The sequence below is a fragment of the Pelecanus crispus genome, chromosome 3 (assembly GCF_030463565.1).
Source record: "Pelecanus crispus isolate bPelCri1 chromosome 3, bPelCri1.pri, whole genome shotgun sequence".
NCBI classification, from domain to species: domain Eukaryota; kingdom Metazoa; phylum Chordata; class Aves; order Pelecaniformes; family Pelecanidae; genus Pelecanus; species Pelecanus crispus.
In genome coordinates, this window is record NC_134645.1 from 87,388,474 (window position 1) to 87,532,652 (window position 144,179).

Consider the following 144,179-nt stretch of genomic DNA (forward strand, 5'->3'; position numbering starts at 1 on the left):
ATTCAAGGGTGAACAAGCATGCATGCACACACACATGTCTTCTCTGAGATATTATTAATAAGAACATAGAGGATTTATTGCAGCATTCCTGCTTGATTGGTAAACAAGTTTGTTCTGGCTATAGGCTTGAATCCCATCCAACTTTTTTGTTTACACAAATGATCTCCCAACTTCCACTTAGGCAGTCATTTAACATTACTTTCCTTCAGCTATTGATATCTGTCATTGTATAAATGTCACCGTGTTTTTACTTGTCTTCCTAAAATACAATACACTGCTCTACAACCATTCTGTTAAATCAAGTGAGATTCATAAAAACTTTGACCAGGTGCTGAAATTGCTGATCAGCTAAGTGGGGTATAAACAGGTACCTCCCCTCTTGTGATGGGGCCTGTGAAGAGTTTGAAACCACAGGTCCAGAAGGCCTTGCAAAACCTTACCACTCCCTTCCTAATGTGCCTGTGGTTGCACTGAGCCACTCTTACCATGAGGAAAGCCTGGGGTGATACCCACCAGTACAAGAACCTGTTGAACTTGCATGTGCTGAGTTTCTGCAGAAAAACTACACTGTGATGTGACACCACTTCACAGATATGGCCAGACTATGCCCTAGCTCTTCCCCAACCTAGGCTCATGTATTTTCTTTCCAGAAAACCAGGGAACAAGAAGAGAGAATGAAGGATGTCTGGGTTTCACCCTAGAGCTAAGTCCTGAGTCTGGAGCATGCGCCTCCGCCTGTGAAATGCTGGGAAGTGATTCTGGGTTTCTGACTTATTGCTGCTGTGTGTTGCCTGCTACATCTACTGAAAACATGCCTGGATTTTAAAAGTAGCAGTCCAGGAAAAGGGTGATATCTTGCTTCTACTATATGAACTTGCCTCAGAGTGAAAAATGTGAAATATTGGTAGAGAAGGGTCACTTGGTACCAATACTTCAGGACTTGTCTTTGTATTTTAAGCATGTTAGCTCCGGGAGTTTGCTGGCTATTAGGCAGTGGTTGAAGAACTTGAATTTTAGCCTTAAGCACTGAGGGAGGTAATAGGGCACCTGCTTCACTCTTCGGAAGTTAGTCCCAAGTGGCAGCCTCCCTCCCAGTCCCCTGGGATAACTATGAGTACAGTGGAGATGTGATCAGGGCATTAGAGACATCACTGCGTCTTAGGATAATTGAGCTTGACCATAACAAAAGCAGTGTGATTACCTTAGATCTGGGCAGCTAATACATTGGCAAGAACTAGATATATTTCAAAATAAAACAGTACAATGTTAAAGAAAAGCACATGACTTTAAATTGTTGACTTAAAAATAAATCTCTCAAACTTCCAACCTCTGAAGTTTATTAAAGAAAATTGAACTGCATTGGTTCATTCATCATGTACCCTGATCATTCTACAGCAAATCAAATGTTAGTAACAAAGACTGAAGCTGACCATCTAGTTCATTTTGCCCAGTGCTTTGCTATCCCAGCCAATCACGTTATATACGCCGTTTAACACACTGATCAAGATTTTTTTATCACTTTAAAACTGACCGCATAGCTGTTCCCCTTTTGGTTCTGGAAAGAGGCTCTCCTGAAGCATCACTGCTCAGTAGCAGTAGCAGCCTTCTAATTTCCAGTTTCCAGTCCTGAAGAGTTTACTTGCCTTTGTTCTTGAACCAAATGCAGTCTCTTGGCTTATAGCAACCGTCTAATCCCCTCCATGATCTACAGTCCTCCACAGAGACACACTTGCTCCTTCTTGCAGCCCTTCTCTGCACCTATTCAAGTTGGCTTTCATCTACGTGAGCATAGCTGACCCAAACTGTGCAGAGTATTACTGTATTTATGTTTATACATTGATAGCTGGTGACTGAGACTAGGAAATAGCAATCTGATATCAAGCATAACTTCTATTCAAACTATTTATAGCAGTCACATTTATTACTTAGTTACTCTGAAGTGAAAATGCTCAGTTCCAGATTTGAGTGTAGTGTATTTACTGCAGGATAAATAAATAATTCAGTTGGTATTTCTAAAAATAGTTGATGAGTCAGAAAGGAATTTCATTTTCCTAAATGTTAAGGCTTGAAGACTGGGATTATCATGACCGGTGTGTCTGACCTGTGACTCTGTCATGTCTTAGGACTCTTCCTGGTAATTCTTGCGTCAGTTTGTAATTAAACTGGAAGATCGTTCAGACAAGGCTGAATAAAGGACCCAAACCACATTCTTGCAATTTGCTGAATGTTATGTCACACAACACAAACAAAAGGTACACCCCACAGACAAGTCTGCATCTAGTGATTTATCATTTTAATTTAAAAATTTAAGACAATTAACATTTACTAATGGGCTAATTTCTAATAACTTGGTGCACATTTTTAGAACTTCATACATAATTGTGAACCACTGTGTGTGTGTGTGTGTATATATATATAAGGCAATGAAACATATTTCTATTTATGGGAATCCAAGTCTTACCAAGAACCTGCATCAGCCATGTGAAATGTGAAAATAGAAAAGGAGGCAGCTGGGATAAAATCAAAAGGCATAAACTAATCAAACTCCAGACTGCAATAAAAGCTGCCATGAAAGAAGAAACTGAAAAACAAAAACGAACACCACATAGAGCAAAAGATCAATATTTTATTGACTGGAAAACAGACCGCCATGTACTTGTTGGTCAGTCATTATCCATATTGATTTTATGCCACTGGCTTAGCTATGTACACATATTCTTTTTTTTTCTTTTCTCTTTTTTTCATTTTTCTACCTAAAGTAATGGCTGGCTTCAGTATGAATAAAGCCCACTCAAGTCAGCCAAATAACTCTGTGTGCTTAAGGTCAGAGCGTAAAGGAGAGTGTACGACTTAAAGATGTGAGAGATGAGGACTAAACCAGTGCTGAGCAGTGCAGAATCTGCCATTCTTAGTATCACTGCACCACTCACAACAGCCTGGTACAGACACTGTAACACCAATCAGGCCATTGTAACATACAGAATGGAAGAAGTAGGAAGAGAAATGCTTGTAACTCAGCTCTAGATGACCTTTAATAATAGACACTTGAGTGCTGAAGCTCAGCAAGCAGATATAACCTTCTCAAAGCAGCTACCTAGAAACTAATATCTTGTACTACAAGCAAGGACTGCCTAGCTTGCGATGACAACGTTACTGATTCTTGACATAATATTGGTAAATGCATGTGGCACATGGCAAAATGAATTGGGTATTGGTTTTGAAGAGCTTATAACCTGCTACAGACAAGCAGGCATTTACAAGAAAAGGGGTTGACTGTGGATCAAAGACCTAGCAGGGTGAAAATGGTGAGGCCATTAACAGTGTTTTGATTTCTGGCAAATGGGCTCTGAGGGGAGGAAAGTACAAGGTTAAAGGGACAAGTATGAGTTGGCTCTTGTCTCTACTAATAAAAAAATGTATTTTATGCATGTATTTGAAGGTCTAGTGAGGACAATGGAGACAGAGTCTTAAGGTATATTAGCTATGGGAAAGTGTACATCAGCACTATCCAATCTTGGGCAATCCTTACCTGTTACAGTAGCTCAAAATATGGGTTTATTTATGTTCTAAAGCAGTTATGCCTGAAAAATTAAGCACAGTTAACCCATTTTGGGAAAGAACCTGTCATTCAGTTTTTTTAAATGCCTAAAGACTATGTTTCTGAGGAGCAATCTCAGTAAGGAGAGGAAAGTGACCTTTTTTCCCTTTATCTGGCCCTGGAATGGGCCTCTCTTGACTCGGTGGCCCTCTGTGTAAAAGTAAAAAAGAAAAACGCACGTGCCCAGCTTTCCACACCAAGGTCTGCATCTGTGAAGCAGTGCTAATAACATCTCATCATTACTCATATGTCATATGGACTTCTCACAATCCTCCTTTGTTCATGGGAGATGAAATGTAAATTTTTAAGCTTCTAACAGCAGAGTGCAGTGTGTTACAAGGAAAAACATATTGTAGTTAGATGTAAAAAATATACAAATCTTTTCTGCATTATTTTCTTAGCCAGTATGGGTCTGTTTAAATTTTTTTACAAGCAGTTGAGAACTAGGATAGAATTAAACTGCTGTTAGAAAGTTACTTGAATGACTAAATAACTGTTATACCTTTTAGATGGTTTTCTTTCTGCAGAGTAATGAAGCACATGGTTACAGAGTGAGAATAATGCAGCTGTATAGCTCTCCACAGAACTATGAAGCAGAGCCACATTCATGACAAAGGACATCATCCTGCCGAGTGAGGAATCCTTGGCCCACCAGTGAGACAGAGCATTTTGCGCAGTTAAAGCATTCCCCATGCCACTGGCGCTCTTCAAATGAGATGAATTTGGCACCTCCAAGAGCTGAAAGAGATTATGAGAAAAAAGATGTGAATCCAGTATTTCTGGACATGATTCAGAAATGCAACAGATTGTTTTCTGATGTGTGATCAGGTTATCATTCATATAGCAAACAAACAAATGAACAAAAATCGATAGTCTGAAATATCCTTTGTTGGTTGAATGGAAAAAAAAAACACCTTTAAAATTAAATACAGCGAGAAATATTTTAAGCAAAGCCACAAGTCACTTGCCTGTTTTCATAACCCATTATGAACTCTGAACAGAGTGTGTTTATCAGAATATCCACTCAGGTTTGCTGATGTTCCCAACAAACTGTCATAAAAATTATTTGCAGTGTATTGATACATATAGTTTCTATACAACACTGAGTGAAATTTAATTATTTCCACCTAAGTTTCTTCAAGACGGAGTCTTTTGGAAATCACCAGATTATGGAGGGGTTTGGTTGGGGTTTTTTTGGGTGGTTTGTTTTTTTTTTTTGGTAAAATCATTCCCATTTGATTGGCTATTCATCGTGTTATTTGTCCACTTACATATGCAGCATGCACCTGTAACAATCAGTACTCTTCAACAGTTGAGTCCACACATAACAGAATTACAATGTAGGACACCAGCAAATGCTCTCAGAAAACTTCAGCTATCATACGATGACCTATATGATGTCTAATTATAAATCATCAGAGTATACAAGGATGCATGCAATAGAGCTTTGTTGCATTTGGCAAGTGTTCTAATTTGACAGGTGTGCCTAACCAGCAGGCAGTTAATTCATGTTAATTTGATCATATTTGCACTTAAAAACAAAGCTGAAGAAATTACAGACAAGAGGGACTTGTGTGCACTGTCCTGGGAAGAGTCAAAAAGTGCCTTTTCATTTATTCTTAGGGACAAATTTTAGTGCAGAAAGCACAAAATCAAACAATGGAGGAACTCCTTTTGGCATCTAAAACGTCCCCTCAGCAGTCAGGGAGCACGTGTGATCAGTACTTCCTAGCAAGACACATTACATGTGATGGAGAGAGGGTCTCTCTAGTAGTTAACTTGCTCAGTCTTTCATTATGATGGGACTGCTTTTAATGCTGTTTTCTAAAGTAAAGGTCTGATTTGAGAGAAGCTTGATAGTTCATTAGTGTCTAGACCCTTCTAGAGGATGAGACTTACCTGTAATAGGTTTCTTGCAGGTCGCACACTTCTTAGCATATAATTTGCTGAAACAGTCTACGCAGTATGGATATTCATCTTTGGAAATAAACCTTTGTCCAGACAGCTGGGTTTTACACCCAGCACACACAAAGCATTCTTTATGCCAAGGCTGGTCATGGTAGGTCACTCCCCCAGACGTTATTACCTAATGTATTGACAAAAAGGACAGAGCAATGAAACAAAGGTGTGAATCTTGAAGGACTATCCAGCCCTTCATAAGTCCTTCCACTTGTTTTCACTCTTTCTGTATGCACGAAAGAAGAGAGCGTGGTTACATCAACTGTTCTTCATCTAGAATATCCACTTGACTAACTGCAGTTGAGCTGAACATGGCACTGGTTTGTTATTCTCTGTTTTCTATCATAGCATAACCTCATGGTTTGTAATAAACAGGTTATCTTGTTATGAAATTTTTCTGGTACACATGCGGATAAAGGCTTAGCATCAGGCATGCTCTCAGAAGAGCATTTCTCAGTGATAGACACTGAATGAGAGAACCGATGCTGAGATTATGGCTAATCTCCAACTGGAACTGGCATTTTGCTGTCTCACACTGAAGCAGTATTTTAAATAGGAAGAAAGACAGTAAAGAAGCAGAAGTCAGACAGAAAGAAGATCTACACTGCCAGAAGAAGAAAAAAATTGTGTTTATCAGTGTCATCGAACTTCCCATTCCCTGCAACTCACTCACAGCTCTCTACTGGTTATTTCTGAAGAGGGAAATTTCCAGTTGCTCTATGGCTCTCATATATGTGGTAAAGAGCTGGTTTCACAAAAGTTGTGAGAGACTGTATAGAGAAATTTCTGTAGAGATAAAGATGAGCTGTAAGACAGTGTTTCTACTGTCAAGTCACATGCATGACAGTGAATGAATGAATGAACCAATGCATATAGTTGGAACATGAGGAGAAAAAGTTGCAGAAACTTAATTAAGTAAAAATAGTGGCACCATCAAGTTTCCCTGGGGAATACTGTTTCAGGGAAATAAAGAATAATACCGGGTGATGTAAGGCAATAAAACAATTTAAATAGTTCCCAATCCCCTTAGCATTCCAGTATTGGGCTACTCCTCTCATTTGCTTTTCCATTAAAATCTCAAAATCTCAAAATCTCTGGCACAAAATTCAAGACTCCAGTTTGGTCATTTAATCTCTTTGGGCCTAATTTTTATTTATGGGAACTGATGCAAATTTAAGTAGTAAAATTGTTTTAGCTATTATGTAGGTGGACTCTTTGCATTCCTAGAATTTTTAAGAAGCAAATTCTGATTATTTGACGTAAGTGCTGCTAACCTCAATGCTTCTAATAAACATTGAGCAGAATTACTATATTTGCCATGTGATCATTTAATGCAAATTAAAGGCTAGATGTAGACACATGGGAATATACAAAAGTACTTTCTAAAGTTTAACTACTGAAGAAAAAAAAGGCAGCAGATTTTTCTTAAATTAAAAGCTTTTATTAGAGGTAGAGGTTTACAGATAAATGTTAAATAACTTTAGAAATTATAAGTTATTTGATTAAGTGAAAAAAAAAATGCTTCCAGAGTGATACATGTACTAAAGAATAAGTTAAATTCTGCCATAGAAACAGCTTAAAACATACCCCTAGAGAACAATATCATACTAGAATAGCATGATACTTTGAGTATTTTCATCAATCAGAGACAATTTTAAAACATGAGAAACTGAGGGAGGGATAAATTGAATTTACTTGTATTTGGGGAAAAAAAGAAAAACTCATTTGAAATCAAGCTTTCTGGTACCCATAGGGGAAGCATCATGTATTGAAACAGCAGGATTCTTGACTAGTATTATCACAACTGAATATTACTTCATCTGATTATTGCCTGATACATTTCAAGAGAAAAGCAAGACTGTGAATGCTTTGCTCAGCTTAGGTAGCTTATTATGCATATGAATATCTGAAAAATGTTGAAAGGGAGACATGTTTATCAAAGCAAAATCAGGTATTACCAGGAAAGAAGGTTTTTACATAATTTTAAGTGAAATTTCAACCTGTGTTAAAAAGTGCAAACAAAAGAACCTCCAAGTGTTTGTTTTGGTCAATAAATTTATTTCAAATGTAATAAGGCTTATGTTAATGTGAACTAGAAAGGGACAGCAGACATTGTCACGTTTAGCTTTCAGCATCCAGTACCAATACCAGTGCTCTTACTCTTAGTTCACCATACATTTTATATAATCCAGCCCCTTCCCCCACAAGCAATATTGCCTCATTAGGGCAATTTTTCCATTGTACAATTAATTACCTTTTTGCAAGAGTAGCAATGGTGAGCAAATTGCTTCTCAAAGCAGGGCACGCAGTAATTCTCATTGCCTTTGGTGATCAATGGTTTTGTTCCCAATGGCTGCCGACAATACTGGCAAACGAAACAGGATTCATGCCAGGAACTTCCCTTAAATTCCATTTTACGGGAACCTGTAAAAACCCAGAGTGAACAATCCCCCCAGATACAGCCTTGTAAAGAAAGTTTTCAATGTTGGGAAGACTCTTGTTTTAAATCTTCTATCTCAGTATTGTATTACCCAAGAAAGCACTTATCCTCAATTTAATAGAGTTTCTAAGTATGTACTTGAAATTTCAAGAACACATTCAGCACCATATGATCACCTGGCAAAAGACGTGCTAAGTTGCCTAAACGGTTATTTCTAGAGTCTGTCCTCACATGAATATTTTAGGGTTACTTCTCTGATACATTTCAGTTGCTCAGAGTTTCTCTCAGGCCAGCCAACTCACTGATGATGTTCAGGTACACAGCACTTTTATAAATTAAAGATTAATTTGTTAGATGTTTAGTACATCTATTGATGCCCTGTCTTTTGTCTTCCTTAAACTAAGGCTCCTTCACTTATAAATCCATTATTTATCTTATTCATCTTAAGCTGATGATTTTTTTTTAAAGTAAATACTTCTGTGATAAAGCACACTACACTGCCTCTTCTTATAGCTCATCATTTCCGTCCTAGATCAACAGTTCTTTTCATCATGTTTAACTAGATGTTTTTGATGCAGCACAGGGACAGATGCAATCCCAAAAGAAAATCGCTCAGTTAAACGTCTGCCAGAGGAGTCTCAGAGCTCTTAGCTCCGTGTACAGGTGCCCTGTACACCTTAAAGTAGATGCGTTAAGTCTAAGATACGCACATATATCTGAGAACTTTTTTCACGGTGACTCTCCACCATAACTTCCTCCGCTGCTGGTAGCATCAGACTACAGAGAGAGGTGCCAGGTGCTTTACCGTGTTTTCCACATGAAGAAAATTGCTGTTATAACTGATTAATCCCACAATACCTGTTTCCTGGACTGTGGGGCTAGTGGAGAGAGAAGCTACTGGTTAGATTTCAACACAGCTGCAACAGGTTTGCAGCTTCCTCCCAGCGATCAGAAGGCTGACCACTGTCTTTGCCTGCTGGGTCTTTTCAACACAGAGCTAGCAAGCTGATGACAAAGAATTCAATGATTTAGCAACTGTTTGGCATCCCCATGCCACTTTGGTTCTCTGTTTGCACTGTTACTCCTACCCTTGTCACTTGCTGCAACGATTTAGTCTCCTAGACTCTGGGGCAAAATCTGCAAGGTGGATATACACTGGAGGATAATAATGCAAACCCTGCTGTATTCTGGTGTTATTCTCATCTCATCTAGTCAGGCGTGTCTATTAGACAACATTTTTTATACTATATCAAATCTAAACAGTATATCATCTTTAAACTGAACACAACTGTATTGCTACAACATTTATTTCCACTAATACAGCTTTCACCTGTAATGAAAAAGAAATAAACTGTAAAAGTACATAGTTGCATCGATGCTGCTATTGAGAAGGTTCACAGGTCAGCAGGAGAACATGTGAAGAGCAGCACAAAGGAATTCCAGCCACTCCAGCCAGTAAGCCAGCTTCATCTGAGGCCCAACTTAAATGCCTCTATGCAAACACACGTAGCATGGCGAATAAACAAGAGGAGTTAGAGATGTGCACTTGCCTGCAGGGCTGTGACCTTACTGGCATCACGGAGATGTGGTGGGATGGCTCCTATGACTGGGGTGTTGCAATGGAAGGATACAGGCTCTTTAGGAAAGACAGGCAGGGGACATGAGGAAGGGGTGTCACCCTCTATGTCAATGACCAGCTGGAGTGCATGGAGCTCTGCCTGGGGATGGATGAAGAGCCCACCAAGAGCTTATGGCTCAGGATTAAAGGGAGGGCAGGGACAGGTGACGTTACAGTGGGGGCCTACTACAGGCCATCTGACCAGGAAGACGGAGCAGATATGGCCCTCTATAGACAGATAGGAGCAGCCTCATGTTCGTAAGTCCTAGTCCTCAAGGGGGCCTTCAACCACCCTGCTGTCTGTTGGAAGGACAACACATCAGGGAATAAGCAATCTGGGAGGCTCCTGGAATGCGTTGATGATAACTTCCTTCTTAAAGTGATAGAGGAACCAACAAGGAGAAGTGCTATGCTGGACCTTGTTCTCACCAACAAGGAGGGGCTGGTGGGGAATGTGAAGCTCCAGGGCAGCCTTGGCTGCAGTGACCATGAACTGGTGGAGTTCAAGATCCTTAGGGCACCGAGGAGGGCAAGCTCACTACCTTGGACTTCAGGATAGCAGACTTTGGGCTCTTCAGGGATCTGCTTGGTAGAGTACCATGGGATAAAGCCCTGGAGGGAAGAGGGGCCCAAGAAAGCTGGTTAATAGTCAAGGATCACCTCCTCCAAGCTCAGGAGCGATGCATCCCAACAAAGAGGAAGTCAGGCACAACCGCCAGGAGGCCTGCATGGATGAATAAGGAGCTCGTGGACAAATTCAAACACAAAAAAGAAGCCTATAGAGGGTAGAAACAAGGACAGGTAGCCTGGGAGGAATACAGAGAAACTGTCTGAGCAGCCAGGGATCAGGTTAGGAAAGGTAAAGCCCTGATAGAATTAAATCTGGTCAGGGACATCAAGGGCAACACGAAAAGCTTCTTATAGGTACATCAGTGATAAAAGGAACACTAGGGAAAATGTGGGCCCTCTCTGGAAGGAAACGGGAGACCTGGTTACCTGGGATATGGAGAAGACTGAGGTACTCAATGACTTTTTTGCCTCAGCCTTCACCAGCAAGTGCTCAAGCCATACCATCCAAGTCACAGAAGACAAAGGCAGGGACTGGGAGAATGAAGAACCGCTCACTGTAGGAGAAGGAACCTGTAGTTCATCTAAGGAACCTGAAGGTGCACAAGTCCATGGGACCTGATGAGATGTATCCGCAGGTCCTGAGGGAACTGGTAAATAAAGTTGCTAAGCCACTATCCATCATATTTGAGAAGTCATGGCAGTCCAGTGAAGTTCCCATTGACTAGAAAAGGGGAAATATAACCCCCATTTTTAAAAAGGGAAAAAAGGAAGACCCAGAGAACTATAGGCCAGTCAATCTCACCTCTGTGCCTGGCAAGATCATGGAGAAGATCCTCCTGGAAACTATGCTAAGGCACATGGAAAATAAGGAGGTGACTAGAGGCCAAGGCCAACTGTATGAGGTTCAACAAGGCCAAGTGCCAGGTCCTGCACTTTGGTCAAAACAACCCCATGCAACGCTACAGGCTTGGGGAAGAGTGGCTGGAAAGCTGCCTGGCCAAAAAGGACCTGGGGGTGTTGGTCGACAGCCGGCTGAACATGAGCCAGCAGTGTGCTCAGGTGGCCAAGAAGGCCAACAGCATCCTGGCTTGTATCAGGAATAGTGTGGCCAGCAGGAGCAGGGAGGTGATTGTCCCACTGTACTTGCACTGGTGAGGCTGCACCTGGAATACTGTGTCCAGTTTTGGGCCCCTCAATACAAGAAAGACATGGAGGTGCTGGAGCGTGTTCAGAGGCGGGCAACAAAGCTGGTGAAGGGCCTGGAGCACAGGCCTTATGAGGAGCCGCTGAGGGAACTGGGATTGTTTAGCCTAGAGAAGAGGAGGCTGAGGGGTGACCTTATCGCTCTCTACAACTGCCTGAAAGGAGGTTGTAGTGAGGTGGGTGTTGGTCTCTTCTCCCAAGTAGTTAGCGATAGGATGAGAGGAAATGGGCTCAAGCTGCGCCAGGGGAGGTTTAGATTGGATATTAGGAAAAATTTCTTCACAGAAAGGGTAGTCAAGCATTGGAACAGGCTGCCCAGAGAGGTGGTGGAGTCACCATTCCTGGAAGCGTTAAAAAACGGGTAGATGTGGCCCTTGGGGACATGGTTTAGTCTAGTCTACCCTTAATTGGTTTAGTGTGGACTTGGTAGTGCAGGTTAATGGTTGGACTGGATGATCTTAAAGGTCTTTTCCAACGTAAACGATTCTATGATTCTATGATTCTATGATTCTATGACTGGTGACAGCCAACATGGTTTCACTAAGGGCAAATCAGACCTGACAAATTTGGTGGCCTTCTATGATGGGGTTACAGTGTTGGTGGATAAGGGAAGAGCAACTGACGTCATCTACCTGGACTTGTGCAAAGCATTGACACTGTCCCTCGGGACACCCTTGTCTCTAAATTGGAGAGTCATGGATTTGATGGATGGACCACTTGGTGGATGAGGAATTGGCTGGATGGTGGCACTCAAGGAGTTGTGGTCAACGGCCCGATGTCCGAGTGGAGACCACTGACGACTGGTGTTCCTCAGGGGTCAGTATTGGGATTGGCATTTTTTAACATCTTTGTTGGTGACATGGACAGTGGGATTGAGTGCACACTCATCAAGTTTGCTGGACACCAAACTGTGTGGTGTGGTCAACGCACTGTGGAGAAGGGATGACATCCAGAGGGACCCTGCCAGGCTTGAGAGGTGGGCCTGTGAGAACCTCATGAAGTTCAACAAGGACAAGTGCAAGGTCCTGCACATGGGTTGGGGCAATCCCAAGCACAAATACAGGCTGAGTGGAGAATGGATTGAGAGGAGCCCTGAGGAGAAGGACCAGGGGGTGTTGGTTGATGAGAAGCTCAACATGACCTGGCAATGTACTGTTGCAGCCCAGAAAGCCAGCTGTATCCTGGGCTGCATCAAAAGAAGCACGACCAGCAGGTCGAGGGAGGTGATTCTCCCCCTCTGCTCTGCTCTCATGAGACCCCACCTAGAGCATTGCATTCATCTCTCAGGCCCCCAACATGAGAAGGACATGGACCTGTTGGAGTGAGTCCAGAGGAGGGCCATAAAGATGATCAGAGGGCTGGAGCACCTCTCCTTATGAAGACAGGCTGAGAGAGTTGGGGTTGTTCAGCCTCTAGAAGAGAAGGCACCAGGGAGACCTTACAGCAGCCTTCCTGTACCTGAAGGGGGCCTACAAGAAAGCTGGAGAGGGACTTTTTCACAAAGGCATGTAGTGATAGGACAAGGGGTAAAGGCTTTAAGCTGAAAGAGGTAGATTTAGATGAGATATAAGGAAGAAATTCTCCACTATGAGGGTGGTGAAACACTGGAACAGGTTGCCCAGAGAAGCTGTGGATGTCCCATGCCTGGAAGCGTTCAAGGCCAGGTTGAATGGGGCTTCGAGCAACTTGGTCTAGTGGAAGGTGTCCCTGCCCATGGCAGGGGGGTTGAACTATATGATCTTTATGGTCCCTTCCAACCCAAACCATTCTATGATTCTGGGAACACTACAGGTTGAACCATGACATCAGTAACTTAGTACATATACTAAGGCAATAATTCTCCACAGCCCAGACTTTATTGTCTGGCATTAAGGTCTACTGGAAAATAAAATTCCTATGTCACTGCCAAATTTACTGATGTCCTTGGCCAAAGGTTCCCTAACTAGTAGTCATGAGGCCATGGCAGAGAGTTTGCAGCTGGTATTTGGAATTATACATGTGATCCATAAAAAGGTTCAAGCATTGAGGGTATTCATTGTTCCAAAAGTTAGGGACCCACTTTCCTAAGCAAGCTACTTCATTTTGACACCTATGGTGCTGTGGCTTCTCTTAGATGTCTCTGAAGAAGCAGTTTTTAGGCAATCACTCTGCTGTATGAGCTTTACAAATGTGGTAGCAATGAAAGGCCTAGAGGATGTCCTGAACAAACATGATCAAAAGCTGAGAAGCAGTCTCATGGAAAGTGCAGAATTTTCAAGGTTGCTAATGGCAGGAAGTAAACCTATTGTAAACACAAATGTACTTGTATTCTTTTTAGTAAAAATGTTGATAATGATCTGAACACAGAATGTCATGTTTTGACAATTTAAACAAAAAATGTTCTGAGTGAAATAAATGCTATAAAGAACACGAGCTCAAGGTCTGGTCAATGTGACAGACAAAAATGCAGATGTCTTGTCTAAGCTGGCACTCCTGCTAATGATAGTTGTTTGTCTACCTACACTCACAGCAGGATGTGCTTCCTAAGAACTGCAATAGAATCAAGAACTCAACATAAACACATTTTACGCTATGTTGAACTCTTAATATTCTTTATAAGGATTCATAAGCCCTGTCAGTGCTAGACCAGAGGCATCTGCCTGCCCTCTCTTCACTGCTGGGAGGGTACTACACACAAAGGAGAAATAGTCATCTGAAAGCTGTTCTGAAAGTCAAGGACCTTGTAGCTCAGTTATTCAAGGATGTGGTTATAATTAAAAATGCAGTTCCATTTTTCACTGAAAGGTCGCTGTTGTCTTACCAGGCATAATGGTCTTCTGGCAGTGGAAACACTTAGATGAATACTCATCAGAGTAGCATTCAGTACACAGCAAGAGCTCGTCCTTGGCAGCAAATGGTTTCTCCACCAGCGAGCGACTGCATTTGGCACATTTGAAGCACCCTTCATGCCAGTGGCGGCCTTTGTAGGCCAGATCCTTGGAGAAAGTAAGTCCATGTTAGTGAAGACATTTCTTTACAGTGTTTTTATCCCTCAGCTCCTCCCAGAAATAAAGTGAAAAATGGAGAACATTGCAATGGGGACTTGAAAAGATGACACATGTATCTGGTCGGAGGTGTGCTCAGAGGTGATATAAGTACTCAATGTCACTGTGTCAGGATATTTTGTAGATCTCTCACAGAGGCTATTAGGAGCTGCTTTGGCACAGGCAATAGTCCTTCCTTATGTAACATCAGAGATATGTTTTTATTGGAAGAATCATTTTATATTTTACAGTTGGCCTTCAAGGGGAAACAAGGGATCAAGTTTTTTAATGTGCATAGGCCACCTGACAAGAAGTGCATTCTCTAAAGACTTTGAAACAAACTTCATGTATATTTTAATTTAACTACTTTTTCTTCCAACTGACACTACGTAACACTAAAGAGAGATTATATTATTGCAGAAAACAAGCAATTAAAATCTCATTGAGAACAAAATGATTCTTAGCAAGATTATTAAAAAATCATTGCTTTTGTTTACACCTAATATAACTCCTTCTAAAAACTTGGCAGAAAAATGTTTGTTTAAGACTCAGCAGGCTTAGGAGATTAAAAAGCTAACAGTATATGTATGAGACCTCAACTAAGAATTCAAAAAAAGGACAAACAGCAGATTTTATTTTTCCAAGGTTAAAAGAACAAGGGAAAAATGCACCACCAACCCCACCCCGCAAAAAAAACCCCAAACCCAGACCCTTCCAGGTCTCCTGTATAAGTAAAAAGTAAAAAAGGACATAAATCCAGCCTCATTTTTCTCCTTTGTCAGATCCCCACCCTTTAAAGTGCTAAAAATGAAACACATACTATGCTTCATTCCAGGAGGTGCTGAGTGCTTACCACTTTCATTTGCGTTAGTTAGCACTCTGAACCTTTCAGAAAATAGGCTATCACCCCAGAGCAGCCTGAGGTAGACTGAGTAAGAAGGCGAGGAAGAGTGCCAAGCTCTAGCACCTTGGCAGAGGTGGGACAACCAGCTGTAGATCTCTGTGGGCCACTTTTCTAGCTGACTTTGGCCTGTTGCACTCCTTTCTTATTACTCCTGCTTTTTTCCCCCAGTTTTTCCTTCCACTCAGTCCAAAGATATGACTTTTTGTTAATGATCTTTGACATCGGTAGTCCTGCCACTTGATTTTTAATTTTAGAAGTGGAATTTGTGAGCTCAGAGCTCATGTTCTCCAGGCGACCCTGACTGGAGCTACGTGTACAAGTTTGCTGTTGAAAAATGCTGAGGAGAGTGTCCTGGTTTCGGCTGGGATAGAGTTAATTTTCTTCCTAGCAGCAGGCATAGTGCTGTGGTTTGGATTTAGTAGGAGAAGAATGTTGATAACATGCTGATGTTTTTAGTTGTTGCTGAGTACTGCTTATGCTAGTCAAGGACTTTTTCAGCTTCCCATGCTCTGCCAGGCGCACAAGAAACTGGGAGGGGGCACAGCCAGAATAGTTGATCCAAACTGACCAAAGGGCTATTCCATACTATATGACATCATGCTCAGTATATAAACTGGAGGGGGGTGGCCGGGGAGCAGCGATCGCTGCTCGGGAACTGTCTGGGTATCGGTCGGTGGGTGGTGAGCAATTGCATTGTGCATCACTTGCTTCGTGTATCATTATTATTATTATTATTATTATACTGTTACTATTAGCATTACTATTTTACTTTATTTTCAATTATTAAACTGTTCTTATCTCAAGCCAGGAGTGTTTCTCACTCTTACTCCTCCGATTCTCTCCCCCATCCCATCGGGGTAGGGGGAGTGAGCGAGTGGCTGCGTGGTGCTTAGTTGCTGGCTGGGGCTAAACCACGACAGGAGAGTTTGAGAAGAGTCTTCATCCAAGTCAGCGATTTCTTTGGATGATTCCTTTATAGTACTGAGCTGTACTCAGACAATGTTCTTTGAAGACCATGAAGTGCTTTGGCCAGGGATGCCTCCTGAGAGGCTTATTTTAATAACTTTCTGACCTTTTATTTCAAAAGAATGTAGGCAAAGCAAGCATGGGGAGAAGGTGAGCACTATGTACTGAACTCAGCAAAACAAAGGCATTTTGACAGGTTTCATCTGAACTTAAAATCCAAAGTCAAGTGTACTCTAAATTGAAGTATGGGGTACTGGAAACCCTGTCAAAGACCACAGAGGAACTCATATAATTAATTAATATTCTAAAAAAGGGGAGAGGTGAAAAGAAAGCCAAGCCCAGAAATGCTGCCTCTCACATGCCATCTATGAGATGAACAAGGTAAGCATGGAATTAAGTTAAAATTAAAATAAACTTTATTTCCAAAAGACAGAGGGAATAATAGACAGATTATAAACATGGGTTTTTTTCAGCTTGACATCTGCATGTCAAGCCTTTACCTACAGTAAAAGTAATTTATCCAATACTCAAAATACTTTTTTCAACAGACAACTCTCAGGAATTACAAAGTTTCATTTAGCCTGATCTACTGAATTACACCAGCACAGAATTACCGTCACTCAAGCACTGTGCAATCTCCACAGCTAGTGAGTGACTGGAGGTGAAGCATGGAGTCCATCTGCGGTCCACCCATACACCACAGTAGTGACGTATGTTTGAGGTATACATATGTGCAGATTTCCTAATCTTTGGCCCCAGAGCTTTCCTATTCTGGGAAAATAGCACTGTTTTTCCCTGCTGTGCATGGATGTACAACGGCTTTGCTTAGGTCTTTTCACCAGCACAGGGGTATGCAGAGGGTCAGATACAGAATCTGTCATTAAAGAAATGGGATTTGTGTGTAATTTAGCAAAGAACAAGAAGTGAAAGCTAAATCTTTACCTTGGAATCACACTCAATAGGTTGCTTGCACTCTTCACAGGGGTTGGCAAACAGGCTGTCATAACATGTAACACAATAAGCGTTTTCTTCTCTTAATGCATACTTCCTTCCACGAAGAGACTGCAGGCAGTAATGACAGTCTGTGTGATTGCTGGTCATTCTGGTGGGGTTCTCCACGTGATCTGGAAAGATGGAAAAATCATGTAATTCAGTGGATGACCGTTTGCTTGCCCAAATAATAAATAATGCTGCTTTACCTGTGAAAGTTAGGACAGGTGTTTCTTGGTCATTTGCAGTGCCCTGGATTTCTAATGCTGGGCTGTTCCAGAATAAAATGGTAGTCTTCATGACATATACTGTGTATTTTGTTACCTACATAATGGGCAGCAAGAAAGCTGCTTCAGCTTAATCTACAGTACTTGCTACAGTACTTACTACAGTACTTACACTGGTAGATCAGTGACCTGCAAATAAAGCTGTCTTCACATTCTTTACTACAACTACTGACATTATGAGCATTATGTACCTGATTGTGAGGCATGGTTTATCCTGAAATCAGAGAATAGAGATAGAAGCTTAAAAATCAAACCAACTGCAGAGTTAAAAGGCCAAAGAGAAGTGGCAAGCACTTTGTAGTGTGTTCCTGGCCACTCCTGTCTTTCTGCTCATTCCTTCCTTTCAAAATACTCCCACCTCTACCTGACTGAACAGAAGGAAGACAAGGGACTCCAAGCTATATGACTGGTTTTGCATAATACCAGCTGTGCTGCTAGCATTTGGTAGCAATGTAAGGTGACACAAATACCCCTGGATAGCAAAAGAGCAAAATATATGGAGAAATAAACTAAATCATAACTCAAACAAAATCATAACTCAAAAAAAGTTTCCCTTGTTGTTATTGGAAAAGACTGGTTTTTTCTTACATATTTCTGTATTGCCAGGTTCCACATTGGCAGTGCCAGAATACTGTGAGATAGATTGTATTTCTGCGCCAGACAAGTGCAGGAAATACCACAAACCTATTGAGAGCCCATTGTAAGAGTTTCCCATCCTTCAGTTTTCCAGGCTAAAGAGGCTTGGATAAGCATCCAAACCTCAGCTGCTTATAGATCTGCAATGCTGAATGTTTTAAGGATTGTGGAGATGAAGACTTATTTCAGTCATCTTGTTGCTGGTTGGATCATCAGCACTGGGCTAAAATTGGGTCTTGATTCCTGGGAATGAAGGAAGAAGAATCCAGAAAGTTCCCAGTGAAGCAAACCCAGAAACATCTGTTGGACTCATTAGATTGCACTCTTCATTAAACTCATTGAGTGTTGTTGTAGTCAGTGCCAGCAATCATAAATTTTAGAGGATTTGAGAACAACCAGGGAAGTTCTCCTGAAATATTTACATATCAATGACTTTTGGCAGCTGAAATCTTTGCACTTTGACTAACAGTGCAAATTGGTTTATCTTAACCAGGTGCAAAGTCTGAGAGTAAGAAAGAGAAGCATATGAAGAACAAGATTTGAGGGAGTACTTGCCATCACAGAGCTTACATCTAGTCCATTTAGAATTACTCCCTCATACTTGTTTTCATACACTCACTGCTTGTCTTATACCCGCGGTTCAGTTTTAAAAAGGTATTTCATCTTTTTCCAGGTTTCTATTTTGTGAGATATAATCCAATATGATTGTTTGAACTGTAAGAAAGAACAATTACGGCAGGTCTCTGCTGGCACCAATGCATAAGGTCAAGCATTTATTAATCTATTCCTGGAGGGATAATAGTAAGACAGTGAAAAGGGGGCAGGGAGAGAGGCTATAATGCTTATCTCAGACCAAAAGTAATGACTTGATCGTTTGGCATAAGCTATGGAAAACTTGTTCCTGTAAATTGAAAATCTTTTGAGTTGAATTGATTTACTGTGTTTCTGACTGCCCTAAATCTTTGTGCTAGCCAAGACAGGGTATAGTAAGGAAGTCAAATAATCTGTAACTCAGATCAGTGGGAAACATGCTTGCTTAAAAATATTACAGATTTGTTTTATGTGATATCCTTTGAATAATAGTATAACAGGGCTTGAATCTGGACTTCCATTTTCTTAAGATCAGAGATTTGAAAGTGAAATGAATGAACCCATGTATATGAGAAAATGACATCCATCAGCTTGTACATTTACACAACATGACATATAAAACCAGACACAGACGAGTAATGCAGTGCACGATCACTACAAGGTCTTCACCAAAATCAAGGTTAAGTTTTGCTCATTTTCTATATTGGGGAAGCAGTATAAACTGGTGGCTAGGGAGACAATCAAGGAATGTTTGTGGTTAACTGGGCTCCATATTCAAGGTCATTGGACAGGCTTGAAACTGGGTTTCAGAGGAATTTTCATTTCCTTTTTTTTGTGGGAGTTAGAGTTATGAACTGCCTCTGAGGATAACCCTGAGTAGACTACCTTTCTGATTTCCTGCCTGCTGAATCAGTACCCCGGCTTCCTGACAGAGTTTTGTCTCAGCCTAAAAGTGGTGACAGAAAAATCCTAACAGGGAATGCATGAAGAGCTTATCTGTTACTTACAGTGCTTTTTGCTGTACAAAGCTAACCAACAAATAGCTTCAGATATCTGCAGCTACATCTCTGTTTTTTCATTCTAATGAATGGCGACAGGTTTTTAAGGTACTGAAAACTCTGCATACCCAACAATTTTCTTCAATAAGTTGTTTTCTTGGTTTTTTTTTTTTTTTCTTCCCAGGAAGCCAATCTGTTCCAGGAAGCCTTGGTTATGTACACATACAAGACCTGCTGTTGTAATACTCCACAACTTCTGAATTTGCAGTGTAGTTCTCCTAAAAACCTATTGCCATTACTCCTGTTTTACAGATGACAGTGGTTGCTTGAGAACATTGAAAGTGTACATCCAAGACCGGAGTCAAAGCGTGGGGGTGTCATTGAGCTGCTCCTCTAGTAAAGTGCTCCAGTCACCCAAGGCTTTGTTTCAGAGAAAGTCTTCAGGGTTTGACCACAATGATATAAAACCATATTTGGGAATGAAACAGCGATGGTATGAAAAAGAATGATGATTTTTGCAAATCTTTTGGAAAAGTTTGGGTAACCTTTGTGAACTACTTTTACCATTAGACAATGCAACAAAAAAAGTGAGTCTCATCACCCCCAGCACAGCTTACTCTTGATCCAATAAGTAAGTAATGGTACAAGCACCACGTAGTTAAGTAGAATGTTTTTCTTGTGCTTTGATCCTAATCTCTAGAGAAATATGTTTACTTTGAGTTTGCTGGAAGCTAGACTTTGTGTTTTGAAGGTCAGTTAAGAAATCTCTGGAGGTCTGATGCTATTCACTCTCATGGAATGAAACGCTGACTCCAGCATTCCAGCTGCTAACTCATGTCCTAGGCACAGGGAAAGACTGCGACGTCTTCATTCCTTGGGAAAAGATGATTTTGTTATCTAAATTGGAACAAAGCTAAATACCATCAATTGTTATGATCTAGTAGGCACGGATACGTGATACCATTTCTAGTGTTAGAATATTCCAAGGGGGAGCAGAGAGATATTGCCAAAGATGCGAGGATATTGCAACCAGAGTCCCTGGGGTCAGATTTGAGAATACAGCAGTCTCATGGTATGAATTATAAAGCAGATGAAAATAAAACAAAAAAGCTGGCTGGTCTGCCTGCTGTTCCAGCACATTAAGACAGAATTTAGCTACAACAAATTAGCAGAGGGACCTTCTGTAGAGTCAAATGGTTTCCAATAAGATGCAGAGCACTAGAAGACTTCCAGTGAAGAAAGCCATAAGAAAATAGTTGTGAAGTTGTGAAACCTGGCAATTGTGGAACCATCAGGAAAGGAATGCCTGCTTTCTCACTGGAGCTAAAAAGCACAGCCACAATGTTAATATGTCTTTTAATAATATATCTTGATATTTTCTATAAATGTATGTTAATCTCCCTTAGGTTATATAAATATGAAAAGCCAAGAAACATTAATCCTACTTAGATGGGAATGAATATACATAGGCATGTAGGTATATACACACATGTAAAAATATTGTACCTTTTGCTTTATGGCAATTCTAATGGGCTGTTTCCTGATCTAAATGAGGGTGCCATTGAACTGCATCATCTTTTTCCTTAAGAATATATAATGAATGGAACAAGGCTATCTATTAGGGATGCATAAAAATAGAAAAATGATGGCAAAATTAATCATTGCAACAACACTGAAAGATAAGAAAAACAAATTTGATCTATTATGAGGGGGCCACTCCTGCAAGCCATCCCAGACACCTGTTTATTTCCAGTTAAGTACTTTTTTTTGTCTTGGAACATGGTTTTGCATGGAGTTGCTGATTTAATTTTCCCTTTTTTTTTTTTTTTTTTTTGAGAGCTGCTAAACAATTAATCACATACATTTGCAAATTACATTAGTGACTCAAGGTTACAAATGCATTGTAAAGCTAGCAATATCATTATAAGGAAGAATTTCTAACAATATCATTCTTTTATAAATAAAAGTTTCTAACAAGGTTCTACAAGGAAATTTTTCCACATTTCAGAGATCACAGTTTCTTGATTTCTCTGGATGCTGCTACCCCCCAAATATGTTATTTTGTTATTGTGACTAGACCTAATAGAACCCTAACCCCTCGAGAAAAATGAACTCAAAAGACAGTTAAACGTATCCTGTATTTTCAAAACACTGGCAATGCCCTTGCTTTTTCTCTTCCCTCCCTTAGAGTAACTGCAACTTTCCCAGTGATACCTTTAAGTTATGCTTGAATGTTTAAATATACTAGAATTTTTGCTCTTCTAAAAATGGCTAGAGAAGCAGTAGGAACCAAGGGCATATATGACAGATCAAGTCAAGACAAGTACCTACAGGGAACTAGAGACACAGGTGTTAACATTGACCAAGCTGTTTTATCTCTGTGGCACAGCACAGTAATACAAAGTCAGGTCCTGGAAGCATCTGAGTGGGTGCAGAGCTTTAAGTTCTGCTTTAAGCAGCCAGGATGGATGTCAACCAGGACTGTGCTGTAAGAATACAACTGTACGGCTTCAAGGTCCACAAATGACATGGTTTTGGTGGACGGTCTAGGCAAAGCAGCTCATTTAGAGGCTGATCTGGTAACCGTACCACACTGCATTGTACTGTGTTTACACACCCCACGACCATCAGCTAAAAGGGCAAGAGCTCTGGCTTAACTAGGGATCAAGCTTCTCAGGAATTCTGTTTTGCCTTAATTGGTATTGCTGTCTGCTTTGTTTACACCATGTAAATGCAAACATTGGTGTAGTCATCTAAATTCTTCCTTTATCCCACTACAGCATAATTTGCTCCTTACCTAAACTTCAAACTAGGACAAATCAAAGTAGTGAAAGTACCTCAACTAAGTGTTCACAGTGGTGCAAACATTCAGAAATGCTGTTGTGGAAGAGACCTGACTAGCCTATGTTCCTCAAACTCTCTTTACTAGCTACAGAGTGGGTTCAATAGCCTAGCCCCACTGTCTCTATGGCAAACCAGGTATTTCATTTAATTCAGCCACAGAACTTTCACCAGCAGCATCCAGCTTGTCCAATACAACTTGTATTTGCTACCGAGGTCAGCCCGAGCGATTTAGTTGGCAAAATTCAAATTAATGGCTCTGCATGCATGCATCCTAATTGACATTCTTCTTCTATTGTGAGCCTTGCTAGCAAAGCTCAAGAATTGCCATCACAGTAAACCCACTGTACAGAGAAATTAAAGGTCAGAAATAAGCATGTAAAATGTAGTAGCTGAAAGCTGGTTTTTTGGAAGAAGCAGACAGAAAAGTTGCTAACTGGCTATGGAATTAAACCTAGATTATTTGCTGGATTTTTTTTTTTTTAAAACTAATCAACACGTGAGAGTCAGGGAGTGCAATTCATCATTTAATAGAAGTACTACACCAGTGCCCAGAGACTCCAGTCCAGAATAACTGTCCCTGTTATCCTGAACACAACAAGCTCGGCTGATCAGCAGTGTTGCTGGTCGGTAATGCAGCTCCGTGTTTAAGTAGAGACAAACTGTCAGTGGAGTGCTCTGTATCGATTCAAGTCTCTCCCAAGTTATTATCCAGGAACACAAAATCTTTTCATCTGCTCAGATTCCTGGGTGCTGTCAATACCTTCACCAGCAGCTGTGTATGAAAAAAGTAGGGTTGATGCTATGGCTTAGATAATTTCTTTTATTTTTCTGAAATCATTCTTACCCACATTTTTCACAGGTTTTTCACATAGTCTGGTACAGTCAAAATTTTCCCCTGTCTTCATTATGGAGCTCATTCCTTTCTGACTACGGTCAGATTTATAGAATCAAATGAAGTCATGAAATATTTCAACCATGTTTTGGTGTACTTTTTCATGTAAAATCCTGGCAGTATTCTTAGTCATACTCTATACATTCAACCATAAAATGGTTAGAGGATTGCATCTGGTACAAATGGGCCTTGTGAAAAAGTATACCCAAATTAGCTGGTGATTTCTATACTTAGAAGACATTTAGACAGTTTTAAATTTATTAGCTTTAGCTGCCCAAGTTCCAAAAACAAAGCAGCTATGAGCCTAAGATGTGGATGAGAAATCATTAGTGAATCCTAGGTACAATGCTGAAGGAGACAATTTAAAGCAGTGACATTAGTGGTGTACCCCAGTGGTTGACACTGGGACCAATACTGTTCAAGATCTTCATTAATGACCTGGGCGATGGGACAGAGTGCACCCACAGCAAATTGGCAGATGACACAAGACTGGGAGGGCTGGCTGGTACACCAGATGGGTGTGCTGTCATCCAGAGTGACCTCACCAGGAGAAGTGGGGTGAGTATCATGAAGTTCAACAAAGGGAGATGCAAAGTTCCGTCTCTGGGGAGGAATAACTGCAGGCACCAGCACATGCTGGGGGGCCAAACAGATGGAAAGCAGCTTTGCAGAGAAGGACCTGGGGGTCCTCGTGGACATCAAGTTGAACATGAGCCAACAGTATGCCCTTGCGGTTAAGAAGGCCAACAGCGTCCTGCAGGGCATTAGGAAGACCATTGCCAGCAGGATGAGGGAGGTGATCCTTACTCCCCACTGAGCATTGGTGAGACATATCTGGAGTGCTGGGTCCAGTTCTGGGATCCCCAGTACAAGAGAGATATGGAGCTACTGGAAAGAGTCCAGTAAAGGGCCACAAAAGTGACTAAGGGACTGGAGCATCTCTTCTATGAGGAAAGCCTGGGAGAGCTGGGACTGTTCAGCCTGGAGGAGAGAAGGCTCAGAGAGGTTCTCATCAATGTGCACAAATACCTGAAGGGAGGGAATGAAGACGAAGGAGCCATGCTCTTCTCAGTGGTGCCCACTGACAGGAGAAAATGCAATGGGCCCAAACTGAAATACAAGGGATTCCGTTTAAAACAGAAGAAAAAAAAAAACTTTCACTGTGAGAGTGGTTGAACGTCAGCACAGGTTGCCCAGAGAGGCTGTGCAGTCTCCATCCTTGGAGATATTCAAAACCTGACTGGACATAGCCCTGCTTTAGGTAATTCTGCTTAAGCAGGGGGTTGGACTAGATGATCGTCACAGGTCCCATGCCACCTCAACCATTCTGTGTTCTGTGATGGACCACAGCAAGGTTTATCACTGCTGAATGAAAAACGGAGGAGGGTGAAAGAGTCCACAAAACCTCTGTATTGCCTTATGGGCATTTGAGCATTTGGGTCATTCCCATAACAACAAAACAGGTCTCCTGTAGATGACTTACTGTGAGTCCCCATCTAAGCTAGACATGCACGTAGTCTAAACATGCGAGAAACGCTATTGCTTTCATCTGTAATATTTACATGCTTGAAGATGAATGCACACTTCTGAGCTTTTCTGCCTGTATTCTTGGAGCACAGATTTTGAAAGATATATTCAAAGATAATTAAAAAGTGGGATTTAAAAAAATATATAAGCAATTGGGTTCTTCATTGCAATTAATTTCAATGTTTCCTGGTATTTTGAATCTGGTAAACATAGTCTCTAAATCCTTCTCAACTGAAATACATTCAGTGGAATTGCATGATATTGGTTACAGAGGAAAGAGCAAAGGAAACTAGTGATTCTAGATAATTTCTGTCAAAGAAAAAAGCAGTTTCAGTAGATTCAGCATTTCCACAGGGATAAATCACTTCCAACATTCTCAAGTCCTAGCCATGTGTGAAATTAAGAGACACACATATTATTTTCTGTGTTGTCTCTGAGTGTGAAACACGATCAGCATGTCCTTTGTCAACCAGCCTGATACTTAGATATGAGTACTGCCCAAAGGCTGGGCCTTTTTTGATGGAAAGGAGTTAGTGGCTTGTCTGCAGTATCTGGTTTACCACAGTAAAGAAGATGTTGTTATTTTTGTTGCAGGCTGGTGCAAGTCAAAACTCCTTCTCCTCACTGATCATTTTAAATTTTAAGCTGGTGTTAATTGTTACAGACCAGGCTACAGAAAACATGTGAAGGCTGATTGCCTTCAATAAAACTGGCTATTTTGATGAGTTGGCTCAGAAGGAAACAGACAGTGTTCTGCTCCACTGCTCTGTACAGAACAACGAGGAATAAAGGAGTGTTTGGGGCACTGACATCTACACTAAATATACTCCTTACCAGAACTCAGCAGGGAAAGCAGATTTAAAAATTATTTTGTGATGACTTAAACACTGTGCGAAGGAAAATCACTATAACTGTACATATCTTTTTTCAGTTCAGCAGGCAGAAACATCCTAAGGAAGATGCAAGAAACCCTACAAAGGATGGCTAAGCAACAACCTGATCATGAGGAAAGTTTCCTAATCCCTTTTAGAGGATTAAAGTCATGCTCTGAAACTTGAGCATTTATAAGCTTCCAAAACTAATATAAATTAAAAAAATTTATCGCATCAGGGTATTTTTGGAAGGAAAAGGAGTTTTGCACTAAGCTTGATCCAAAATGCTCTACCATTTTATTTTTAACATTTTGATGTATTTTAATAGAAAGTATGTGTGAATAAAAAAAAACCCACTTCATGGAAAATGTCAGGTTTTTTTAGAAAAGCAGGATTCAAAAAAGTGAAATTTGACTGAAAAATATTGGTCTAAAAATGGATCTTAAGTTCTCAACAGAAAAATTTATAGTAAATATTTAAATTTTATTTTTTATAGAAAGTTAAAAATTTCATTTGAAGAAGCAATTTTATCGTTAACTGTTTTATTCTAGGAAAAAAGACGTGAATCTGAGTTAGAGTGATCTCATTTTTAGAGAAGAAATTTGGTAGCAGAAGGACATTTATGTTGGGTTACAGTTTCTTCAGTTGAAATAGCAGGAAAGTAGGGAATAACATATTGTACTTGCATGGAAACGTTTATGTGTTTTCCTTCTATCAACCTACAACCCAGCAAGTACTAAATATCTTTGAAAGGGAAAAAGACGCAATAAATATTTGGGGCTGAACTGGTCAGGATGAGAATTGATCACTGAGGTCATAACTGATCTCTGGCAATGAATACGAAGTCTTCCCCACCACCCTCTCTGCCTGGCTTTTCCAGTCCCCTTTCCTGCCTCCATGCTCACCTACAATCCCCTAATCAAGGAAACTACTTTAAAAAGTGCTTAAGTAAAAAAAAAAAAATGAAAGCTACAAATGAAGATATGTATTGAAGTCCTGATCTGAGACTTCTACCAGCGAGTTCATCCCCATTGTACAAATTAGAGCAGCACTTCTGAGCGATCTCTGCTACAACAGCGTCTGCACATCTGGCTCCCGATTCCCCTCTACACAACGCACTAAAGTCAAGATGCTTGCACAGCTGAGCAGAAGTCCACCAAGGAAACAGCAGCACCTTAGCAATATACTAACACCACTGGGCAGGAACATAACTACCTGAAAAGGAAACAAGCTTGCCTTCGGGACTGAAAGCTTTCCTGGGGAAAGCAAAAGCAATAGGAAACGATGCCTGTGATACAGCGGGGAGTGAAGTGCTCACAGGCCATGAAAAGAAACAGCCTTGCCACTAACAAGAGGTAACAGAGCTTCAATAGGCAACACTGATGCTGACTGCAGGCTTTAAGATCTTAATAAAAAATAGGCCATTTCTTGTCTTTGCAGATGCATCAACTGCAGAGACTGGATTTCCCCCACCCTTACATTTTATTTCAGGGACAGAAAGGTGGATGAAGCGTACTGTATCTTGTGAGAATGGGTACATCACATGAATTAAAATCCTTTCAAAAAAAAAAAAACACAACTTAACAACTGACTATGCAGTACAACTTTTTCTAGCTGGGTTCTTTAAAAGCCTGTGACCTATTTTAGAACTGCTTTAAGAAATAAAATGAGCAATAAGAAAAGGATGAGCAGCAGCAGCAATGTTAGCAGCAAGCTAAAATTGGAAAGGAATTTCATTACACTATTTAAAAAAAAAAAAAAAAAAGACCTCCTTTTCCCAAAACCAAACATAAAACCCCCAAGTGGTAATAAAGTGTCTGCTGCAGTGGCACAGCCTTTTCCTTTTCTCTCCCAACTGCGCTGTGCCAACCTGACCTAGTTTTCTGAGGAAAAAGATAAACCGAGCTGCAGCACTTTTGTACTAAAAATATGACACCTTATCAAAATGAACCAAATCCAAAGATTTGTAATCTCACCCCTGTTAAAAGATTGCCATGAGCTAGGTGGCATTACAGCTTAGGAAAAGCAAAGGCTTCTGCAAGGAGTATTGGTATGTAAGATCCCTGCTTCAGTTATCATTGTCCCCAGGTATTTAGATTTTTAGGCCAAATGAATGGCCAGTTTTGCTGCTTGCAGAGCTCCATCACTCCTAGCTGCCACCTTCCGACCAAACTTTTCACTGAAAATGGAGATGACCTGGTTCTGCAGACCAGCCCTGGACTGCTTATCCCACCCACAGGAATCATAGTTTGTGAAGTCACTGCTGTGTACAGTCTAAGAAACACTGGCAACTGCAAATGTAGCAAATATACACTCTCTTCACATTATATGTGAGCTGTTTAGGGTGACCATTGCTGTGGCAGTCTCCTCTTCGTGGAGAGGAACTCCATGATGTGCCTCCATGGACCTTCCCAAGGGAAAGCAGGCTTCAGGATGGGCAGTCCTAAGGGGCAGGATCAAATAGAGAAGGAATGGGCAGAAACATTGAGTAGAGCCAATGACAGACTGTTCTCAAAGCAAGGACTATCTACACACTCTGGATTTTTACTGACAATTAACACAGTAGGCATTGCTGTAAGAGCCACAGTAACAATCTTCTGCAACTGCAATCTTGAGTCTTGAGCAGTTGAGTAGATGATGTCCTGTCAAACAAGATAGGGTATATTATGGTATCGACTCTGTTTTAACTTCAATCCTCATGTCCTGTGATCAGCAACATTGACCAGTCCTTAGAGAGACTCAGCCCTGGGTTCTGTTCATGTCCTGCCGGTGACCTTTGCCATGTACTTGAAATCTTTGTGCCTCTTACGTTACCTGTTCTGCCTACTCAGGAGACAAAGTCTGCTGAACAGTTCTGTGACTGGCTATCCTAACATATCCCTTAAGCCTTAAAATCTCTGTGCCAGACATTAAACATATTTCTTTCTATTTTAACATAGTCTATCTTCCTAAAAGTGGCTATGATTTAAAATTAGACCCTGCAATGAGTAGGCCATGGTATTCTGTCTTTCTTTATTATGATGTGAGGTTACTGACCCTTCAGTTACTGCCCTGCTGGGATTTTTGTAATGTCTTGGCATGTGAAAAGGTCCTTTTTTTGGTTTTGGCACTACGACTTTCAGAGTGGATTTCTTTCTATGATTATAAATACATGTTATCTCAAAGCTGGTTTCAGTGTAGAATTGCCCTATTCTGACTGAAGGAAAATTAAGGCAAAAGTTTATCTGAACACCCAAGACAGTCAACATTTGACTCAGACAAATGAAAACCACCAGTAAAGTCTTAGAATTCTGGAAGAAATTTGGTAAGAACGAAGAAATTCCTTTCACATTTAGGAACATGCTATTTAACTCATGGGTATTGTGGAACAATGAGTCCACTGAAAGCAGGAAAGTCTATTCAAGTGATGACGTGAAGCCTGACACGTAGCGATAGCAGAGCAACCATCTCCACAAACCTAGAATGGAAGTGACTGGTTTCAATACGAGATGATGCTCAAAGTCCATAACTCTGACCTGCTGTAGGGGATAAGGTTGGTCTGAGGAGGAGGAGAGTGGTAAGCAGCAGCAGAAACTGCATTAAGGAACAAATACAGTTCAAGTCCTTTGCTAATTTATGTTAAATTTGGTAAATGTTTTCAGTAAAAAGTCTAAGCAAGTGATTAAACAAATGAAGAATTCTACCACTGTATTTAAAAAAAAAAACCCAAATGTTTTGAGCTTTTAATTTGAAATGTTTCTCAATGCTCTTCAGTTTTCAAGCACCAAACTAAACAAAGATTGACAATTAGAAGATCAGCATGAAACAGATTTTCCTCTAATCTTTTCCTTTTTTGTTCATGCAAATAGAATCCCAGACTCACAGAACTCTAATTATGCCACCATTTGGCATGTTATAATACATAAATGAATCATGATGTGGCTGAATTTGAAACTTGAAGAGCTCACTTGAGGAAGACTGGGCTCCTGATAAATAGATTTACAGCCTAATACTGTTCTGGGCTTCTGATAAACAGAATTATAACCTAATACTCTGAAATATTTTATAGCCTTCCTTTTAAAGGTTTCAGAACACTTTTCTAACAACAATAATAAAGTAATCCTAAAACACAGTTGTGAGCTACTTGTCTGCAGAAAAGGTTAATGCTTGCCAAAGAAAAGTAATTGACTTGCTCAAGGTCAGAGAGCAAACCTGGAGGAGTGGGAAGAAGGCAGTCACTACACCTTTGCCATTAGATGGGTCTGCTCATCAGGCTGTATCCATGGCACTGGCCTGGGATAGTTAAAAACACTGTATGAAGGTCGCTGGGTGGTCAACCTCCAGTGCTAGAGGTAGAAAGCACTTCTAAAATCAGCTAGAGCAATAAAGTGTTGCGGTTATGAACTTTGCAATTGTCCTTAATTACTCTGAGGTTATGATTAATATTCTTACGCAAAATCTTCCGGGTGGAATTTTTCCAGTTTTGTGTCAAACCTCTTAGGGCTACAGTGGCTGAGAGCGTTCCTAATTATGAAGGATTTTCCAGTCAGTTTGGGTTGTTTCCAGGCAGTTTTGGATAACATGGGTTTGAACCCATTTTTTTCTCCCCAGTGTAACAAACCTGGTTTACAGATGAGGAACTGAGACGCAGAACAACTTGCTGGAGGTCACTCAGGACTGAATTCTGGTCTCCTGCGTGTGTTCTCTGTCAACAACTACACCATGCTCTGTCACTTTGTCATTCCTTCTATCAATTCTGCTATGTATGCACAAACACACATTGTAGGAAAACGAATATTTTTCTGAGTTATATGGCACCTGAGTGTGAGGCCAGCAATGACCTAGGGCAGCCTGTTCAGATCCATTATCCATAATATGCTGAGATGTGCAAGAATTTACCAGTCCTTATATACAGCCCTAGAAAAATTCAAACTCAAAGGCAACCATAGCTGAGAAGAAAAGTAATCTACTGGCATGAATGAAGTAGAATCAAAGAGAACTCTTAGTCTAAGAAAGGGAAAAAAGAAGGGATGACAGCTGATGTATACTGTACAATGTCAGAGAAGAATGGGGATATTCACAAAAACTAACCTAAGCCTATTGAGGCTAATGAACAAGGCACATTTTGTAGTTAAAAGAGAGAGATAAATTCCCCTCCAGGGTGATTATCAGCAGAAACTTAAATTAGCCATCTTTATAGAGGCAACCAAGGGAGATTAGTTAGCTTTCATACAGTCTTGTCCCTCACTGTATCTCTGCTATAGAATTTTATTAACTTGTTTTTAATACATCAGTTCAGTGTTTTTGGAGTAATGTTTGCATATTTCTACAAAGTCATCCTTATTTCATCCCTCTTATATTTTACAGGAAAATACAAATGTACAAGACAAGGAGTTCACAGCCTCCTTTCTTGCTAGAGCTGCGCGCCCTGTTCCCAGAATTCCGCTGCAGGAGCGCAAGTGGAGCATCAGCAGCATTTTGCCGTGCCAGCTTCCAAACTTGGGGCTCTAGAGATTTCAGTAGAACAGTTTAACTGAAAATCATTAATTTTATGAGCATCCTAGAATTAGTCATAAGACATCATCTGACCCTTAACTGGCAGGGAAGTGTGCAGAAAAGCTCAGGTCAGTTTTATTTCCCAGGTGATCTAAAAGCTTGAACAGCATCTAGAGCTTGTTTAGTCAACAGGAGGGCTGCCCATTCGAGCAGGGTCAGAATTTCACCCTCTGATTTTGGGCTTAACATTTGGAAGCACGCTGGTTAAGATTTTCACTTTTCTTTCTGGCTGTCGATGCGTTAGGCAATACTAAAAGTTTTTAACTTTTTTTGAGAAATAAAACTCTGATATGGAAAAAAATGAAGCAAGCTGGGCTTATTGGTATATAGCCCACAGAACATATGTCTTACCAAGTCAACCAAACATACGCACTTCGTAAAATATGACTGCCTGCAAGTAACCTGGAGATACCATAGGTCACAACTGATCAGAATCTCTTTCAAGCAGCTTTTGATTTCATTTTGCTCTAATCTTACAAGAAGGTTAGTATGTCATCTTAAGTTTCTACCAATTACAGAACTTTGAATCAAAGTGACTTTTGTGACACCGCAATAAAGTTACACGGCAAGACCGTCAACAATCTGTTATAACATTAATATATTAAATCTGCTACAGCCTGTTCTGCTAAAATACTCTGGAAATGTCAGCTCATCACACAGAAGAAAAATATGTGTGAAAATACTGACCACAAACAAAAAAAAAGGCATCTGAAACTTGTTTTCTAAATGTACGAGATTTTGTGCCCAGCTCCAGATATAAACCCAGATCTTTTGAAAACAGGGACAGTTAAAGAAATATATTTTCAAACATTTATATTATTGAAATGGAAATTATATTTGATAATTTTGTCCAAACGGAATTGTAACCTCATTATCCAAAAAGACTACCATTATGAAATCAGGTAGCGGTATAATTAATATACATAGACTTTAATTTAAGGAATATTTCCACTATTACCCATACTTTTTTTTATTTCTGCAATATAGGCACACATTTCCAGCACCATTTCAGTAAAAAATGGTATATCCTTTCAACACTATTCTTTCCCTTCAAATTCCAAACCAAAATTATTATCCTAAAAATGTGATAGCTAAAAGATGATAAAACAAAGTGCCTTATGGAGAGAGAATTTGAGGATGATACTTGATTTTTATGGCAAGTCAAAATATTGTTGTAAACACCAGCTTGGAAACTGGTTTTACTTCAAAAAAAAAAAAAAAAAAAAGCAAGAACAATCCATGTTAGGTATTAAAATTAGTTATGCTAGAAACAAGCGACTTACCTTACTAGAAAAGACACTTATCTAGAAAGTTTCATTGCAGTAGCAAACAGCTATGAAAGCTTGCTAGGAGATAAAAATGGTGATTCAAATGTCACAGGAAACAGCATACATTTTTATTGTTGGCTTGTTCTTTGGAGTAAACAAAATTAATCCTCATCTCATTACAAAAGAAACCCCAAACAATCTTCCTGTAAATTAATGAGCCAATTAATAAAATGAAAACAACTGCATCCCAAAAAAGTGTGGCATTTCTTTTGGTACACAAAAAAATTTTTGATATATGTGTAGAATTCTGCATCTAATTTAATTAGCAGTATTATGTCTGAAGAAAAAAGTTCCCGCTTACTTGTTCAAAATGTTAAATTAGGTACCTTGTATACTACCCCACTTAAACATTATCAAAAAAAGGAATAATGGAAAAGAGCCTCAATACTCACATTTGGTTTTAAGCTGCTTCTCTTGGTAACTCGTGCAACAAAATAAAGGAAGAAATAATTACACGTCTTCACAGAAACAAGCATTCATCAAGTCCAAAAGAAACAGAACACTTTGCCAGAGCTATTTGAGGGTCCCATCAGAATTTGGCTGGCTGGAGGAAGGCTGAGGGTCAGTTTGTTTCCCTTAGACCTCATGACATGCAAATAGCTGGCTGCCTCACCACAGAATCAAATCATTCTTTGACATACTGTGTTTACAAATTGCAAATACATACCATGTAGGAGGCTCTTAAAGGAACATATTTCAGAGAGTTGTCAAAAGGAAAAAGGGATTTCTGTTAAAAAACTAAAGAATCAAAACCCCCCAAAGCCCCAAACTGTTCAGTACAAAGGAAAAAAAAAAATAAAAAAAAGGAAAAAAAAGACAAAGGAAAAAAAAAGCTGGATCATAATTAATTCCCAGATACAGTTTGGTCCATGCATAATGAATCCAAAAGACCTCATGTGGGCTTGTAAATCAGAAAAGAACTAGAAAAGTCATTATTACCAAAGTCTGACTTGTGTACAGGAACTGCGGGGCAGGGAGAAACACTTCCAATTTCAGAAAAGACTTTGGGGACCCAGCAGAACTCCTCTGACGCTACTAAAGCAATTTCTGGGCTGGAACAATTTGCTGCTCTTCCAGCAGGCAGGAAGGTGTTCTTACGGCGTTCCCATCAGCGCGGCAGCAATGGCCTCCTCTAGGTTCTCAGTATTGCCCAGTTCTGGCCTTCCCCGAATTGCAGTCATCTCTTTGACTTTTTGCTTGCACAGAACAGGGGCCAGCTAACTTTCACAGACAGACTACCACATGCATGGAGCATACAGAAGTGCTTATATTTTGCATAAGACTCTATGCAGACCTTTAATCAACCGCAGCTGAAAGTAAGGATATTGTGTCCATTTAAAAACGCAGGCTGAAGTTACGCGGAATGAAAAAAAAAGGATTGCTGCTTGCGGTATGAACCACGACTGACTTCCAGGCAGATTTTTCCACAACCAAGAGCCAATAGATCTGAATCATTTAGTCTATAATGTCAAGTGGGTGGGAGGTGTTTTATATCACAGATAGAAGAAAGGAGGAAATGTTTAGATGCTTTAAAGATGTATTACGTTATCTAAAGACTTTGGTAAAATTGCCAAATCTGGACATGTTCTGGACATTATCTGTGCCTACATAGTATCTTGCAATTAAGACTGATCCTCTGATTATTATTGCCAAGAATTGACCATCTTATTTGTGGCTGAGTGGTTTATTAAACCTCTGCAGACACTTATTTTGTCATATACTTAACTCTTTTCTCCTATTTTTATATGAGCTATAAGCTTTATTTATACCAAGCACTTTTCAAGCTTGTGATTTTTGCAGTTTGAGGAGAGAGGACGAGTTAGGTGTGAATTTGAGTCGAGTAATAATCATGAATTGCCTTCACTTCCAGAAAGAAAAAAACTGAAAGTACAATTCTTGACCACATACTTTTTGAAGTTCACAAATCAGAGCAAGACAAAAGTATTATGCAAACAGATCTGTCAAAAGAGCTAATGACACTTAGAAATACTTCTAATGCACTATCTTCTTTCCAGAAAGGATGAGAAGTACAGACACCTCCTCCAGCATATCACTTTCCTTAAACTTCAAAGACTAGCCTCAAATTTGTTTAACTGTAGATAGAGATCATAACTATGTTAAATAGAAGATATGCCCAGAGAAGCATTTAAAACAGAATCAGATTTTTTGGCAATAGGTGCAAATTGAGTACAACTGAAGAGGTCAACAAAAACTCTGCTGCTTCTTCAGAGTATCAGTTAGGTGATGTCTCCTACAGCCCTCACATCTCTTCCTGAACTTCCCGAAATAGAAAGCAGCTTATTTTATCTGTTCCCAGACATGACCTGTCTTGACCTAGCTTCCTCTTCATATTGAGGATTTGGGAAATTCATCAACCAAATGGTGTTTCTCTTTAAACTACTCAAGTTGCTCTTCCCAATTCAGATTATTATTTTTTAATTTAAAAAAAAAAAAAAAAGGTATGTAATTCCTTAACAATTCCTAAAAAAGAAAAGATAAATAAATAATTAACTTGTTTTCCTGAGAAAACATCTTCGGCACTTACTGAATATGTTCTGTTATTTGGGTCAGCAGAGAAAGGAATTCTGTTCTCACAAGTATCCTGTTTACCCAAAAGCTTCAGACAATTACAATTTTCTATGTTTAAAGCACAATCATCATTCAAAAACTTTGAGTAGCACATATTTGGAGGCTCAAAAGGACTCAAGGGAAAAATCGCTACATGCCTTGTTCTTATACTCCTCCCTAGGCATCCACTTTTGGCCCCTGCTGGAGACACAATACCAGGCTATGCAGACCTTCGATCTGACCCAGTACACTCTTTTGTCTTCTGCAAGAGTACTAAACTTCCTATTAAAAAAAACCCCAAAATCTACCCAGTTTTGCAGAAATTTCCATTTTCCTGGCCTAAGGAAAATGTAACTGTTACTTACTAGGAAAAAAATTCAAGGAGCAACTACTGCATGAGTAGCCTACTCATGAGCCTACACAGAGAACAGAAGTACTGTAGTTTTATCTGAACAAGCTGTAAGATGGATTCATGCAGACAAATCCCAGTGCTATGACTTAGAAACTTGTGCCAATTTTTTTTTTTTTAAAAGAAGCTACATAACAAGAGAATTGGGAAGAAGGCTGCAAGTTCTAACAGAGCAACAGGTTTGCTTATTTCCAGCAGACCTGCAAATAACCAGCTACAAAAGTCACATTTTGCCATTTAAAAACAGGGAAAGGCTGTTGCTGAGAAGGGTATTGTTCTACCTATGGCTAATGCATCCATTCCACTTTCCTGAGAGTAGCAACAAATGAGGCTACAAGATGCATGTTTATAAATAGTTGTGTATATATACATGCATGCGTATATACATGTCAGCTTTATAAGTCTAGAAAAATACAATGCTGGTGTTTACATACCATAGGTGAAAGGCAATGAGAGGCTGACACTAAATACTTAAAAGCAAAGTAAAAGCTCTAATTTATACACTCTGTATTGCCTTTCATTTTCCTAGATATTCCAAAGGACAGTTTTGTTTTGTGAACAGGACCTCTGATTTCTAAGACAAGGTTACTCTTCCTCTTGGCATACATTCCTCCTAGGGTGAGGAAAAAAACCCATGAATTAGTAAAATATTCAGGAAACTGTGAATATTCCTTTTCTTTCTCTTTCAAAATACCTCTATATCATAAATTAAAGACTGATTTTCCACATCTAAGAGACAACAAAAATGTCTGGGAAGGTCTTCCAACCTATGTCTCCCTGAATTCTGTCCATAGCCAGAAGATATCTCTGAATTTTAGTGCTTCCCTCGTATCTACTTCAAAGAATGTATTTTTTTATCATTCTTACAACATTGGCTATAATATAGCAAGTCTAACACATCGTATGGTAAATTTTATAGTAAGTTAATTATTATTCCAGCATAAAACAGTATCAAACAAAAATACAGGGGCACTCAGAATGGTGTATTAAATTAAATGGTGCATATTACCAACTGCTGCTTGAAAGCTACAAGTTGTAAGATAATCAACCATTGGTTAAGTCAGCAGAATGCATTTTAAATACTTTGTCATTTAATGTTATTAAAATAGTTTCACATTTGCATACAGAATGTCATATGGCATATTATTTACAAAATAGCTCAAAGTCATATAAAAGTGTTTACATTCAGTATAGGAACTTAATAATTATTCTGGCTAAATTACAAGAAAACAAACCTATTCCCTGTATGCAAACTATTTCTTAAACAAAGGTAAGGAGCCTGAATTTTTTTCATCTCTTACTACTCATTGTCCTTTATTGTCAGCTATGAGAGCCTCCAGCCAAGGAAAGAGAAACAACAATCTTTGCTTCTGCCTTACAACTGCCGAACTGTTTTGCCCTACAGTTGGTAAAAGATCAGCATTGATGTGAACATTGTTAAACATTACTGCCTGTTATTTATGTATAAAATTTGATTTTTTACCTTACCAAAATTAACTTAACCTTGGTTAATCTGTTACTGACCTTCCATACTTGGCCTCTTCCACTTTCATTTGTTGCAATTTCAGGCTTGGGTATATTTATGATTAAGCTTATAGAATACATGAACTGTTGGAAACCAGAAATATTTGAACAGAGTAGAGCTTGCACAGAATTTGCTTGCTTTCAGCATCAAAGAATTCTGGCAAGAATGGGGGAATGACATTTTTAGTGAAAAGAACTTGTCTTACTACTCAACGTGATTTTATGCAAAAACCTGAAATTACACACATGAAATCAATGGGCATTACTGAAGTAATACAACTAAAATATTTCCAGTTTGAAAATTATCTTCTCTTAAAAGTAAGTTAGGAATATATTTGACATACAAGAATTATGTCATTAATAGTGGCAGAACACTATTTTACACATTTTTTCCACTTTCCTGAACACAAAGTACCACTCGTGAAAATAAGGCTGGCAAAAAACTTGAGGCAAACGCTTTAGCCAATATTTCGGTCTATAAAGTTTATGTAGAAAGATCATAAACTAAATTCTTTTCAAGAAACTCAGGATAAACAGAATAGCACAAGTTCTCTCAAGGAGCTGACACAATGCAAGCAAGTGCTTCTAACTGTTGTAGGAACTGGACTAAGAACTCAACAAGTCTGCTGAATGAACATATAGCATGTAAAATATGGCAGGTGTAACAGTATTTATCCACTCCCAAAATACCAGTGCAAAACGGTATCACCTCCTCCGTCCAAATTACAAGTTTTAAATGAACTGCTATTACAGATATTAACAGAATACGTTAATAGCATGAGTGTGTTGATTTTCATAAGCTTTCAGTACATTCAGAAACTCACATTAGTACTGGGTCACTTCTCTTAAGTTTAGCAATATACACTTGTACTCAATGTTTTTACTGTTGCGGCCCAGTGAACAGAAGCTGAAAACATTCACTAATAATATCAAAAAGTAAAGATGGCCTTTCATTGGTATATTATTTGGTATATGTTTCAAAACTATTATTTGAAATTAAGGTATACAGGCTTATACACACATATATGTAATCCTTAGAACACTATAGATCCAAATCAGAGAAGTAAAACTATAAGCCTGTGTGTGTATGGAACAGGATACACTGTTATTTGAAGAATAATAATTTCTTGACACCTCACATGAAGAAGCCAATTAAAACTCACTAATTTCATACCCAGGGTGTCCACAACTGTGCTCTGTCACATCTACTTTTAATGTGTGTTACACGTACACTGTAGTAGTACATAACAAAACTCCATTTGTCACCATCACCCAACAACCGTGTTCCCTGGCTGTGGTTTGCAATTGTTAGAAGCCAAATTTTAAAGTTTGTCAAGCATTTTCTGCTTTCCTTCTCTTCAGGATTAAAAAAATAAAATCTGACTGTATCATGGATGTGGATGAACTGAATAATAATTTTATTCCTCTGTTACAGAAGATTTCCTAGGTCTGAGGACAAGATCTTTGATAGAGGTAGTGATTTCCTGGAGCTCTTTTCGAATGGTATCTTCTCCTTCCTCCTCCTCCAGGTTATCTGTTGTGTCACCGTCTCCATGTTCAGTTTTCTTAGTCTGTCTGATCAATTGTTTCACTACTAATCCCTGGTATTTGACTAACAGAGAATGCTGATCCTGAGGGGAAGAAACAGAACAAAACAAAGGAATGTCAATGTTACGGAGAAGGTACGCAGACCTTTAATTAAAGATTAAATTTTTAAAAAAGCATTCTCCCATTCTTGCTTAAAGAGGGTCAGTGATACATAAATATATTTCCATCAAGGTATTTTGCAACCTAAATTCTGAGAGACATTCAAAGAGGCAGAAAAATGAAAGTGCATCCATGCTGCAAAAACAGGACAATTAACCACTGAAGCAGGAAAGCAATGCAGCTAGTAAACATCACCAGCTTTGACAGTTCAGAATACAGAATTTCAATATTCTTACTTTTGAAGAGGTGTATTTTTCTTTAAAACTGAACTAGAAAAGTTTAAAAAGCAACCGTGATTTAGCTGGTAGGAAAGAGAATGTAAAAAATTTCAGTTATAAGAATTATAACATCCCCCAATGCATAGCTGTCTCTATGGATAAAGGCAAAAGCTGCAGTACTAAAAACATTGATTTACAATTTTATTAAAAAATACTGAAGACAGATCCCTGAAATGACACGTTTGAATACCACACAGATCAGAGAAATTGTATATTCTGTACATAAAATAATGATTATACATGAAACACAAAGGTGCCAGTCTTATGCAGCAGAAATTATAAGGCACAACTTTTATGTTCTGTCATACGAAAAAGGTACTGTCCCCTTAAAAAGCTAGAAAGGAATACCTCTGGGATCTTGCCACTTAGGAAATTAATGATCTGTGGTACTGATCTTCCTGGTGCATGAAGCATACAGTGGGTTGAAAACTGAAATAACAGTACTGATGTCAGGTGCAGAACAAGAGCTGGATCTTCTGTGACTTTTAGCTGTTCAATCAGAGCTTGCCTATGCTGAAACAGGACTTGCCTAAAGAACAGGAACACATTAAATAAAATATGTTTCTCATTCTGTCTTACAGTAGTTGATGATAGACTCTAAAATATATCTAACTTCAATTAATTTTAATTTTCTCCTCTGACTGACCATTTCTGTATGTGAAATTCCACATTAAAGAAAAAAAAGAAAGCTAGCACTGGTGTAGCTCAGATTTTGAAAGCCCCCTACAGAATTTATAAACTGTGTTGTAGTAAGCAGTGAGTCGAGCAAATTAGCTAAATATGAGCTCTCCCCTCCTCCTTCTCCCATGGAATTAGGACTGCTTGATTTTGTATTTTTCAGTTAAACAGTCTGGAAAGAAAGACTGCCTCTTACACATTCTGTGTGACTGCTACCAAACTAACCATCCAACATTTGTGCAGCAACAGAGCTACATTTCACATACTGTGCATAGAATAAATAAAATCAAGGTACCTTTCCTTCTTTTTGTCTCCTTTTTTCATCATAATACCACAAATATCCACTGCAGAATCAAGGCATGAAAGAAAATCTTCTACACTCTAATAAAAAATGATACAAATATTTAACCTGTGTTAGCAGATTATGAAAAAGGTTAACTACTGTTCACAATTAATCACACGAACAGATGACTGTGAATCCATTTGGAATAAACTATGGAAGAAAAGAGAAAGTAAAAAGTATTTAGTAGAAATTAACTTTATTTGTCTTCCAATAGTTCATATACTTAAACACTAAAACAAACTATAATCCATTAGTCTTAAAAACAGAATTAAAAAAGGAATACATGTTCTACAATTATTTACAGATACACTTTTTTTTTTAAGAAAAATATTACTATGGCCCTTTGCATAAAAGAATTAATAAATTATTTTCCTTCGTACTTACGCTGCCATAATCTGAAGGTTTTTTTTAAATATCCAGGATTTTACTAGTTAAGAAATACATGGGAGAACAATCAGCAACATCAGGAACAAAATACAAGAAACATCAACCACTTCAAACTGCAGATTCTCTCTCAGCTTTTACTTTTCTCCCCTGCACATAAAAGATACACTGGATTCCACCTGGAAGCAAAGAGCTAGGTGACCATCAGTATCAAAATGTAAGATCACCTTTTCACCTCTTAAAAATATGAAAATGTACTTACTCCCACTGACTTACACAAATTCAAAATATTATTTTGCCTTCATCCTTCACAGCAGCAGTAGTTATGTACTACACAATGTATGTCAGCTGGTTATTAGCATTGTATCAGCAGAACCGAAAATCTGAACTCAAAGATTCTGGATCACTTTACCTTGCCATTCAGAGAAGTATGCAGTTTAGTTAAAGGACCTTTGGTGTCTTCTGGCAATTTACCTAAAATCTTGGTCCGGACCTGTACGAGACAAGAATGGAAATAATCTGTACTATTAACTACCATCTTAGCTGTAGGCATATTTAAACAGAAGATAATTAAATATTAAATAAACACCACTATCTACTTGAGACTGTTAAAAAGGAACCGTTATCTCTGTACCTCACTTGTGATTGTAGAATAATTTTCTGTTGTCATCATTGAATCAGATGCTAGGAAGTTGAAAATAAGATTTGTAATGTCTGTACAGACAGTCTTCAACAGGTGTTTGGCAAGGTTACTCTGAGTCTCATCTGTTAAAAGAAGTGATTAAAAGTAACTTACTATATTTATCTGATTCCTATGACAGTTATCACAGCACTTCCTAAAACCTCTATCAACCCTGAGGAGTATGAGAAAGTTATCTGGATGCATGAAGCCAACATGCCTCATTTGCAGTTGCTTATGGAACATTTGTCTTTCAGGTCTGTAAGCACATTTTAATGCACTGTTAGTATTTCAAAGGTGTATCTGTATAAGCAGTAAACCAGTCCCTGTACAATCCTCCTGAGCCACTAATGAACAACCACTGCTATCCATCAACAAGTAAAAAGTATGTAAAGGAAAAGCCTACAGGACAAGCAGTTAAACACAAGAGCCAGGCACATAAATTTAAGACTGAAACAGTAGAATTTTAGAAAAAAGAGGCTACAGAACACATGTACAAGAATAGAGGTTAATGGGAAATAATTCCATTTATCCCTAAACATAGGAATATTGGGGGTTTTTGCTAGTGTTTCCTTTTGTTACAAGTTTTCCACAGGGAAAGTTCTAGAAGAAATCTGAATACAGCAGAGAATTTTGGAAATGTCTACAATATTTTCTTAATGCTACTTTTCTGTCACAAAATATAGGTAGCTAAAGAAGACACCCTACCAAGTAACCCACTGCAAAATGAATCTACACCTTTTTGAAAAACTACTCTCCAGGAGCAGCTATTTTTAGTATCAAACCTAAAAGAGGTTTTAACAGGGACTTCTTAAAATCAGGTAGTATTCAAGTCTTTCATTAGTGGCACAGGTGACAGAATGAAGTAAGCTTAGTAATGCTTTTCTTCCCCACCTCCCACCCCAACAATAAAAACTGGGAAAGAATGCAAAGATTTTGGAAGGAAGGACAAGAACCAACAATTATCTTGACAGAAGATCTAACAGACTATGGATATGAAATAAAGAGAACCTATTTCAGCAAGTGTGCAAAGCAGTGCACTCTATCGTAAGGTCAGTGTTAGGCAGTGTAAACACATCTCTAATTTTTTCCTTTTTAAACTGTTGCTCTTCTTTGACCTTGAATGTAGATTCTGGAATAAATTCAGCATCCTTGAAGGATCACATTCATTTTTTGAAGTATGTATTTATTGTACCTGTGAAATGCTTTGTTCCCTTTTCAAATAACCGAATGTTGTTGTACAAGTTTGAGAATTCCTCCTGCAAGTCCTTCATAGTCTGTCTTCTGCTAGCTCCAGAGGAAGATGTTGAAGACGTAAAAACAGAACGCACAACTTCCTGATAAGTTTTTGTTAAAGGTCTTAGAACAAGGAAGAAGAAAGGAGAAAAAGGGAACATTAAGCAAAGTGTAAAACTGTAGGTTTTTCCAAATACATCAGCAACAGAGAAAGCTACCTCATTACACAGTACATGAATGGGACATGAACGCCACAGAATGGTGAGATATATAAAATGCAAATAATTGAAATCAGAAAAAAAGCGCTACGAAATTAAAATGTACTTTTGTAATTGCAGAAGTACTACTGGTTACAGTATGCATGGCATGTAAATGCTTGCCAAGGTTTTAACTCATAAAAACTCCTAAATGGGAACAAGATGAAAGATAGCAAAGATTTCTAGAGGCAACGTTATTCACAAACTCTTTCAGGGGTCTGTGGACAAATTTCAGATCAATGAGAGCTGTAAGAGGGGAAGACTTAAGTTGGATTAAAATAGCACAGGCCCTTCTAAAGATGCAGGTACCACTGCACTCCAAGTTTATTCAAGCTTGGGCTGTTACAGTCCTGTCATGTTGTTTTGCCCTGAACACCCATATTCACATCCTCTCTCACATGGAACATCTTTTAAAAGAAGTTATTCATCTTTGCTTAGATCAGTTTACTGGCCCAGCTTACTACCCAGTTCACACAGGTACCACCAGAGCCACAAAAGACAGGGAACATGAACATATATCAAGGGCTGTATAGAAGATGGGACTGGTGAAACCCCAACAAGGATAAGTGTAAGAGGGTGGAAATACACCCATGAACCTGAAAATATGCTTGCTGACAAGGATGCAGAACCACCTACTGCTAAGCAGAAGCATTATTTCTCATTACTGTGTCAGCATGGCTTTCTAATACACAGGCAAGCATATAACATGGAGCTGTACAGACAAAGAATATTGTGGTTCACTTCCATCAGCAAAACATTTTTTTCTAAGCAAAAAAACAGTTTGAAGAGAAGATTCATCTGAAGTGAATCACAGACTTTGTAACTCCAGTTGAATTACTGAAATTACCTTATTAAATGTTCAGCAAGTTCTGTAATAAGCTCTTCAGGGCAATCCTGCATGTGGGTCTTCAAAACATCCTCAATTTCCTCTTGTGACATGAAAGGGAACTCCGGCTGCTTATTCCTACCTATAGTGGCCATGAGCAACATTCATTGAGAAAACATTATATTTAGTTTTGCTGCAGTTACTCTGTGGCATGAGACATTGAAATGCCTCAAAATCCAAACCTCCACAGAAGAAATGCATTACCAACAATGCAAAAAAAGGGATGACTACACATGACACTTAAATTCTACACACATGAAAAACTGGCGAAATTTCTCTTTTGATCACTTAGAAGTTATTTTCTGTAATAGACAACTTAAGTAGTATATGAGGACATGCATTTTTGGTGAGACATTTCAAACTGCCTGGCCCATCCATTAGTTTAGAAATGATGATGTCACCAAGACCAAATAGTTTTTTAAAATGCCAAAACTGAATAGAACATTCCTATTTGAAGGATTTCACAAGGCTGTTGGTTTTTTTAAACCCCATTTAGTAAGGTACACAATCATGTAACAGAGAGTATCCTAAATTTCAGGTTACAGTATAAAATTTAAGACACAAAAAAGCGAGAATATTAAACCAGACAAGAAGTTCCAGTAATACATGAACTTACATGCTGCTTGTAAATGCATACAAATTAGTGCACCTGCATTTTGGTTTTGGACAAAATATGAAGTTTGTCTGCATGCTGCAGAATTAAGTTTTTACATATAAAAATGAGATCAGGATGATGACAGGGAACCAGAAAAGGACAGGCATTCCATGTTCCAGATGCAGCATAAAACCGGGTTTATTCTACACGTAAGGTAACTGAATGAACGGAAATCAATGATGTTCCTAGTTGTGTCACAGCAGCAACCACACAAGGTGGAAACAGCTAGAAAGGGAGCTTAAATCAGGTTTTGGAAGGGTCTTATTTGTATTTGAATGGTTAGATCTGAATTTATCTTGGGATTTTGGTTCAATCTATTTATTACAATACAGCAATACAAGCAGCAACAATTGTAAAACATGAAAGGCTACACAAAAAAAAAGGTGAAATAACGCTATGTTACTCAGTAACAGAGCAGTCCTGAAAAATAACTTCATTTGTATGTGAATTACAGTAACCTGTTAGAATAGTATCATACAAAATTAAGATGCTGTACTTCACAACTTCAAATTTCATGTTTAAAAGTATTTTTCAGTCAGTCTAGATACTCTACATACAATGGAAGTACACATTTCTGGTACTCCATCAACTAAAAGACATAACACATAATTATGATTGTTTCATTTGCAACCACTGTTTGCTGAAAGTCTAACAATGTACGCGTTTACTTCTGAGGAAGCCATCCATGCTCCTTCTCCTAACAGTGGAGGTAGAGAAATGGCCACCAATAGGGAGCGATTCAAACTCATCCTTTAATACACATCTAAAACAACTGAGACAGACTAGGCCTTCAAAGTACCTACCTTCCTCCATTACAAAGTCAACAGTTATAAAGATAGCTAGCTCAGATTTAGAAGACACAGTTAAACAAGATGAATCTTATTTAAAATATTAAAACTTTGAGTGTATATTTTATCTCTATGAGGAAAACATCTAAGTACTGTTTCACTGCTATGATTTGTTAATTTAAGCTAATTAAGCTTTGGAACTGGATGAGAACTTCTCCATTTATCATACACTATTCAGCAGGTGTTAAGAAATGACGTATAACATTCATCCCAAAATCTAAGGCATTTCCTACACAAAATCAAGTAAAAAAAAAAAATGCTCTCATTTCCTTTACTTAAATTTCTTTTTTAAAGACTAAGTTACACTTTTCAGTGAATATGGTACATTCATTTCATTTAAATAGCAACATCATATCCATTGATACAGTTCTAACTAAATAGTATTCTCATCTTCTTTAATATTTTACCTGACCTTGTCAATACAATGGGGAGAAACAGACATGTGGAAAAGCAAGCGATAAAAACATGTCAGTATGAATAGATAGTGCCCGAAATAAAATGGCAAACCTGTGCTCGTTGCTTGTGACTCTTCATCGCTGTCAGCATCCTTTCTTCCTTTCTTCTTGGTTTTCTTAATCTTGATCTCTCTAGCATTACCACCTCCTCCTCCTCTCACGCTTCCACTGCCCTCTGGTGGAGAATTATTTGCTTAGTACACAGTAAAGTTGTAGCACCTTAAAAGTTTACAAAACCCACAACCTGATTCTAAATGTAACCTACAATACATATTCCAGAATCTTAGGGCCCTAAGTTTCATTCTTAAGACAAAAAAGCAACGGAGTCAAAGCTTTGTTTAAGCTAATGTCATTAATAAACACAAATACTAATCATATTAAATATACATATGCTTAACAAAAAAGACAGGCCAATATCTTTTTCCAGCTGAAAACAGATGAGATACGAGGGTCTGTAATGTAATGGGGGATTTTCTATTGGCTGAAAATAGCATCTTAGTAAGCATTTACCATTTTTATTCAGTGATGCTGAATAACTGAGCTACTCAAAAATATTCCAAATAGTGTAACTTTGTTAACTTTCAGAGAAAGAATACTGCATAGTAAGCATTTATCCAAAATACCCTTGTTCAATTAACTAGAACACTATTTCTTATTAACTTTTTTTCAACTATTCCTAGATGACTATGAAGTAATGAGATGTTCCAGTTCTGACAAACGTAAGAAATTACTTAGTTCACAGGTCCCGTAATCCACGTATTCACAACTACAGACAGGATCTCAATTTGCAATACAGTCCCTCTCCACAAGGTAAACAGTTCTGCTGTTTGTTCCCTTTTCCACAGCTTGTTCCCTTCTTTTTCCACTTGAAAGAAATTTAAACTCTGGAATAATTGGTTCTATACATGCACTAAGTCTTGAGAAAGTAGTTATTTTTCCATTTAAATATAAGGTCCAAGATTTCAAGTAACTACATTATGTAACAGTACTATCATTTAAGAAAAGAAAACACAAAGACAAGATGCTACTACTCACTACTACTGCATCCATTATGTGCTGTAGATGGATTTTTAAGCATTACTTTGCAGGAACACCAGAATAGTTCACTTGCAGCTAGCAGTGGATGATTTACTTGTGAGACCTTCTGAGTCGGTGTTTTTCACAAGCTTATTTGAAATGTGACTGCATTCAGCTGAGCAGATACAAACTGTTTGTCAACTGTGCAATACGCTAGTTATTTTGGAAACAAGATCCCTTCATTCTGTATTCCACTTCAATAGCTATACAGAAAAAGCTGCAATCTGCAGTCAAGATCTTATCCACAGAGAGATGAAGGAAGAGAGACTACTGCCAGAAAAGCCGTATTTTATGCAAACAGGATACATGGACTGTAACATACAGAAAGGATTTCAAGAGTACATGCCTCTACAGATACTTGTTTGTAAGAGATTGTTGTAAATGGTATAATAAATAGACAATAGAGAATTTATCTTGAAAATTTTCATTAATCCAACACATGGCAGAATCCATATTAGTATGAACTGCATTAACACTACGCCACGTCAGGTTACCCTTAATAGATATTGATATAGTCACTTGCAGACCTTAAGATAGGCAACGTGACATTGGCCACATTCCGCCAATATGCAGTAACAACATGTAATCCTCAGACCGTGATGTTGATTGTTTTAAGGTAACACACCTAACAGTCCATAAAAACCCCCCTCTTCCGGGTGGTGCTTGCTGATGGTGCAGCATGTTACCTGCGGATATGAATGTGTCTAGACACATAGTACATGCTCAGTAGAGTCTCAATCCTCAGAGGGCTGGAAACTGAAGTAATTCTATTTATGACAGTTCAATTAAAGTTCAAGCTTCTCTGCCTCAGCTACAGCCTAGAAAAATCTGCTGTCTCTTGTGGCAAGAATAAGTTTAGTTTCCCTGTCAACTCAGTTGTGGCCTTTTTAAGAGTAGGATATAATGTTTTACTTTGCAGATGAGTATATTCAATATATTCAATTAAGCTATATGCATCAGTGCTCTAATTCTGTTACTTTCAGTAGCACATAAAACTCTGCATGTGCTGTAGCAACACAAATGCCACATAAAGTTTTTGGGACTGAAAATACAGTCTTCAGTCTGAATAATGTTTTAAAAACCAGAAAGATTTGAAAGGGCTAAAACCACACACTTTTATTCTTCCTGGTTTAAAATGTATTCCAAACAGCACCACACAAATGGAATAAGGCTTGGGATTAATTTAACCCAGAATATACCTTAAACTGTGTGAATCTCCAAATAACTGTTATGCGTGCAAACAACAGAAAATTGTCTAGCATGGGATTCTCAGAAAAGAGGTACAATATTTTCCAAAAAACCCCATCTTAATACCTCATTTCTCAAATTAGACAGAGTGATTTTGGAATTAACTTCTCAAGACTATTAAGAAGTATTTTCATTTTCCTGGATCCCTGAAAAGTGGAGAGTAGGAGTGTATCTACACTGTGTAATAAGAAATGGTACAGAGGTCCCTCAGCTAATACTGATTTGGTCAGTCCTCACCGCACAACTCATTCTAATGTGACCATACCATATACACTAATAAACTAACATGGATTCTCTGCTTCTAAAGGCAGCTGCCTTGTATTGGACTAACTGAAGATATCTTTATGGTACTTCCTTTGCACTTCTAAACCTGAAATTAGTTCTCGTGGACATAGCTCAGATATATCTACACCTACAGTATAATGATGAGAAGTGGTTGGATTATTTCTTAAATATCTTCAGCAATGGAATGGAGGCAATTAATGGACTACAAAATATAGTAACTTTATATTTGAATATTTCCAAGGCTCTATAAACAAGCCTCTTTTTTTCTTTTTGGCTTAAGCTAAATATTGATGCCTTACCTGTTGCTTTCTTTCTTCTTTCATCCTTTTTGTCTTTTTTATTAGCATACGAATTCTCTAAACCAGAAGCCTGTTTTAAATCTTCTTCAGTGATTAAATTAACAGGGTTATTTTTCATTTCCTAAAATGAAGAATATGCACTTAATAGCAAAAAGATACACACACCAACAAAAGATACATATGGAAACATTTAAGCCATTTGGCCATTTTTAAGTATACTAATCTAACACCACGTTTTCCAAGTGCAACACATGCAGAGACATTTATTCTTCTCTTCAAAATTCAGCGTCTGATCATACTGTTAGTGTGATGATGTTCCCTGAGTGCAACTAAATATACAGTAAATTACACACATTACATATACAAACCTTTTCTTCATTTTCGCCCTTCTTCTCAAGTTGTATTTCAGATGAGATGTAAATAGATCGTAATAGCAAAGTCACATAAACTATACTCCAACACTCCATGTATATTGCACCTTGACCAATAAAAAAACCTGTACCTTTTCAGCTTTCTGTTGCATCATATCAGAAAATAGATCAGCACAGCTGCTTAGAAACTTCTCACTGACCACAATGGTGTCACTGAAGACTAAACCTGAAGAATTTTTATTTAAAGATCTCATCACTTGCTGAAGCAAAATCCCAACATCTTCTACTGACAATGAGCTGGGCAGGAGAGTCTAGGGTAAAGAAAATAAAAATCATTTACATACAATTATCTGTTCTAGAATGGACAGACATACTTGTATGTGGATAAATAGAATCCACAGACATGCCATTTGACATCTGTTAACTATTTAGAATATATCACACTTTTTAAATTAAGCTAGTAATTTAAGAGTAAACACTGTTTTAAATCTTCTAACATCCCAAATCAGCATTGCTTGAGAATATGTGTTACCTCTGGGAAAATGGATGGCAACTTCTTCAAAATGCAGCTCAACAGATACAGAGTAACACCAAACACAAAACAACAGCAGGCCTTCTTACAAGTGACAAAGTAGTGCTGTAAGGCCTAAAATTAGGATTTAGCCAGGACAAAATGGCTTATATCCCTCTGCTTACTGAAACTGTCATAAGAGTTCAGTTTCAACTTTTTTCCCAAAAAACTCCCACAGAAATATATTGCTCTCTAGCATAATACATTAGCACTAATTTTGAAACTGAAGTTGGTCTTAGATATCTATCAACTGAATACTGTTATGTCCTTCCCCTGCTTTTGTTCAGACCAGCTTAAAGGCAAATAATGCCTTTTTACTTGCTGTTTTACTTAAGCTGAATATTATTCTTTGACAATATGGAATTTTCATTATACATACGTGTAGTTTCAATAAAGTATCATTTCACAGTCAAATAAGACAAAATAAATAAATACCACAACAACAACAACTGAAAGGATTGCTTACTGCTACATCTATCCAGTTTCCAGAGCTGATGGCTTCCTCTACAGAGGCTTCAACTTGATCTACAATTTCTTGACCAACACAAGCTGCTCTCAGAAATAAGAGTCGTGTGGACTTGTATCTTTTTTTAATATAGCCTGCTGGGTCAGGGATGCCAAGTCTGTACAACGCATCAAATTCTACAAAACAGTTAGATGCCTGTTACATTTAAGTACCTTCATACACATACAGGATCTTATATGGTAATTTTTTTTGAAAGCTGGAAATGAAGAATTACATATAGTTTTTATAGAAATAAATGCAGCCTCAAGCTGATGCTGACCTAAAACTTAGTTCAGTACAAACTACCCATAAACATAGTTACTAGAAACATGAAGCATAAATCATGGCCATGGCTTTGGTCTGAATTTTGGAAAAAAAAATGTTTTTTTCAGATTCCTGTACCATTAAGTTTATCTTTGCAATTATATCTTTCCAAAGTATTCTAATATAACATGAACAATATTTACAATACATACAATGTCAAAATGTTTTGTTTTCAAAAGTTACTCCAATATACTCGTAGAATTGTGCAATGCCTCACAAGCAAAGCATTTCAACTATTTGGGAGTTTATTCTTAGATGTTCTGAAAACATTCAAAGACTTTGACAGATACTCCATCAGTCAAGCAATATTACTGAAACACTTAATACTACTACAGTAAATTATACTGAACCTTTTCAAACTGCAAGACTAACTGTTATTTAGGGACTGGCCCTTTGGGACCATAAGGGTACATTCCTCTGTTTATTCAGGTCCACATTTTCCCATAGCTCCTGTTTTAAAACACCACTGTCCAGCATCACTCAGCTTTAAGTTAGACAGACTTGTCTGGATTCAAATCAGGACACTAGTGCTACCCACTCCAGTTCTACAAATCTTATTTTGGAAAAGGTTCTTCCTGTGCACTGCACGCTTGGCTATCTGGAATATTAACAGCCAAAGTTTGGTTGTAATCTGGACACCTGGACTGAAACTCCAACCATGTGGGTCAAACATTATCATCTGAAAAGTCTACAATGAGCAGTCTAAGAAACGTTTTCAGAACGGTTATAAAAGTAGGATTTGTAACTCTGTTTGTGAGAAATAAAGTTACTGTTTAGCAGTATGGTTCTCTGCTCAAATATGGTTCTTTGTGATAAAGTAACACCACTCTGAGCAAGACGGTCTTTTAACAAAGGGGCATCAACTACTGTATTGATTTCCACTTATTCTTGTGAGGCTTCACTCCAGACACTCCAGACACTAGCTACATTAGGGTAGAACCAGTTACCTAAACTAGTTAGAAAGATATTTTATCTATGAGAATGTAGATTAATTACCTAAGTAACCATTCTGCTTGAAAAAGGAATCCACCCAGTTGCTCTGTGTCCTGGCATAGATGTCTGGAACAAACACAGCCTTATCCTGTCTCCCACCAACCACGGTGCCTTTTAGACGTCCAGTGTTAACAAGTTCTTCTAGCACAGCTACAAGTAGAAAATAAATGAAGTGACATTTTCCACTTCGATATATCCATTAATCAAAACACAGCAATTATTTTCCCTGTTTTGTTACTTCTTTTTTTCCCACCCATTAGTTGTTTGTCTTGTTCTGGTGAAACATTTCTGAGTTCTATCAATTATTTTTAACACTTATGAGAATGTCTTGCTAAAAACTCTGGAAATCATACAACGTTTCAAAAGAGTAAGCCACAATGGCAGGATCAAACCACTTTTTATTGGACATATACCTGGACAGTTTGAACTTTTAGTTTAGAAAATGTAGTCAAAAAAGAATCTCTGGCCAGACAATAAAATATACGAGCATTTTATTAATAATGTTCTCTTTGAATTCACTGCTTGCATGTTAACCAAGATGGAAAAAAGAGAGGTCTGAACACACTGAAATGACATGAAAAATTGCTACCTAAACTGCATAAATGTGAGCACCTCCTACTGGTGACCATCTTAATGGTTTACAATGTTCACACTGTTGCCAATAATAACCTCCTGATAATGCACAAATATTGCTGACAAAGAACATATTGGTAACTGGTAGTACCAAAGTACTAAGCCTTTCTCAATGCTAAATAAGGTATTTTCGATCCATTAAAGGTGCACAGGAATATCTGATTTGCCTCCTATGTTCCACTTTTGCCTTTTTGTAAGTACTACATATATTTAAAAAAAATCAGTGACATCAACTGCCAAGCCTGCTGATTTCCAGAGCTTTGCTAGATGGCTTTTTTATCTTCAGTTTGTGTTGATTTCTATTTCATTAAAAGACAGATTTTACCCTGGAACAGAACATTAAATGGCATCACATGGTATGGCTTCTACCTCATTAAATATGAGTAGCAGTCAATATTAGAACATGCTTAGTACAGCATATGGAGGTTTAACTCACCTACACAGGAAAATTCACCTGAAAACCTGGTTCCAGAAGAAATACTGCATATTAAATCATGATTTTTTTGTCAGATATGCCCATAGTGTAGGTAAGCCTCCATAAGCTGGCAGCTATTGAACACACCTGCCACTAACAAAGGCGAACAGTACTTACACTGAAAAAATGTAGAAGAAAGAGAAACTGATTTAAACAAGATATAGCTTTACGTAAACTAAGACAAGAGCTAGAATGTTCTGCCATGGTTCAGTTACCTTGTATAAAATGGAGCTTGTAAGACAGATTCTGAAAATAAAATTAGATTTTTATACTTACTAATAGTTTAGCTACCCTAAAAAATAGCCAATGTGCCTATTCTACTTAAGCAATTGTCAGACAATACAGTTTGGTTCTTTGTTTGCAATGTCAACTTGTTTTTATTCAAAGTTTTTGGGAACAGGAGTAAAACTTTAATAGATTTTCAAGCAATTTTGTGGCACACTAGCAATGAACTGCAGTCTTTAGAGAAGGGGGGGAAATGAAGAGGCCAATTGATTTTTTTATTATTTTAAGTGCCAGTTCTAAAACTCCAGGGCAGAAAAGGTGCTTTCATAGGAGATTTCACAGCCCCTACTACAATTATGCCTAGATAGTCTTGTTTTAAAACAAAACAAAAGGACCTTTGCAGAACTACTGTAATCTCACACTTATTTTTAAAGGTGACTGAGTAGTTTGTAGTGTCCTATTAGGTCTCTGTCAAAGTCTGGCAAAGATGATAAGCATCCCTCCATGCCTGTCCTACATCAGCAAAACAATATTCAGAAATAAAGAACTTTGTATTTTAACTTAAACAGTTTCTCATTTCTAAAATTATTTTGCATCATAACTTCAAGCCAGCTTAACATGAATAGCAGCACGGCTATGTGATAGAACCAAAGACTATTGTTTATCTTGTCTAACACTAAGTGTTGATTAAATAATTAGCTGTTTGTAAATTATACAAACAGTACACTGAATTTACCTTTTTTTCTGGAAGAGACAAAAAACTGACAAAGACCACTTTAAAACACATTGCTAATAATGACACACATAAAAAGTGAAGAGCGTAAGTAACATCATTAGAAGATATTTTTCAAGTTTCCAGCATTTGTGAAATTGAAATGGTATCTCAGCAAATGGACAGAATAAAGTCAAATGTGCTCTGGTAGTGAGTAAAAAGCTCTTTGAAACTTATGAAACTACAGAGGAAATGAAACACACAGAGAAAAACTAAAGAAAAAGATGAACAAACTCAAAAGAAAAACACAGAAGAAGAAAGTACTAGAAACACACTTAGAATCATAGAATCGTTTAGGTTGGAAAAGACCTTTAAGATCATCCAGTCCAACCACTAACCTACACTACCAAGTCCACACTAAACCAATCAAGGGTAGACTAGACTAAATCATGTCCCAAAGTGCCACATCTACCCGTTTTTTGAACACTTCCAGGGATGGTGACTCCACCACCGCTCTGGGCAGCCTGTTCCAATGCTTGACTACCCTTTCCGTGAAGAAATTTTTCCTAATATCCAATCTAAACCTCCCCTGGCGCAGCTTGAGCCCATTTCCTCTCATCCTATCGCTAACTACTTGGGAGAAGAGACCAACACCCACCTCACTACAACCTCCTTTCAGGCAGTTGTAGAGAGCGATAAGGTCACCCCTCAGCCTCCTCTTCTCCAGGCTAAACAATCCCAGTTCCCTCAGCGGCTCCTCATAAGGCCTGTGCTCCAGACCCTTCACCAGCTTAGCCATCATGATGATGAAAACACTAGAACTTCAATTCACATTAACACTGCACATGAGCAAAACATGATCATGTACTTGCAGGACCTTTTTGAAAAAGTTTGTAACCGCATACTGAAATTTGTTGAGTACTGCAACATTACTATAATGCAGTTTAACAGATTTTCCTTTTAATCTATGAATACCTGGATGGTACATTCAAAAAATAAAAAAGGAAACCTTAAATTGATTATGTGAAAGTAGAGTGTTTATATGATTTTATTTAAATGCTAAGATTTTAATTTTTAATGAATAAGCTTGTTGCAAAGGACAAGAAGGTAAGCAGAGAGATACAATAGTGGGGCTAAAGTGTGCAATGCCCTGAAAGCAAAACGATCCAATCAAACAAAAGAGAAATATTAACTTCCATGAGAAGAGATAGAAAACCATTAAAGGATTCTGAAGACCAGCAGCACTTGATCAGCCAGCATACAAAACTAATGATGCTTGAAGCAGCATTTTGGACAGATGGGAGCGGGTAGTCAAAGAAAAGCTACACGATTAGAAGTGAGAAACAATTAAGTACTGCCTAAAAGTTTCAGCAGCTGGATAGGAAATCTTTATGCATTTCTATTCAAAAAAGGAACTGTGGAAAATAAAAGCAAACAGTTTAAGGATATGCTTTCTCTCTCAACATACAAAGACATTTAACTAGCACCATAACAAAAGCTCTGCATCTGCTATCACAGAGAAAAGTCAATAAATAAAATCCGGAGCAGTTAATGTCATTTGGCTACATAAAATCTGTCCCCTTTTGTGTTCTTCACTGATAAAACTGCCAGTAGCTAAGGGCAAATAATGAAACAGATGACAAAATGTGTACTGTACTTCTTGCATCATTCTGCCCCCAGAGGCATTTCATCAACGTATGTTTTCATTGGTTTAGATACAGAGAAGTTCTCCTCAGTTACGGACAGCACAAAAGGTTTAACACTTTTTACACTAAAGAGAAACATATTGTTCTTTATTCTGCAATTAAGGCTATATACTAAAACGCTTCTTTGAAAGCATACTTCTAGTAATGACGAACCTATGAATTAACTAACAAAAATACAAAACAGTCTGAAAAACTCACAGTAAAGTAAATGTTCTTGAAATCCATACCGAGTGATCAAGTTACTTACAGGTGTAGGCCTTGGAAAAAAGAAAAACAAACAAACGTAAGTTAACGACCTGAAATTGATGTGGAGGATCTACAAATAAGAGAGGTTACTCCAGATGGACAAAACTACATAGTATCTTGGCCCCAGGGTGCTACATTGGTGTTTAGTGTTTAACACAGCTTACAAGGTTTTAATTTTGAATTACTATGAAGTTATAACAAAGCTACGATAATTATTGTAAGGAAACTTTTGCTTTCCCAAGTTTTTCTCTTCATACAAATTGACAGTGCAGGTTATTGATTTAATAAGAAAAAATTATCTATAATCACATGTAGTAGGTAGACATCAATAGGTAACTGACTGGGGAGCAGTGGAATAACAATGAGGATAGATACTCTCCAAACAAATGAAAGAACTACTGATTAAAATTTTCTTCATCCAAAAAACCTAAGTATGCTGTATACTGTATATTGTTACACCTTCCTTGTTTTTCTGTCAAAAGGAGGTCCCCATTTCAAAAAACTGAGTCTAATATAACTAAGTATTTCACCCCAAGAACTGAACTACACTTAAAGAAATCTACCCATAGGTCTTTATTTTCTTTTCTTTTTCAATCGCAAGTGAATTTGGTCCATAAAGACCTATGGTAAAAATAATTTAGTATGTGTTTGCAGGTGTTGCAATTTACCGAGTAATCGCAGTGAAGAGACCACGAATGCGTGCTCGATGCCGGGACACAAAGGCTTCTGTAAAAATCACCCCACGGTTTTCCTGGTCTAGTTGTCCATGAATAATTCTACCCAAACGCCTGGATAATGCCTGTAAATAGAAGCTGGGATGATTGCTAAAATTGCATATTAACGATGTTAAACAAAAATTAATAAAAAAAATCTGTATTAACAAATCAGCAAATTACTTTTGCTAAGACAGACAAAATATTCAGAAATGAGGGCTACAAGTGGGAATTATTATTTAGGTATATTAAGAATGTGTCTTACTACATCTAAATTGATGTCATTATGGCCCACACTCCAAACTTGAGGGAATTCAGCTTTCCTAACAATGCCCTCTTCTATCAGGTATATGTGTATCTAATGATGAAAGAAAACTTTGCAAAAGAAATAAGTATGGTTTGGAGATGCACAATGAAATCTAAGATTTAACCTTTGTATTAATTTTGTACGAACCAGTGGCAGATGAATTCACTATCCCTGTTTTCAAGCACACAAGATAAAAATTAGCAACAATAAACACAAAAGGAAGAGGTGCAAACAGTTTATAAATGTGCATCCTTGCAAAGTGAACTAAACCCAGGCAATATTGCCCAGGAAACAAAGAGAAACCATGTAATATTTTGTATGTTAGAAATGTTTTTGTAGAAGCTGATCAGATGACAAATATTAGAGGAAATCTGCTCATAAATTGAGAGTCAACAAGGTTGTCTGTGGTACCAAATATGACTGTTCACCTAATACAATGCCACAGGATTATCCTTTGAAAAAGTATCTTCCAAACAAAATCCAGCCTTGACTGAAAGTCAACAATGGTAAGAGAATTCTCCCCAATCCTTTTAAACACTACAATAGTCACTAACAAAGTTAAAGAGTTTTTTGCTTCTACTCTGAATGTCTGGCTTCAGCTTCTAAAAACGAACGTTTATTTTACCTTTTCTGAATAAACTGAAAGGTCTCTACCATTGTATTTCTGCTTTCTGGGCAGCTAATGAGACTGATGAAATTACCCCTACATCTTTAATATTTCAAACAAATAAATTTTCAGATCTTACACTAATCTAACCTGTTCCTAACATTACTAATCCTAATCTGTTCCTGAGAGTCATAAAGATTCTGAAGAAATTTTGCCCAGTAGTGAAAAGGCAAACATCAACCTCAATCTGCGAATAGCTGTTACACTGCAACCTTTATGTATCTAATACTTTTCTGCTTAGAATGACAAGCAGCTCATCACAATTAAAGCCATGGATATTGCAAAGATAACAAAAGAAGGTGAACACAATCAATTCTACAGGTTGGTGGCTTGCATCACCTGTATCAGGAAGTCCCCTGGAAGGTCGTATGCCTTGCAGAGTTCCGATATTGTCACCTGTCCGGTTTCCTGTAGTTTATCATTTATTTCTTCTGCTAACTGATCCAGGTAACTCCTTATTTAAAAACAAGAAAAAGAAAAAAAACCCCAACACATTAAGTGTGAAATTCAAGATCAACCTGTTAGCCACATGCCGAGTTATTAATTGACCTAGCACTATACCTCTTTCTGTTGCATCTTTACAAAAATAAACTGAAAGTTATTTTAAATGAATAAAGGAGAATAATGTCAGTGAAAATGTGGGGCTTTTTAAAAAGCCTGCTAACCAGGTAGCTAGTATTAAAATTGACCATGTATCTGCTTGTATTAAACTGTCAAAAAGCAGGAACAGGAAAACATTACATGTCAATGAGACTTAGAAAAAGGGCTTTAGTGAGCAAGACAAATCTTAATTATTTCATGAGAGCCAGGAACTTCACATTCTTTGCCAAGAAAAATACTGCAGCGCAATCAATAACAGAGACAACCCCATAGGAGTATTACCTCAGTGGTTGTTAGTGTGCTGAATGCCATGAAATAACTTGCTCATACATCTTAGGCTTGTGAGGCAAAGCAAGAGGTGGGAAAAAATGAGAGGGTTTGTCAATAGCTGGGGCAAATGAGATCTGGCTGCAGTACACAAAGACACTGGGTAAGAAATTAAGCCTCTTCAGTGCAGGATACTGGGCAGAGGCACGCAGTAAGGCCTTTGTTCCATGGATTCACTGGATGCTCTGCTGAGATAGGCCTCACTCTCCACTTGGAAAAGAAGCACTGATCACCACCAAACGGCCCTAGTAGCAGTCAAGAAAAATGTATTTCACTTCAGAAGCAACAAAGGCTGGCCATCGCTTTTAGTCTGCTTTTTAAACAAATAAGAGCTGTGAATTAAATACATTGCTCCTGAAAGTACTCACTCATTTATAAGCTGTCCCAGTACAAGCTGAATGGTTTTCTCAGATTTAACGATGTCGTTAGCTCTGTTTTCAATGTGCAGAAGGTCCACATTTATTACCTCAAAAAAAAACCAAACCAACAAAACCTCTTATCAGAACTTCAAATTGAAATTAATTCACAAACATTGAGATGTTATACTTACACATTCCTATGTCTTGAGGAAAGCTGCTTTTATTTTTTGCTGCTATTGCATACATACGCAGTTAATCTGTGATTTGGAATAAAGCAGCAATGCTTTAGGGGGAGAAAGCTCTCTTTGCAACTGTGACAAAATAAAAGAAACCTATATAATAAAAAATTCCAGAAAGCTACACTAAATTGTCTTTCAGAAAGGTTTTCTGATTCCAAGTAATTTACTCAAGCCAGAAGGGCAAATTAGTCACAGAGAAAAACTACTGAAGTATAAGGATTAGCAGAGACAAGAGATTAATGAAGGAAGAGCGAAGATCCAGAGAGGCATGCAAAGTTAATTATGCATGCTCCTGCAGCTTTAAATTTAAATGGGAAACATATTTCTTTTCTGTTTGCCCCCCTTAGTTTACAAAGGAAGAGCTCATAAAGAAAATCTGTATATTTTAGTGGTGATTTCAGAGGTCCTAGACCATCATTAAGCAGAGAGAAGCTTTCAATAAAGCAGTTAAATGGATGGATTAACTAATCTGCAGTACTCTGACACGAGCTACCAGCTCTTCCTAAAATTTGTTCTCTTTTAAAAAAGTAACTTAGCTGGAGTATAACTGATGAACTCCATATTTACAATATACATGGTGAAGAAAAGAAAGAAGTATATAGATTTTTATTACTAAAAAGTTACCTGTTGTAAGTCAACAATGTTTACACGACCTTCAAAAAAAAAAGTACAAATATGCTTTTAGTATACAAAACATGATTGAACAGATTTAGAATATAGTATAGTCCATCATGTACAAAGTATTTCTTCATTACTTTTTTGTAGACCAATTAAACCAACTTCAGCTTTATATATTGTCAAATCACAGAAACCACAGGTGGTCAGTGCAAGATATCCCATATTGTTCTACCCTATGGCCTTGCTGATAATCCAATACAGAAATTCCAGAAGAGAAAATTGCTGTTCAAACTTTCTCCCACTTATTTTTTGCCTTGATGCTGATCTGGATTTGACCACTAGTCCATGAGTATCAAAACAGAGATTGCCAAAACCTTCTATCTTTGCATGATGCTACTAACAAAACCCAGCAACTTTAAATTCAGTTCAAGCTATCATACTGATATGATACACAATGGCATAACACAAACTGAGGCACACTCATGGTAATCGTAAGAAAATGACTAATCTGTATGAACATAAGGAAGCTAATTTTCCAAACATACAATGCCGTGAAATTCACCCTTAAATATAACTAAAAGTACAATACACTGCCTTCGCATTAAAACCATTGACAAAAAGCAGTTTGAAGTGTATTTTCTTCCTCATATATCTAAGTCAGATCTTACAAAGCAGATGGCTCTTCACACTGGTAAAATAAAAGACCTGTCAATGACAACTTAAAAATATCGTTATTACTAATGACATAAAAGGAGAATGATTTTGAAATTCTGAGTCAAGGCCAAACATCTGGGCCAGATACTTAACCATACTAAAATGCCAAATTTCCTTCAAAAGGGTTGTTTGACCACTTCTACCTCATGCATGAATTCTGCATGAGTGAAAACGAACCAAGTAACATATCTGGATATGCTTACCTAAAAGCTTAACACAGATCTGAAGTGAAAATAAAATAACAGTAGATGAATTAATATGTAGATGAAGCAGGAAGAAGCAAGCTCACTTTTTTTGGCAAGGTTAAGGGTACTGAAGAAAACTTTCAACTTCTTTCTGTAGTCTTCAAAATTAACTTCCAAATCCAGACAGAGAAAGCAAATGCCACACTTACCACCACAAACATGAAGCTCATCCCGGATCTCCCTACTAATCTGTGCTGGAGTGACATACTCTTTTCCATCAAGTGTGTGTACTACTTCCAACTGCTTTTCCGCAATCAGTTTAGTCACAATTTCTATACAGTTCCGTTCTGACAATCTATCAAAAGCATAAAGAATAATCAGTGATTCTAAGTAAGTACTTGCTAAATTATCTTTAAATTGATGTTTTAAAAATACTGAACACAGGAACTACAATGAAGTTTACTTACTGTTCTGTGTGAATACTTTTTAAGACAAAAAACTAATTTCAGGATCCTACTTATCACCCCCCCCAAATCATCCATATGGCTTCATCTTAGAGATCATCTTAGATGATCTTCAAGATCCTTTCCAATCTTAATGATTCCTAGTTTTTACTTTCATTAAAAAATAATCCAGCCACCAAGCCAGGAAACATTAAATTACTACTCTACCCTTAACTGGTTTAGTGGTGGACTTGGTAGTGTTAGGTTAATGGTTGGACTGATTGATCTTAAAGGTCTTTTCCAACCTAAACGATTCTATGATTCGATGATCTATGTGGGTCATCTCTCTAAAACAACCTTTACTGTTCTCCTGAACAGCTGTCAGCCCCTTTCACTGTAAGAACGCACCTGCCTGTGAATTTAGGAATAGTTGTGCTTACAGAGTTCGTGTCTTTGATCCTTCTGTACTTTTTTATTTTAGGGTTTTTTTTTTTTTTTGCTTGTTAGGGATTTTTTTTTTCTTTAATAAAAACAAGTTCTGGGCAACTACCTAAACTGCTCAACAACACGTAAGGAAGAAACAGAGCACCGGAGCCGAGACAACGCTTAGTTCCTTGAACTTCACGGCGATTACACAGCCGTGCACTTTCGTGGACCAGCACGTACTCTCTGGGGGCCCTAATGCCCCTTCGGGGCTCACAAGCACCGACAGAGAGCACAACGCCAATCAAAGGGGGACTGCAGAGGGGCAGGGGCTGGATGAACGCCCCGGGACCCCGCCGTGTGTCAGGCCCGGGGGCCGGGGCACACCGCTCCCTGGGGCCGTGGGGGCGGAGTGGCGGAAGGGAGGGCCGCCGGCCCGGGGAGGGGGCGCCGGCAGCTGGTCCGCAGCGGCAGGCGGCGGGCTCCAGAGGCCGCAGGGGGTACCGGCGCTGCCCTGCTCACCTGTGGGCCACCTCGGCAAACTGCGCCCGCTGGAAATCGGCCGCCAGGCGCCGAATCTCCTCCCAGGCGGCCGCCATCGCCGCCTCGCCGCTCCACGTCAGCCCTCGCCGGGCGGGCTACGGGCAGCGAGCGGGGACAAACCGCCCCGCCGCGGCCGCCGCCCGCAGCGCCACCTGTCGGGCGGGAGCTGCCCCTGCGCTGCGGGGCCTCGCCGCAGCCGTGGTCGTTAAAAAAAGAAAAAAACAAGGAAAAAGAAAAAAGCAGTTTCCCCAGGCGGGCCTGACGCCAGCAGCTGGAGCCCGGATGACGTAGCCAGGAGAGCGGGCAAGCCGTGATGTTAGCGGCGAGGCCCAGCGCCGTGCCGTCACGGCTGACGGGGATGCGGGTGCTCTGAGCTCAGGCCTGGGCTGTGCCGTCTGCGGGAGGGCGGCTTCTCTGGCGGGGCGAGGGCTACAGCTTGGTCTGAAACGTTAGCCGAGTTTTCAGCGTATTTGCGGAAATGTGAGCAACGTTAGACGCCAATGTTTCTGAAAACTGAAATGAAATTCCGACTAGAAGTGGGGTATGAGGTAGTGTTGCCGTTTAATGGCACTGCTACTACGCAACGAGGGGTGAGCTGAATTGATGTAGCTGTCAGATCAGAGGTCGGCCGCGCCGTTTGAAAGGCCTTTTCGGCTGGCAGATGAAGGTGGCTTGTTGGTGGTAATGGCCGAGAGTCCTGCGCGTGGGAGCGCTCCCGCCGCGGGGCCGGCGGAGGAGGCGTCGAGCATCAACGCCCGCCATGTCCCGTCCAAAACCGCAGCAGGAGAGACTGTCAGCTGCCCGCCGTGGGGAAAGCGGCCCGTGCTGCTCAGGCTGTGTCCTTGTCCTCCCGTATTTCTTGCCGGCAAAATTCTCTCTGTGGATACTGATCCTGCATAGCCACTGTTTTCACTGACGCTGTTTTCTCTGTGTCCTGGTTTCGGCTGGGATAGAGTTAATTTTCTTCCTAGTAGCAGGCATAGTGCTGTGGTTTGGATTTAGTAGGAGAAGAATGTTGATAACACACTGATGTTTTAGTTGTTGCTGAGTACTGCTTATGCTAGTCAAGGACTTTTCAGCTTCCCATGCTCTGCCAGGTGCACAAGAAACTGGGAGGGGGCACAGCCAGAATAGTTGATCCAAACTGGCCAAAGGGCTATTCCATACCATATGACGTCATGCTCAGTACACAAACTGGGGGGAGTTTGCCGGGGAGCAGCGATTGCTGCTCGAGAACTGTCTGGGTATCGGTCGGCGGGTGGTGAGCAATTGCATTGTGCATCGCTTGCTTTGTATATTATTATTACTATTATTATTATATTGTTATTATTTTACTTTATTTTATTTCAATTATTAAACTGTTCTTATCTCAACCCAGGAGTGTTTCTCACTCTTACTCCTCCGATTCTCTCCCCCATCCCGTCGGGGCAGGGGGAGTGAGCGAGCGGCTGCGTGGTGCTTAGTTGCTGGCTGGGGCTAAACCACGACACTCTGCCTTCCAAAAGTAAATGGGAAAATGTCTCTGGCATGGTTTGTGTCATGCTGGGTGCAGTTTAAGTAGTGTGAACAAATACTTTGCAAGATGCTGCCATAGTAAATTATAACAGCATGTTTATATAGTAGGATAAGTATGTGGCTTCAGTTTTAGTGGTCAATTTTCTTTGTGATGAGAAACTAGGGGCAGGATTCATTAGTTTAGGCATCTGAAGGTAGCTGTTGAGGTCTAGTCTTGGAGCCTTCCTAGACAGTGAGGCAGGCTCCTCAAATTGTTGCTTAGCTCTTCCTAAAACATACATCTAAGACAAGTTAACTAATTACTCACTGAAGGTACCTTTTTTTCTCCATTGCCAAAGAAGACAGCAAGGAAGATTCCTTAGTCAGATCCTTGATTTAGACATAAGTATTTAGGTGGAATGAATAGTGTATTGGAAGGGTAGGGAAAAATGTGATAGCAGTTGTGGGGACAACTTTTATGAAGATTACACAGAAACAGGCTATCATAGGGAACATCAGGAAAAAGAACTGGGAACTTAGAACTGGATTCCTCCTACCTAACTTTAAATGTATCTGAAGTGCTTTAATTATGAGTATTGTCTACAGGCTGTGAAGAACCCCACCTAAAGTCTGAATCTCTCTTTGGGCTGCCCAAGCTGGGCGTTGTCGTTAAGATCCGAAAGTGAAGTCTAATGGTTTTGACCTTCACTTCTGTGTGTATGACTTGAATTCAAGCCACGGTTGCCAGATCTGTGGAAGTAGTCATCGATACATAGAGCTGGGTTGTTGGGTTTTTTAAAAGTTTAGAGTTGTGTTTTAGCAGAGTGCAAAGAAGGGGCAGGTGAATCATACAAACACACAACAGTTATAGGCATATTGATATTTCTAAATTGCAGGTTCTGTTTTGAGTCTGCAATCAAAGAGATTTTATGAGGACATCTTTTGAGATGTACATACACGTGCACAACCTGTGTATTAATCTTTTCTATACCTATTCAAGTAACAATTCAGATTTTTTTTTTCCTGTGGGAATCAGTTTTCTTTAGGCAGTTTATAAATTAAGTTAAATCTTCTGTTAAAAATATAGCAGCTGATTCATTTTGCTATACATGCAGAAATCTCTTGCAGTTAACTGAACCCTAATGTTATTAGCATCTATTTTATGCAATAGGCGTGTTGCTTAAAAATAAAGTTGATACCATTTATTTTACTACAGTGCTCCAAAGTTTACTGATTCCAGAGCCACCAAGGTAGCAGAAATGTTTTTGTTTCATTGTTGCAGGTACATAAACTAAGTGTGAAGGTTTTTGTAGCTTTAATGATAGCAAAGATTTAAACAAACCTTTACATAACTATTATAATATGGGTTGATGGCCATATTTTATTGACACAAAGCAAAGCAAATAATTTCTTATGAAGGCCATACACAATATTACATTGATTCACTCTGGGAGTATCAATTACCCTGTCTTAATTGGGGACAATAAAAGCAAATGGTGAGGTTATTAATCCTGTCAAAATAAATCAATGCTGTCTGTGTGACATAAAGTACATTATAAAAGTTTGTATTGTAATATTCATGTATGTTCATATGCACTATTCTGAACTCTGTCCTTGGGGAACTCGGAATTTCTACCAGTCTGATGAAGGAGTGTCAGTTAAAGGAATGGGTTTTCAGTTCTGTGGTTGCTCCTACTTGCTGATGTAGTCCGTTAACCACCAAAAGAGCAAAACTTGAAGAACTGGACTGATTCACATCTGGCTGCCAAGCATAACAGGAAGTTATAACTAATGGTTCCCCATTCCAGTCAGCTGAAAATACTGTCTTCTAGCTAAAAGACCAGTCAAGGTTCATACAGTTATCACAACATTTAGAGCAGGAGACAAACATGACACTCAAGTACACAAACTTATTATTTGTGTAGAAACACCTAGCTCTGTTTCAGAATTGTGTCCAAAGACTCCAGGCACGTGTGTTTCCATACTCTGGAACATTGGCTCCTAAGGCCGAATAGGAGTGTCCTTTAATTTTTTGAGAACTTACTTTTCAACTCTAGAAGCCTTCCTGGAAGAAGGCAAGAGCTCTGAAAAATCCATGGGTTTCTATTTTCCATTGTGATCTCTGTACACACACATACTTTGGTTGCATATTTGATGGTATCTGTCTGTTGCTTTATAGCAATTATCCTGAAAAAAGAGATTAATTAATACAAAATAATTGAAAGAAGGCATTGATACAGTGCCTGTTCGAAGTAATTAGTGATCCAGCAAAAATGCCCCTGGTGCATCCTCTTTTACTGCAGAGCAGACTCTTCAAACATTGATGATCTTGTCTGAAATTGTTAGTAGTTGTTTAGGAAAGAAGAGAATGTAAAGGTGTAGTCAGGCCTCCCATATTAAACCTGTCATGAAAAAATATTGTTATTAAAGCCATGGAAACCTGAATAGCTAGGGATAATATCTTAAATGACTTCTGTGTCACTCGATGTAGCTCCCGTTCATCTCAAGATAGATTAGGAAATTAATCTATTGATAAAGGAAAACCCACAGGATGAAAGGACAATGCTACAGTGTTAAATTACCATGCAAAGGATATGATAAATGTATAAACAAATTAAACTGGTAATATAGTACGTGGGTTTTTTTGACCACATAAAGTATTTTTAGCAGTATATAGAAAACACATAGAAAGAATGAATAATGTGAAATAGAGAAGAATGAAGTTCCTAAGAGGTGTGGTTTATCAGAAAACTTTTCACTTGGCATAAAAAATGAATTAGAGGAATTTTCATATACATAGTGTATTTTCCTTTCACTCAGAAAGAGCAATGTCACGCCTTGTTCATCTGGGAATGGAATCAATCTGATATTAACAGGGAAATAAAGCATAAAGATGTGATTATTTTGTAGACTGGACTGTGTGCAGACTGTATGTTTTTGATATGGGGCATTCTGTTAAAATACCTGCAAAGACAGGAAATAGTGTAATCACTGTAATGATGAAAAAGTAGAAATGATGCAAGTGGAAATGAGTAAATGTCCAATAGGGTGCCTGAAAATAGTTTGTAAACTGGATGAAATGGTGTATAAATAAGAATTTTATTGAATGGTTCTTTCTTTCCGCATATGTCATGATAGTACCTTCATCACTTGCTGGTCGTCTTTTCCTACCAAACAGCTGAGTTTGTGAATTTAAAAGGTTTAGCTATCAGGTTTTGCTCATTAATGTGCTTACTTTGATTTTAGCAATCGAAAAGGTTACCTCATGTCTCATTTGGTTTTCATTGTGCTGGTATGCAAAATTTAAGTAGCAATTTTCATGTGTCTGGTGAAGAAACAGGTGCCTAACAAATTATTCCTTTATCAGGGAAAGCTGGCAAGATAAAGCACAAGCTTTTTTAAAATGATAACTGGATATTGAATGTATATTAGGACAGGGTTTTCACCCTGGCTGTATGTACCATGGGAAGCTTTGGCTTTTTTCATTTTCACAGTCCCTCTTTAATGCACGGTTATAAATAACATGTTTTGCTTTTCACCATACTCTTTTCTCTTTTCCTGTCCTGTTGCACAGTGGCTGTGCTTTATGCTAATGAGAGGGTTCTTAGTTCAACCTCAGGCAGCCTTTTCTACATAATTGGTTTAGTTATGAAACACCATACTTTCAATTAATTAGTGTGATTATGTACATAACTGTAGATAGGAGAAATTTGGTATTCATTTGGTTCTTCCTTTGCAGTGAATGTTCATATCAATAATAAAGCCTTCCCTGAGTAAAATATTTTTAGATGTACAGGGCATGAAACAGCACATGCATGTGGAAAATCTCACAGGTAAAACTGAATACTAAATGCATCAGCAGCTGTCTTGCTCATACACTTTATGCATGTGGTTCAGACACGTATTCAGAAAATTATGTTCATATAGATACCGGGGGTTTTTTACTGTTTCAAGTAACTCTTTATTACTATATGTACAGAGCTAATGAAATTTTCTCAGCTTCAAAATATTAAGACCTGTTTATATCCTTGTTTGGCAAGGTTGTTTTCTCTGTTTGGATTAGAAGACTAAATGTACTGACGTGTTTAAATGAGCAAATTCCCACACTGTGTTTGACAAAACCCCCATTGATCTTTTTTGAGGACTGGTTGAACATAATACACAGAATTTAGAGTAACCATTTGTTTCACCTGATCTTTGAACATAATACAGAATACTTAGTGACAGAGAGACTTATTTCTGCAGGTTTTCAGCCATATGCCCAGTGAAAAATCAAACATACTGCTCTGTCTGTAGAACAAATTGAAAAGAACAAAAGCCACTGTAAATACCCATATTTTGCCATTCAACTGAATATTTTGATTAATGCTAAATAGAAGACCAATTTGTCAGTAATAGCGTAGCATGTCATAGTGAGATACTGCAAACATCAAGTATATCTTACTCTGATACACTGAGCTGTCATGGAACAGAGTATTGAAGTAGTATATAAAATTTTATTCGTAGTAAACCAGAAGGACTTGCAAAATATTGCAAACAATATGAAATATATGCTGTTGCATAAATAAACAAGCATTTATACTATCAAAGGCAACAGAGAAGCTTTTAAGGAGTCTGTCAACAGAAATTCTCAAAATCCAATGCCAAGCAAAGACTTAAGTAGCAGTAAAGACCAGAGAAATAAAAGCACTTAAAGATAGAAGGGAAGTACAGATTTATTTTTCATATAATTTCAAAATGCAACATTAACAAACATGCAAATAAAAAGGAAACCAGATATTTTTATCCCCAGAATACTTTTTTTTCACAGTGATATATTTTCAAATAGCTTTTTGTGATGCTTCCTCTGTACTAGGCTTATGTTGCAAGTTGAGGTGTCATCGATCCCATCCTAAAGCAGCAGTGAGCTGAGGTTTTGCATACTCTTGACAGGCACTGAAGCATCAGCAGAGGTTCCAGCTCAGGGCACAGTGTGAGTTCAAGTATTAAAGGTGCTGGAAGTCCATTGCCGTAAGATGGAAGAGTATTTCATACAAGTATAGCATTCTGTATTTCACATAAGGGGGGAGGGGAATTTTAGTGGGAAGGAAGGAACCAGGTTTCAAGCCTGCCTGCCTCTCTGTCACCTCTTGACCTCTGAAATTGCCCCTTTGAACCATGTGGTTTCCATCACTTGACAAGGCAGCAGGCTTCTGACTGCAGTTTCTCTTTCTCTCCCATCCCCCTTGGCCTGCTTTCAGCCCTGAATGAGAATAGGGACTTTGGATCACTGGTTTGCTTTCTCTGCTACCATTTCAGAGGTGACCACATTATGTTTCTCATTTCAAAGTATGAATAGTAATTGAGTTGTTCCCTCATGCTCTCTTCTGTCTGGAAAGCTGGTTTGGAGTCAGCCAATCTAGATGATTAGAAATCATCTAATTTCCAGACTAAATTGATTCATGAGCATTAGTGTGTGTGTTACCATAGTGCTTTAGCTGAATGAGTCAATCACAGAATCAGTGTGGCCTAAAAATGTATAATATTTGTGAAAAGGATCAGTATGATGCAAGGGTGCTTGGGGTAAGATATTTCTGGTAAAGGTGGGAGTGTTAATGCCACAGTGAAAGACACTGGTTATCAGAATCATGTACAATTCTAAGTGTCCAAGTTAAAAAGAAAAAAAAAAAACCCTGTAAGATGTGCAGGTACAGTTTATGAGGAGAGGGGAATGGAGGGTCTGTTTTACAAGAAGGATCTGTCTTGTCTGATTTTAAAAGGCTGAAACATGATTAAGCCTTTAATCAGAAGGTAAACAACTGATAAACAGGCAAAGCTGTAATTAAGTTATAGACAAAATTGGCACAAAATCCCAGAACAGTGAGGTTCTGGAACTACCTCAAGATGTGAGTTATGAGGCGAACAACTGAACTGGTTTTCAGTTGGAATTTTCTGAGGGAGAAATATGAGACTCAGTTGTCTAAAATATCCAGGGTCTGGATGACTCTCTTATATGTGGTCATATGTGCGGTTAAGTGGTTTTGTAGGAAAAATGGAGCTCATATGATTCTGATCATTTTGTAAATGTGAGTAAAGGAAATTGAAGGTGATCAACACATTTCAAGATCTGATCTAATATGATTATTTGAAATGCATTGTGACTCTGAATTCCCTGGTAAATCAATCTAATGGCATTAATAATTTGCATAGCTTCATGCTATGTTTAAATCAGGTTTTGTGAGTGGAGACACAGTCAAAAAGCGTGATAATATCTGTGGATGAACGTGCTCCGACCCTCTCCAACTGAAAGAAAGTAAACTCAGGGTTGGGACAACTATATCTTGTGTTGCAATTGGGACAGGCTAGGAGCTTGCAGTGGTCATAGAGTCATAGAATCGTTTAGGTTGGAAAAGACCCTTAAGATCATCGAGTTCAACTGTTAACCTAACACTGCCAAGTCCACCACTAAACCATGTCCCTAAGTGCCACATCTACACATCTTTTAAATACCTCCAGGGATGGTGACTCAACCACTACCCTGGGCAGCCTGTTCCAATGCTTGACAACCCTTTTGGTGAAGGAACTTTTCCGAATATCCGATCTAAACCTCCCCTGGTGCAACTTGAGGCATTCAAAGGGTTAAGGTGAATTTTGTGTGGGGTGTTTTTTTTCAACTCAGTCCTGCACCAAGCCTCTGAAATTACAGGCATGCTCAAGCAGAATAACTGTGTTCTATTTTAGCTCAACATATTATATTAATCCATTCCATTCTGTGTCATTTTGTTAGAGGGTGCCTTCATGTTGCACACACTGCAAATAGCACAGATGTGCTATGATAAAAAAACTCTCCAGTATCTTTCAGATGGATCTTTATGAAATGCCAATGCATGCTGAGAAGCAAATTCATCCTTCTATTAGAAAAAAACACAGAAAAAAAAAAAGAAATAAAAATAAATTCAAACTTTGCTCTGCTAAATTTGCATCTGAAAATACTAGATTTGTGAAAAAAATTCTTCCTAAGTGCTCAAATGATAACTACTGAAGCTAAAGATTCAGATAGTTAAGTAGGAAAAATATCCCTTAGATTTTGGTCTTCTGCACAATATATTTATTATCACACTGCTTTTTTCAGGACTGATGTAAACTTTAAATCTCAGAATATTAATTTGTAGAGATTTTCCTCTTCTGTTTTTCTCCACATGGCACATTCTCTTGGTATTTTTGATATTACATTATTAACTTTTTCCTTACAGAATTCATCCTCTTTTAATATAGTGTCAGTCTAATGAAAGAGCACAGAGGAAACTGCTGCTGGAAAGTGATAGGAGGATTAAAAGAAAAAAAAAAAGGAAAAAAAAATCTTAGAATTCATGGATTTATCTTACCTATCCCTTTATTCTGCAGTGGGATATCATGACAAGAATAGTGGATTTTCTGGTACAATCTAGATACAATCTACAATTTTTTTAAAAAAATCTGTTTAACTCTGTGTCTTTGTTTCTGAGGTAGGTTTCTTTAAGCTTACTTTAAAATAAGGAAAAAGCTTTTAGATCAGTTTAGGAACTAAGAACTTCTCATAGAAATTATGTTTTCTTACAGAACTTAACAGATTGCTGGTATGCAGAGAGCACTTGATGTCATAAAGCTGTGTTGTAGTTTCACTGTGCTTCCTCTATGTGCCAACCAGACTCCATCTGCTGTCTTATGTCTTATTATTAGATTGCAAGTTCCTAGGGCAGAGGTTTGTCCTTTTGTTGGCTATATATATCACATAATAAAATGGAGGCTCAGTTTGGGCCAAGAGTACCTAATAGCTGTGATTGTGCAAAGTAGCAAAACAATGTTACTCAGTTTTTAGAAATGGAGGAATGCTCTGTTGTCTAAGGAAGAGCCAACAATTACATTGATGTGCAACTGAAGCTCTGTGCATAACACTGGCTCCCATAACACACGTATAAATTTTACTCTTCTTACCAGTAATAGCATAGTGTTCTTGAATAATGCCCTCAACTGAAAGTCCCTGAGCACTTCATGCTTTTTTTTTTCTCTTCTAACAACCTTTGAGTTAGTTAGTTTTAAGTATTAGATAAGGAACCTTGCATGGGATTCAGTCTGAGATTAACATGCCTAAATTTGTCATCTGTGTGTGGGTACCTGTAGGTATACTAGATGTTTAAGGCACCTCTATAGTCAATGGAGAGCTAGGGCTTGGTTCAGCTATCTAAATAAGGGGAAGAAGAGCCATTTGAGATGCTATAAAGTATCCAGAATGTCTGCATGGATCTAGTAAGCATGACAAAAAGCCTAAGAGAGGCCTTAGCATTTCTGGAAGTCACATGGAAGACCTTTAGACATCTCAAATGGTATTAGGTTCTTACCTAATTAGGTTACCTTTAGGTAACTAAAATGAGCATCTCGTCAATGTAGTTGGTGGAGCCCAGAGCAAGCTTCAGGTGACCAGCTGTGAGGGGTGGTTGCACAAATACTTAGTGCTATTTGAGATACTGAAGAGCTACCCTGCTGGCATCCAGCCACCACTCCAGAAGGACCCTGGTCTTCCTCAAGTCCGTATCACATTTGGCAGCCATGAGTCTTGAATATCTTATGACATCTCAAATAATACTAGGTGTCTACTAGGTGTCTAGATGGGCAACTAAATCAGGTTGTCAGTATCTACTCAGTGAGATGATGCTTGCTAGGCTCCTTTGATTATGCTGATTAGATCTTTATTGGTTGTAATGAGAGCTTAAGGAAGCAGCATGCTTGTAGGCACCTGCATTTGGAAGGATTCAGTTGCATATATGTAGATCCAAATTGGGTGGGAGTGTTGATCTGCTCGAGGGTAAGATAGCCCTGCAGAGGGATCTGGACAGGCTGGACCGATGGGCCAAGTCCAATTGTATGAGGTTTAACAAGGCCAAGTGCCGGGTCCTGCACTTCGGTCACAACAACCCCATGCAACGCTACAGGCTTGGGGAAGACTGTCTGGAAAGCTGCCTGGACAAAAAGAACCTGGGGGTGTTGGTCGACAGCTGGCTGAATATGAGCCAGCAGTGTGCCCAGGTGGCCAAGGCGGCCAACAGCATCCTGGCTTGTATCAGGAATAGTGTGGCCAGCAGGAACAGGGAGGTGATTGTCCCCCTGTACTCGGTGCTGGTGAGGCTGCACCTGGAATACTGTGTCCAGTTTTGGGCCCCTCAATACAAGAAAGACATGGAGTTGCTGGAGTGTGTTCAGAGAAGGGCAACAAAGCTGGTGAAGGGTCTGGAGCACAGGCCTTATGAGGAGCGGCTGAGGGAACTGGGGTTGTTTAGTCTGGAGAAGAGGAGGCTGAGGAGAGACCTTATCACTCTCTACAACTACCTGAAAGGAGGTTGTAGTGAGGTGGGTGTTGGTCTCTTCTCCCAGGTAGTTAGCAATAGGACGAGAGGAAATGGGCTCAAGCTGTGCCAGGGGAGGTTTAGATTGGATATTAAGAAAAATTTCTTTACTGAAAGAGTAATCAAGCATTGGAACAGGCTGCCCAGAGCGGTGGTGGAGTCACCATCCCTGGAAGTGTTCAAAAAACAGGTAGATGTGGCACTTTGGGACATGGTTTAGTAGGCATGGTGGTGTTGGGTTGATGGTTGGACTGATGATCTTAGAGGTCCTTTCCAACCTTATTGATTCCTAGTTTTTACTTTCATTAAAAAATAATCCAGCCACCAAGCCAGGAAACATGAAATTATTACTCTTCCCTTAATTGGTTTAGTGGTGGACTTGGTAGTGTTAGGTTAATGGTTGGACTGGATGATCTTAAAGGTCTTTTCCAACCTAAACGATTCTATGATTCTATGATTCTATCCCTAGTGTCATTTAGGCTCTGTGTGATATTTCCTCTGGTCTCTTGCTTCTACTGTAGAGGCATGTGTCTTCCTCAAGCATTGTGTCATATTTACCAGCCCTATGCAGATGTTTTGAATGGCTGAAAGCATTGGATATGTGCTAGATGTCTGCAGTTGGGCAACTGAATTACTCCCCAGCTTTCTTAACCTCAAGCTGAATCCCAGCCGTTATCTCCATTTTATATACAGGGGCAAGAAGAAAAATGTTTCCTAAGATGGCCCCAAAATGTTGCGATCAGAAGTTAAATTTGCAATTCCTGTCAGTGTGCAGTGATAAAAAAACTGGGGGGGGGGGGGGGGGGGGGGGGGGAGGTGATCAACCTTTTAACAGAAAGGGTAACACCAGTTAATTTAATGTGAGAAGTTAACAACTTCAGTTTGAGGTATTCACGAGCCATCTCTCTATTTCCGTAACACCTCTGTGATCTTTTGTTACACGCTTATTCCCTTGCTCATGATACATACTTATGGTATCAGTACTTTTGGCATTTGCTGTATAAGAAAGCTGGAGAAAACCACAAATAAATTGGGTACTTTAAATTTAGAGTTTTTGCTTTGTTTAGTTTTTCTAACTACTGCAGCCTTGTCAACAGCTCCTCTCCTTGGAAATTTATGTTTGCTCATTTTGCAGTGTCTGAGACAGGATATTTAAAAAGACCATTAGAAGAATTCTGCAAAATTGTGCTTTTTTACTGAAGGCTCATATGTATTATGTAGCACTTTATAATGTCTTCAGATACTAGTAACTACTGGCTATATAGTAACTGCTGGATTTTGAAAGATTTGCACCCAGAACCTGCCTGTCATTATGGAACCTGCTTTTCTAGGTGTTTCTGGATATATATTCCCAATTAAAATGCTTATGTAGATGTCTGATAACAGAGTTCAGATAATAGATGTTTTATGCAACCCTTATCCTACCTGACTTATAATCTTGGAAGTTGTCTAAGTTTAAACTGTGAGTTTTGTAGTCAGTGAAATTAATCAAGTGTCTGCAGGGAGAGATTCTTCTTGTCTAAAACACCAGATTTAGGATGAGATGAATTACCCTCTGGAGGTGCCTCATTCATTCCCTTGATACATATAGGGCTTAAGGTTACTCTTTTTGAAGTAGTCAACTAACTTTCTGGTGACTGAAGTTGATGATATTAATCTTCCCTTTTGTAATTGGAATGTGCACAGCTGAGAATGTGCTAACAAGCTCTCGGGCTTTTCATCAAAGCTGCACTGACACTGAATACTCAGATTTAGCTTACAGATGGTAGATGTTTCTACTGGTCTTTTGGTATTGCCTCCAAAGCAGTATCACAGGAAATTTTTCAAGTTTGTCCATTACTCAACCATCAGAATCCATAACAAAGCTGCTTAGAACAGCTGAAATGCATTCTGGAAAAAGAAAATATATATTGCGTTTGTTTATTCAGCACTCACTGAGACTATCACACCAGGTAAAATTGAGAAGTGTCTGTTTAATTTGCAACCAATATCTCTGCTCCTTTGAAATTCCTTATTTTACTTGAGTTTGCTGTGAGGTCAGCATGGGCAGAAGGAGCATGTCGTGGCAATGATGTTCATGATCTCAGTGAACTGTGGCCAGGAGGCATGTGGGGGGCATGTTTAGTTTTACAAGAAGGAACCTGCTGAGGGAAGGTCTCGCACAAGAGTGGGAGATGCCTGTGCCTGGCTTCTGTTTGCTCTTTAACTGGCATTTCAGGAGTGCAGTGACCTGGAGTGCTGTAAACAGGAGCCACAAACAGAGACTTAGCAGTTAACTTCCTTGGCAATTAGATGAGCAATAGTGATCCCTAATGTTCAGCAAAACCTGAGCTTAGCCCCAAAATTATGAGTTTAGCTTTCTATCTATATTATTCTCATTTTTATTAAAGGAATATTTTTTTAATTATTTATTTGCTGTCTTGGTTTACAGTCTTTTTGGTTCACTCCTTATGTTTTCTCAGAAGCTATGGAGGTTGGGGCTATGGAGGTTGATATTCTTCCAAGAATAAAAATTTAAACTAGTGCAATTAAGGTCTAAGTAAGATGCCAGATTTCATGGAATTCATGGCTCTCGACTCTAAAACCAGAAGCAGCAGAGGAACTCCAGACTACTTTTTAAAGACTGCTTTTTAAAGACAGCTTCCTCCATCTCAGTGGCAGGTGTCTTCACAGAATCGCAGAATGGTTTAGGTTGGAAGAGGCCTCTTGAGATCACCTAGTTTGACCACTCTCAGAGTAAAAAGATTTGTCTTCTGTTTATATGGAATCCCTTGTATTCCAGTTTATTCTGTCAGTGAGCACCACTGAGAAAAGCCTGACTCCCTCTTCTTCATTCCCTCCCATCAGGCATTTATATACACTGATTAGATCCTCTCTGAGCCGTCTCCAGGCTGAACAACCTCAGCTCTCTCAGCCTCTCATATGTCATATGCTCTAGTCCCTTCATCATCTTCATGGCCCTTCACTTGACTTACTCCAGTAGCTCCATATCTTTTGTACTGGGGAGCCCAGACCTGGAGACAGTACTTCAGGTGTGGCCTCACCATGGTTGAGTAGAGGGGATCTCCATCAGCCCGTTGGCAGCGCTCTTGGCCTTTTTTGCCATGAGGGTGCATTGCTGGCTCATGGACAATTTGTTGTCTACCAGGATCCCCAAATCCTTCTCTGCAGAGGTGTTTTCCAGCCGTTCAGCATCCAGCATGTACTGGTGCCGGGGATTATTCCTCCCCAGAGTCAATACTTTGCATTTCCCCTTGTTTAGCTTCATGCTACTCCTCAGCCCCATTTTCCAGCCTGTCAATCTTCCTCTGCATGGCAGCACACCCATCTGGTATAGCAGCCACTCCTCCCAGTTTTGTGTCATTTGCAAACTTGCTGCAATGCACTCTGTCCTATCCTCCACATTGTTAATGAAGATGTTGAACAGTACTGGCCCCAGTATCAACCCCTGGGGTACACCACTAGTGTTTTGCCTCCAGCTGCAGTTTGTGCTCAGATCACAACCCTCTGGGTCCAGCTGTTCAACCACTTTTCAGTCCATTCACTCTCCCCTTGTCCACCAAGCCAGTCACTTCATTGTAGAAGGGTACCAGGTTGGTTAGGCATGATTTCACTTCTGTAAATCTGTGCTGACGATTCCTGATCACCTTTGTGTCCTTCATGTGTTTGGAACTATTTTCCAGGATTAGTTGCTCCACTACGTACCGAGGGATTGAGGTGAGCCAGATTAGCTTCAGATCTTCCTTCTTGCCCTTCTTGAAGATAGGAGGGGCATTTGTGACGTCTTACACAAGTCAAGTCTGGAATAGACCATCTTGGGTGAAGAGAGTGAGCAAGGTCCTTGCTGTTTCTTTTTTCTATTCTATCCTTTATCCCCAGCTGCCTTACCATGTAGTAATAGGAAAAGATGGTCAAGACAGCACAAGATTCCCTGTAGTGTTGGTAGCAACTTCTCCTGTAGGGAAAGGAAATATATATGGAGGCAAAAACCATCTTCTGGCAGATCTGCCAGGGAATGGAATTTAAAAAACTGGAGAAAAAAAAGTGAAGCAGATTTCGCAGAAGCTTAATTGTAGAGGCAAAATCTGGTATTTCAATTCAAGTGCCTATAACAAACCCAGATCTGTTTGCTGCTGCTTTGCAATTTCGGAAATCAGCTGTGACTTCTTTAAACCTTTTTTCCTCTCCTTCTAACAAAGTTTATTTAATTAATTCAGGGACCAGACATTTTTTAAGGCAGGCACTCTAGGTCTACATAGTAAAAAAACCTCATGGCATGAAGTGTGAAATACCTAATGAAGCAAAATATGTGTGCCAATAGATTAAATATGCTTTTATAGAACTGATTATTCTGCAGTGAGCTATGAGATGTGTAAGTTACATGACAAGAATGCAGCTTGCAGGTAGCTGCTTTAAAATCTTTTAAAAGACTGGAAAGCATAGTGCACAGAAATTGAAGGCATGGTTTGTAACCATCCAACTGATAGCACACTAGATAGTTTATAAATAAGTTCCACTATTTTACTCCTGGATTTTGCACAGAAGAAAGCTGTACTTAAATGCCAAGGAATTTGAGAAGCTGCAGCTCAACACTGATAGTACATCTTTGCATCCCCAAACCTTTCAGAAACTCAAACATCTGTATTATAGAAAATAAATTCACAATAGAGAAGACTGCTTAAAAGTAGAGGAAAATTGAAACCATTTATAAATTTATAAGTTAATTCTGAAATCACAAAGTTATCCACTTAAACATGTTTGCTTTTCTGCATGAAGTAACATCTGCAAATTGGAGCCAAAGCTTGGATTCTCACATTCTATGAATCTAAATTGCATTGCTTATTTGTATAAAATGAAAGATCCCTGAGGTAGTGAAGATATTCCCTTCTGGGTTTTTGTTTGCTGTTTTTATTTTTCTTATGTTTTCCATGGCCAACCAGCTGCCTTAGTAGAATGACTTCGGAAGTGAGCAACATGACTGCCAAATCAAATGGACTGACATAGAATAAGAGGAATAGAAAGGAAAATCTGAGACCACAGACGTTGGGCAAAATGGTACATTAATATGATGGAAAGATTTACATCTCCAGAGAACTGATGAAAATTTTCTTAAATCTTTTAAAATGCGAGATCCGTCATAGAAATTCCTTTGGATCAGAAGTCAGAATTTGTAATTCCTGCAATGGTGCATTTTGTCCACGCTTCCCAGTGGGGGTGAATTGATCTGGATCATGCATTCTACAGTTGCCCAAGATGTATAAGAGATGCTCCGCATGTAAGTGCTGTTTGTTTCCTGTTAGTACTGCATTGTCAGCAGTAGTAAAGCTGTGAGTGTTGAACAGGCACAGCTGGGCTAGGGGAGAAGGTTGGTCATCCTTTTTTATTTATTTCAGTTCTTGACAGAGTGCTTATCAGGAATGTTATACTGATCATCTCGGTTCCCCTTATGGCAAGCCCAAAAGGCACTAACGTTGTTCTGTTTTCCAGTTCTCTGCTGAATAAAGAATCAAAACAAAGATGAATATGAAGAAAGAATAAGTGTGCTAAAATATTGTAACCTTTGCAAGTAGCTGGCATGTGAGGTAAAGAGCAATTCAAATGCTTTAATAAGGACATGTTTAGAAAACAGCCCTTTTTGTAGTTAGTTTAAATATGCACATGCATGCCCACATTAAGCACAGTCTTACAGGTGTAGACTTACTGGGGAGCTAATGGCTCTGTAAACCCAGAGTAGGATATGCCTCTGCTTTTCTAGCCATGCGGGCAGTGAAGCCCTTTCCTTCTGAGTAGGGTGCAGAAGGAGTGTATGTCCATGAAATGTCCTCACTCCCATAATATATTAATTATCTTTCCAAAGAAAACACAGCAATGTTCTCTTTTGTATGCCTGCAATCCTGCTGAAATTGTCTTCCAATCCCATGAAAAATGGTCTCTGCCTCACCCTATTCACTGAAAGTCAGACGTCTTTCAGCTTCATTGAATCAAAGGTAAGTCCCAAAGGCTAACTGCTGAAAAACCCCAGCTGTGCATCCAGGCAAACACACCACAGTGGCTGTTGGTTTAGCAGATTTTAACTGCTGGTGAAAAATACAAGAACAGCAACCGCTTTTAACCACACAGGGAATTATAGATCAAAACTGCTATCTCGAACAGCACTAAAAAATGATGTGCTGAAATAAATATGGGCCATCTGAGTTTCTAAAGAACTTCATTATACTGCCACATGGAATACTGCCATACAGCAGCACTGGCATTGCTCAGTGGAAGCAGACAAGAGTTACTGGGAACATAGACCTGATACTGTCTTCTCGGATCCTGTAAGATGAAGGGAAATGAGTATTCCTTCCAGTACGCAACCTTAGAAATACTCTCCATTTTCTCTAAACAACTCCCCCCCACTCCCCAAGGACCCCCCAAACCTAAAACTTGAATGTACTCCAATTTAAAGCATTAAAGCTTGTCTGCATGTTGTGAAAAGAATTTACCACTGCTCATGACTGCTGGAATTCAATTCTCCCAGGCAGCTACTTTTTGGATTTTACATGTTAATCCTATCACTGAATCCCATCATATTCACACTTCTCTATTTCTTAGTTTTAACTCTAGAGGAAAGGATTGAATATGAAGCATCTGTTATAAACAGTATTGCAATATAAATTAAAATCTTAGGAAATATGAGTTTGGGGGGCTGATGAGAGGGTGGAGAGGAAGGGGAGTGTAAAAGTGGTCCCTTTCAAAACTCCTCCATCGACTCCACTGCCTCTCATCTTCCCATGATGGTGTGTTGGTGCTGCCAGACAGCTTAGCTTAAATTGAATGGAAGCATCACACAGGCCATTTAAGGCGTTCTGTATCAGTCTGCTGGTCACTTGAGTAGCTCTGAACTTATTGGCCACACTACATATCAGACACTCAGGCTTGCTTCTGATCTGTGAGTCTTTGACATCCTTCTCCTGGAGGGTTTCCATGAGTGGTCAGCAGGATGCAGAGAGGGCTAGAGGGAGGTTAGGAAGTTGGGCAGAATGGAGGTTCTGCAGGTCAGGTTTCAGTTTCAGACATAAGGGAAATACCCTGTGAAGGAAACACCTTCAGTGATATTGTCTGGTCTAATAGCCCGATGTTTAACTAAAACTTATTTTGCTTATGCTTATTTGCTTAGACAGTTGTGTCTAAAGTATGTCTAACATCATGTGCTTTGTGATCCTGGAAAATGGCATACAGGTGGGTGCTTTTCAGAAACATACCCATATCTTTTAAGATTTATTTCCCGTATGGACTGATTTTCAGGATAAGTTATTCTCATGTCACTGCAACTCATCAGCCCTTTGTCCTCCCACTCTCTCATTTGCTGAAGTAATCAGAGATGTCTCTGGGATATAGTTAGTTTCTTCCTGCCACAGTTAATGATAATTCCTCACGTGAATCTGCTGTGAGGCTTTGGAAATGTTACCTGTGTGTCTCACTTTTTCTTGTCCTTCTTTCCTCAGTTGGCTTTCCATTTCTCTATATATACTCTAAACTCCAACTTTTTTCCCAGTGCTTTTCTGTACATTTCGAAGAATGAAATGTACACTCAGACTAGGACTCCATCAAATAAAGGATTAGCAAGAGACTAGGTGATGAGTCCAGGCTAAGCGACTGCATATTTTTATGCTGTTTTTGTAGAAAAGGGATTTGATCTTAGTAGTCTGCTCAATTCCATGGGTTGGTAATAGCTATCCAGAACACTGATGCAAAGAGGTACCAGATCTTCCCTTACTCTACCGGATATAAATAAAATAGTGATGAACATACTGTAACTAGTGAACAGAAATGTGTTAATGGAATAAATGGGCAGAATTTGTCATATTTCCTTTTAAATTCATCTGGTTGGGAAGACTGTTTGCTTTCCTTTGCAGAAGAGAAAGCTGGCCTGAATATTATGGCAGATGCAACAAAATTGCCAATCCATTGCCCCAATTGGCAAAAATATAACTAGTGCATTGCCTGTGAGTCACGTCCATACTGTTTGTGCCAGTGTATTGGCAGTGTATGGACTTTTCCAATACACTGCAAACTGATGCAGGCTGGTTCTGTAGGTTGGAATGGAGTCTGAGCATGTGCAATCCATTGACTGATTATGCTGGGCACAGGCCAGACGTCTATGTAATAATAAGCATCACCAACCACCACAATGATAGATGAGGAAAAACGATAACTCTACCCAGATATGTGCATTAATCATTGCCCAGTCAAACTTCTTTTTATTCAGTTTGTCTCCTCTCCATTCTCTGGGGTGCCTCTTATTTAGAATGAAGAGTCTGCTAAAGTAGGACTCTTTGCCATGTCCTTTAAAGTTCCTTGTGGGCATTTATACACTTTGTAAGGAAGCACATTATACAGTTAGCTGCTCACCAGCAGGTAGTGAGGAGAAGAGTGCTTCAGGTAAGTGACATAACTGAGCAGAGATATCTGTTGCACTTCAGGGTTTATATACCCTTCAAAGTGAGATGTGGCTGTCTGAAATGGCAGTGGCAATATCAGTTTTGTCAGGAGTGTAAGTATATATATACACATTTTTATATATCAGCCTGTATGATTTATTACATTTAGTACTCTTAAGGAGTTTAATTTTTCAGGAGATTAGGAGGAATGAAGGAAGATAAAGGAATAGCTGCTATTTCTGACAGCCCATCTTCACCTGGTTCCCACAAGGAAAGTATCAGGTAAATTGTTGACAGTTTATTAACATAAACACGTACCATCCTTGTCCCATTCCTTGCAACCCCTGGAGAATATTGTACAGGACTGAATGGATTTCCTGACAGCATGCCTGTAAAACATACATTAGAAATTCACTCTCTTGCTTGTCACAAGTGATTATTATTTGTATCAGTAATGGTTATTTACAAAGCTCCTAGAAAGAAACAGACAGAATAAGCTGCTTTGTCTCTTCTCACCTTCTCCATTCAGCATTCCTATTTTTTCACAGGAGGAGTAAGAGCACTAAAACCACAGCTAACAAATGATATTTCTTACCAAAGGACCAGCATCCTATTCAGAAACAGTTGCATACCTGCTTTCACCACTGTCTTAAGTTCCTGCTCTCTGAGGACACCAAACTACTCAGGACCAGGGCACAGATCCAAGCAAAGTCTAGCACTGCTAACACTCTTTCCAGCATAATTTTGGCCCATGCCAGGTAGCAGCTTCTCAGACTTCCTGGACATGATCTGGAGAGCAGTACAGGCCAGGGAATGTTTCCATTTTGAATGAGGCCATCCTGTTTGGTGGAAAGAAACATTAACTGCATGATTGCAAGTTGTACTTTGGCACATGTCTCTGTGACAGTAGCCTCTCTCTACTGCAGGCAACAGAGGTTTGAGTCAACTTATTAGAAGAGAGATGACCACAACCATGCTGTAAACCCTCAGTTTTACACTAAGGGGCCAGACCAGTCCAAGCTCTAGAGCTTCCTGGAGAAGAGAGAATCCTAGTGTGTGTGGTTCTGCAAAATGACTCTTTTAAGATGCAGTCTGACAGAGTAGGTGTAAGTGAGGCTTAATCACCTATTGAGCAGGAAGTATTGGGAGTTGGCTCTTCTTCAGCTACCACCAGCCGTGAGGATCGTGGGGCTCAGGGAACAGACACTGTCTTCTCAAGCCTGTTCTCCACCAGCAGTATAGACACAAGCCAAGGTAAGTAAGTGGTGGCTAGTTCAGTCAAGCAGTACCCCTACCAACAGCATGGAAACAATTGGCTTAACCCTCCTGGCTCAGCAATCAAATATAGTAAAGTTCTATTCACTGTCATTCACTAGCAGGTAAAAGAGTTGCAGATCAGCCTGTTACTGGGGTATGGCCATGTTCAGAACTCAGTGGAACTAGGAGCCATCGCTTTGGCAACAGGCCAGCAAAGAGAAAGGAAGGAACGATAAGGTTAAGTTGGTAAAAACAGTACTTGGGTGTGAAGAAGCAGTAACAATGTTGTGGAGGGGAGAAAGAAATGGGAGACCTTTCCATCATATTCCTATTTCTTGCCCCAATTCAGCTGGTTAGCACACGCATGAAAAAGTATTATCTTGTAATGACTATTGCTTACAACTAATTGAAATCTATAATCCCATTACAAATGCATCTGGACACATTTAATCAAACCATATCCTGTTGTGCAAATTGAGATCCAAGTTCATAGCTCATTTCTAAACAAATTACACACAGTGTGAAAGTCCAGGCACTGAATTAGGCATCTTGTAGAAAATGCTGCCAGCTCCTTCAGGTTAGATGAGAAACTGGGTTGCTGCTGTTTGCAATTTCTAAAGCATAGCAGGACAGCTCATTTTCCAGGCTGCCTTGGATTTCCAGTTAGGCTACCTCATGGGGATATTTTGTCTTCTGCAATATTCTACTGGTGGAGAGAGAGAAGCTTAAATATCCTTTCTTTAAGACTTTCTTGAAAACTGGCAGGCTTTTTCATCAAAACTGAAGGCAAGGCTGCTCAACTAGAACATCTTGTAGTCTGCTGACCATTATTTTGCACACCTGGAAATTGAACTGGAAATAAATATGTTTTAAAAGTATTCTGATAAATGTGCAGAATAGCAGCTCCGACTTGCTTTCCCATGCTAAGTTCCACCATTCCACCTTTCAGTGTAAGATCTGATTTTGTCCATTACAGATTTTGTAAGGAAGAGACTTAGAAAATTTATGTTTAAGATTACCTGCTGCTCTTTCACCTTTTCCTGCCACATATTCCCTTGAATACCAACACCTCCACCTTCCTCTACTTCTTAAAATAACCACACAAATACAATAATTTTGCTTGAAAGTTTTTCTGTTATCGTCGTTTTCATAGTGTCATAATGTTGGACTCTAGGTGGCAGCATCTGTGAGTGAATATTAGATGCTTGTGCTAAACTACTGATTTCAAACATGTCTCAATCGATAACCATTGTAGACTAGTCTTCCTTAAAAGCACTTGTTTTTTGCTCTTCCTACTCTTTATTTTCATCCTATAAAACCTACTAATGTACTTAACGTGCAAGTGTTGACAGAGTTCATATCGACATGTTAACAGAGCTTTCATGATGGTTCAGAGCAGACTCCTGTTCTTTACTGTAGCTTGAGGCACAGATGAGGGAGAGCAGCACAGGGCGCTCAGCCATCCTAGTCTGAAACAGAATGGACAAGCGCTTGGGTAGAAAATGTGCATTTTTACTGCTGTCATAGAAGGTAAGGTGCATCTCTGTGCCTTGGCTCTTCAGCAGCTGCTTATGCTGTAACAGATGATGCCTTGCCAGGGTTATAAAAGGCTGGGGGCATATCAAATCACAGAATCATAGAATCGTTTATCTATGCAAGTCTTTTCCACCACAAAAACTAATACTCACGGGCTTTTCTAGCTGTCCCTGTTTAAGTGTACTGGAAGTGAAGGAGGGTTAAAGAATGTCTGTGGACTGTTTTTTGCACAATATAAGCCACAGTCATGTCCTGATGTCAGATTGGGCAGGTGGATATTGATCTCCTCTAAGAAAGAGCCTTAGGGAATATGTAAAGGATTAAGCTGATTGGCACTACATAAACAGGGATCTCATTCTGTGCTCATTCTTTCCTCCCAGTATGCCAAGTTTTTTCTGGGATGGGAAGAAAGTCTCCATTTCTTCTTAGCTCTCACCAAGTATCTGACTAATCTGATGTAGAACCAGGGTCTGACTAGTGAAAAGTGTGCTTGGGTATCAGCAGCTAACAAACAAGGCCAGAAACTTTTTTTAAGACACATGATGAAAATAGAACAGTAACAATGTATTGTGCTTGGGGTATGTGAACTTCTGCTTCTGCCTGTGGTGCGTTGACCCCAGCCAGCAGCTGAGCACTCATCCAGTCACTCACTCACTCCCCTCCTCTAAGATGTGGATTAACATTGGAAGGGTGAGAAAAGTGTTTGGTACTGGAAATTTATTTTGTCTAAAATAATTTTAGGTCTGTTATGAAAAAGACTGATGTAGTACAGGTGGGAAATAGCAAGAGTGGGCCTGCTCCATGAGAGAAAACAAGCCAGGAACAACTGTGCGAAGAGGGGCAGCACCCATTTTGACAGAAGCATAGACCTGAGAAGTGTAGGGATGATGACAATTTGAAGACCCATTGGCAGGCTAGTGATGATCTGAGGTACACAAAGCAACAAGCCAAAACAAGTCAGGAACAGAACTGGGCACAAACATACCTACAGCATAATTCAGGCAAGGAGCTTAACTGCAGTTCCTGGACCAATGGGCTGGGTGGAGGTCAAAGCAATTAAAACCTGTTGATGCACTGAGGGCCATGGCAATTAATTATCTAATTCAGACTGTTAGACTACTAAAACTTTAATTGGAATAAAAATAGATTTTTAGCTTCATTTATATGGCATGTTCCCTTTTGTCCATAACAAGAGTTTGAGTGTAACAGCATCTCTTTTAACCCAACAACTACAGCTCTAATTATAGGCCTGTTGCCATAGGGCAAATACATGGACAAGCCTGTGCCCTGATATAGTATAAACATGACCACTCTCACTACCTGGGTAAATCTCTTTTAGGCTGTTTCCAGTGATACCACATAGTGATTATATTGCTTCTTTAGAGCATTTGTACAGATATTGCCTTAGGCCTGGACAATTGGATCCCTAGGTGCAATGAGCACAACCCCAAAATAGCTTTCCTGTAGCAATCTGGTGTTACAATACTACGCAGCACTACTGGCACTCGGGGAAAAAAAAAAGCAAAAAATGTGTACATAGGACACCAGTCCAAACCCTTTTCCACGTGTGTACACACACACATACAGCCACATAAATTAAAACAGAGGATTAAATTTACTTGCTTGATGTTCCAGAATGGGCAATGAGAAAGGAGTGAGCTTGATATGTGAGCAAAATCTGTTAAACTTTGATTACCCTCAGCTAACACTCCGGCTCAACTACCTCCACATCTATGTAAATAGAAAGTTACTCTCTGTAACATATAAAATATGAAATATAGCTTCTGTTAAAATTCATATTTATCCTTAAAAATGTCACTTGTCTCAGGAGATATCTCTACTTCTCATTAATACTAAACAGGCAAGGACTTGAAAATGGTGCAGATACTTTTTTTCTAGCTGTTAACATCTGTTTAGAGTTTCCATTGTGATACGCTTGCTTCTGTGATTAGCACATGGCTGGGTATGCATAGATTTACAGACTAGAATCCTCAGGATTCCTATGCAGGAAGAACAACAAAATATACCACATACCTACATTTGCCTCAGTCTTATGCTTTAGGCAATAAGAAACAATCTGAGGAACTTTTCAATATCACCTAGCTGAATGCTGCAGTATCACATTTTCTTGTTCTGTAATATCTTCATTGTAAACATTAGTGATATGCCCAGCGATACTGTGCAATTTTATGGGAGTTATTTTGTATATGGAGCACAGCACATATACATTATGCTTTCATTTGAATATATACAGTATTGAATATAAGGATGTTAAATATTTTGTACACACATATACATATATTTAAATAATAATGAAAAGAAGGTAAATGGGAAGGTTAACAACAGTCATTTCTTGGGAAGTAATGAGCTCATATACTTTACTCAAGATATGTCTTTCAAGCTCTAAAGATTGTCATGCAGAAGGTGGAAGAAGATTTCAAGGGATGCCTGATGCAGAATGTAAAACAATGGTCTGAATTCTGACTTGATAAATGGATGCTATGCTCAAGGAAGCAGTAGCAACATAGGCATAATCTGGGTTAGTCCAAAGAAGCAAACCAAATATGAGCTGTCAGTGCAATACTGTTAGGAGTATTCCCATAACCACTACTGCCATAACCATCCTTATTTATGTCAGAGCCTTTCAGAGAGGCTCCTTATTTCGCTTAGACTGATTTGCTCATACCTAGACAAGAAGGTGAGATAGGTCTCAATCAAGTCCTAGTATGAATGCACTAGCCTGTTTGGTCATATTTGGATTTGGGTCTCTGTTGCTTTTCATGAACTAAACTGAAAAACAGAATCTGAGCTCCCTCAAGTTATGAAAATTAGATTTCAGTTTTTACTGAGGAGAGCCTAAGGCATAAGCCTCTCCCTGAGAAAGGAGGTTTTTATTACAAAAGACCTCCTAAATAGACACGCTCAGGCTAACATTGCTCAGTCATCCTCAATTTGTTTTTGGAAGATTATCCATGCAGCCAGAAGCAACACAAAAGTTATATTTATGTTCTCTCAAATATAAGCTCCATCGTGTGTGCTAGATTTACAGTCCTAAAGCTGTTGGTTTGGTGCTTTGCTGTAGCATATAGCACACAAACACATAGATAGTGTGATGATGAGCATGAGTGAAATTATACAATTAAATAATTCTGTAGAATAATTATATAGAATGTATTTATTTCCTTGAAAGTCACTGAAAACATGTTCAGTTGCTTCTAACTGGTGGTGGTTCTAAGGCTTTTTAGTTGTTACAGATCTCAGCAGAAAATTCTGGAGCAGACGTGTGTGTGTGAACATGCATATAATGCAACAGAAGGTCAAGAAAACAGTATCATACAAAACAAGAACATGTAGGTTTTTCATTGTCAAAATAATACTAACAAGATGAAAGTATTTGCTGCTGTATGTTGGAAAATGGAAAAAAAATTTCCATTCCTTTATAAAGTACTTTGTAATTTTCTCCTCCACACTTTTTGTGCTTAACCTAAGTGAATATATGCCTGTTCTGCAAATTTGCGGTTAGCACAAGGAATCCTTACTGATAGCACCATGCAAGCACATGAATGCATCATTACTCTGCAAGTTATTTAAGGCTAGTAAAAATGTATGCATGGAAACATCTTACATGTTCAAACAAATTATAATGTTTCTTTCAACACAAGCCCTAATGTAAGGTGAGCCTCAGAAAAAAGCATGCCAGCCCAGTCATGACACAAAGTTCCTCATGGGAGAATTTCAGTTTCTTTTGGCCATCCATTCCCAGTCCCCCTGCAAGTGCAGCTCTGAAGTTTCTTTCTCTCAGCCCTAGCCTTAGGCAATAACTCTAGTTTGGTCTATAGGACAGGGCTAATACTCCAACCAAAAAGAATCAATATTCCTAAGAAAAGAATTTTCACATTAGTCTTTACTTAACTTTAAAAGATGTCTCCAAAGTGTCATTCTAGGATTTCTCTTTCTCACAACAGTAACCAAAGCCCTCACACCAAATCCTGCACCTCAGCTGAGTGCCACAAAAGGCCAGATGGACTTTATCCATACTGAAAATTGGCCAAAAGAATTATTTTTTGGAACTCTCAGTCCCCTTTGGCAGCCCCTTTCCAGACCTTGTCCGCCTGAAGGTCTGGGCTGCTTCTTTTCCTCAACAAACCTAAACTTAACTGTGTACCCTAAGCCTAGCCTGGGCCAGAGGAGAGGAAACCCTCTCCATTCAGAAATATGCTTAGATAAATACGATGCAATTCTCCAGCATTAGCTCTTACTTAACAGTGGAGGCTACATTGCAACCCTGCTGCAACTTCATCTTTGCATTCCCTTTGTCTCTAAACCTTCTCTAGCCTAACACAAATGCTTGGCTGATGCATATGCGAAAGACAGTGCTCCATGCAAAGATTCAGTCTTCTTCTGAGGAGAGTATTAGTGTCTGCCCATGGGTTTCTTTGTCAGCTGCTGTCCAGGTGCAATTGAACTTAGCTGTGGACTTTCAGTCAAAAATAACCTTAATCGAAACCCTAAAATGAACCTTAGAAAAAGAAAAATTCCTAGGGAAACAATTATTTTTGCACCACTCAGTTCCTTTAACAGCTCTGTAATGATTCAGAGAAAAAGCCTAGAGCTATAGTTTGAGTAGTGCAGGAGAAGGACTGTCTGTAAAAAACCCCATAGGCTAGATTTCCCCCTTGAGTAAATCCTTTTCTAGGTAAGATGAAGGAGGGCAGTGTCTAGGCTTATTTTATGCTTGGGATTATATTTAGGAATAAAATTACAGTTAAGAGAAAAAGAGAAACTGTGGGATAACTGTTTAGGAGTCTGGAAAATCCTCTAAGAAAAGGAATAGCTGACACTTGAATTTTCCTCTAAGAATGTAGAGCCTCTGATAGGAGCAGGAACCAGGGCCAGGGCGGTCAGCCTATCGTTTGGGATTCTTAGGGTTTAAGGAAAAATAACCACAGAAGTCCAGTCGGAGCGGAGCTGCAAAGGGACTGCCACAAGAAAGATGTAAGCTGCAGAAGGACTTGTCCCCTGGAAAACTTTTTCATCTGGACTGTGGCAGTGGTTCTTGGGGTGGGGCTCAGCCAAGACAAAGGCCAAGGCCAAGGGTTTGGAAAGGGAGAAAGCCATAACTGGAGCACAGCCGCAAAGGGGCTGCCCAAGGAAGGTGTACGCTGCACACAGAATTGTCCTCTGGAATCTGTTCACCTGGACCCTGGCTTGGTATGTTGGGATAGGATCCAGGCAAGACCAATGCCAAGACTTAACATTAGAGTTATGGCTACGAAGGAGAGTAACCTAGCGCTGTGGTTGGAGAGGTGCAGAGGGGCTGCCAAAGCAAGGTGTGAGCTGGCAAAAGTGTTGTCCCAGAGAAATTTTTCATCTGGGGGTCTTCGACAAAGGCTCAGCTGATACTAGAATTAGGGCTAGGAAAGAGACAAACTGTAAAACTAAACCGCCCAGGTTAAGATGAACCTTATGCCAAGACCCGGTGCCATGACCCAGATGAACAAGTTCTCTAGGGGGAATTTTTTGTGCAGCATACACCTTTCACTGGCAGTGTCTCTGCACACCCACTGCAAGTGCAGCTCAAGGCTTTGTCTCTTTTCTAGCATGAACCTTAACCCTAACCCTAGGCCTTGGCCCCATGACCAACATCAACAAGGTGTGACAGGAGAATTCCTTCTGCAACCTATACATTCCTGGACGGCCCCTTTGTATCCCACTACAGCTCCAGCTGTTGGATTTGTCTCTTTCCTGACCCTAACCCTCTTCCTTCTCCTAGGCCTTGTCCTTGGCTGAACCCTAGCTCAACTCCCAGTGCCACAGCAGGGATGAGCAAGTCCTGAGGGGACAATTCTTTTGGCAGCCTTGTTTTGTCAGCCCCTCTGCAGCCTCTAAGTGCAGCTGTAGGCTTTGTCCCTTTCCTAACCAACATCCTAACCCCTGACACTGGTCCTGGCCTCAGCTGAGCCTTTGTCCAAGACCCAGTGCCCTGGCCCAGATGAACGAGTTCTCAGGGAACAATTATTTTTACAGCTTTCCCCTCACTTGTTTCAGCCTGTTTGCAGCCCCAGTCTAACTGAAGCTCTAGGCTTTCTCTTTCCCCTAATCCTCAGGGAATCCTAATCCAAATCCTAACCTATACAGCACAAGCTGTGCTTTATACCTATATTCCCAGACAAAGCCAAACTGAGAAACTTTTCAGGGGATTTACTAGTTCTTTTACGCCTCCCTCCCCTTTACTTTGGCTTTCCCTTTGTAGCACTATTAGAACCAGACCTCTAGGTTTTCTCTCTTAGATCTAACCCTTAACCATTGCACTTGGTGGTGGTATCACCATCCGTAACCTTTCTCACAAGTCATAACCTTACAGTGTTCTGACATTTTTGCCACCATTTCCACTCCCACCCCAGTCTCAACTATTTCCATACCAGAATTCTTGCGTCAACCTGTCTTTTTTAGTTTGCTGGAACTTTTCCAGAGCCCTCAAAGCTGTACCTCTGGGGTTTCCCTTTTTCTCTTTCCATACCCTTACGGACAGAGACAGCAGTCCCATCACAGGTGCTGTATTCATCTGAGGACCATTCTGTCCATTCAGCTGCAGCTCTTACTTTCCATTGTAGGATCTTTTTCTTGCCAATGTAGCTCTGAGTTTTCTCTTTACCTCAACTCCAGCCATAACCGTAAGAATAGAGGGAGCTTGTGACACAGAAATTCAACTCTTGTCCAGACAAAATTTTCTCAGTACAGAGATCTTTTTGCAGAACACACTTTTCTCTGTCAGCCCCTTTCCAGAACTGGAACTCTGTATTTTATACTTTTCTTTTATGCGTACCAATTTGTTAACCTACTCCACCAACTAGCCAGTGTGTATGCTCTGTCCCAGTGTGCAGTGTTTGCAGGTATGATTTCTGTGTGTTCATAGTTTCTTTCTCCAGCCCTATCATCCTACAGTTGTGTCTCTAGGTGTTATTTCTTTCTTTCAACATGTTACTTCCATTTTAAATGTTACTGCCGTTGCACTATGACAGCATTATGTCATTAATGACAGTATGTCATTAATAAAGCTGAATGATAAAGAAACATTTGAGAGAGAAACATAGATTTCTGTTTGGGCTTGACATCTTTGCCCCTAAGGAAAAGCTGTCTTTGAATTCCACTATGGGCTGCACACTGTAAGAAAGGTGATCATGCATGTTGGATTTTTGGGAGCCCTCAACAGCTCCAGCCAGGTACTTAGTCAGATGTGAGGCCAGCATGCTGCAGTACTCATTTATAAGGACCATCTTTGAGATGTGGAAAGTGATGCTGTTTTTTGGGTAATACTAACACTACTTGCTGCCTTGATATATGGGTAGAGATGTATGCAAAATATTTTTTTTTTACACTAAAAAAACTGTTATTTTCTTTTTGCTTCTTTTGTTATCTGCTTATGAGTTGTTTTCTATTGCAAAAGTATTGGTTAATAGCACTTTTCATTTAACTCCCAGCAAGTTACATTCATATCGGTAGGAAAGTCCAGACCTGTAGGGCTGTCAGTACAGAACCAAATTAAGTATCCATAAATTTGAATCTATGATATTTTCAATTTGACTTGAGGGGATGAGTTTTTGATGGAGTAAAGAATGACACAAATATTTTTTTTCCTTCTGAATTGCATAGAAATAATGTTAATATGAAGCACTTTTTTCTGGTTAGGAACCTCATTGACAGTATTTGCATTTTATTTTTATTCTTTTGCTACATAACTAAATAGAATGTTTTATTTTGATTAAAAGGCTTGTCTATTTTGAAGCTTATGAGAGAATTATGTGTTGGACTGTAGCTGTTGGCAGTGCTAGATGGCATATTTGAAGAAACTTTTAACCATTAGAAAAAGTCAGTGGCAGGAATAAAATTCTGTTAAAAGTTTACTGAAGGAAGGGTATTGTTTTATCAGTGTTTGAATCTTCTTTTGTTCAAAACTTTTAAGAGCATATAGCTAATTAAAACAAAGAATGTTTTCCCTTTTCCTGTCCCCCCTCCCCATCTCTTCCCTATCCCTTCAGATTCCTTCAAAATCCAGTCTTCCTGTCTGGAAGTGCAGTAGTCCACTGCCATAGTCATAAGGAAGTCAGCATTTCAGCAACAGTGAGGTGACTTCTAAATTAGTTGTCATTTCACCCATGCCTAAGCTTGCATAACTTGTTCAGATGCTTGCATATTTCCATGCATGTTATTCCTCCCAGGTGGTGTTAGCTTTCTGGCAGAGGTTATTTTGAGCAAGCAGGTGTTTTTTCTGAATTAATAGGTCCTTGCAGATTCTATATGCTGTGTGTAATTTCTCAGATGTGATGAGACAGAGTTGATTTTTCCTTGTTATCAGGTACAGCAAAATACAGAAAAGTATTTCAACATCTATCTGAAGAAAGCTAGTTCAAGGAATACAGGAGAAGCTTGGACTTCTGTCATTAGAAACTGGGAATGGTCTGTATCTTTCCTTCATGTTACATTTCCAAATCATCTTATTTAAGGATTCTCAAATTAAAATAAAATCTAACTTAACATACAGCACATATATCTGTGTCCTTTATGTCTCAAAGATTATTTATAAACTGGATTGAGCACTTGAGAAACAAGTAGGACAATCTGAAGCTTTCACCAAGAGAACTTTTGCTGTGATACTTCTAATATTAGTTGTGATTTCATCACAAAATAGATATAACTCAATGAAAACTTGCTGTGTATTGAATCATTGTTCAGGGAAGCAAACTACAACTGTATATTGTTTCCCTTTATAAAATGTTTCAACATTTTAATGAAAGTTCCATATCACTGTGGCACATTCATTCACTTATTATCAAAGATTTACACTATGAATTTCATGCAGTGCCTGGAGATGAAAACTTAAGCTGCTTTTGCTTAGCAAGGGTTGCACTCAGGAAAACTTTTTTCTTTATTTTAATTTATTGGAGAATATTTGTGAAATGTTTTTTACACAGATTACTATTACAATTTTAAGTAATGTGGCAAAAGGGGATTTCAGCCTTCTCTCCATTTTGATCCTCAACTTTTCCTAAAGATCAATACAACTTTATTCATTTGAATTACCTATATTCTGCAACTTCTATTAATTCAAAAGGGTTAGTAATCAAAATGGATGTAGATTCTTAATTTCTAGCATAATAACATGATTATTGCACTAATTATGTTCATATAGTAATATATATTGTGCTATTAATTTCTCATGGCCTGAAATATTAATTAGATCTTATTTGTAGAATTACAGTTCACGCATAAAATGACTCAAATTCTTAAATGGTTTCAAATTCTTAAATGGTTTTAGAGAAGAGATATCCAACAAAACCTCTGTATCTATTAAAAATATACTTCCCCTTCAAAGGCTATATTTGCAAAGAGTGTGTGTAGAGAATTTTTTGTCACAAGGCTTTGACATAAATTTTTATCTCCTGTTACACAAGAAGTATGTATTGTATGTCTGTCTGACGTACACATATGAACACACACACATTTCAGCAACGCTAATGTCTTTTTTGTTACTTATCGAGTTATTTCACAGGAAGAGTTAATGAATTACTTCCATTACTAAAACTGGATGGAGAACTGTCATAAAAAAGGACCTTGAATGAGCACATGGAAGCACTGTGTCCTAATGGCGTTAAGTTCTGTACGTAATTCTCCGAGGTTGTTACCTCTCCTTAAACATGAGGTCGAAGGTCTGTACAGTTTTCTCTTTCCACAGCAACATACCTTATGCTCTTTAAATCTTTAATTTAATTTCAAATGCTCTTGCTTTTCTATGAACTCCTTCAAGTTTGTCAGCATCTCTTTTAGTAAAGTCCTGAGAGATCAGCATGGAGTACGCCATGTGCTATCAAAATCCCATGCCTTGTTGTTCCATAATGTGCTGCATTTGTGAATACAACCCTAAATTGTATAAATCAGTTTTGCAGCCATACCACATTGCCAGCTCCTGTCTCATTCACTTTCAGCTTTCACCCTCAGGACTTTTTACAATGCTACTCTTACCCAGACGTCTCCACTAGATTGAGTATTTTTGTATCCATTTTTAATTGGATTTCCTCAGGTATATTAGGTTGCATTTTTTTCAGAAGAGGAAACGCATTTTGCTCCTTTTGGCACAGATTTCTTTGGCACAGGTCTCTTTGTGTCATGTCATCTAACTCATTGCTTTTCACAGCTCTGTTCAACAGGACTGTTTTCAAATTACTGTCCTGTTCACTCTGTCTACCTGATCATCCCTGAAGAGCTAACTGAAACCGGCACTAACTGATCTCCAAAGCCAATCAGTGGGCCATTACCCTTCACTCCTGTTTAGGCTCTGTTAACCCACATGATAACCATTTTTATGCTACCCAATCTGATGATTCCTCAAAGCAATTTTGTCCCCATATTCTTTCTCATTTCCAAATACAAATGAAGCCATTCCGTACCTGTCTGCTGAAATCAGTAGCATGCCTCTAAGTCAGTCTTCCAATATGGGCTGTGAAACATTTCAGTTTCATCTCTGAGAGTTTTACATGTCCTCTGGCTTCCATACCTGGTTTGCAAATACGTATCTGAAAGACAGTAAGATAAGTACAGTAATGGAAACCAACAATGGAAATTAACAATCATGAATTTATTATCTTCATTAGGACTGCAAGTTATGATGAGATTGCTGGGTTTTGCAGTACTAAAATGTCTTCTGTGTCCGGAATATCCAGTATACTATGTGTTTGTAGGTATTCCTGGATGATTAAAATATAAATGGGGAGGAAATAATCTGATTTGCATAATAACATGAGTGACTGATTGTTGTTTTTTGTATATCTGTGAATGGTAATGGTTTTTTATTAAAAAATCATTTTTCCCTGACATTTAAGTGAGACAAAGGTTGAATGCAAAATGATTCTTGTGCTCTTCAGCTGGAACACCTACAATATAAAGAACTTATTAGAAGGAGGAAAAATGTGGAAGATTTATTTGACTGAATAATTCAAAACTTTTATCTGATTAATATTAATTGCTCATATTATTTTAATTGGATACATAGAAAGAGGTGAATAAAATCATGTGAGATTTGAACTAATAAAAGGTATCTGTCATGTAAAGGCAAATTTTAATTAATGTGTTAGTGTACCAACATTTTCATGATACTATTCTGCAGCTTCAGAGTTATTAATTTTATCCAGAAGTCATATAGGCTGTTTTTCATCTATAAGTGCTCCAAATCTGCAGCACATCACTTGGTACTAGCATTCTTCAGTTTAATTCCTGTGAAGGAATGAAAAACCACAAAATGTCCCATTGTGCTAGACAATAACGTGGAAATGATATCAGATGCTATAAGCATTTTTTTTTTTCCATATTTAGAGGCATGGTTTGGGTTTTGACCTGCCACAAGGCTGTGTGATGCCTTGTTGCCATGCAGACAGTGATTATAGTGAAGATGGGTTGCAATTACATTGAACTAGACTGCCCATATTCACTTTTGGTTATTATCTGCATGTGGAGTGTTTTCATTAACTACGTGCTGGAAACATCCTGACTGAAATAAGCATCTTCAGCTATTTGATTTATGTCTATGTATGTGTGTATGTGTAATGATTACTGCGGTACTTAGGAGACTGCCAGAATAGCATGTAGTCAAATGTGAAATTCACCTCAGGGAAATTATATACTGTCAAAGAAATCAGTTTCTACAAAACCTTTTAATTGCCAAGTAGTCAGAAAGAAACCATCAAAACATCCATAGCAACTACTGTCAGGGTGGCTGACCAAGTGAAAGAGTCTGCTGTGAGCTCTGTTACTATGGATATATATGAACTACATGCAGGAGTTCCTAATCAAGTTACATTTCTTATAAATCCTAGACCTTTGGCATATTGCTTATGGCCAAAGTGGAGAGCCAGATCTTTGATTGCTGCATCTGTCTCATTCATCAGCTGCACAAAGCCAACAAAAGGGCACCAAAAAGGAATAGCTGACAATTCCCAGGGAGAGGGGAATTCTCCATTAGGACATGTTATGGAAATATGGAAGGGAATAGGAAGAAAATCAAAGGTGTGTAATAGGCAGAAGCAGAGTGAGACCTCAGATGAAAGTAAAACATGGATAGTTGTAAGGCATTGCTGGAGGATTGAGGCATGCGTTCCCCTTAATTAAGCACAGCAAAATTGTGCTCTTCACACTTGTGTGGTATCATACCTGAGAATACTTCTCAGGTTCATACCATGTGTGGAGGAGCAAACTGGTCTGCTTTTGATGCCAGGTGGCTTATGAACGCTGAAGAATCTGTCCTTTGGGAACTGAACTTACTAAAAAGTCCCCCTACAGCCTGCTGCAAATAACCTTACATAGGTCTGTCAGCTCTGTATGATATGGAGAGTCTCACAATTTTTACAAGGTGCTGTGCAGATACATCAGGCTTTTGTGTAATAAGGTGGCTGGAAAATACTGAATGTATTAATGATTTATATTTTCTCATCTCTGAGTTCAATGTGTGAAACACTAATGCATTAGCAATATTTATGGATGGTAATAAAGAAGATTAATTCACTTGTAACGACCACTGATGAGCTGTTTTTCCTTAATGCTTCCTTTTTTATAAGAAGATTTAAGTACCTAACACTTTGTATTCCATGGAGAAAACAAAAGGATTTTATTCTTGTATTATTCAGCATGGGCATGAAAGAAGTCTAATGGCATCCTGGGCTGCAGTAGGCAGTACATTGCCAGCAGGTGGAGGGAGGTGATCCTTTCCCTCTGCTCAGCACTGGTAAGGCTACACCTGGAGTACTGTGTCCAGTTCTGGGCTGCCCAGTACAACAGAGATGTGGACATACTGGAGAGAGGCTACAAAGGTGATTATGCGACTGCAGCATCTCTCCTATGAGGAAAGGCCAACAACTGGGACTGTTCAGCCTGGAGCAGAGAAGGCTCAGGGGGATCTTATCAATGTATAGAAATACCTGTAGAGGGAGTGCATAGAGGACAGAGCCAGGCTCTTTTCAGTGGTGCCCAGTGACAGGACCAGAGGCAACAGGCACAAACTGAAACACAGGAGGTTCCCCCCGAACATCAGGGATGGGGAATGACTGTGGGAATGACTGTGAGAATGACTGAGAGAATGAGGTTGCTCAGAAAGGTTGTGGAGTCTCCATCCTTAGAAATATTCAGAAGCCATCTGAACATGATACTAGGCAACCTGTGGTGGCCCTGCTTGAGCAGTAGGGTTGGACCGGAGGTCCCTTCCAACCTCAGCCATTCTGTGATTCTGTGGTTAAGCAAGAGTGGTATTGATTAGGATGGGATTTAGGAAGAGTTACAACAGACTTCTACCCAGAAATGGTAAACACACATGCTGAAATTCCTCTCATGGAACATGGTATATGACTTCTGCTCCTCTAAAAAGAAAATCACAAATACTTCAAAGAATAAAATGTTAATTGTGGCTTTGTATGTTAAATATTTGCAATAAATGAGGAATTTCCACTATGTGTGAAAAGTCTTGCAGATCCCACTAATTTCATTAATTTTACCACAAGTAATTAATTTATGCTATGTCCTCTCATTAATTTAAACTCTTCTGTTTACTTTCTTCTGTTTTATCAACCAAGGAATGAAAAGTAAAAATCCCAACAACAGGTCACCTGCTTTCTATTAAAAGTAGGTTCAACCACCTACTGTGTTCTGTTGATAGAAGTGGCATTCTTCTATTAAGATTTGTCCCTTGTTTCTCTTCCTTCATAAGTCTTTCCCAGAACATTCATACAGTAGTCAGTAACCGGATGAAACCAGTTGATGCCAGAATAGCTTTATCACTGTTCATACATTGAAAGCTTTAAGAAGCTGAAAGGATGCCCAAGTATAGAGGTAGCTCAGAATAAGAATGTACATAGTGGCCAAAACAAAGGACCAGGTGGCTAGAGTTGTGTTTCTGCTATCCAGTAGTGTACGACTAAATAAAAAAAAATTAGAAATTGTTTCTTCTTTGTGCCTTCTCTCAGTCAGTAGTGTTGCAAACTTCCTGAGCTGCAAATTCCATCCAATTCAATAACTTTAACAGCTGCAGTGAGTCTGATATACTTTAAACCCAGTACATTGTAAAAGAAATGGGGTTGCTGAGAGCCGTTGTGGAAAATGATTTGTTCTACTACTAGGGATGATTTGATAACCAAAAATATTGCTGGATTCCTGATCTCCTTTGCATAAGTTGGAGTAATTCTAATCAGGAGCACAAGACCAGTAAATAGAAATTTGTATTCCTGCCTTACTTGCACTGCATTTATATTTTACATTTCTAAATTAATGCATACAAAATGCTTGATTGTAAAGGTTCAGCATGCTCCATGCAGGAGTATGTGGTGGTAATGGAACTGACAACTTGCAGAAGACAGCCAACTGTCTAGTACTCCTTGATAATCTGCCCTGAGAAACCTGAAAAGGCATATAATTTAATAAAGGTTAGTAACTCATTTAAAGCGAACTCTAGATCTGAAGAGTGCTAGTTATTGTATTTCAGTACAAAGCCCTCTCAATTCAGACAGAAGGAAGAGTCTCCTTGAGAATTCAGGTTTGTAAGGATAAAGATGCAGGTTCTGACAACCTGAATTCCACTTCAGTCTCATTGCAGAGTGCTTCCTATTAGCCACTCATCTCTGAGGACCTACCAGAAGGGAAGAGAAAATGCTGGACAGGAGGATTTGAAGGTAAATTATGCCACCAGAGTCGGTGCTCATGCAAGAGTCCTAATGCCTACCGTTGGCTTTCAGAAGTCCTAAAAGACATAAAAACCAAAGTCAACAATGTGGAAAATCAGTCAGAGGAGAGCTGCATGATAGGATGAGACTATCTCAGAATAAATACATACCACAATTGTTAAAAGATCATTTCTCTTGGAGAGAGAATATCAGACAAAAAGTTTACTTCTGAGGGGAAGAAGGGAAGACAGAAACTTCATTAGCAATCTGTGTTTGTGATTTGTGGGTTGCTGGAGGCAAAAAGCAATATTTTTAAGGGAAGACATATGATGCGACAATTTTATGATAAAAAATGGAGTGAAGAGAAGCAGAATAAACAATAGATCTTTATTTTTTTCTAAAACCTATATCTCAGGCTGTGTTTCTGTCACCAGTGCTAATACGTTTGGTGGTCCTTGTTGAACGAAGGTCATTTTTGTGGTTTCACTTACAGAACAAAAAAACCAATTGTTAAGCAAACCTAAAGAGAACAGAGACAGAAAGAAAACAGATAGGGCAAGGTCTTGCCACTCCCTCTGCTCTGCCCATCTTCAAACAGGGAAGTGTGTAAAGATGATTCTTTCTTGGAAAAGAAGCCAAATATTTTTTAACTTCTGGACATTGAAGAGTTTCAGGGCTTCCAGACACTAGTTTGAAAACAAGATCTTAGAGAAGGGCCATCAGTGGCTCATCCCAGGCAAGGAGCTGACTTGCTGCATTGCTGTTTTCAAAGTTCGGTGAACAATTTCAAGATGTGAATTGCTGTCTCACAGCTGTACACCTAGATAGAATAGAATAAAAATAGAATAGAATCATTAAGGTTAGAAAAGACCTCTGAGATCATCTAGTCCAACTGTCATCTCAACACCACCATGCCCACTAAACCATGCTCCAAAGTGCCACGTCTACCCGTTTTTTGAACACTTCCAGGGATGGTGACTCCACCACCGCTCTGGGCAGCCTGTTCCAATGCTTGACCACCCTTTCCATGAAGAAATTTTTCCTATTACACAACCTAAACCTCCCCTGATACAGCTTGAGCCCATTTCCTCTCATCTAACTACTTGGGAGAATAGACTAACACCCACCTCACCTAAACCTCCTTTCAGGCAGTTGTAGAGAGTGATAAGGTCTCCCTTCAGCCTCCTCTTCTCCAGACTAAACAACCCCAGTTCCCTCAGCCGCTCCTCATAAGGCCTGTGCTCCAGACCCTTCACCAGCTTCGTTGCCCTTCTCTGAACACACTCCAGCACCTCAATGTCTTTCCTGTACTGAGGGGCCCGAAACTGGACACAGTATTCCAGGTGCGGCCTCACCAGCGCCGAGTACAGGGGGACAATCACCTCCCTGCTCCTGCTGGCCACACTATTCCTGATACAAGCCAGGATGCTGTTGGCCTTCTTGGCCACCTGGGCACACTCCTGGCTCATGTTCAGCCGGCTGTCGACCAACACCCCCAGGTTCTTTTTGGCCAGGCAGCTTTCCAGCCACTCTTCCCCAAGCCTGTAGCGTTGCATGGGGTTGTTGTGACCCAAGTACAGGACCTGGCACTTGGCCTTGTTAAACCTCATACAGTTGGCCTCAGCCCATCAATGCAGCCTGTCCAGGTCCCTCTGCAGGGCCATCCTACCCTCCAGCAGATCGACATTCCCGGTCAATTTGGTGTCATCTGCAAACTTACTGAGGGCGCACTCAATCTCCTCATCCAGATTGTTGATAAAGATATTAAACAAGACTGGCCCCAAAACTGAGCCCTGGGTGACCGGTCACTGGGTCTGATGGGCGGCATCAGCTTGAGAAAGGGTACTGACATGCTGAAGCAGCAATTTGCACATATGACTGCTTGTTCCATTCAATGAAACATTTTTTGCCAATGGGAGCTCCATATTCCTCTTAATTGTGAGTACAATTCTATGAGCTCAAATTAGATCCTGCCTTTGAAAAAAACCAGCACTGTTCCTGGGCAATTTGGTGCTCAGTATTTTACCTTCTGCCATTCCCCTCTGGTACTATTGTGGTTTTATACTACTAATCATTTGTGCTTACTGGTTATTTTCTTCAAGTATCTGAGATGTGCTTTGTTTTGCCTGTTTGAGACAGGGACTGAGAAAGTACTGAACATGCTTTGCACTTATTTATAGTACCTTGAGGTAGTTTGCAATTATTAGTTAACACTAAAGGTTCAAAGTGTTGGCAGTTTCAAACAGTTGTACAAGTTTCAAACACTCATACAGTAATTAATTACCTTACACATAACAACCTCACAGGTATTAATCATTGTATTATCATGTCTTCTGCTAGTTTTGCAATTTAGATTTGTTTTATGAATCAGTCCATAATATCTGTGTCCCAAGTGCAAAGATAGCAAGAGAAATTGTAGATCCACTAAATGATATTGAGAGACTGATTTGTGGTAGACCCTCACATCATAAGTTTCATGGATGTCTTATTTTGGGGATTCACAGTTCCAAATGAGTTTCTGGCATTTCCAGGAAGGTTCAATGATTTCCTATCAGCTGCTATTCAGCTGCTTCTACAGAGGAGAGATCATGTACTGGTAATGTGCAGGGATTATTAAATTATTGGTCCATAAGTAGAACCAAAGCTACCAAACATTGGCAACACTGCTGCTTGCTTGTTAACCCTCTAGTAACCCTTGCATGAATTAACAACTCTGGAAAATTCTTAGAGAAAGAAACCATACAGCTTCCAGAAGCAAGCTTGTGAAAGGGAGACTGAGAAGCCAATGTGTGGCTAGGTTGCTGGCTACGATTGCAGAATATCTCTAAGTCTTAATAAACAGACAATGGGCTATCAGAGAAAAGAATCTTCTTTTACATTGCTTAACATGTGATGCAAGAAAAACAGTAGCAATAGTCAGTTTTGTGGTATTCATGCTGAAGAAGAGACTCTGATTAACAGCTGAACACTATGGTCCTGAGAAAAAAATCAAACAGCTTCAGGCTGAAACACCAAATATCTATGCATAAAAGCAATGGATCCAAGAACTGAGTCTGTATACAGAGCTCCCCATGATAAAGATCGAAAAAAATGGAGATAATACAATTTAAATATTTTGATGAGAGAAAATGAAAGCAAATAAATGGACACTCTTGTTAGAAATGGTGTCTGAACACAGGAGAGAGCAATTTGATGAGTTCTGAGACAAAAAGTGCAGATCAAAAGATGTTCCAAAATTTTGCACAGTTAAGAGTTTTTCTATTCCCATATGATTTCAGAGAAAGGAATCCCTAATCAAAGGCTGAATCTTTCGTTGAGTGTGTGAATCCAGCTTACTAGGGAGATTTATGAGAGGAGCAGCTTTATCTCTATAAAGATGTCTCCTATTGAATTTCAGGGAGAGCACTGAAGTAAAATAGCCATCAGTTTGGAACAAGTGTGTCAAGCTAAAGGGGAAAATAACCCTCATAGGCTAGTATGCTGGAAAGAGAAAAAAAAAAATTCAGAAAGGAAAAGGACTATCCTTTGGACTATCACACAGAGGGAGGGAAACAAATCCAAGTAAAATTCTAAACTGCAGGTAGCCCAAGGATAAAAAATTCTCTGTGTACACTAACCGAAAATGTGGAGCTTTATAATGCACAGAAGTGCATATCTAGCAGATCTATATATTCTCAGCGCACAGACTTTGCTGCCAGCAATTCTGCTAATGTATTTAAGACCAGTCCAGTGATCAGTTAGATTCTTGCTGGATAATTCAGCCAGCTATAACATTATCTCAGTGATAAGGGTAAGTGGAAATGTTAGCTTAGAAAAATGTGATGAAGTGGTGTTGATACTTATAAAGCACTGTTCTCTGGATAAATAAAGATATCAATAAGAATCTCATATAATAAAAAAAAAATTGCTAGACTTGGAGAAAAACTTTTTATTCAAATTTCCTTACAATAGAAATTTGTTAAAAAAATTAGGTGTCAGCTACCTTAAAAGTTGCTGAAGCTTTTCTTTTAGAGATAAAAATAAAAGAGAAATTGAAAATCAAACATTTTATGTTCAATATGCTTTCTATGGAAAAAAAGACTTAGGATCATACAATACATGCATGTTTGTGTGCTAATATGGCCTTTGGGATTCTGCTCTTCTCTGATAATTTTTTATACAGTTGATGATGGCTAACACTCAGAGCCCTAGCAAAGCACTCTTAAAGCAGCTGGCTAAATTCCCCATAGGGTTAGGGCAGAGGAGTACGTGCCTTTAGAGATCTCTGTGAGGAGAGATCTTGATGACCATACTTCAGGCATGAAAGTTACAGTAAGTGCTTCTAAAAGCCTTCAGAAACACCTACTTCTTTCCATTCAGTGATTATTGTGCTAAAGCACTTAAACAGCATCACTAGGTACCTAAAACTGAGATGCAAATGACAGGCTTGAATTTGCTTGACTAGACTGCAGGGTAGTTCTCCAGTTTCATGAAAATACGTGGATAAGTGAGGGAAAAGTACTTTGCATGTGCAATACCTGAGGCAAAAGCACCTCTGGGAGCTCACCCGGTGGCACCACTGGACAATCCATGTGGGAAGGAGATTGAATTTCCAGCTGGAGTTAGCATTTTTTTTAAATACCAAAGTCTATGACATAGGTTAAAAGTTCATGGGAAGCTAGGCTTCCTCAGTGCTGGAGCCTGTAGAGCTACATGCTTTTTTGGAGTGATTTTTTACTGCGTCATAAGACTGATCCTTAATGTAGTTGACACCAATGATGGAGTGAGTATGGCAGAATTACACATATCAGTAATGGGAAAGTACCTATTCTGTGGAGCAGTTTGAGGTGTTATATTTGTCACTTGAACTGTCTGCTGAAGCACATGATATACTTGAAATATCCGACACACTTCAAAGAACTGAACCTCATCAAACCTTCTGTATTTTACAAACTAATCCATTTCAATCTGCTGGAAATGTTGAAGGCTAATAACTTGTTCTTAGGTATGTCAATTGTTCCTAGGCTACAGGATTGCAATCCAAGATGAGATCATGAACACAGAAGCAATGTTACCTAAGAAAACTTTAGAAATTTTTGGACTCAAACATTATTTCTCTTGAAGACATAAGGTCTTCACTTGAAGAGAGTGAGGGAAGATGAATTCACCATTTCCCTGGCATTTAGATTGTTACAAATGTAATACTTTTTCCCATTTCAATGTGACTGGCTTTTTTCTGTTAGATTTGAGATTTAGTAATCAGTATCATTCAGAAACACACATACAGACTGAAATAGTCACCTGCCATCTGAACAGGGTCTGCATCTACCCTCTACTGCAGTAGTTGACTCAGGCAGTGGGAATCCGAAGCCCTGTTCACAGCTGCTTTGTCCACAAAATACACTCTCCTTCTGTACTATACATATTGCACCTCCTACACATTTTAGTATAATGTATCCTGCCTGAATGGACTCAGTTTACTGAGCAGTTTACCAAGTGCGATGGTATTTCTTCATCATTATTTAGCATTCCATTTATCTTTACATCATTCGATATGATTTTATCAGCAGTGGTTTTATATTATTTCCATACCACTGAAGAAGGTACTGATTAGTGTCAGCTGTATTGTCAGTCCCTCCTGAATTTCCATAGAAAATAGTCCTAAACTGGTATTTTTAAAGGTTTTTTTTCACTGGATTGTATCAATATGTTGGAATTAATAGCCCTTCATAGGATTTTATTTGTTTTGAAGAGAATTTTACAGAGCGATTTCTCAGATTCAAGAATGTGTAATGAAAACTAAAGTTAACAGAGTTCCCTTCAGGAATAATGAGAAATACATCTCTTAGGAATTTGGAAATTTGAAGTGCAGATTTCTCTTTTTCTTGATTCAGCCTAAGGATTGGACTTCAATCTAGATTACCCACTACCCAAATGAAAACTCTTACCATACTGTAGCCATTCTTAGAAGGGTCTCAATACCTTTTCTTCGCTTTATATATATAATTAAATATTGACTGGCTGAGAGGGAGAAAGTCCTCTCTGGTGACAAGTTCTGTCTAATTTTGTAACAGTTTCTACCACAAAATGTTAATGCTTTTTACATTGGAATTGTCAGAAATGGGAAAGCCTTTTCCAGTCAGTTCCAGTAGAAGCACTAAGTGATGATCTCCACTGACTTTTGAGGGTCTGTCAGTTGGATGATTCTTAATTCATTGATCATACAGACAGCTAATTTTTAGATCAGAATTTTAGACGTCAATACTTAACTATTCAGTTATACCTCTGCAGTTATCTTTATCAATCAAACATGTAATCTCAGCCAAAATGAAATCTTATCTGTTTGACAAGACCTATTTTCCTTCTAGCCACACCAAGCAACATTAAATGTGGTCTCAGCCTTTAGTTCCTTCTTACCTGTATCTTGTTCCAACCTTTTCATAACAGCAAAGGCAAGGGACATGATTAAGAAATGATGAGTTACTTTATTACATCAAATAGGAAACATGATGCAATAGAGGATGAAATTCCTAAGAACAGAATGCAGTGTAATGAGAGAGACATGACTCTTTCATGTTCTTCTCCACATTTTCCAAAACAAAAGCAAAAAGACCAAGAGCAAGAAAAAAATCCTGTAAAGTATATCTTTTTATAATTAAAACATTGCTGAAAGTTCCAGGAATCATCTCTTTTTTGAGAAAGAACTCTGGTGTTGAAAAAGCAAATGCATAGGAAATATATCAAAGAGCATAAAAAGACCTCTCATCTCCAATTTTCTTATTGGACTGATTAGAAGATTATCTTTCTTTGCCTTTTTTGTTAAGTGGGGATAAAGCATAAAGCAATACCTCAGTGACCCTTGGTTCTCAACATGTTCTCAATTTTATTATGCTTTTATATGGAATACTTCTTTGCTGATGTGATATAGCTCAGATAAATTGCTCAGTTGAATTAGCTGCTTTAAATCAGTCAGTAATCTAGCCTGAAATAGATCATTCCAGTTACAGTGTTATCAAGCATCAAAATACTCCAGCCATGTTGCCTTACATCCTGCCATGTGACTTTTTTTAATAGTCAGGCTGTTAATACCCGTCTTGCCTTTCTGAGGCCACGCTTCATGTAGAGACTCTACACAATTATTTCCTGCCAGAATCAAAGGGAACAAGCACTTTCATTCATTGGAACTATCTCACATTCTCCTGCATAGTCTAAAATGATCAACTTGTATCACAAGAAGAGATGGCCAGGAAATTTTTGTTTTGTTTCTTTTAGGTAGAGGAGACCAACTTCCACACCACATAAATTTTCTATAAAACCATGTTTTTATGTTGGTGATTTAAAAAAAAAAAAAATCCATTAGGAGTACTTAAACACTCCTTTTTGCCAAATTTGAAATGTTAGCTTCAGTTCAGCATTAACCTAGATCTCCTCCTGTCACTGAAATTTCATAACATCTGTAGATTAGGTACTTAGAGTCCTGCCTCTAGACCATCTGTAATCTGTGTTCCCCAGATGGATTATAATGCTCACGATGCCATATAGTAGCCTTTTGATTGAAATGTGAAGATTCATAAGTGTCAGTACATTGTGAAAGATGAAGTTCTGACACTGAGCGCTGCTTATGAAGTAGATTATGAGCTGGTGGTGATACAGCTCCTGTGAGACCATGTGGGATGGCAGATAATCCAATTTAATGCCAAACTGACTCATAACAAAATATTTAGCTATTTCTGAATCAGAGTTTTTCTGAACTTTTTGATGAGAAAAAATCCTCAATATTTTGACATTGATTTGGAATGAGAAGATGCTTTTCCAAAGGAGCAGAAATTCAAGCTTTTGCTTATATTATCTTCGCAGTATAATGTGATACTCCAAGGGCTACAAAATCCTACTGAAAGGGCAACCTGACTCACAGACTCCCTTAGATCATCTTATTCCCTCCTTCTCCTTCATCACACTAAATCTTTTCTTTTTCATTGTCTTCCTCCTACTACTTAAGTCATGAATTTGCAGGTATCAGGAGTCATGCCTTTCTTCCTTTCCTTCTTCCCTTTACAAAAAAGATTTGGTCAGTGAAAGTAACACAGCCACATTTGAAACACTATTAAGGGAAACTATCAGTCTAGATGGAGAATATATTTTTTTGTTCTATTTGAAAGATATGAAGGACCAAACTTAATTCAAAATTACTGCTTCCGTTTTGCTTCCTAACCAGTAACCCTTAGTGGGAAATTGGGCTTCTGTGGTAATTCCCAATTGAAATGATAAATGAGCTACTGCAAACAGAAAGAATTTAGTACAGCATAATCACAGAGAAAGGGTCCAAAAAGGTCTGAAGAGCCTTGCTGCAGGATAATGACTGTCAAATAGTGATAACTCTTGCTGTCAACAAATAGCATTAACAGCTCCTGTTTAATGAATAGTAACATGAACTAGAGTGCAACACTGCAGAGATGTGGTGGGTTGACCCTGGCTGGATGCTAGGTGCCCACCAAAGCTGCTCCATCACTCCCCCTCTTAAGTTGTACAGGGGAGAGAACATTTAACAAAAGGTTCGTGGGTCGAGATAAGGACTGGGAGATCATTCAGCAAAACAGACTTGACTTGGGGAAATTAGTTTAATTTTATTACCAATCAAAATCAGAGTAGGGTAATGAGAAATAAAAACTAAATCTTAAAAAACTTTCCCTCCACCCCTCCCTTCTTCCCAGGCTCAACTTTACTCCCAAATTCTCTACCTCTTCTCCCGCAGTGGCACAGGGGGACAGGGAATGGGGGTTGCGGTCAGTTTATCACGTTGTCTCTGCTGCTCCTTCCTCCTCAGGGGGAGAACTCCTCACTCTCTTCCCCTGCTCCAGCGTGGGGTCCCTCCCACGGGAGACAGTCCTCCATGAACTTCTCCAACATGGGTCCTTCCCATGGGCTACAGATCTTCACGAACTGCTCCAGCGTGTGTCCCTTCCATGGGGTGCAGCCCTTCAGGAGCAGACTGCTCCAGCATGGGTTCCCCATGGGGTCACAAGTGCTGCCAGCAAACCTGCTCCAGCGTGGGCTTCTCTCTCTCCATGGGTCCACAGGTCCTGCCAGGAGCCCGCTCCAGCGTGGGCTTCCCACAGGGTCACAGCCTCCTTCAGGGACATCCACCTGCTCCAGCGTGGGGTCCTCCCTGGGCTGCAGGTGGATATCTGCTCCCCCATGGGCCTCCCTGGGCTGCAGGGGCACAGCTGCCTCACCATGGGCTGCACCAGGGGCTGCAGGGGAATCTCTGCTCCGGTGCCTGGACCACCTCCTCCCCCTCCTTCTGCACTGACCTTGGTGTCTGCAGAGTTGTTCCTCTCACATATTCTCACTCCTCTCTCTGGCTGCAGTCGTGCAGGGTTTTTTCCCCCCCTTCTTAAATATATGATCACAGAAGCGCTACCACTGTCGCTGATGGGCTTGGCCTTGGCCAGCAGCAGGTCCATCTTGGAGCCGGCTGGCATTGGCTCTGTCGGACATAGGGGAAGCTTCTAGCAGTTTCTCACTTCTCACAGAAGCCACCCCTGTAGACCCCTGCTAGCAAAACCTTGCCACGCAAACCCAATACAGGAGATGAAAAAGCTCAACAGTTGCATAGTCTACAGTTCTGTTTTTGTAACTGGACTGCAATATGCAGTTTTGACTGCTGGATCAGGCCTTAGGTTAAAAGGATAAAGGTTTCTGACAAAAGTAGCTTTCTGTGGTTTGGGTTAAGAAGGGGACATTCCCACACCCTCCCCTCCCCCCTTAAAATGAACCTACTATTGTGGCTTCACTCAAAAATTTCAGGCATCAAACAAAAGAAATTATATTTTCTTAAGGAATTTTGAGTAGGTTTTTTTCTTAATGTTATTTAAAAAAATAGAAATTAGTTAATTCCATCATCTGGCATATGTAAAGCTTTAGAGTTCCTGAGAGTATTATGTATTTTTAGATGTTGCTATCCAGATTCCATACTTAGCTGTCAGCTGTTCTTGGCCTCCCCCACAAAAAAATTGTAATCTCTGTGGCCAATTTTAACTAAATTTGACAGACAGGTAAAGGTCTGAAAGATATTTGTTTCCTATAATTGTCATGAAATAGAAAGATAAGAAGAAAGTGAACCAGATTAGTTCTCCACTGAAGGAAAGTGTGAAGCCAAAGATGAACTTTAATAAAGACACCAAAGGATCTGCATGGGAGAAGGAGGTAGGAATTAACTGCAGGTAAAGCTTTTACCAAAATTCACATTTTCAGTACATGTTGGCTCATCCAAGGACAGGGCATAGAGCCATGGGAAACCACTGTGCTCAGACCTACCCATTCTGGCTTCAGGTTGGTTGTGATGTAGAAAGATCTGGAAAAGTTTTACTCAGGCTTTTGGGACAGCTCTTAGAAAATTGCTGTATAACGTTATTGTTGTACAAAGTTATGTTAGTTTGTTTTGCAGTTCTCCAAGGCTGAGGAACAAGGCAGGAAGCGTTTTGCAGCGTGTCCTGGTCAGTGGCTGAGCATTACTGGGGAAAGGAGGGAGGGAAGGAAGAGTGGGTCTTTATGGCAAGAGCACCACACTGCAGGGGGTCCCCATGGTTACAAACAACTTTCTCATGCCTGTCATTTTGAAAGGCTGATTAAACCTGAGAGCTTTCACACCAGCTGCCTCAGAGGATGACGGTTGCTCAGCAGCTGCAGTCTCAGGCACCGACAGTTGAGTTTCCAAGGCTCGTCGTAAAAGCATCAACATAAAAGTGAAAAGCCTTCAAAGTGTTTTATCCCATCTATATTATCTTATCTATTGTATTTGCACACTACACTTCTCTATAGCACCAAGCTGTGGATATATCATTCCTAAATCAAACACCACAGATGGAAATAGAGTTGAAATGAAAGCTCCCCTCCAAAAAAATTGCAACTGCCTGCAGATATCTACAAGGAGCGGGAAGGCATATCCTCATTCTGGAAAAAAAAAAAAACAACCCCACAACCCCAAACCACATGAATTCCTGTATATTGTATTCTTCCAGTCTCTTGTCTGTGCCTTCCCATATGGAAAGCAAGGGGCGTTAAGCTTGCCTCTCTGGTATGTAAAACAATTAGGACTCCATCTAGTAAGAAGCTCACTTTAGTGCGGGTTGAGAGCACTCACCACCTCAGTGAACCAGGTCTTTTGTTCTGCTTCTAACTTTTATTCTGGGAAAGTGCAAGAGGAAAATTATTTAATAATCTTTTCATTTATCTCTGTTAAAGGGGAAGCCTTGGAGATTGAAATTATCAATAAACAGAATCTGATTTGTTTTTTAAATTTGTACCTATTCTCACAGTTTTCACCAGTATAACTAAACTGGGGGTCTGGCACACAGGACCATTTTTCTTTCTTCCCCGCCCTGCCCCACTTCAGGTTAACTTTAAGGAAGCAATAGAGCTCAGACTGGACAGGCAATATTTTACCAGTTTCTTCTGATTTCTTCTCCTTCTTGGCATTTTCTGTAAGAGGTGAGAAGTCCTGACACACAAAGAGACTTAACTCTATACTTATTTAAAATTATGAAAATTATCTGCACATGATCAGATAGCATCTGCCCTCTCAAGTACTTCATATTCTGAGATACATACTGCAGCCTTATGAGTGATTTTCATGTCTAATATTCTCCTACATGTTAATGCTTTGATGGGAAATGCAGAAGTCCTGCACCTGGGCAGGAATAACCCCATGCCCAGTATATGCTGGATGCTGACCAGCTGGAAAGCAGCTCTGCAGAGAAGGACCTGGGGGTCCTGGTGCACAACAGTTTGAACATGAGACAGCAATGTACCCTTGCAGCAAAGAGGGCCAACAGCCCCTGCATGACCAGTGGGTCAAGGGAGGCAATCCTTGCCCTCTACTCAGCACTGGTGAAATGCATCTGGAGTGCTGGGTCCAGGTGTGAACTCCCCAGTACAAGGAGAGAGTCCAGCAAAGGGCCTCAAAGATGATTAAGAGATTGAAGCACCTTGCCAATGGGGAGAGGCTGAGAGAGCTGAGGTTGTTCAGCCTGAGGAAGGGAAGGCTTGGTGGGGTCTGATCAATGTGTGTAAATACCTGATGGGACAGTGTAAGAAGGCAAAGCTAGATGCTTCTCAGTGATGCTCAGTGACAGGACCAGAGGTAATGTGCATAAACTGAAACACAGGAGGTTCCATTTAAATGTAAGAAAATTTTTTTATTATACCTCTGAGTGTGACTGGCAGTCAAAGAGCACCACTTGCATGGGTTTTGTAGGGAAAGACCTCAGTTGTACAACCAGGAGCATGGCTATGTTAATGGCAGGAAAAGAATAAGACACCCTTGAAAAAAAATCTATGATGGAAAGCAATTATTCTCTGAGCATCATCAGTGGACATGAACACTGCTTAACATAATTGCTTGTGTACGTAATATTGCCCTTGCATGTTGTATGTTCTTTTCCTCTGTTGCATTTAGCTGTGTTGGAACATGCTTTTGGGAAATGCTTCTACCAAAATTTAAACTGGCCATAGTAGGGATGCCAGGGTCCCATCTTCTCCCTGCAGTCATGTAGTTCTCACATTCCCTTCTGGTGCCGCTGGTGCTTGGGAAGCTGTGTGGAAAACTGACTATATGGCTGGTTTGCCCCCCACGATATATACCTGTATACATAGGCTGAGTTAGGTCAGCTCACTGATGTGGCTCCTTGGTTTCATGAATGCCAGTGCGAGGGCTGGGGAGACAACAATTTGGGGAACCATGGGTGCTGCAACTCCCTGATTTAAATCAGCTGGAACTACACTTGAATACAATGTCCTAACCCTTTAAAGTCATGTTCAGTTGTCTGTCAATCTGAACAATAAGATTTTGACACCCATAAAGACTGAGCGGGCAGCGAACTTGACACATGATGTAAAGCCAATCATAGTCCTTCTTACAAACTGTCATTGCATGCTGGTATGAGGAATGAACCAAGTCTCGTTTTTCTTCAGCTGCCTCTGACCACTCCCTGCCTTTCTGCCCAGGCTTTTCCAGCCCATAGTTCTCTCGCAGGACCTGTACACTCCATAGCTAAGATATTGCTTGGATATATATAAAAATGAACTGTAATGCAATGCAATATACAATTTTATTGCTATTTTCTAAAATACATTACTCACAAATATGGTTGTTTTGCATTGTTTGATTAGTACTAGTCAGGAAATGTTAGCTCTCAAAGGAATAAGTGGTGAACTCACATGCATATCTTCCAGCCACTTCTTCATTTTTGTATCTTCTGTATCTTCATTAAAAAAAATCCTACATACTCTAAAGCAGGCTGCACTTGAATTTTACTGTAGGGTCATTGTTTTTTGCAGAATTCATGCTCTGGGATTCCTGTTGCAGAGGCTGGCAAATATAAACAAAGGCTTTACTACCATGAAGAGAAAGACTATAATCTCTTATATCTCTTTTGTTGTGTATTCAGTGCTAAATTGTCACAGCCCGTGCTCCACAGTGAAGAAAATTAGTTCTCTTTTGCTGGTGATGGAAGCTTCCCTCATGAGAGCAGAGTCATGATTTCCTACGTATTTGTTTCCTTGTTTTGATATCTAATAAGGAGTGAACTTCATTGCAGTGGAGACACAAATGGGAGATGTCTCTTCTACTTGGCTTGTCCTCAACACCACCCCCAAGCATGTCAGAAGTGAGTATATTTGAGCTTTTACCTCTTTGTCAAGTTTGGTAGAAACTGGCCTCTGAGTTCAAATACTTTCAAGGGTAGATACATAGATCAACACAAAGAGATAAGATAACATAAGCCTCTTTTCCTCTGAAAATGAAGCTGAAAAAATGAATGAATCTTGGTGCAAAGGAAAAACCCACTCTTAGAGAGTGATTATTACGACTGGAATAATCTTAATAGCAACATGATGATTGTCATGAAAGCCTTGACAGGAAGGAACTGATAGTATCTGCCTAAGGAGGAGAAATCTGAGGATGGGCTAGTCCAGGTTGCAAAGCATGCTGTGAGAAAAGGCAAATGAGAAGTGGATGAAAGTATAATTTCCTTCATTCTTTGGTAGACTTTCACAGAAAGACAAAGCATAGTGAGAGAGACTCTTCTGAGGCTGGATCTCTCCCATTCTTTCTTTCCTGGGAAGAAAGTGAAAATGCCACTTTCCCTATTTACAGTCTTCTCAAACCACTTTAGATTACCTATGCCTCTGTGTGTGTGTGTTTGGGGGTAAGAAATACCTGCCCACACATGCTGATACATGCATATGGACAGTCAGACTTACATACAAGTATGTGGTATGTTTTTCTATGCCAAATATTGCCAGTGACAGATTGCCATTAAAGACTGATGAGGCAAAATTATGATTAACAGCAACAAAGAATATGTTGGCTCATTCTCTTTCAAGCTGAAGTGTTTGACGTTTTTAAAATTTTCAGTTTGTCATTTTGTTGAATTTTTCATTGCTAATAACACTAAATTCAGTACAGTTTTCAGGTATATATTTAATAAGATATCCTAGTGATATTCTCACTGTAGTGTCAAGCATGGTATGAACTAACGAACCTTCTTTCTTAAGGTATGTCCAACCATGTGAAATTAACACTGAAGAACCAAATTTGATTTGCCATTCGTGATCAGAGGAAGCAGAATGATGCTATGAATCCTTATCACTAATATATTCAACTCAAGTTATATGCCTTCATCTGCATTCTGTTTAAGTTTTCTTGAAAACAACTTTCCAGATGTTTAAACAGATGAGTATCTGTAACTCCAGGGGCAGAAAAGTCAGATTTTTAAAGCTTCATAATGTGATAGTTTAATATAAACTAGAAAGATGCACTTAACATTTTCCATACAACGTTAGCACACATTGTTCTTCATATGAAATCATAAGCACTACTGAGAGACTGTCTCACTCCCTCTCTGTTTTCTTTCTTTCTTTTTCCTTCAGACAATAAGATCATTCCTCCTTGGCGTCTAATTCAGTCTCTCTTCTTTCTGATTCGGATCCAGAAACTATACTTTATTGCCAGATTATGGGTTTAGTGTGATGTTGGCCTCTTGTATTTGTGGTAAACAGTTGAAAAAAGAGCCAATTCAAGGATCAGATGGAAATTTTTTGACATTATATGCTGCTTTGGTGAAATTGAAATCTTTCTCAAAAATAGTTCTTTTTATTGAAGTTCTAGTGAAACTGTGGGATAGATTTAATGAGCTCTTTTTGACAGATAGCCTCTAGCTGGAAATTTGCCAGAGATTTTGCCCATTTACTTACCTGATGGAGTCCAGCTTTCAGAGTCCTTGGCTTTGGAGCACAATTCCTCCAAACTAATGGACTACTGTGAAGCTGAGAGTCTATTCCTGCTTGGAGCAAATTCTGAATTTTCTTTTCCAAGAGGGGAAAAAAGCATCATTTGTAACATATTTAAATCCTCTTTTGTGCTTTTGTTCTCTGTTAAGTGTATTGAGTCCTTCTCAGACTGACGTCAGCTTCTGTCTTTAAAGTTAGAAGTCCCTGTTTCTGACATACAATGAATAAACCCAAAGTAAATGTCTATATAAAAAGACGGAATGCATACATAAACTTCTGTTTGTCTTGTCGGTGTCAGGGTGCAATGAGGGACAGCTGCTCCCTAAAGAACAGGGAGCTGAGGGTGACCCCAGCCCAGGCAGTGTCCTTACTGATGGGGCTCCATCTCACAGGGTCTGAGGATGGTGGGGCAGGGCTTGGTGCTGGTAACAGCGTCCATTGAGAGCCCCCAACATGGCAAGCAGTGAACCAGGTCAAGGGTCCAGCCTGGAAGTCCAATAAGGAACAGAAAGAGATGGGGCCAAAGTCAGGATTGGTGACACAGCTACAACATACAGCTCAGGGGTCCAACCCAGAAGCAAGTTACCTACGATGTAGGGCCTGGGTTCATCCAGAGGGCTGGGACAGACACAGGGCTGGAGACTGGTACTCCTATAGCATTGCTGGGGCAGGGGCTGATGGCTCCAGGATGAGCAGGAATGGGGCTCCTGGGCCTGTGGGCAGGAGATTCATCTCTGCTGGATCTATGTTAGAAGACTGTGTAGCCTATTAGGGTCAGGTCTGTAAAGCTGGTGCCCAGAACCCAGTGTCCAAACTGTCTATGTACCAGGGGACTTCACATCAGACTAGGTGTAGTCTGGTGTGGACTGACTGTGCTTTAGTGGCTAGAGCACATGTGGAGCACTTATGCAGCTCATCTCCCAATTTAATATAATCTGAAAGAAGTCCCCTTCCTGTACTTTGAGTCTGCTTTGCATTGTGAGCCGGAGCATGGTAAGTGGGGACAATCTGGAGATTTGCTTCAAAACTACACTCCTGATTTAAGCTAAAATGCTAAAGTAGAACACCCAAAACCCCTCTTTAGCTTTTTCCCACCAGAGCTTTATCTCTGGCAATTTCCTCATGGAGGAGAATGGATAAGGCTTTGAGCAGATTCTCTAGCTTCTCTTATCTCCAGATTACCGCTATTATTCGAACTTCAGAAATACCATAGAACAGCACCCAGAAAACTGGTGCTTAAATCATACTAATGCAATCTGAGACATCTTGTGCTGCCCAGACAATGCTAGGCTGAAAAGCAGTTGTCTTCTGTGTAAATATCTCCAGCAGGCAGACCAATTAGAAACCACAGAAGGAAGCAGAAATACTTAACAGCGCAATCAGGTAACAGCACGGAGAGACATAAGTGGTGTCTATTCCTTGCTAAAGGTCGGAAATGCTGCCACCTTTGAACCTTTTAGCTCTGACTTCAAACTTAAAAAGTGAAGAGACGCACACAATGGCTCTCAGAGAGTTTTAAATTCTGCAGGTCTCCCGAAGTTCATGCTGAACTTCACAGGTGGGGGTCAGGTGTCATCCTGCTTACTTGGCATGTCTCTGCCGGACTGCAATCAAATAGTGATCCATCCGGGTGGGTTGTTTTGCAGGCAGAGTGACTAACTTATCTTTTTCATTCCTTTATGCAATTTATCTGAGTCAGAATGAACTTTATGAGTTTGGCCCAGAAACAAGGCAAAGATTTGGGCCAGCTTCTACTACTGCAGGGGGTGGCTCACCTCTACTCGTTTGCAACCTATGAATTTATTAATGGATCCAAATATAGCCAGTGACCTTTTGTGACAGATGGTGAATCATGTCTTACTTCCAGTGCATAAATTAACATTTTAAAAGGCTTTTTAAAACACTGTTGACTTTAGCGAGTAAAACATCATAACAATGATTTGCTGAAGTGTGATGCCATAAGTTTAGATATGTTGAAAATTCATTATCTGAGGAAAAATCTAGTATTAGTGTGCCATTAACAAGGACATTGCAAGCTGCCATTTGTTTTAGAATGATATATGGTTTATGGTGCTGAAACTGCCATCACAGACGAGTCAAGATGATTTGCCTTGAAGATGATTTATGAATCATGACTCTAGAAGAAATCATATCTCTCACATAGCTTGTTGGAAGTCAGTTCCCTTGGCATTTGCTTTCATCAGGAAGGGTATCTCATGGCCCTCAAAATTTTGATCTAGAACCCCCTAAATACGACCCCTTTGATTTAACAAAAATGTAATTTTCCCATTGGTTTGGATATAAAGAGGTTAGTTATGCTTTCTTTTAACCCTTTTTTTTTTTTTCATATTGTGTTTAAGAAATATTGCCAAAACATGGTACCACACAATGACCTAGATAAGGTGTAGACAACTGAGAGGAGCTTAAGTCACATATCTGAGCATGAGTGTGAAGCAGAGGATCCAGTAAACAAATATAAATGTAAATGCCTTGCAGCATTTTCTCTCCCCCTGAAAAAGCTGCATTTGCACAATAAGAACAATACACACAGACTGAGCCCCAAGCAGCTCTTCAAACCACAGGGCACAAGTGTTATATACAGCTACTATAGTTTTATTATGTCTTTTCTCCATTTATATCATATGTAGGATAATGCCCATCATTGTCATCTCTCATACTGGAACAGCAGCCGGCTAATTTTGAACGCCAGGGAGAACAGAGAACAACCAAATGCACATTCTTGCCCTTCCCTCACTCCTCTTCCAGCTGCATGTGGGAGGATCTTTCTTTTGGATACGGAGATGTTGCCTGATGAGATATGGATTCTTTTTCTTCAACTTAACTACTTCTTTGTCTGAGTCACTGAGATACTTTCATGAACTGGTAATATGTGAAGCCTGGAGGAAGCACAGAGGACGTTAAGTATTGTTCTATTTAAATATAAGCAACTCAGTCAAAAAATGTATTTGGATAGATGCAAAACTATTCAGCCACTCTCTTCGTCCTATATCCAAAATTAGAAAATTCAAATTCTGACAATGAGCTTGGAGATCTCATTACATTGCAGAGCAAGAAATCCCAGTAGAACCAGAGTACATTGTACATTGTATGTAAGATGTGGAGCCCCCGAGAAAGCCTCACAAATTCCTGCACCACTTTTCCTCTGTGAAAGAAATGCACCTGTGCCAAGGTGTCACGATGCTGAAGAGGAATGGACAAGATCTGACCTAAGGCAGTTTGGTGCTGGTATTAGTAAACATGAAGTAATGACAAAATATGTACAGACTTTTGTGGCTTACAGTGTAATTACACTAAGCAGATCTAAAAGTAATTAGCAAGCTGCAGTGCTGTTTAGAAGACAGAAAAGTCATATGTTCATCTTGTAATCACACAGATACCACATAAAAATTAATTACCATGTAATTATATGACCAGTATTTACCGTATTCGAATAGTATTTGTGCCCCTTTAATTTAAAATGCCACTTTAATTTTAAAATATTAAATTACTAAACCTCCTGTGACTGTGATCTAAATCAAGAGTAGTAATCACTGTGTGTGGTAAAGCATGTAAGAAAAAAAGTCACTGAACGCTGAATGACCCAGTTCACTTTCTGCACACACAAGGAAAAAAAAATTGTGGCTGACGGAATTTCACTGAGTGTCCCTCTTTCGGATTATTTTTTCATGTTCTCTTTAAAATATTTCTGTTTTGACAGACCTAGAGGTTTAACCTAGCCTAGCTCAAGACACCAATTAAGCATACGCTCAAACCCAGCTAATCTGCTTGAAGACAGGAGGTTTAGAATATACTTTAAGGTCAGGTCAGGATTCAGTGCTGTGTACACAGGAGTAACTCATGGCTCTGCGCTTCCATTTTCTCAGAGGCAGCACAGTTCAGCCATGCTGGCAAAACTTAATATGCTGCTTCAAAAAGGAGGTTCAGGTTTGGGCCTACCCCAGGTTACTCCTGCCAGAGGAACAAGAGGAACAGCAGAAAAGGGACAGAGATGGATGAGGAGCTGAGGGAGAAATCCTGGGGAAACTGGCTTGCTGTTCTAGTTGCAACAAGAGGCATGGCAATGGTATAGCACAGGATTTGAAGCTTTTATGGGGGTCGGAGCGCCAAGCAGTGGCCTTCACCTTTCAGCCTCTCCTGGGTGGCAGCAGCAAAGCAAGCTGATTTTTCAGGGGTCTGAAATAGTTATCATGAGCAGTGAGCCATATCTAGCTCATCCTCTGCAGCAGTGTCCTGCCCAGGGCATCTGCCTGCTTTGCCTGCTTCACTTTCTTAAAGTAAGAGGTATTTTTGCTTCACATTGGTACAGTTCAGTCACTTTGTACAGGAGATCCTGGGTGGTGGCCTGTTACCATGTCTTGGCATTGGAAAGCAGAGGTTGCTTTTGGGGTTGAGAGGAAAAAATAGTCTCCGTAGTTTCCAGTTGTCACTGAAACTTAATTGCTGTGGGAATGTGTTTATGACAAGAATATCTGCCCTATAGTAATTTCTCTGAGACCATCAGCTTTCACTGATATTTGCAAGGTGATAATATCCAATCATTCATTGACACTTTGGGTGATAGGACAGAAGGACTTTGCCTGCCGTGAAAAAAACTGTGAAAATTAATAAAACAGCAGCACAGAACAAGTCATTGACTTGGATGAAATAAAAATTAATGAACTAAAGTGGAAAAGTGTATAACACAGTGTCTGAAACTATAAAGTTTCTTTGGCTCTCTGACTTGTTTTTAATACCTAGTTACAAGTGGTATGTTCAATCAGCACTTTGCATAATGCTCCACACAGGTGAAATTTGGATGACTGCACACCATGTAAGACAGCAGAGAATGAGGAGGATGTCTTTCCAGAATCCTGAAGCAGACATGCAAAGATCTTCATCACTGATTGTTCCTCTAAGGCAACATTTTGTTGCTAACCTCTCTTTGAACTCTACATCATCCAGAGCTACTGGAGGGCAAGTATGAGATATACAGAAAATCTAAACCTAGATCTGTGTGATATGGCTGGCTACTCCTAAACACTCTTGATCTTTGGGAACTGAAATTCCAGGTCTTGATCTGAAATCTACTTTCAATAACTGCAAAATCAAAGGCTCGAGAGGACTGTCATTTTCCAGAACCAGCTAGAAGTGATATCATCCCTGAAGGTCCACGTTAGTATAGTTCACTTCACATTTTGCTGTTTATGCTTGTATTTTTCTTAATTGCCTCTTTTGGGCACATCTTTTGAGCATTTTTTCCAGTTTGGTTGTAGTATATGGAAGTAGCTATGTGAATGGTATTATTCATTATCCTTTGAGTAGCTTATGAAGACCTTTATTCAAACACGTGGGTTGGTCATCATTTTGTGCTGACAGCATGAAAGGAGGTACAGTGCTGGACAAGAAAGCTAAACTTTGTATGGATATTCATGGTTTGATTTTTTTTAAAAAAAGAATGAAAGCCCGCCCCCCCCCCCCCAAAGGAATTCTGAATGCATGAATACAGAGTGTCTTTCACCCCTTACTTTTTCATTTCAGAGTTTTGCAACCTCCACATTCAATGCTCTCCTGTCAAATGAGATTCATTTTTCATGCTGGCAACTAACAAGCATGGTGGATCAAATCCCTATATAAAATCAATAACTTTACTCAAGTTAGACCAAAATTAATTGATTTTACTTACTGCTTCTGGTCTCAAACTCTCCTAGCTCTCAATGGGGGATTTGTTTAAATAAGGCTTGTTGTGTGCCCTCTCCTTTGCCTTTCACCATTTTAAATATTCTCTGCTCGAAAATCTAAGTTATTAAGCCACTAATTTCTACTGCCTTTCTGCATTGGTCTAAAGAATGTGATGTTTAAAAAAACAGAATGCCACTCATTAATCATCAATAGAATGAGAAAGTGGCTTCCCATTACCTCTAGCCATGAACAAATGAGTGGGATAGAAAGAATTCTTTGAAATCACATTGTGGCTTTTAAATGGAAACACTTGTTTACCCAAAAAGTACTTGGGGATTGATCAGAATGACAGTTTCTTTAGGAGTCCTTGCACTTGAGAAATTATTTGTTCGCTTTTTTCTGTTTTTCACAAACTGATCAAGGGGGGAAGCTGTCCACAGTTTTGTTTTCTGAGTGAAGTTTTGGAGGACCATATCAAATATTCAGTTAGGGTGGCTGTATTTGTCCTTTATTTGTACCAATAAAAATCCAAAGAGATTGCTGATTGAGGAGTTACTGTAGATTTACAGCAGTACAAAGAGCAGAACTGAGGGTAGGATGGTGCATCTGTATTTGTGTGTCTAGGGGAAGGCATTTATCAGATGGTGTACAGTATGAACAGGCATATTCACACATTGATAATGAACTAACAGGTGTGAAGGTCATGCTACTTTTAAGTCTTCTGCTGTTTATCACAGCACAGCTCTGTCGCTCGTCTTTGAATATGAGAAAAAAGAATAATTTTGAAGCATATATCCCATTTTCAAATTATCAGTTAAAAAATGAAATGTAATTAAGCATATAGGTTGGGACAAGTTAAAAATGAAGGCAGGCATGTATTTTGGTATTCTTGATTGATTAAATCCATACTTGTGAAGGTGAAACATTCTGATATGATCAGTTGTTCATACATTAAAATGACCATACCATATGGAATTGATGTGGGATGCTGAAAACACTTGCTGGAACCCAACCTTATAAAAAGTGAGCAGCAGGAAGTCATGTGCTTTTTCAGACTCTTATACAGGCTCTTGTTTTGCAGTAGCACACAACACTTTTTACCTTCAAGTTCTTTTGCCTGTGTTCTCTGAGACTCACTAAGGCATCTATGTAACTGGCAGGATTTTCAGATGGAGCTGGACTTTAAGGGCAATTATTATTACAGAGTGTCTCTGAAAACCAGGACACTTAGATAGTTCCATAATTCTGCATGTAAGGCTAGTATTGAGATCAAAACACTTTGGTTACAGCCTTTTGGAATTCATATCAAGAATTATATTCCCTAGGCTTCCTGCACATAGGAACTGCGGGTCATAAAAATACCATCTGCTGGGACAAAGAGAGAGCCTGCATAACTTCTGAGAAGGTGGTGCAGCTACTGCCAGTACTGCAACTGTGTCTTGCACTGTGTAATGTGTTGCAATTAAGGATATGTTCTTGAAAATTCTATATAGCCTTCTGGTGGCTTTTCCTCAGGCAAGGTAAGAGACAGCTGTTACATAGAATTACAGAAAGTTTTTCACTTAAAGTGGTTTTGGAGACTTCTGTTTCTGGAGCTGAAAGACATCAGAATTACATTCATTACATGTTCTTCACACCAATGTTATGTACAATTATTTTGACGTTTCTTAAAAATTTAAACAAAAGCACAGCAGCAGAATTAAATTACACAGGAAGGTAATATTTATACTAGGGAAAAATATGTATGCAGTGACACTCAGGATAATATTGTTGCCAAAGATTGTGTTCTCATTTGTAACAGCAGCATCACACATTTATTAACCTAATAATAATATTAAGGACTGTATTGGCAGAGCACTTTGACACTCAAAGCTTTGTCTGTGTGGGACATACCGCTCCACAAAAAGAAAATGTAAAACACTTTTATGGCATAGCAGATGGAGACAGTGTGAGACAGCACCTTTTATCTCCAAAACACTTCGTAAACAATAACAGACACTGTAAATATCACTACTCCCATTTCTATAGATGACGAGAATATAATTTACTTTCACACTGTCATGAGTCATTCTGAGCAATTTCAGGACTGCTCAGTTTCAATTTCTATGCTCTTGAGAAAAATAACGTAGTGATGAACAGACTAATATTACAGCCTCTTGAACATAATTATTTCAAGCTACAGTCTACTTACATTGGACAATGTGAGTTATGTGTATACAAAAAACTGAGAAGGTAGGACAGCACATGTAGTATGTGATATTCATTGTCATGGTTTAACCCCAGCTGGCAACTAAGCACCACAGAGCCGCTTGCTCACTCCTCCCTGGTGGGATGGGGGAGAGAATCGGAAGAGTAAAAACGAGAAAAGTTGTGGGTTGAGATAAAGACAATTTAATAAGCAAAGCAAAAGCCGCATGCACAAGGAAAGCAAAACAAGGCATTCATTCACTACTTCCCATTGGCAGGCAGGTGTTCAGCCATCTTCAGGAAAGCAGGGCTTCAGCACACGTAACGGTTACTTGGGAAGACAAACGCCATTGCTCCAAATGTCCACCCCCTTCCTTCTTCCCCCAGCTTTACATGCTGAGCATGATGTCATATGGTATGGAATATCTCTTTGGCCAGCTGGTGTCAGCTGTCCCAACTGTGTCCCCTCCTGATTTCTTGTGCACCCCCAGCCTGCTCGCTGATGGGGCGGGGTGAGAAGCAGAAAAGACCTTGACTCTGTGTAAGCACTGCTCAGCAGTAACTAAACTGTACTAAACTAAACTAAACTAAACTAAACTGAGCAGCAACTAAATCTCTGTATTATCAACACTGTTTCCAGCACAAGTTGAAATGTAGCTCCATACTAGCTACTGTGAAAAAAATTAACTCTATCCCAGCCAAACCCAGCACATTCTCTACCCCTTATTCCAGACTGTTGTGGTTTAACCCCAGCCAGCAACTAAGCACCAAGCAGCTGCTTGCTCCCTCCCCCTGCCCCAGTGGGATGGGGGAGAGAATTGGAAAACTAAGAGTACGAAAACTCCTGGGTTGAGATAAGAACAGTTTAATAATTGAAATAAAATAAAGTAAAATAGTAGTAGTAATAATAACTATATAATAATAATGATAGTAATAATAATATACAAAGCAAGTGATGCACAATGCAATTGCTCACCACCTGCCGACCGATACCCAGCCAGTCCCCAAGCAGCAATTGCTGCCCCCCAGCCAACTCCCCGCAGCTTATATACTGAGCATGATATCATATGGTATGGAATAGTCCTTTGGTCAGTTTGGATCAACTATCTTGGTTGTGCCCCCTCCCAGTTTCTTGTGCACCTGGCAGAGCATGGGAAGCTGAAACGTCCTTGACTAGTGTAAGCACTACTAGCAACAACTGAAACATCAGTGTGTTATCAATGTTATTCTCAAACTAAATCCAAAACACAGCACTATGCCAGCTACTAGGAAGAAAATTAACTCTATCCCAGCTGATACCATTTACATCATGCTCAGGTCCCACACTATCCAATACTTCCTCATTAGCTTCCCCCGCACCCCCGCTTTGATATAATATGATGTTAATATTATATAATATATATGATGATAACCATTGATGTTATCATTCCCTTAGTCTATGGAGCACCCTTGTAAAATGTCTGTAAAATGTCCACAAATGTCCACTGGTTTTACTTAGTCCATGACTTTGGACTCCATCTGTTATGGTGGTCACTCCGGACAGGAGAGGTGCTGTGTTGCATGGAGTTACTTGGGCACCAAAGCCAGCTCAGGTCAGGTCACTGCTGCACTTGCACTGCTTCTTGTAAGGCTTGTCCTCCATTTGTTCAGGTGGTTCCTGCTATAGTAATTCTTATAACACGCAACTCAAATCATGGGCTACAACAATTTAAAGGTATTTCCATTACAATCTCCACCCCGGTCCCTTTGGACCAGACCGTAGGGTTTAACATTGCAATGAACTCTTCCCCTTGCCACTGCTCTGGCTTGGACTTATCTGCAGACTGCAGTCCCTTAAGGGTGTACCTGCTCCAAATGGAGCCTTATCAATGAGCCACAGTGTCTCCAGGGGTATACCTGATGTGGCATAGACTTATCCACAACCACAATTGCTTTGAGGTGCACCTGTTCCAGCATGGCCTTATCCATGGGCCACAAGGCCTTCGGAGATACAGTTGCTCCAACGTGCCCTTTACCCACAGCCACAGTCACTTCAGAAGTAAACCTGGTCCAGCATGGCCTTACCCATGGCTGCATTCCATCCAGGGGAGTACCTGCTCTGTCATGGGCTTATCCATGGCCACATGCTTTGAGGTGCTCCAGCACAACCTCATGCATAGCCACTGATGCTTCAGGATGTACCTGCTGCAGCATGGACTTATCCACAGCCACAGATGTTTTGAGGTGTACCTTCTCCAGCATGGACTTATCCTTGGTCCACAATTCCATCAGAGGTGTACCCACTGTGGAACAGACATAACCACAGCCACAGATGCTTCAGGGTGTCCTGCTCCCAAGTGGACTCACCCACAGGTCACAGTCCCTTCAACTCAAGTTCACACTGGGGTTCCAGCCTGTCCAGTACAGCAACACAGAAACAGCAGTGATGCCCTGGCCATCTGCCAGCCCAGGCGCATTGCCATTGATGTTATCAAAATGTTCCCAGGCACAGCAGAGTAAGATGATCAGCAGTACAGTGGCACAGCAAGCAGCAAAAGCAAAAAGCAGCCACTAACGAGCACTAGACTCTAATATACAGTAAGGCAAGCAAGCCCCATGGCAAGCACAGAAGCCTGCTGATTAATAGCTAAACAGCAATAACAGCTATAAATTCCATCTAGCACATTCCAATCAAACCTGTCGTTATCTTGAACCCTTCAAGCCCCACAATGGGTGCCAAAAAGGACTGTTGTGGTTTAACCCCAGCCAGCAACTAAGCAGCACACAACTGCTTGCTCACTCCCCCCTCAGTGGGATGAGAGAGAGAATCAGAAGAGTGAAAGTGAGAAAACTCGTGGGTTGAGATAAAGACAGTTTAATAGGTGAAGCAAAAGATGAGCATGCAAGCAAAGCAAAACAAGGCATTCATTCACTACTTCCCATCAGCAGGCAGGTGTTCAGCCATCTCCAGGAAAGCAGGGCTCCATCATGCGTAACGTTTACTTGGAAAGACAAAATGTCATTACTACGTTGTGGTGTAAGAAGCAGAAAAGGCCTTGATTCTGTGTAAGCACTGCTCAGCAATAACAAAAACATCCCTGTTTTTAGTTATGAACACTGTTTCCAGCACAAGTCCAAAATGTAGCTCCATACTAGCTACTGTGAAAAAAATTAACTCTATCCCAGCCAAAACCAGCACAATCAATAAATCTAACATTGGATGAACTCGTCGAGCTAGCCAAACATATTAGATTAAAATTTTGATATAATACAATATCTGTTTCTGGTTTTTTTTCGGATCAGTGGAAATTACAGTAATGTAAAGATCCTCTTGAAAAATCTGTTAACTTTACTTGCTTTATTCCAGGCCACTTCTATGTTATTACTCATAGGGTAATTTCCAAAAGTTGTGCTAAGGCTGGGTTGGACGTGGGGATACCCTGCTTGATCTGGATTTATTAAGATGAAACTACTTTCTTTTTAGAATTTTGGTTGATTTCAGAAGAACTTTTACTGCAATAGCAAGATGACTCGGTATTTTGAGTGCAAAGACAAATGGCTGAAAAAGCCTGTTGAGTTTTGCTAGGTAAGTGGAGCACTTCATAAGCAGGAAAGGCTGATGGTGATTTCATTTAGCCACATTTAGAATTCATGACAGGTTCACTTTAAAACACCAGATCTCTGATGGCAGTTCTGGCTTCATTCTGGGTCTCAATTCCCTTTTAACAAAGGCACAATACCTGTCATAGCTTGATGAGAAAAGAAAAAGTTTTAACAACATGACCGCTTGACATGGCTACAAATGATGGGTTTTATTCTTTGAAAGGTTTTTTTCTTACATCTAGATCAGAACAAAATGTGTAAGGAGACTACACTGTAGCATGATGAGGTCTAAAGGTTTTGGCAACATTAGTGTTGGAAGCCCACATGAGTAATCAGACTAAAAGTCAATCATTCAGGTCACGCTGTGTTTTGATACACCAGACAAAGAAAAGAAAGCTTCAAAGACTTTTGGGAGTTTTAAGACAACTTATGGGTGCCATTTTTATAGCTATCTTCACATCCAAGCTATCCAAACTAGTCGTTCAAAAAGAAACTAAAAAAGAAAAGAAAAATTATAAAAAGCAGGACTTTTACTCTTAGACATATAATAACCTTGCTTGTTTCATCAATGAAGTTGTTTTTTTTTTGTTTTGTTTTTTTTTTTTTTTTTTACGTATTCTTTCTTGCATGTGGATGTTAGAGAGCGAGAGTGAGCAAAAGAGCCAGGAAATGTGATTCACTGTACCCAGTGAAGAATTCACTGAATATTTAGATCTAGAGGTTATTGTAAGTTTAGTTTTTCTGTCTTTCTGCAGTTGCTTTCGAGCAGAAAGCTTTAGAGGTAAAGATATATTATAAAATTCCACTAAAATTTTGAACCATATCACAAATATATGCATGTGTTATATAAAAAATATTCCATTCATACTGCAGAAGACTGTTGTCAAGACAGGTTTTTGTATCTCTATAGAAGCTTCATAATAACCATAATTAATGTATAGCAAGTTATAAGAAAGTCTGCAGTAGCCTTTCAGTCTTTCAGTCTGGATATATCATAGTGAAATAGAAATAGATTTACATGTTAGTCTACAGTAGAACATAGAAGCTGACATAGCTGACCAGATCAATAATCTGTCTACCCAAATCATTGGCCTATGTCAATGGAGTCCAGAGCCACAAGGTCCATGCAGATACTACATAAATCTGTGCCACATTTTGGAAATTCTCCTGCTTCCTAAGATATCCCTGCAAAACTACTGCAAGAACGCTCCTGTAGGCAAGGAATAAGGATGAATGCAAACGTGGCCATCAGCCTGGCAATGTAGAGACAGCCATTGTACTGTAAGAGAATACATACTAAGTAGACACCAATTTTGTTTTTGTTTTTGTGGGGAAACTTGTCTGCAATACAAGTTCTGTGTTGCATGAGTAAGACTCCATATGACAGCTATAGCCCTAAGATTGAGCCCTGGGTAGGATTTTAAAATATCAGTAAAAGCCTGCAGCCTGACATACTAGCTTATGGTATTAAACTATAAATATTTCTATATGTACTTTTACAGGCACATGTTTACTTGTTCCACCTGTGCTTTAAGCCAACAGGATACTAGCCAGCTTTAAACTGAAGCACCATGCTTGGAGTGATATGGTAAGCCTTGCTCAGGGCAAAGTGCTGCCTAATGAAGCTATGTGATTTCTGGATCAGTCCTTGCTTGCATCCAGCCAGCTCCAAGTACGAGCAGAACAAGCTCAGGGCTGTCTGCAAAAGATCCAGCAGATCCCGAAATGAGGCAAATTACAAGCTCTTCACTGAAAACTTGAATAATGGCTAACTCCCCAGTTTCGAGAGCAAGGGTAAGACCAATCTGTATTTGAGAAACAGTAACCTTAAGCCAGTATTTTCACAGAATTGTGGAGTACTTATATGTAGGTCCAGTGCCACATTGTACTTTATGAATACACCATAGATATAATTGAGGGTGATGAACAGACTTTGGTTTAACAAACATAATTTTTGAATTATTTTTAAATTTTTTAGACATCCCAATTGTTTTAATGTGGAATGTCTTTTTGGGCAGCAATATGGAATCAATATATATCTGTCTTTTTGTGCACGTGCAACGCATCCATGTTTTTGTACTTGTGTGTGCTTATATTTGCTCTTATTCATAGATGCTCCAGCAGAAAAATAATGAATGCATTAGAATAACAGGGCAGAAGTTAACACAGACACTGGAGGCAGAAGGCAGAATGCTTTTAAGAGCGTCAGGTGAAGGCAAATCTAACTGCCTGATGTAAATTTTGATGAATAGTCCATTGTTTATTTTTCAGTGTTCATACTTGCATCATTCATCAGATATTCTCTTACTGCAGGCAGAAATCATGTGGGAAGAAATCCTGAAATACTTATGCTTTAACCAAGCAAAACTGTCAGAGAGATCAATTATTCCTGACTGGATTCAGACCAGCAAAATATGCTTGTTATCTGTTGTTTTCCATAAATTCCATAGGATAGTAATATGCTGAATGCAGATTTCAGGCACAATTAGGTCTTGCTGTGCAGAGAAGTGCAACAGAGGGGGTTAGACTTTTTGATGCCCAAGGCCTCATCTCTTCACACCTCTCTCCTTTCCACACTGCATTAGCATAGGGCAGCTGATGGAAGGGGAAGAGAGAGTCTCTGTGACTAACATGCTGATCTGGTTGTTTTCTCCCAAAGCAAGGCAACCACCAAGGATTGAATTCTCATTCTCTGAGTCTCAAGATTCAGACTGCTGTGATCCTGAGGCAGTACAACTACATGCTGCTGGCTATTCAGGGCTCATCATAAATCAACAGTCTGGCCCTTAAAAAATGCTGGATATTCCTAAAGTGAGAAAAATACTGTTGGAGAGAAGAGGGCCACATTTCAAAGTGCTGTAAATAGCTTAGCTCTGTTAAACTTGGCGGAATTTGACCGCTAACACCAGTTCAGGATTTTGATAATATTTTGGCAGAAATGAGCCTTGAGGTTCAGCCATAGTGAGTTTATTGTTACTGTTATTTTCTCTCTAGGTTTCACAGCAGGGAGAAATGAAATGAAATGATATTGTTAGATATCTGAAGAACATTTGTATTTTCTTAATGAATGCTGCATTCCTCTTGGAACCATGAAATAGGCAATATAATATGTTGATTCTAAAACAAATTGTGCAGAGTTTAATCCTTACATATACACTGAACATTCCTTTATTTAGTGGATTCTCCTGTGAAATCTACCAATGTGATATTAATAATTTAGCAGCTGCTACAAGAAAGAGCTCTTAGAAGGCTTGGCTTAACGTCTTGCATTGGAGTAATTACTTAGTGGCTATAGGCACTTGATTCTATCCAGTAAGGAATTCTGAATTTTAGCTGATTCTTTTTATGATGACTATGTCCTTTAGTGTAAACCTTTCATTGGTTGTAAGCAGCCTATCCATACTACAGCTATAAAACACAAGGACGGGAGAGAAAGAATTATACATGCAGCCTACCAGAAATCCTTTGAAACCCTTTGAGGAAACCTTCGAATAGTACCAAATGATAATGCAGAATAGCAGTAAAATATTCAGCTGAGTTTCACAAATGAAGATGAGTATTTCATAAGTGTCCCAGAAGACCTATGAAATGTCATAGCTTATAAGATGTTAAGTATTAGGCTGCTTAGACTCTGAATTCAGAATTGGTGTGGTTTAATTTTTGCATTAACACAATGATGCAATACATTGAGGTTTCACAGAACCTTTTAAAAACCAAGATGGCATGAAATGTGGTCATGGGATAAGACACAGACTGTGCCAGAGAATCTCCACTGCTCTCACTTACCAAAATAATTGACACTTCATTATGTGAATATTGTGGGATCTGGGACAGGTTCATAGCACCTAAGAGCAGAAGCACACCCAAGCTGCAACTTCACTCCCTGTTGGAAAAGGAGACAGACATGAACCACCCCTATACAGCTGTGCCTGACCCTGGTTTCCATGGAAAGAAAGTTTGTACTACTGAGTGGAAGAAGACCCCTGGTCCATCTTGCCACATTCTCCAGTCTGGACAATGAGGGGTTATGGCTGAGAAAGGTGCCACAAAACATACCTGCACTGTGAACCAGGTGGCCAGGGAGACAAAGAACTTTTTGATAAATCCAATTAAATTCTTTGCTGTACATATGTAACACTTGGTTGACCTAGTCCACTTATTACTTGAAGAAATAGGATAGAACAGTTTGGCTTTATAATCTATAAATTGCTGGGTTTATAAGAAACCATCAGCTATAAATCACATATGGGAAAGAAAGACATATAAAATAAGGATTATAGTAAAAACTGTCAGGGACCATTAACTTTAGGCATTGTTACTGCTCTATGAATATTGCAATTAAGCATCTGCTAAACTTTGAAACATTAAATACTCCCAGATTAACTAACTGCTTGCATCTACAACACTAGGTCTGAGTGTAAATTGTTTGAAAAACCAGCACCACAGTGACAAATGTAGACAGCTGCTTTTGTTTATAACTTTTTCTTGCATGATTAAGTGAAACTTTTCCTATTGAATTTTATTCCTTGACATGGGACCATGCCTTGGAGGAACGGCCACGTCTGCATCTACATAAGTGCAAGGTAAGGAGAGTAGGGCATCCTACAATACCTCTGTGTAACAGGATGCTTAATTCTTGAAGAGACCTTACCGTGTGAGCCTTGAGAAACAGAGGTCCATCTGAGGAGGCTCCACAGTGATGTTCCTGTATTAAAGCATCACAGAAAATGAAAAAGGAAAGGAGCCAGGGGTGTCCTGCTTGGCTGTTTGACACTGATAATCAACAAAGCAGTAAAACAAACTGTGCAAGAAATAAATAGTGTGTGCTTAGCCTTATTTGCCTTTGTTGTCACAGTCCCTTGTCTTTGTGGATCTAAGGAATGTTTCCTAGTAATAGTGTTGAGAATTTTATTGTAACGGCAAATAGAAATTAGATGTAGATAAGGATTTTTGGACTGAGATGTGTTTGGGGGACTCTAAATTTTGTATTTTTCAAGAGAAACCTTTATACATGCTTGCACAATAAAGGTTCTGTTAAATATCAACTTATGCAACACATGCATTCCACAAAGAAAGCTGATCCATTTTGGGAATGTAGGTGAAGAATTTGGATATGTTCAAATGAACTGCTACATTTGTTAATTACAACCGTTGAACTCTCTGCTTGGGCTGTGTGAATAATTGATTTTTTGGTTCAGTAGCCAAACTGAAAAATTAGGAGAAAAAAAAGGAGAAAAAGAAGGTGGATGTGGATTTAACTGAAATGAGCATATTTTCATGTTTCTCACTGAAAAAAAAGCCAATGCAAAGTTTGCATTTGATGCCAAATGAGAGATTTAGTTTCCTAATTGGGTCATATTCTATGATATTTGGCAAAAACAAATTGGTTGAAATGTCCCTCACAGAACAAAGGAGTGCATGAAAATCAGACAGAAACCCTCAGGTCCCCTGCCACAGAGGACACAGCACACACCATTTCAGAACAGGACAGGATGGAAGATTTGAGGACAAAGGGATGAACTTTTCTCAGGGAATGGAGACATTACTTGATGGGAGGAATGGGTGAGAGGAGTCTGTGAATGACTTGTTTTTTGGTGAGCGGAAAGGTTATGTGAGAATATGCACTTTAGGGATAGGATCCTGCCTCAGCTCTGTGCCCATCATGTCCAGGCACAACCTGAGTGGCAGCACACCTGGGCCTCTCACCTGGAATCTAGGAAGTGAAATCTCACACTGGCTCTAACTCCAGGGGTCTGCCCAGTGTGTCTCCTGCTGCTGACCATACTATCCAATGTGACTGCAGCAGAGAGGAGGTGCCTCAACACGGCTTTGGTAGATGTGCGTGCCTCTATGGTGACTTTACCTGAAGACAAAACTGCTGCATTAGACAGAAATGAATTTGCCCTGTTGGGCAGCCCCTGGACTGTTCCAATGCACAACTTTCCAATTGCTGTGATGGTGTTTTCAGAATTGGGAGCTATTTCATTCTCCCTGGATTTTCCTGCCAGTGCTTAAAAGGAGAATTTGCAAAGAAAATTTGAATGCTTTCTGTGGCTTGACTTTTCATCACACACTCCAATGTACAGGGATTAATCTCTTAAGTGAAATCCTGTGTAGACAGGATATCTGTTTAGACTTACCCACGATGTATATAACATTGTAATATAGATAAGCTGGGGAACTCTGTCATGGGATGTTGTTTAGACCATAGATTAATATCTTGTAATATAAGCATTGTTAAATGCAATAATATTAGGTGCTTGAGGGTAGATAGGATTAGTTGCAGGCTCTGTTTTTGCAAGCAGGACGCAGCCACTTAGGATGTATACATGTGGGTACTGAAAGTGAAATGAAAAGCAACAACTGGTAATGACAGTAGTTCACGCTGAACCAGGAAATAATATCAAATGAGGCCTTGTTGAGTTTTCTGTTTGAATTAGCCTTTCCTTTTCACTGTTTGGACCTTGCCATGGGCTTTGGGGGTGTTGGTGCAGACCTGATGGTCTCTGCATTACCATACAAGAGGCCCCTGTGAAGTGCGGTTTCGTACCTCATAGTGGCTCCATATTCTTTCTGCAGAGTTCAGAAATCTCGAGCCTTCTGTACAGCTTATTGCAACCTGTACCTTTCCCCACCCCCACAGGTACACAGACAGTGGAGTGATAGAGAGATTTATTTCCATATGCTAGCAAGGATTTCATCTTTTGAACTGCTGGATGTCTATATCTCATCTCAAAGTCAATCAAAGCTGAGGGCACTCAGGCTTCTCCAAGATCAAAGAAATAGAAACCACAATGTCTTGCAGGAAGGGAAAAGCAAAGAAACTTTGTATTAGCCCTAATCCTGCTTGTTTCTAGGGTTAGCAATTCTTTTGAAAGAGGACTGGTGCTGTTTCTTGTAATTTCTGTTTTACAGTAACTTAATATCACTTGCCCTCCTAACAATCCATTTGTAACTACTCCTACTAACAATATACAATTTTGAAATGAAATGGGACCATGAAAAGTCATTGTACTTTAAACTGAAAGCTAGGAGTTAAATCAGGCCAATTCAAAACTACTGATGTCATTCTCAAGGCTACCTCAACAGTTAAGGTGATTGAGATGTTAAACCAGCTGTAATGCTTCTGCCCATAAAACATGAGGTGAAATTCTAACGTTCTGATTAATTAGTTATTTTTGCTCTCCATTCACAACACTACAAAGCCAGGCAGTTTTTAGAACTCTGATGTTCTATTCATAAATCCACCTTTAAAACAACAATAAATTTTAAATGCCAGTAAGGCAAAAATCATTAAAGTTAGAAGCAGCTGTAACTACTTCCTTTCAACCAAAAGAATTAAACAGGGATTATAGTATCATTTATTTTAACATAGCTGGGATTATGTTTTTCCATATACAGGCTTTTCCCATTGATACCTTTATTTTAAATTAAAGAGAAAACAAGAAGAAATAATTAAGTACCCATCAGACAGTATAGCTTTGCATAGACTTCAGAGCACAGAGAATGAAATGGAAACCATCTCTGCAGGAAGAGTGCTTCATAGTTTAAAAGTGAAGTACAAAAATCAACTGCTATGTGTTTACTGCCTCATATGCCACATGAAGGATGTTATCACTCATACTTTTTAAATAGCTCTTCAAAATTGGCTTGTTCTGTATGGCTTGCAGCTGTTTGCATTTTTATAAGTCTGGAGGAAACGTACAAATTGTGGATGGATTTTCACCCATTCAGCTTTGTATCTCAAAGATATTTTAGAGCTAAGGCCAATATAAAAACAATTCAGCAAGGAAAAACAAGCTTGGATAGACTTGACTTTGCTTCACAGAAATGGTACAGCAAGACAGCTAGGTTTCCTTTTCATCACCATTAATTTATCTGAATGTAAATTCTGAAAACTCAGTGGTTATTGATAAGAATTAAACACAGAAGTTGGATAATAATATTAGGTTGTCTTTTATCACTGACAATATAGGAAAGGCTCTAAAACTCAGTGAATGTCCTAGAAGAGGAACTTAACTGGTTCCAGATACCAGGAGTGTACTTCAGTTAGCACAACGCCTTTCTGCAGCTATTTTACTATATCTAGTAATAGTACACCTTGACTTTCAAATGCCATGCTGCATTTGTCCGTTTGAGATCCAAAGTGAAACCCAACCACATTTTACTTAGAAGACATGATACAATGTCAAGGTGAAACACACCTAAAATGCTTCATTTTGCAATATCTTCTCTGACTGCAGCTTCATCTTAAACAGTCTAATGGTAATTGTGGATTCTTTTAGTTTGCAAATAGCCCTCAGGTACAACTAGTCATTTCTCTTTTACCCTTCAAACCTAACAAGCAGAAAGCTGTCTGCATCTTGATTCTACCCCTTGCTCCAGAAAATTAACATTCCCGCAGAAAATCTTCCTTTCCAATTTACTCTGTGTTTTACTCACATCATAATCCCTTTCCCTCCCCTTCCACTCATTAATCCCCTCTGCACACTACAACAGTTCTTTGATCATTCACCACCGAAAAGTCTGTGCAAATCAAAATGATGTTATTTCATGCTGGACTTCTAAGGTAGGATTTGCTTCATCTAATTTAACTGTCCAGAATTTATATATTTAGACTTTCAGCCATTCATCTAGGCTTCATTTACAGTCAGTGGAGAGAGAGAGACATCTTCAAGTATATATTCACCCTACATATCTAAAATACATAACTTATTAATCATTCCTTGGAGATATTTGAAAGAAGAAACCCTAGGTGACAGGACTTAGATGTAAAACTACATGCCCAGCCTTAAGACAGCTAAAGCTGGGTGAGATGAAGCAACTTTACCAAAAATCTAGTTGGTTACTAACTATTCATTCTAGTTGGGAGGCCACTGTTCCCTATACATTTCCAAATTACTTCCTCCTCTTTTTTTTGTCTTCTAAGCCAAATCAGTTTGCGTAATGATATTTCCAGCCAACTCTGTTGCTGGCTGTTGAGATGAAAGGCAGTCAAATTCACATCAGATAACATAACTGAGGATGTGCTAGAATAGCTAGCTTCTTACTGTAGAATAACACAGGAAAGTAGTAACAAGTTCAGAAAAAGTGATCTCTTCAGGGTTGCTCAGGTCTACTCAGCTGTTGAGTGTTTTCATTGATTATGACATAGACTTTTTTTTAAGATTTTTGATTTCAATAATAGTTGATGTTTACCCCTAGAAATTTTGTGTGCGGAACAAATGTATGGAATAGCATAACAAGTACTGGCCCTATATTATATATTCCTTTAAAAGAAATGGAAATACTTCAGTAAAAATGCAATAGTTCTATTTGGACAGCACAATACAAAACAGTAGAAGAATTCATATTTTTTCCTCTTGAAGCATTTCTTTCTTTTACTTAATTTCTTCTTTTTTTTATTCCTAGCTGAACTGATAATTTGAACATAGCAAATTTCATGGATCATGAATTGTAATTTCTAAGAAAGGTCTTAGGCGTTTTACACGTCCCTGTTAGATGCTTCTGTTTGAACCTGTCTGGCTTCTATAACTTTTAATCATTTTCACTCCTGTCATTTACTCAATAAATCACAATTCCCCAGTGTTGCTTTCTTCTGCTTATAGTTCTTCTACATCAGCAATGAAAATCCCATAAAACTGTCCCATTTCCTGCTTTGCTGCTATAACACTGCAATTGCTGTGTTCTCAGTCCAAAGCTATGCCTTTTTTCCTCTGCAAGAGGCAGGGAACTGGTGCTGAGCTGTGGTGCTGCAGGAAGGTGTCTTCTCTCTAGCTACAGGTATGCATCATAACCAGACAAGGTTGAGGGAGGACATGGTAGGTAGAAGTGTTCCCTTGCTGCATGGTGGGACATTAGGAGAGATAATTCTGTCTTACTGTACATAGTTGCAGCCATTCAACCTTATTCACATTTCTGCTACAAGTACACTTTTGAAAACTGCATAGGCTTTGGGTTTAGGCCCATGTGCTTCCTTCAGCTGTAATGCTTCCTTTCCTGGAATGAACTGGCAGGTGATGGGTGACAATTCTGTTTCACCCATCCCACCAGATGAAGTTACTAAATTCATATCCCTATCTCCTGGGCTGAATCAGGGCCAGAATATTCATCACCTCATAGGATAGATCCTTTGATGAATGTACATGACGAATACAGCATCCAGTCCAGCTCACCATATTATCAGAAAAATAACTTCAAAGAGAAAATCATGATGTAGTTTTCCAGTTTAACTGCTTTTGAATTTTATCAGTGAAAATCTGCTGAATTTAATAACACAGCAATAAATAATAATGTAACCAAAGAGAGAGGCCAGATTGCATTAATTTTTGCCTGTCCTAGCTGCTAAGCTTTGTGGAGCAGCCCGTTAATTTCACACTGTGATGTAATGCATATTTAATAGTCAAGCCTTCACCACATCGAGCGATACAGAAACACAACATAGAGAATGGGATTTTTAGTGTGGGAGGACAGTTCAGGTTGGGTTCCTCAGCCTTTTTCTGATGCTGTTAAAATATCCTTATTAATGATCCGGAAAACAGAATAAAGAATAAACTTATTAAAATTTTAGATAATGCCAAGCTGGATGATTTGAAAGCACTTTGGAAGAATCAGAAAGATAGGAATTCAAAGGTTCTTGATAAATTGAAGGAATAATCTAAAATTGAGGAGAAAAGATTCACTAAACACAAGTGTATAGTTCAACATTTAGGAAGGCAGAATCAAAGGTTACATTATAAAAGGAGTAATAAATGAGTTATAAGAAACACTGCAGTGAAGGCTGTGACAGTTGTAGCAGATCACAAATGAAACGAATCATAGAATCATAGAATCATAGAATCATCTAGGTTGGAAAAGACCTTTAAGATCATCCAGTCCAACCATTAACCTACACTACCAAGCCCACTCTAGACTAATCAAGGGTAGACCAGACTAAACCATGTCCCGAAGTGCCACATCTACCCGTTTTTTAAACACCTCCAGGGATGGTGACTCCACCACCTCTCTGGGCAGCCTGTTCCAATGCCTGACCACCCTTTCCGTAAAGAAATTTTTCCTAATTTCCAGTCTAAACCTCCCCTGGCGCAGCTTAAGCCCATTTCCTCTTGTCCTATCGCTAGCTACTTGGGAGAAGAGACCAACACCCATCTCACTACAACCTCCTTTCAGGTAGTTGTAGAGAGCGATAAGGTCTCCCTTCAGCCTCCTCTTTTCCAGGCTAAACAACCCCAGTTCCCTCAGCCACTCCTCATAAGACTTGTTCTCCAGACCCTTCACCAGCTTCGTTGCCCGCCTCTGAACACGCTCCAGCACCTCAATGTCTTTCTTGTAGTGAGGGGCCCAAAACTGGACACAGTATTCCAGGTGTGGCCTCACCAGCGCCGAGTACAGGGGGACAATCACCTCCCTGCTCCTGCTGGCCACAGCATTCCTGATACAAGCCAGGATGCTGGTATTCCCAGCGAATACCTGCTGGGATGTTATAATAAAAAAAGTGTGTATATTGTTCTGTCATATATTAGCAAGAACGGTGTATAAAGGAAACAATTACTTCCTCTGTTAAGTGTTGGTGAAAAAAATGGAACTGGGGTAAACATTTAAAGAAGGATCTATAAACAAATAGAGAAAGACCACTGAAATGAAAGAAAAGAGCACTGCTGAAGCAGTTGGGCTTATTTAATCTAGAAGAGAGAACAGATGGGAACATGGCAGCAGGCTGTGGATACTAAAATGTTAGTATAAGGTTATTCTCCATAGTTATCAGATGCAAGGAAGCATACTTTGCAACAAGAAAGATTCAGGGTAACTACTCAGGGGAAAAACAGGTTTATCCCCACTTTGGAGTATGGAAAGGTCCTTCCTGGGTGGTTTCTGGCATTCCATTTGGCAGAGATAATGTAGTTAAAACCAGTTTATCTCCAGATACCACATTCAGTTCTTAAGTTCCCTCCCCGACAAAAATGCTTTTGATTTTATAACATAGTCTGTGAAACCAGTCAGCCTTCAAGAACAGTGGCTGTTTTATTTATTTACTGCAAAAAATGTTTTAAAAGACGTCGATATAGATCATCCTAAATTGAGAGACAAGGCAAGTACAAACAGAAATACAAGGAAACTTATTTATTCTACTCATAATTTACCTTGGGATCTTGCCAAGGTGAATTACTTCCTTCCAAAATACTTAGTTAAAGGATGAAACAGATGGACAGGGATTTTTTTCTTTTTTTTTTTTTTTTTTTTGCTATGTGTCTATCAAATTATAATTTATGTCTACCAGACTATGAACTTTGTCCAACAGGGGACACATACATGTACAGATTCAGTTCTACTCATAGATTATGTGCTTAGTAGGTAAGTAGGTGGATATCAATTGAAAATCAGCACAAAAGAACTTAGAAAACAAACAAAAAAAAACCCCCAAAAGATATGCTGACAAAATTTTAGAACATAATTCAGTGAAATTCACTTTATATGATTTTGGAACCAAAATAAATTTTCTCCAGCAGACTTTTTTTTGAGCCACATGTTGCAGGATAACCTAGTGTGTGCTAAGAGTATGCCCTACTAGCAATGTTCCTCAGTGAATAAACCAGTTAGTCACCTAAAAACACTGCTTGGTGACAATGACTTGGATAAAGAATTCTGTTTGAAGGTATTACCGATGGGTTCAGAGGCATACTATATCTGGAAACTGAACTTGACGAAATACAAAAAAGGGACCAAATATTTTTTCTGATGAATTTGAGAGAAATTAAAAAGTCAGCAATTTGAATTACAATAATCAATTATCCCCTAGTCTTGCCTGCAGTTGTATTATGTGGAGGTATAATCAATCAGTCAAACAAGGTCCATTTAGGAAAAAAGGTAAGTGAACACATCCCTATACTCAGCATCACCTCAGAGCTTATGAGTAGTGTGGGCATGATTGAATGTTGACATCCCAAGAATGAAATAGAAGGGCCTTGTCGTCATATTGAGGTTTCTGCCAGAAAAGGGAGGAAGAAAGATGGGATCTGAGACAGAAACAAAAAGTAGCTTAAAAATCTCAAAATATATACCTTTCATTCACACCTCTCTAGACATCAGATGGTATCATCTTGCTGGCATGAGGCTGATTCAGAACATCTTGGGATACTGGACATAAATTCAGCTCAGCATAACCTGATTTTTTAAAAAGAGCCATTGTTCTTCTAGCCAGCTCTAACCAACTCTCATATTTATGTGGAAGCTGTGTTGCGAGGCAGATTTCTTTTACTGAGTTTTTGATGATGAAGTCATAACCCTTTGCAACTTTAGAGAAAAATGTTGTGCCAGTGAAGAGTTTTGGATGGAGGATCTTTTTTTTTTTTTTTTTGTACTGTAATGAAAATTAGAACACAAGGAAATAGTACTGGGGTCATAAACACATTAGCACTGCATTTTCTTGTGTGGGTAACTTTTAGATCTTAACTTTTAGATCTACTAGGTTTCACATTCCGTACTCAAAACTGCAAATAAACAAAACAAAACAATGTGTGTTAAACTATTACAATACTATTGTAATCTGTATTTTTCAGGATTTTTGTCTAAAAGTTATGATGTTTTTGAAGCACCTTTACCTAGCTAATGAATTAATTTCCTAACTTCCTTTTTAAAAGTGAAGTGCAATATGTGAAATAATAGGTGAATTTAGAAGGGCTCTGAACTTCCATTCAGTTATGTTTGCAAACATGAAAAGCTTCATTTGAGTCATTAAAATCCTTTCACAGAGGGCCTCCAGCCTGCCATGGTGCATCCTTCTACTATGCTTCTATAAACATATTCAGTCCTCATTTGATTCATTAAGAAATTTGTCCCCAGATTCAAGGAATTTCAGCAGATACTTATCAAAAGAGTAGAATTTCTTCTGCTCGTTTCGTTATTTCTCTTGCTCATCAGTTCCAGTTCTATGCACCCGTAATTTGAAATATGAACAGAATCTTGCCTTCTATTTCAATTATATGGAAACTATCCTTTTTGAGGAGGAAAAAATTCTATCTCTGAATAGACATTGTGTGCTGGGATATAATGAATGAACTCTTTAATCAAGAGCTATCTATTCTCCAAATATCTGAAAAAGATTGAATTCACTCTTACACAGTTGAACTCTGCAGGAGGACTTTCATAGTAATCAAGGGAGGGAAGGTCATCAAACAGCGCAAAATTTAGATACAAATTAGGTTCACATTTTATATATACCAGTTGTAAAATTTTGTTTTCATTAAGAAGAAATTGACAGTAAAAAGGGGGTAAATTCACATTAAATACAGGAGTGTGAATTGTCAGAATGCTGCCAAATTGATCATGCACTGAACTGTAACAGGAAAAGATTTTTCCTAAATGAGTTTATAGCTCTTTCAGCATAACATGATTACTGTCCCCAGAGAATATGACAATGCCTTTTGCAGGAGGTAAGATGTGATACTGTTTTAGTTCATGAGAAAGACGTGGTTCAAGAATTTAAATAAGTACATAGTATTAAATGCTTAAACCTGTACTTACCTTTAACTGCATTTTACTAGTGAAATATGTCCTTGACCATTCTCTGGGACTAGCCAGTGTCCACACTAGTCAAGTCTATCTTCCAGAACAGAACAGTCTCATATTAAGTGCCTCCTGGCATGAGATGACTCCTGAAATGTGCTAGGGGGGTATCGAGAGTGCAGCAACTGGCCTGAGGCATAGATGTTACCTGGGTTCACTCTAACAATGTAATAAATTAGATCACTCTAAGAATGTAATAGTACACATCAGATTATAAAGCCTGCGACATGATGGAAAAGGTGATCTTATATATCTAATTCCCACTGCCTTTGAAGATTTGGCCCATAGTTTCACCAAAGGAAGATTTCAAAGAGATTTGAGCATTCCCCAGTCACTTTAAGGGCAGGCAAGGGAAGCATTTCTGTGGGGCCGAAAGCTGTGGGAGCGCATGTACCCAAGCAAGGACCAGCCTTCTGACGTTCATTAAAGAGGGCTGTGGGATCTGTATCTTTCACTCATCTGTGGTTCCCAGAGGCTAATGCTGGCTCTGCAATTAGTTAATGGAAACATGTCTATATTTTACAGAGAAATATGGTACCAAAAAATCTACGTGTGATTCCACATGCAATATCATGATGCTGACACTTAGTAGTAGTGAGATAGCTCTATCCACACGATGCTGCCTCTGAGGTGTGTAGAATCATAGAATCATAGAATCGTTTACGTTGGAAAAGACCTTTAAGATCATCCAGTCCAACCATTAACCTACACTACCAGGTCCACACTAAACCAATCAAGGGTAGACTAGAATAAACTGTGTCCCGAAGTGCCACATCTACGCATTTTTTGAACACCTCCAGGGATGGTGACTCCACCACCTCTCTGGGCAGCCTGTTCCAATTCTTGACCACCCTTCCCGTGAAGAAATTTAGCTGGCTTGCATGTCCCTGGCAGCATGTTGTTTAGCACTTCTGTGAGTTACTACAGGTACAGCCAGATAAGCTTTCAATTAACTTACACAACAGACTTGCTCTGAGACAAACGATGCCGTTAGACAGTCTGCCATCTGCTCTCATATCTGAGGCTGACTGAAAGAGTTGTGTGCCACTGAGGTTGCCTGAAGAGTGCACACAGACTGGTTAGTACCTAAGAAAGGGATTTTAGAAGCTGGCCAGTGAATGTGGTGCTGCCATTGGTCTCTGGGAATGAAAAGCTCTGGCACCTGTGGGTCAGTTTTCAGATACTGTCATGGACAGCTCATCATGGCACTTCTGTACGAGGACATAAGAAGGATCAAACTGGGTTAGAGTAGGAGTCTATCTAGCCCAGTGGTCTGTCTCCAAGAGCAGACACAAGCAGATGCCCAAATGCGCAGTATCGTAGGCTGCCCAAAAATCTTTTTTTAATGGCTGTTTGGCTGCATGCTTATTTCTGAGCAGCTTGTGTTTGAATGAACAGTTGGGGAATGGTTGTTCTTTAGCAAAAACTATTAGCTGTCATTCTCTTGTTTAAAAAATTTTATCTGGACACTTGGTGAATATAGTCACACTTGGTGAATATAGTCTTTGTAGGTGAGACAAGAAGAGAAATATTGTGTGGAAGAAACTTAATGCGATTCTTACAAAATCAGGACAGTCTGAGGAAGAAGAAAGAGGTTTGAAATTGGATTAAAAGTGAAGCAGCAGTTGTTTCAGCAGAGGCTGGCTTTGTCTTTCGTATTTCTTCATGGAATGTGAAAGGCTGAACTTGTGTTTCTCTAAGGGTATGCAAATGGCAGATTTTTATACTGCTATGTGGTGGAAGGACATATGTATCAGATATTTTAGACATTTCCTAAGGATATGAGGCTTAAGTGATTACTTTCTCTCCTTCTCTGCCTGTCTCTACCTGTGTTTCCCTTTTTGGCTTTCTCTTTCACACTTCATAACTTATCAGCATATGAGCCAATTTCACAGAGTGTTAGTAGATGAAAAGATAATATGTTCACATAATGTTCATCAAAATAGGCAACTAGATAGTTCAAATAGGCCTGTAAAGTCTCCCTTCTGAAAGAAAACCTGACTTATGAATGCAACCCCCAGAGACATCAGGGAATCCACAAGAGAGAGCTATTATGAGTGTCCTGATTGTGAGAAAAGCTTTAATCAGACATCATGCCTAATTATATGCTAGTGAATCCACCTACGAGACCTGAATTCATAAAACTAGGCTTCATTGCTTCCTCTGCTAGATGATCTTAGAAGAACGAAATGTCTTTTAAGAGGATGGGGCTGGTGATGAACTTCACTGAAAGACTGCTGTGGAGAGGCATTGTTACATTTAGTAAATAGAGTGAGAAAGAGCAGCATGTTGTCTAGGGTAAAAAATGATGGTGGAGAGGGATGTTTTGAGAAACTTTTAAAAACTAGAATGCATCATGGAGCAAAAACCACAGAAGTAATTAGCTTCAGAGGAGATAACAAAGCTTATTAACCATGTATTCTTCTGTCTTGGGGGGTGTAGTATCATACAATGGAGATATTACTGCAAGTATTAGAACAATGCAATCAACAATGCCTTGAAATTAATGTTTCTGGACTTCACAACCAATTTCAATTATCTTATGCTAATATGTTAAATTAGGAAAACAAAAGTTATATAAGGCTTTTAGATAACATTAGGGTGCTGAGCTGGTAAATGAATGAAGGGAATTCTTGTGTAGCGGGAATAAGGGACTGAGAAACAGTTAAAGGAAGGTAATTGGGAAATACCCTCAAACTGAAGCAATCGGCTATTGGGAGAACAATAACAAATCACTATAAGACCAGAGTCATCACCAATAAAGGTCTCTTTGGGGAGGAAGATGGAAAAGGGATCAATCATTTTAGAAAAGTATTATTGAAGCTGCTATTGCCAAGCATCTCAAATACTGTGTAGCTGTCTAGTCATTCAGACTCAGGAAGGATAAATTCCTCTTGACAGCTAAGAATATCAGGGCATTGCAAACCCATGATGTGAAAAGCAAATGGAGGAGCAAACTAAAAATGGAGAAGGGATGCAACACTATGAAAACACATCATGAGTGTAAGCTTAAGGGAGAGAGAAAAGAGTTTCTTCCCTCTTAAACTGAAGGGCAGTGCTGTCACAAGATGAGATGGGCTTCCATGAGAAGGAACAGTTTAACTACTGAAGCACTGAGATTCCAGAGCAGTAAAACAGCTTTGTAAGTAATTTGAAGCTTAAGAATGAAGAGTATGCTCAGGTTTGCTGAGAATTGCTAGTTCTGCGTGTTCTGGCCTAGAATGTGCCCTTTCCGGTACAGTATTAAATCTTAGGTATCAGGTTGGCAGCAACTGTAGAAAAAAGACAGAAGGCTACAGAGTAGAAAAACAATTGGTAGGGAGAAGACAGCTACCTCTTCAGTAAGGATATTAGCATGAAATATTTCCCAAAACATCTGAATGTTTCACTGAAGACAAGTTTTAGTTGCCTCACAATGATTGTGTTGAGAGTTTAAGATAAGAACCTCTGAGACATCTTTATTAATGATGTGGTCATCTGTAAATTCAACTGCTTTGCAAAGGTGTGTATTAACATCCACCACAGGGAGATGCTCCCAGGTAACTTAGTCACAGGTTTCATTACGGGATTAAGAAATTTAGAAAACTGCCTGAGGCCTGTTTTCTGACTAACTTTCAGGGGTGATTCTAGAGATTTCCTGAGTGGAAAGGTTTAGCAGATCCCTTGCAGAAGTGCAATGGCTCAAAGTGAGCTTGCTCAGGTGCTGGGACAGTGCAGGCAGGTGGTTATATCATTATACAGCTATGCTGTACAACAGCTGAACTAGTTCATTCTGCCCATGACTGCACTGGGCTGTGCAGACAGACCAGCTAGCTAAAGTGTAGTATGTCATTCATAAACTCTGCTTCAGTTCTTTAATGCAGAAGATGAAAACATGAGTATTTATGCAAAGCACCAGTTTGTCTGGAAAGTAAAGGCCCTAATTCTGCAAACAATTGTGCAGATGCTTTACTTAAGTGCGGAAGGAGTCACAAAATCATTTAAATCTACAATTTGCAACATCAAGGAAAAACATTTTTATAGCTGCTGAAGGGTCAGATCTATTTCACTAACACTTTGATCTCCTTGGTTGAATGAGATTGGTAGCAATGAGAATTATTACCATTACAGTGCACATTCCTGCATATTTTTGCCGATAAGATAGAGCTCATGAACCGTGTTTACATTTGTAAATACATATATGAGCCTAACAAAAAAAGTAAATGAGCTCTGTCTTGCTATACAATATGTTTATCTGTGAAAAGCATTCTTCTTGAACAGAAACTAAAATGTAATGCATCAGAGACATGTAAAATCACTACAAAGATTAAGGTTTTGGTTCTGTAATTTTTGTAACAGTTTTCGAGTGATAATATTAAGTGCCATTGCTTTCAGAGCTAGTGGGAGAGAGGATGCTTTTTAATATCAAACAAATAGATGATAAAAGAATTTTTCAGACATCCAACATGAAAGACATGAAAAAGGACAAAGCAATCTGCACTTTTGAACACACTCTCTTGTTGACCTAGATCTCATATGGCCGATGGGTGGCCTACAGGCTCAATCCTACTTGCCAGGCAGTGCTATCCAGCTCTCAGGAATGCCTGGAGATGCATCTGCATTTTATTATTGCTGGGCAGCTTGTCCAGGGTGCTGGAG

At 39.3% G+C, this 144,179-nt stretch overlaps 2 protein-coding genes across 3 annotated transcripts; both read right to left on the reverse strand.

Moving 5' to 3' along the window:
• Nucleotides 1-4,184: 4,184 nt before the first annotated feature.
• On the reverse strand, nucleotides 4,185-33,257 carry FHL5 (four and a half LIM domains 5). Of its 2 annotated transcripts, none has more exons than XM_075707927.1 (6): nucleotides 33,174-33,257; nucleotides 17,224-17,394; nucleotides 14,189-14,363; nucleotides 7,812-7,981; nucleotides 5,498-5,684; nucleotides 4,185-4,336 (listed from the first exon to the last, which is right to left on the reverse strand). In XM_075707927.1, the coding sequence occupies exons 1-6, from the start codon at nucleotides 33,255-33,257 to the stop codon at nucleotides 4,185-4,187; spliced, it is 939 nt and encodes a 312-aa protein (XP_075564042.1). The 2 variants fall into 2 exon arrangements, with proteins under 2 accessions (XP_075564042.1, XP_075564041.1); XM_075707926.1 differs by having other exon boundaries at nucleotides 33,162-33,257.
• A 5,443-nt stretch (nucleotides 33,258-38,700) lies between these two features.
• UFL1 (UFM1 specific ligase 1) lies at nucleotides 38,701-61,552 on the reverse strand. Its single transcript, XM_075707643.1, has 19 exons — nucleotides 61,476-61,552; nucleotides 60,297-60,442; nucleotides 59,195-59,223; nucleotides 58,341-58,438; nucleotides 57,385-57,499; nucleotides 56,027-56,157; nucleotides 55,311-55,369; nucleotides 51,365-51,511; nucleotides 50,006-50,181; nucleotides 49,100-49,279; nucleotides 48,598-48,718; nucleotides 45,741-45,863; nucleotides 43,692-43,812; nucleotides 42,547-42,710; nucleotides 41,307-41,437; nucleotides 41,085-41,165; nucleotides 40,241-40,326; nucleotides 39,616-39,796; nucleotides 38,701-38,913 (listed from the first exon to the last, which is right to left on the reverse strand). The coding sequence occupies exons 1-19, from the start codon at nucleotides 61,550-61,552 to the stop codon at nucleotides 38,701-38,703; spliced, it is 2,379 nt and encodes a 792-aa protein (XP_075563758.1).
• Nucleotides 61,553-144,179: the final 82,627 nt, after the last annotated feature.

What these genes read in the sequence shown, in the direction of transcription:
- FHL5 (XM_075707926.1), bottom strand. Translation starts at nt 33,257, where the DNA reads ATGCTTGTTTCTGTGAAGACGTGTAATTATTTCTTCCTTTATTTTGTT. An exon ending in AACCAAATGTGAGTATTGAG is followed by an intron (nt 17,395 to 33,161) that starts GCTCTTTTCCAT and finishes GATCACGTGGAG; the next exon opens with AACCCCACCAGAATGACCAG. An exon ending in CTATTGAGTGTGATTCCAAG is followed by an intron (nt 14,364 to 17,223) that starts GTAAAGATTTAG and finishes ACTTTCTCCAAG; the next exon opens with GATCTGGCCTACAAAGGCCG.
- UFL1 (XM_075707643.1), bottom strand. Translation starts at nt 61,552, where the DNA reads ATGGCGGCCGCCTGGGAGGAGATTCGGCGCCTGGCGGCCGATTTCCAG. An exon ending in CAAGCAGAATGGTTACTTAG is followed by an intron (nt 50,182 to 51,364) that starts GTAATTAATCTA and finishes ACTGTTTTGTAG; the next exon opens with AATTTGATGCGTTGTACAGA. An exon ending in CTTGCTGAACATTTAATAAG is followed by an intron (nt 42,711 to 43,691) that starts GTAATTTCAGTA and finishes CCTTGTTCTAAG; the next exon opens with ACCTTTAACAAAAACTTATC.